This window comes from Myotis yumanensis, unplaced genomic scaffold (genome assembly GCF_028538775.1).
Source record: "Myotis yumanensis isolate MYYU_CA2020_CCGP unplaced genomic scaffold, mMyoYum1.0.hap1 SCAF_1, whole genome shotgun sequence".
NCBI classification, from domain to species: Eukaryota; Metazoa; Chordata; class Mammalia; order Chiroptera; family Vespertilionidae; genus Myotis; species Myotis yumanensis.
In genome coordinates, this window is record NW_027223752.1 from 49,346,240 (window position 1) to 49,490,418 (window position 144,179).

The following is a 144,179-nucleotide window of genomic DNA, read 5'->3' on the forward strand; positions in this document are numbered from 1 at the left end:
TTAGTAGCTGTCTCCGTTATCAGATCAATTGTCATCGTATCGAAGTGCTTGTGTTCAGGTAACCCTTATAATAGACTAACGCTATGTCACAATGCCTACATTATTCACATCACTTCATCTCATCACAGAGGCATCGTATCATCTCACATCATTATAAGAAGAAGGGTGAGTACAGAGGGAGAGAGAGACCACATTCATGTAACTTTTATTACAGTACTAGAGGCCTGATGCACGAAATTCGTGCAAGACTGGCCTTTCTTCCCTCCAGCCACGGGAACCCAGGCTTTTCTCACAGAGGGAGGCCCCCCCCCTCCCCCATAGCCTGCCAGTTGGTGGCCTGGGCCTCCCTCTTTGGGGCAATCATGGATTCCCCTGATTGATTGCCCTGCCAGCCAGTGGCCTGGGCCTCCCTCTGCGGGGTGATCATGGGGCAATAGCCGGGCCCCAACCAATCGCATCACACCCGCCTTAGCTGGCCTGGCACCAGTGAGTGTCATAGTGTGATCCCGGATGGTCATCTGGATGGTCGTTCTGCTGTTCAGTCATTCAGTCAATTTGCATATTATGCTTTTATTATATAGGATATTGTTATAATTGTTCTATTAGTTACTGTTAATCTCTTACTCTACCTAATTTATGAATTAACTTTATTATAGGTATGTATGCATAGGAAAAAACAGTATATGTAGGGTTTGGTACTATCTGCTGTTTCAGGCATCCATGGAGGCCTTGAAATGTATGCCCTGTGGATAACAGGGGACTACTATACTAAATTTCCTTCCCACAAACAGATATAAGTGTTCAAAACATGGCCTTGGGGCGGGGCTTTCTTTTTGGCTCTCCATTTCATACAGCTGATCCATTTTTAATCATTCATGAATTACAATGGCCTTTGTTCTGACTGACCTTGCAGTTTAAATTGCAAGGTGCTGCAAAGGGCCAAGTTTTACGTGGTCAGTTAATGAAGTTTCTGTAACTTATTTATTCTTTTAACATGTTGATGATTATCTTTCAGGTCTAGAAGTCTTTTATTGCTTTTTAAATAACAACAGGCAAAGATGTTCATCAAACTTGATCACGAACGGCTTTATTTCAAGGCTTGGGTCCTGCTCTAAGTCATTATTTATGGATTCCCCAGATCATGCCATTGGTTGGAAGGCATCATATGATGCATGAAAAACAACATAATTCTCTTTTACTACTATCTGTTTCAGCACAAAACCTCCACAATGCAATAGCTTGGTTGTCGGTAACATTGTGTATTGATTTTTTAGTTATTTAACTTACAAGGGGTACAGCTTTAGCTGGACCATATATTCTCCAAACCTTTTATTTAATTATATATCCCTCAACTGTCTTGGATACTTCACATTTCAGCCCTGGAATGCCAAACTTAGGACTTCATGAATTTACATCACCTTCGGAAGCACAAGAGATCTGGTTGTCTCGTCCTTAGTAATAAGTAACAGAGTAAACCACTGAGCCTTTGCATGTAGGATGTAGCTCTGTTTCTTTATGATATATGTAAAATAATCAAAATCAGAACAAAACTATCTTAGAAACTATAAGTGTAAGTTATACTTGTAAAATATGGTGGGGAATGTTTTTTAATGTATATTGTAAAAATGTTTTTTTAATGTTAAGCATGTAGTTGGTTATATACACTTTTTGAATACTTCAACTTACAGAGTAGTTGATTCAAATTTGGTATAATTAGAATGCCATTCAGAGAAACCTTCTTTCAATTTTCTGTACCACATGAAAGAACGAACCATCACTAAAGTGGATGGATCCAGGATGCTTCTAAAAATATTACTATAATGCATTGGATTTTGATCTAATTATCAGTCCAGAGGTTTTCAAACTCTACCACTCAATCTAAGGAAGGACTCTAACCATATTTTCAGTTTATCCTCAGATACTCTCTGTAATGGGAGTTTGGGCCCCTAGGTCACCCACTTGTGTTTCATATGAAATATGCTGTTTGCCTCAGCGTGGAAGAGTTGAGTGGGACACATTTCATATATGAATTGGTAGAAACTTTTTTTTTCAATTATGCTTTATATTCATTATTATTTTGTATTAGTTTCAGGTGAACAGCATAGTAGTTATGAATTGGTAGGGTTTGAATGGATGCTTCTGCTGGGAAAAGGCCCCTGTCCTACATCACACTATAAACTGAATGGTCTTAGATGTGATTTTTAAAGTGTACTTGAAGATGTGGCCCAGCTAGGGTGGTTCAATGGTTGAACATCGACTTGTGAACCAGAGGTCAAGATTTGACTCCCTGTCTGGACAGATGCCTGAGTTGCAGGCTTGGGCTCGATCCCCAGTGTGAGGCATGCAGGAAGCAGCTGGTCAGTGATTCTCTCTCATCATTGATGTTTCTCTCTCTATCCCTCTTCCTTCCTCTCTGAAATCAATAAAAATATATTTTTAAAAAACCAGCCATCCATTTAAAAATGTGTATTTACCACACACCATATTGAGTTATATTTTGACATTATGATAAAAGCTCACCCTGTGGCTGGTTGACATATGATGCATGGAATTAGGGGGCAGTCAAATAATTTTATGGCCCATCCAAGGTGGCTAAAGCATAGTCAGGGACATTAGGCTGTCTGATACAAACCTATTTTGAAATTTTTGTAATCTCAGTTTTTAGAGTCTACCCCACTCTCCAGGGCCCTGTCTTTTCCCTACTAACACCATATGTTGGAGGAACAGAAAGTCCCATGAGACTGTTCATTAATATTTCAAGGGAAAATTCTTATCTTTCTGTATGGATATAATGAAGACATCATGAGAACATATTTACAGTTAAATGTGAACAAAATTGCTCTCACCTGAATAAAATTAACCTGAGTATGGTATTATTTATTTGAAAAGAAAATCTCTATTTGCAGTCATTAGAGTCTCATGACTTCTTATAATAGACTTGTTTTAATAAATTATATTTTAATAAAGCTTAAATTTTACACCTTGGCAGTGTGTTCAGTGTAATATCAAAAATCCCCTCTGAATTTTTTATGAAACTTGATAAGCTATCTCAAAAACTAAGCTGGAAAATCAAATGTACCAGAGATGTCCAGGAAATTTTGAGGATATTTTTTCTATTTATTTTTAGAGAGAGTGGAAAGGAGGGAGAGAGAGAGACACATCAATTGGTTACCCCCTGAACACACCCTGACCCAGGCCAGGGATTGAGCCTGCAACCAAGGTATGTGCCCTTGACTGGAAACAAACCCTTTAGTCCTCAAGCTGATGCTCTAACCACTGAGCAACTGGCCAGGGTGAGTCCAGGAAATTTTTTAAAGAACAATGAGGAAAGACTACTTTCTGCAGAGCAAGAGATACTGTAAAGATATCAAAATTTAAATCATGGTGTACTTTAGAGCAGTCAAATTCATAGAGACAGAAAGTAGAATGGCAGTTGCCAGGGACTAGAGAGAGAGAGAGGGGGGGGAGGTAGGGAGCTATTGCTAATGAGTATGCAGTTTTAGTTTTGCAAAATGAAAAAAGTTCTGAAGATGAAAGATGATGGTGGTTGCACAACAATGTGAATGTACTTACTGGCACTGAACTGTTATGTTATCTATATTTTACACAATTGAAAAATGTTTAAAATATATTGACAACAGAAATCATGTGGTACTATCACAGAGAAATTACAGTAATGAAATATTAGCCTTCATACTACTTATATTGGGCTTGCCCCAGACTCCACACAGCCCAATCTTCCACAGGCACTTTGAATCCCAGTAGATGTACTGGTCAGAAAGGCTAGGTAGCAGTTACTTACACTGCAGCCTGGGATAGCTTGAGAAGTGTTCTGTTTGTCTGGGCCTCACGCAAAGCTAACAAGTTTTTGCTTCTCCAAAAATGTCCTATAAAGTATTGTATCTCTGTCAAGATTATATGGGGGCACAGAATTAAGAGATTTACCTTTTACTCTGGAGAACTATCCATCATAATTCAGACTACTGGACTCTCAGAAACTTTACTAATGTGATAGTTCCCTGGTTTTTCTTAAGATACATCTCCCACCTTCAGTATGCAGGTGTCTTACCAAGTCAACCAGGGTACCTGTTCCTTCCTGCTCACCAGGCCCTCTTAGCATGATGACATCAGTGTAGAGGCCCAGGACTGTCCTGTGGGTTGGTGAGATGATCACGGTTATTAAGTACAAAACTGAAGCCAAAAACCATGGAGCTGATGTAAGTCGGAAGCAAGAAGTTGAAAGTATTCTGCAGTCCCTGCCATGTGAAAGCAAATGGCTGCTTTCATTGAGATGAAGAAGCACTTTCCAAATGGACAGTGACATATCAGGGGCTATGAAAGAGACATTTGTAAAAGCAGATGCAATTAAAGCCATTGTCAATCCATTCTCCAAGTTCTTCTAAATTGTGCATCAGCCAAATTTCCAGGTAAACTGCAGATATTACAGAAGTCATCACTTTTGCAATTTCCAAGGTTTTGACGGTGACACTAATTTGCTATGGTTCTCCAAGGATACAGTATTGCTCTTTGGTGTGGTAAAAGGGGGAAGTCTGGGTTTTCCAATCCTACTAACTCTCACTGGATTAGGGATCCAGAGTAAAGATTCTGCCAATTTCTAAGTATATCGGTTTCAACTATGTACTCAGGAACTTGGAAGGTCCGGAAGATGGCGGCTATATAGGCAGACGCGTCCCAGGTCTTGTCCCGGAGCAAACAGAGTAAGCAGCTGAAACTAATAACACCCACCTCGAATTGGCGAATTTACTCAGCTGGTGAGATGGTTTGCAGCCGGGAAGGGCAGAGCTCCCCTGGAAAGGTTAAAAACCAGGGATCTGGGCAGGAAAGTTTGCCAGACCTGAGCCCAGAGGGTCGGAGGGAGACCGCATGGCAAACAGCCGCGTCTCTTGGGACAGACACAACCCCTGACTGGGGAAAGGAGTTCCGCGGGTTTGCGGGCGCCAGGAGATTTGAGATTTGGATTTGGGGATTGCGGAAAACTGAGACTAAAGGGGGCATCCTGCGGAACTGACCGGACCATGCAGTGCCCATAAGAGAGGAGCATTTCCCAGATCATGCAGTGCTGCAGATCCAAGCAACAGCAGCCCCCTGATCACTGCAGCCTCCTGATCACCACACCCTCTGTCTGAGGAACAGCAGCTGTACGTGAAGCCTCCCCCCACCAGCCAGAAGAGCCACCACAGCTGTGAACAGCACCAACCAGAGGAGCTGCTGCCAACTGAGGAGCAGCTGCTACCGCAACCACCCAAGGAGCAACCACAGCCCAAGGAGCCACTGCCACCCAGGGAGCAGCCACTGAACGACTCAACATCTAGATATGTCAGTGAGATCAAACATGGGCAGGCAAAGAAACCCCCAAAGGAAAGAAAAGGAGGACTCGCCAGAAAAGCAGCTAAGTGAGACAGAGGCATGCAACATGACAGAAAAAGAATTCAGAATAAGGGTCCTAGCGTGCATAAACCGGATGGAGGAAAAAATCAACAACATATGCAAGAAGCAAGATGAAACAGATGAAAAAATCAACTACTTATGCAAGAAGCAAGAAGAAACAGATGAAAAAATCAATAACATATGCAAGACCCAAGAAGAAATGAAGAGCGATATAGCTGCAATAAAAAAACACCATTGAAAGCATCAACAGTAGACTAGGAGAAGCGGAGGACCGAATTAGTGAATTAGAAGACAAGGAAGCAAAAAACACCCAAACTGTACTGCAATTGGAGAAAAAAATTAAAAGACAGGAGGAGAGCCTAAGGGAGCTCTGGGACAATATGAAACAAAACAACATACGAATAATAGGGGTGCCAGAACAACAGAAAGAGGAACAAGGGTTAGAAAACCTACTCGAATAAATAATATCAGAAAACTTCCCTGAGGTGGGGGGAAAAAAAGTCACACAAGCACAGAGAGTCCCAAACAAGATGAACCCGAAAAGACCCACACCAAGACACATCATAATTACCATGGCAAATGTTCAGGACAAAGAGAGAATCTTACAGGCTGCAAGAGAGAGATGGAAAGTTACATACAAGGGATCTCCCATTAGACTATCAAATGATTTCTCAACAGGAACTTGGGAAATAATTACCAGGTTCAAAATATCTTATCCCACAGGTTCTTTAATTCCACAATTTAAGTAAAATAAAAGTTTGGCAACTTCTCTCATTTTCTGCTTTCTCTCTGCATATCTGTGAGCTTTATCCTATGGGATATTTCTAAAAGTGGGTCTGTTGAGTCAAAAGAAAACACTGATTTCTTTTCTTTTTGTCAATCGTCTTCTGAGGATATTTTTCCATTGAATTTTTGAGAGTGAAAGGGAGATTGAGAGAGAGAGAGAGAGAGAGAGAGAGGTGAGAGAGACACATTGATTGATTGCCAAGGTATGTGCCCTTGACGGGAATCAAATTCAGTCTGTGGGACGACGCTCTATCCACTGAGACAAACTGGCCAGGGTGGAAAACACTGATTTCCATCCCATAAACAATTTATTGACTTAATCAGCGTGGTAAGATGCGTATCTTGTCTTAACCTTCATTTCTTTAATTTTTAGAGATGCAAAGAGTTGCAACTTGGCTTTCCTCCCCCATCCCAAATATCTTTGAATTTCCTTAAAGTTCATGTTTCAGTGTGCCTACTATGCGGCAGATTCAAATCAAAGCACCACTTATTCCCCTGCCCACTTGGGTCCCCACCCTCACCGATAGACCATGGTGGCTGTTGAGCTCTTGGTACAGTGGGGCCTTGACTTACGAGTTTAATTCGTTCCGTGATGGAGCTCATAACTCAAATTACTCGTATGTCAAATCATTAAAGTGAACGAGTGAGACACGTGATGCCGGGCTGATGTTGTGGCGTTCACTGTGACGTTCGCTGCGCCAACTAGCGGTGGGGTATCTGAAGCTGGCTCGTAACCCGAATTTTAGCTCACAACTCAAAGCAAAAAATCGGCTGAGAGACAGCCCGTATCTCGAAAAACTCGTTAGTCGGGACACTCGTAAGTCAAGGCCCCACTGTATTTCCCTTTTGTCGGTATAGTTACTTAGTCGAAGACCACCAGTTTCTTTGGTGAAGGCTTAGAGTAAGGTTCTCCATTCACCCTGTAGTGCCATTGCTGTGTACCCGGTTCCCAGCTTCCCCTCCATTCTGGGTCTGGGAATTGATTCAGATCTTGGAATTGGCAGTGGGCCATGACTGTCTAGTCTGGTGGCTGAAGATAGGGCTCCATTTACTAAACCCAGACTGGTGTGTGTGTGTGTGTGTGTGTGTGTGTGTGTGTGTGTTGTTATTATTGTTATTGTTGTACAAATGAAGTAGACCCTTAATGGGTTGCCCATTTTATGTTTGATCATGTGGGAATAGTTAAGTAACTAGCCTGCACATACCGTGGAATACATTTTTTAAAATGAAGTGTATCTAAGCAGACTGACATGTAAATTTCCCTAAAATATATTAGAGTGAAAAGTAAAAGTGGAAGAAAATATTCAGAATGTTACCATTTATATAAAACACACAGAGACCCCCAAAAGCCTACATATTTGCACATAAATGCACAAAGTCCTCTGAGGATCCACACCAAACTGGCAATAATAGTTATACATGAGGCGAGATATGGAATTGGAGGGCCATTGGGAGTGGTAAAGGGAGGCTTTGATTTTTTCTAATTATTTATGCTTGAATTTTTGCCAAAGTGTTTTCAGGTATGGATCATATAACATTAAGAAGTGAAAATACAGCCGAAACTGGTTTGGCTCAGTGGATAGAGCGTCGGCCTGCGGACTGAAAGGTCCCAGGTTTGATTCCGGTCAAGGGCATGTACCTGGGTTGCGGGCACATCCCCAATAGGAGATGTGCAGGAGGCAGCTGATCCATGTTTCTCTCTCATCGATGTTTCTAACTCTCTATCCCTCTCCCTTCCTCTCTGTAAAAAATCAATAAAATATATTTTTAAAAAAGAAGTAATAATACAGACTGGCCGGTGTTGATCAGTGGTTGAGTATTGAGCCATGAACCAAAAGGTTGTTGGTTCGATTCCAGGTCAGGGCACATGCATGGGTTGGGAGCTCAATCTGCAGGGGGCCTGTGCAGAAGGCAGTTGATCGATGATGTTTCTCTCTCATTGATGTTTCTATCTCTCTATCCTTCTCCCTTCCTCTCTCTCTAAAAATCAATAAAAACATAATTTTAAAAAGCAGAAAAAAAGAAAGAATAATACTTTTTAGTCCAGAAGCCTGAGGAAAGGGGGTGGTAAGAATATACCTCTTATTTCTCCCTTTGCCCAATTACAATTTATTGTGCTTTTCCTTTCTTCTCATAACACTTTTAAACACACATTTTATACCTATAATATAATATTTACTATAATTACTGTATCTGAATTTGTCACATGTCAGCCTTCCTTTAGACCAGTGGTCGTCAACCTTTCGGACCTCACGGACCACCAGTGGTCTGTGGACCACCTGTTGGCGACCGCTGCTTTAGACCATGTTCCTGGTGGGCAGAGTCAGGTGCTACCCATTCTCATCATAATGCAGTTCTTCATCCTTGCCAAAGCCTTGCATCAGAAGGTTCTCATTAAGTGTGCTGAGTTCAACTGGAATTAAAAGCATGGGAGAGGTTGTTATATAGAAATTTTTATACCCATAGATCTGCTCTTACATAATCCTACATGGGATGATCAATGGCAATTCATCCACTGAGACAACCTCCCACATAACACTTTCTCTTCCTCTCTCAAAAAGGAACCTCTCGTCCAGAAGGAGCTAGGATCCTAATTATGAAAGCCCAGCCATGCTCCCTCTCTCTGTGAGACTCTCTGCACATCTATGCCTGTAATCCTCTAGGATTGCTTCCTAGCAGTGAATTTGCTGGATCAGAGGCAAGAATTTCCATTCTCGCCAGCCCAGTGTATTATCCACCTTTGTCAGTCAGCTTGATAAAATATAGCACCTTTTTAAGTTACATTTATTTGATTTTCAATTCTTCATCTTGTCTCCCTCCCCTACCTTCCTCCCCTGCCTTCCTCACCCACACACCTTTGACTGTCCCTAGAGTTAACAATTTCTTTTTTTTTTTAATACATTTTATTGATTTTTTACAGAGAGGAAGGAAGAGAGATAGAGAGTCAGAAACATCGATGAGAGAGAAACATTGATCAGCTGCCTCTTGCACACCCCCTACTGGGGATGTGCCCGCAACCCAGGTACATGCCCTTGACCGGAATCGAACCTGGGACCTTTCAGTCCGCAGGCCGACGCTCTATCCACTGAGCCAAACCGGTTTCGGCAACAATTTCTTGATTTTAATGTTTTCTCATATTAACCCAATGAAATGAATAGGTAATCATCTTAAATCATCCAGGGATATGCTTGTTCACTTGAGGAAATCAGAGTTGAATCAAGAAGGGCCTGCCTTCAACTTCATGGGCCATTTTCCCAACAAAGATACCTGAGGCAATTAATTGGGAAGCTCAATATATCACCCTGACCTAGTTAACTCCAACTCACTCTTCAGATCTCACTGCAAAAGGCAGTTCCTCAGGTAATCTTTTGCTAACCCCCAGGTGAGTTCAGGTTGCCCTGTTCTAATACCTATTAAAAAATTGAATACTTATTTTATTAATATCTGTAATGTGCCTGAGGATAGGGGACTGGCTGTGTGAGTGAGTGTGTGTGTGTGTGTGTGTGTGTGTGTATCATCTCCATCACAGTACTTAGCACCTAGTAGATCAATAATATTTTGTGAAGTGAATCAATTAAAGAAAACCACCAATTGTTATTTCTAAATGAAACCACCCCAGCACATTAGAATCATTTGTGCTGTGAAGTTTTGTGTTTTTTTAAAAAACAATACCAGTGTCCATCCATACCATAGACCTTTTTTTAAAAAGGACTTCATTTTTGCCCTAGTTGGTTTTGCTCAGTGGATAGAGCATCGGCCTGCAGACCAAAGGGTCCCAGATTCAATTCTGGTCAAGGACACGTACCCTGGTTGCAGACTCCTCACTGGCCAAGGCCCTGGTCAGAACTCATGAAGGAGGCAACCAATTGATATGTTTCTCTCACATCAGTGTTTCTCTCTGTCTTTCCCTCTCTCTTCCACTCTCCCTAAAAAGTAATGGAAAAATACCTCAGGTGAGGATTAACAACAAAAAAAGGACTTCATTTTAGAACAAATTTAGGTTCACAGCAAAAATAAGAGGAAGGTACAGAGATTTCTTATATCATTTTTACTTATATCTAAGCATATACAATATACATAAGCATCATAATCAAATACATTATTGCTATTATTATTTTGAACAAACTGTTACCTATTAAATCATATGAATAAGAAAAATAAGTTCTTATTTGACCTTAACTTAATCCTTCTTTGATGCTCTTCCATTCCTAATGTAGTTCCAAGTTTCTGACCCATATTATTTTATTCTCTCTAAGGAACTTTTAAAACATTTCTTGCAAGGCAGATCTACTAACAACAAATTTCCTCAATTTGTGTCTGAGAAATTATCCTTCACTTTCGAAGGATAATTTTTCAGAGCACAGAATTCTAGCTTGATGGGGGGATTTTTGGTGATTTTATTTCTTTCAACACTTTCAATATTTCACCCCACTCTTTTCTTGCTTGGACGGTTTCTGAAGAGAAGCTGGATATCATTTCTATCTTTGCTCCTCCATAGTTAAAGTGTTTTTGCCCCTTTGGCTTCTCTCAGATTTGTTGTTGTTGTTATTCTTCACCCAAGGATATTTTTCCATTGATTTTAGAGAGAGTGGAAGGGAGGGGAGGAAGGAAGGAGAGAGAGAGAGAGAGAGAAACATTGATTGGTTGCCTCCAGCACTTACCCCAAACAGGGCCGGGGATTGAACCTGCAACCCAAGTATGTGCCTTTGATGGGGAATCAAACCCAAACCCTTTGGTGCGTGGGACAAAATGAGCCAAACTGGCCAGGGCCAGGGTTTTTCCTTTGCCTTTGATTTTCTGTAATTTGAAAATTATATACCTAGGTGTAATACATTTGTTTGTTTGTTGGCATTTGTGTTGCTTGGTGGTCTCTAAGTTTCCTGGGTTTGTGGTTTGGGGTCTGACATTAACTTGGGGAATCCTCAGTCATTATTATTTCAAATATTTCTTCTGTTTCTTTCTCTCTGCTTCTGGTATTCCCATTACTTGTATATTATACCTTTTGTAGTTGCCCCACAATCCTTGGATAGTCTGTTCTATTTCTTTTTTCGTCTTTATTCCCTTTGCTTTGCAGTTTGGGAGGTTTCTATTGAGACACCTGCAAGCTCAGAGATTCTTTCTTCAGCCATGTCCAGTCTATTAGTAAGCCTATCAAAGGCATTTTTCATTTCTACAATAGTGAGTTTTTAACCTCTAGTATTTTTTGTTTCTTTCCTGGTATTTCCATCTCTGTTTACAGTGCCCATCTGTTCTTATATGCTGTCTATTTTATCCATTAGAGCTTTTAGCATATTAATTATAGTTGTTTTATATTCCTGCCTGATACTTTCAACATCCTGCTATGTTCTGGTTCTAATGCTTGCTCTATCTCTTCAAATTTTTATCTTTTGGAATACCTTGTAATTTTTTTCCTGGCAGCTAGACGTGATGTACCAGATAAAAGAAACTGCTGTAAATAGGCCTTTAGTAATATGGTAGTGCGGTGTGTTGGGGGAAAGGAAGCATTCCATAGTCCCACGATTACATCTCAGTCTTTCAGTGAGCTTTGATAATTCTTCAGCAGGTTAGGCTCTGCTTAGCTGGTTTCTCCTAAGGGCAGGTGTTAAGAAGAACAGAGTGCTCTGACAATTTTTTAAATGGCTCCTTTTCCTCCTTCCCCCTGCTGGAAGCATAAGAAAATTTCTCTGATATTTACTGTGGGAATCTGGTCAGCTCCTGGAGGTAAATCTCACAATATTTTTGTCTCTCCCTCTCCCCCTGACTGTTTTTAATTCTCACAGTTCCCAACTCTAAGCCTCCAGCAATTCATCAATTACTGTCCATGGTTTCCTACCCAGCACTGGTTCCCGAAGTGTCCGCTCCATTAGGTTGTTATTCTCTGTATCCTCCTTGTCTGTCTCTCCAGTCATGGGGTTAGCCATTTGTCCTGTGTCCTCCCCTCTTACAGATCCTAGAAGAGTTGGTTTTTCAGTCTGTTCAGTTTTCACTTGTTAAGACAGAGTGGTGGCTTCTTCCCTCCTTACATTCAGAACCAGAAACCAGAGTTCTATAGACTTTTAAAATCAGAATCGCAGGGTGCTTATTAACCTGTAGCCAAGGTTAAGAAACTCATGACCATGACGATAACTTCTCCAACAGGGACGGTCAATGGCCAATAGGCGGCGCCCAAACATCACCAGTGGCTCCAGGAGCACATGGCTAACTAAGGACTGTCCTTGCTTGGTAAGTGCTTCTCTGCAGTGAAAAGTTTAGACACAGGGGTATTTATCAGGTTTTGCTTTTGTAGGATACAAACATACGCACGCGCGCGCGCGCACACACACACACACACACACACACACACACACACACTGGTGCTCTGAATTGCAAATGCATCGAAGATCATGATGGTTATATGAATAGTGATTCAAAAATAATCAAGTGATATTTGCCTCAGTCCAGGGCATCTAAATAGAGCTTTTCTGTTTGCCAATTCTGTTCAAGTTCTTGACCTGCAGCCTGACTGGGTGGCTCAGTTGTTGGAGCATTATCCCATACACCAAAGGTTGTGGACTCAATTCCCAGTCAGGGCTGGGTTTTATCCCTGGTTGGGGCACATACCCGGGGTGGGGGTGGGGGGCAACCAATGGTTGTTTCTTCCTCAGATCAATGTTTCTCTCTCTCTCTCTCTCTCTCTCACTCTCAAATCAATAAACATATCCTTCAGTGAGGATTAAAAAAACAAACGTATGATCTGCAGCTAAACTGAGGACAGATTTTGGGCTGAAACTGCTTTGTTATATTAAAAACATGGAAGTGGGCCCTGGCCAGTGTAGCTCAGTTGGTTGGGTGTCATCCCATACCCCAAGAGGTCACCAGTTCAATTCCCGGTCAGGGCACATACCTGGGTTTTGGGCTCAATCCCTAGTAAGGAGCATGCAGGAGGCAGCCGATTGATGATTTTCTCTTTTTCTTCTCCTCCTCCCTTCCTCTCTCTTTAAAATCAATAAAAACATATTTTTAAAAAACACACATGAAAGTGAACAGTGGGCACAGGGTGTCCCTGTGGCTGCTGCCTTACCTGGGTGAGGCAACATGAGTTTTTAATCCTCTACTGCACATTGAATTGGCTCGGGGGGCGGTTGGGGGGGGGGGACAAACTGCCCTGTACGCTCAAGGTTCTTCTAGCTGGTCTAATAATCACATAGACCCGAGATGGGTTGGCAAGAGAAAATAATCAAATTTAATACATACATATGTATGGGAACCCCACATACATGGGAGAGTCAGAGATCCCACATGCACAAGAGGTTCAGAGACAGAAAGGGAACATGGGTATATAAGACATCCTGAGCTAGGGAAGAGATAAGGTGCCCTGGGGACTTCAAAGGGTCATCTATATCTATACTAATAAAAGACAAAGATGCTAATTGACCATACCTTCGCTATGCCCCAAGCCACGCCCACCATCCAATCAGAGTGACTATATGCAAATTAACCCAACCAAGATGGCGGTGGGCAGCCACGGAGCTGGAGCAAGCAGGAGGCTTGGTTGCTCGGGCGATGGAGGAAACCAAGCTACCCACCTGCCCTGAGCTGGCTGTGGCCTCCGCTCATGGCAACAAAGTTTCAATTATAGAAGACAAATAAATCCCAGATACCTGCTTCCAGCCAGCCTCCAATGGGAGGTTGGGTGGCTGGGGGCCTTGGCCAGCCTGCAAACAGCCATCAGTCCCTCACCCAGGCTGGCCACACCCCCATAGGGTGAGGGTCCCTGCTGGGAGGCTTAGCCAGCCCAAAAATGGCCTTCAGCCCCTCACCCAGACTGGCCAGGCACCCCAGCAGGACCTCCCACCCTGAAGGGGCTGTGGCCAGCCTGCAAACAGCCATCAGCCCCTCGCCCAGGGGGGAACCCCACCCTGAAGGGGCTGTGACCAGCCTGCAAATAGCCATCAGCCCCTCACCCAGGCTGGCCAGGCACTCCTATATAATAAAAGGGTAATATACAAATTGACCCTAACAGCAGAATGCCTGGGAATGACTGGTCACTATGACACACACTGACCACCAGGGGGCAGATGCTCAATGCAGGAGCTGCCCCCTGGTGGTCAGTGTGCTCCCACAGAGGGAGCTCTGCTCAGCCACAAGCCAGGCTGATGGCTGCCAGTACAGCGGTGGTGGTGGGAGCCTCTCCCGCCTCCTCAGCGGCACTAAGGATGTCCGACTGCAGTTTAGGCCTGCTCCCTGCTGGCAAGTGGACATCCCCCGAGGGCTGCCGGGCTGCCAGAAGGATGTCTGATTGCCATCTTAGGCCCAATCCCCCAGGGAGCGGGCCTAAGCCAGCAGGTGGTCATCCCCCGAGGGGTTCCAGACTTCGAGAGGGCACAGGCTGGACTGAGGGACCCCCTCTCCCCCCCAAGTGCACAAATTTTTCTGCACTGGGCCTCTAGTATACATATATATATATATATATATATATATATATATATATATATGCAAGATGTCCCCTCAGGAGTTTGAACAGGAGACCTGGAATTTGATCACTTACTATGATGTGCACTGACCACCAGGGGGTGGCACAGAACATGGCAGATGACCAGCGGCGCTGGTGGGGTGCTGAGGGAGCAAGGGAAGGAGGAGGCGGGGAGGCAGGGGAACTGCATAGTGGCTGGTGGCAGCATATTTGCAGTGAGGGAAGGAGGAGGTGCAGAGGCAGGGATGCGAGGAACCTGATTGGCCCTGATCACAGGCCAGGCCTAGGGATCCTACCCATGCACGAATTTCATGCACCAGGGTTCTAGTTGCAGAATAAGAAAGCAGATTCTTAGAAGTTTGTCCTGCCACATAGATAAGTCAAAAGAGGTTATTCCTGATGATATTTTATTATGGGCAAGGTCCCTAATTCAGGTTCTTGTAGGTAGTTAATGGAGGGGCAGAAGGAGTTCTCTTGAGCCCCAGGGTAAAGTTGCCCAAGGGTAAAGCTCAGAACAAACTGCATACCGCAGAGGCACATCGTGGGGTGGCTCATTCTGAACTCTATAGTTCTGTGGGCTGCACTGTTTGTTTACACACATGGATGGTGGGAAATTCTTGGTCAGGAGGTATTGCAGTGGACAGGTGCCAGCTTCAGATCTCTTAGGACAGGTCTGGGAGACAACAGCCATTTTTCCTTTCCATCACCCCCAAGTCAAAGTCCAGCCTTCAGTCTTAGCTGCTTGGTCTCAAAGTTTAAGGCAGTCACTGCTCAGTTAGCCACCTTCAAGTGACAGCTGGATTCCCAAAGGTTTGTGTCCCAAATACCAGCCATCTCTTTACTGGCAGAAGTATTATGCCAGAATACCCAACTTTGTGCCCAAATGGTCAACATGCATGTCTTCCATGCCTTTTGTGGGCCAGGCTCTATGCTAAAGATTTGAGTTCATCTACACATTAACTCCCTGGATTGTGATAACCACCCTGCAAAATAGCTATTATTATTATTTCATTTTACAGATAAGGAGGCTTGAGCTCAGAGAAGTTTAGTAATTTGCCCGAGCTCACATGCATCTTTTGATTTTGAGGCCACAGATGTAGCCTCATCAGACAGACCTGGGATCAAATCCCAGCTACACCACTACAGACTGTACTCACTCACAAGCCAGCCATCTTCCTGAGGATGGGTTGTTATGGAAATGAAACAATGCATAGGAAAGCAACTAGTAAGATATCCGAACACAGTAGGCAGTTCATAAATATGTCTGTCTGTCCATCTTTCCTTCCTCTCTTATTCTTGCCAGCTGGAGTAAGGTGGGCAATTTGATGTTAGCTATGAAAGGGAGCATAGTCTGCTGTCTTGTCTCCTTCAGAATGCTTCCAGTTCTGGGCACTCAGCTCTAGTGCCAGCTCCTTCCTGGTTGAACAATAGGCAGGAAGTGGACTGGGATAGCACGAGACTTCTCATTGGTTCTGCTCACATATACCCTAAAAGAATTTTACACTTTTTAAAAGTTGACCTCAAAGATTTTTATTATGCTATTAATTGCACGTCACAGGAATTGACATGTTAAAAGTTGTCTTTCACATTCTTTTTAATGTGCACAATGGCAAATAAATACCATGCAATTTGATTGCTGCTATTGTCCATTTACAGCATACATGAACGAACTTACCTTTTTGTTTTGTTTTGCTTTTTTGTTTTTTGTGTGTTTTTTTTTTTGTTTTCTCTTTTTGGTTTTTTTAATAATTCTTTATTGACAAAAGTATTACATATGTCCCCTTCCTCCCCCCCCATTGAGCCCCTCCAGCCCATCTCCACCAACTCCCCACCCCCCTCACCACCTCAGGCCCTCACTGCCCCATTGCCTGTGTCCATGGGCCATGCATATGCAAAGGTCCTTGGTTGATTACCTCCCACCCACTCTCCTCCCCCCTCCCCCGCCCCCGCCTTCCCTCTGAGATTCCCCACGCTTGAACTAACTTACCTTTAACAGTAAAAAAATTTTACAGCACTCTTTTTTTCTCCTTGAACTCAGAATTTTCCACAAAAATCTATCTTATATTTAAGATTTTTAAATTGATTACCCTATCATTCTTATCTGCAACTAAAATATTGGAAAATTGATTTTAATTTTGAAATTTCATGTGACCAAGAAGCTTTAAATGTTTAAGAAAATTCTTAGAGACTTGTCATTGCAATTATTATTAGTATGAAATTAATTAAAACATCATAATCATACATTTTTATACTTCTTAAACAAAATGTTACATTAAATATATTTAAATTTGATTAAATTATATGTGTATTTCTTAATGTAATGGCTGTGGTTTTGTTTTTTAGTTAGTTCATATATCTGTGATAAATTTACTGATTATTAAAATGATACAGGATTCAGCACAAATTGTATTCCTATTGTAATTTCTATATATATAAATAATTAAAAAACATGTTTACATATATCATTGAAGTGGAAGGAATTCTGTTATGCAATGTCATTCAACTCTTTAAATGTTCTTTGCATTATACATCAAAAAAATTATATAATCTAATGCTATGTTGTGCTCTTCACACAAATATACCTAACCAATGGAAAACACAAGGCCTTGCCTTCAATTTATGGGCTCATGATTAATATGAATAATTTCTATTTCAGAGTACCCTTTGTTTGGTGCTCCAGAGGCAAAGAAGCATAGTAAAAACTGAAATGGGTAAGGCACATTCCTTTTATGAAGTGAGAGAAATATATATATATATATATATATATATATATATATATATATGCCAAGCCACAGGAATGACCGGTCGTTATGACACGCACTGCAGCGGCCAACCGGCCCCCCCAACCACCCATGGCCCCTCTCCCCTGCCGGCTGACATTCCGTGATCCCTGCCCCACCACTGGCCTGGCCCTCATCAGGCCCCAATCAGGGGCAGGGCCTGTGGCCAACCTCCTGCAGCCCCTTCCCCCCACTAGCCTGGCCCTGATCGGCCCCCATCAGGGCGGGCCAGCCAGACCTAACCTGTGCATGAATTTGTGCACTGGGCCTCTAGTAGGATTATAAAGTGAGATGAAAGGAAAAGCTTTATGATACATGGGCTGAAGACACATTATCAGGCAGATTCAGGGGTTTTCCTTTCCTGTGATGGCAAGCTGGGTTAATAACTTGATCTTGTAATATGTAAAACAAAAATGGACCAAAATGATCTTATAATATGTAAAGCAAAGTGGACAGAATTATAAGGATAAGCAAGTCTGTAATTACAGTGCAGTATTTTAATATACTCATCTCAGCAATTAATAGGACAAGCAGACAAAAAAATCAATAAGGCATACAGATTTGAGCAGCCTGAGTAACACACTTGACATTATGCACATGTATAGACCAGTGACAACCATCTGGAACATATGCATCCTTCATATCACACATGGAATATTTACAAAAATTGGCTGTACACTAGGCCATAAATCAAATCTCAGCAATTTCAGAGGATTGGATGTAATGCAATTAATTTAGAAATCAATAATAAAAACATAATGGGAAATCCATTCTTCCCAGTGACACATTGAGAAAGAAGCATAGCTGGCGACTCCAGAGACAGGAAGCTGTATCTTCTTCCCACTGGGTCATATTGGGTGTCCGTGGTATCTGTCCACTTCAAAGAGTCCCAGAATTCCTAAGTGAACTTCAAATCCAAATCAGTCAGAAAAGGAAAACCCAGTAGAAAAATGGACTAAGTCTTGAGGAAGCACTTCTCAAAAGAAGAAATCCACAAGGTCACTATGACAGCCACATGTTGAGCTGAGGGATGGGAAGTGGCTCCACCACACAGAGCAGCTGGTAATGGTGCCCTTGTGAGTTTCTTCTCTTCCAGCTCATGTGCAGGGCCATTTACAGGCACTAGAATACATGGATTCACAGACTGTATTGTCTCCTTTTAACTTAAGTAACCCTCCCAAAATGTTGTAAAGTTGGGCCTTCAGCAGGACCTTGGATCAGATAGCACTAATAAAGCAAGCGCAACTGAACAACAAAAAAGGGCAAACCTGACGCATCTCTTGCCCATTTACAAGGCTGAAAGCAGCAACCATCAAATAGCCAAAAAGGCTTGAATTTATCAAGACTACCAGAGATACCAGGTATATCACATACACTATTGTTAAGTATATGCTAAGCCTTAATATAGTAGCTATGCCAGCATAAGGCAAGACATTCAAATAGCTGTGTGTGTGTGTGTGTGTATGTGTGTGTAGAAAAGAGTCATCAGAGCAATTCCTTTTTTGTAAAGAAAATTCAAAACAGTCCTTGCTGTCAATAGGAAAACATAAACTATTCAATCCTGACATAAGTGTATATGAAATGTTGTATACCTATTGTTGCTCAAGTTACTGAACATTTCCGGATTTTATTTCCATAAAAAGTTCCTAGTTAAAAAACATATAAGTAATCGTGAATGAGCATTAATGCTAGGGTATTCTGAGTATCTTGCATCTTATTCATCAGTAAGTGGCATAAGAAAGGCTGCCAGGCCCTAGCCAGTTTGGCTCAGTGGATAGAGCATCAGCCTGCGGACTCAAGGATCCCAGGTTCGATTCCGGTCAAGGGCATGTACCTTGGTTGAGGGCACATCCCCAGTGGGGAGTGTGCAGGAGGCAGCTGATCGATGTATCTCTCTCATCGATGTTTCTAACTCTCTATCCTTCTCCCTTCCTCTCTGTAAAAAATCAATAAAATATATTTTTTAAAAAAAGGCTGCCAAAACTTGGTGCCAATATTATATGTCCAATAATAGAATACTCATTTAGCTTATAATTGGGTATATAGTTGTTTATCACTTCAATGCCAGGCTATGAGCAGCAAATGACAGTTTATTTTGAAGAGCAATCAGAAATTATCTGAATTATTTTTAAATTATTTTACAAAGGCCACTGAATTGACAGGCTGAGAAAAGAGAACTGTACTGCAGTTATTGACATCAATAATCTAGGGAGCCCTGGCTGGTTTGGCTCAGTGGATAGAGCGTCGGCTTTCAGACTGAAAGGTCCCAGGTTCGATTCCGGTCAAGGGCATGTACCTTGGTTGCGGGCACATCCCCAGTAAGAGGTGTGCAGGAGGCAGCTGATCGATGTTTCTCTCTCATCGATGTTTCTAACTCTCTATCTCTCTCCCTTCCTCTCTGTAAAAAATCAATAAAATATATATTTTTTAAAAAAAGTAAGATTTAAAAAGCTCAATGTATAGGTTCCTAAGAGGTTTTTTAATTGAATATGTATTTACCTCATAAATGATACTGGGTATGTCAAAACAAGCTATTTTTAGGAGGTGGAATTACAGGTCATTTTTATTTTCTCCCATATGCACCTATGTTTTTCTCATTTTTTAGAACATGAATGTTTTCATCTTTTTAAAGAATATTTTTCATTAAAAAAAAAACTGGGTATATGACCATATAGCGTTGAGGATTAGGTATGACACCTCCAAAACTTCATCAAAGACCCAGGCTCATGCTCTTCTGTGGCTCCATCAACCTTGATGTGCCACTTCAGGTCCTTCCCAGTTTCATACCAGCAGCAGGAAAGAGGAAGGGAGCTCCCTTTCCTTTGAAGGAGACTTTCTGGAAATGCCATACACTTCCATTTCCATAGCATTGACCTTCTGGTTAGTCACAGGGTCACCCCAGGCTACAAGGGAGATAGTAAATGTAGCCGTTCACCCGAATGCTATTGTGGGTCTTTGGTAAAGAATGGATATGCAGGCAGTTGGCATTTGCTTCCACAGACCATTATAATTGGTATAAAATAAAAACAAACAATGTTGCTTTAATTGCTCACATCTACTACATAGCATCTAACTAACTGGGTTCCGTTCATACCCAAATAGAATGTTTGACCCTTTTGGCCTTTACAGAGGGTGTAGTATCTAGGGAAGTGATTTTTTAAAATAAACTTAATTTTGGAATAATTTTAGACTTTCAGAAAAGTTGCAAATATCGTACAGAGAGCTCCTCATTTACTTAGTTTGTTTCCCCAAATAGTATCTTCTTAAATTAGCACGGTGCATTTGTTAGAACTAAGAAGACAACATTAGTTCGTTATCATTAAGTGAACTCCAGTTTTTATCAGATCCACACATTACATTCAGTTATCATGTCTCCTTAGTCGCCTCCTGTCTATGACAATTTCTCAAGTCTTTCCTTGTTTTGTATTTTTTTTCTAATGACCTTGACAGTTTTGAAGAGTATAAGCCAGGTATTTGTAGATGCCCCTCAATCTGGGTTTGTCAGATGTTTTCTCATGATTGAACTGGGGTTACAGGTGTGAGGGAAGGTGAAATGCCCTTCTTATCCCATCCTGTCAGGGCACACCTGATATCTACATGACATCACAGATGATGTTAATCTTCATCACTTGCTTAAGGTGGTGTTTGCAAGCTTTCTACACTGTAGAGTTATTATTTTTCCCTTCCTGCATTCTCTTTCTAGAAGAGTCACTATGTTGAGGTCATACCTGGAGTAGGAGATATTATTTGGGATTCTCCTAAAGAAGAATCGCCTCTTCTCAGTGAGGGAGAAATTTTTAGGGCTCAGAATGGGTTGCTTTTGCTTCAAGACAATGAACTAGTGATGAGAACATCTTATAGGCATTGTGGTCAGTGCTGGGGATAACTTAATATGTCCTTGGTTTCTAAGAACATGCAATCTTGTCAGAGACAAAAAAAAAAATGTAAGCAAATAGTCATGGTCCAAAGTGAGAGTTGCTCTAAGTGGTGTGGCTCAAGGTGCCAAGGAGCTGTGATGGCCCAAGTGAAAGGTTTATTCTCTGTGAGAGAAAAGATCAGGAAAGATCTCACTCAGGAAGGTAATGATATATGAGGTTAACTTGTCTGGTTAAGTAACCAGCTGGACATCCTATTAATTATTATCCACAAAAAGGACCAAAAGTTTGTAGGCTATGAAGCTCTCAGTGTTTGGTTTGCTGAATCTGAAGTGATCTAGAACAATTTTAACATTTGGATAGCTTGATCTGAGTCCTGGAAAGAAGAAGGAGTTTAAGAGACAGATTTGGAAATCTCACCTGGGAGAAGGGGGTCAGGGAGACCTCAAGAGTGATTAAGGTCTTCACAGCAGAGCATGAAGAGTGAAAGTGAGTGACAAAAGAAGAAAAGGAAAGGATGCAAGGGTCCCTCCTACTTATGCCATCTCCTCAGGCACACTCTACCAGGAGACCCAGGGCAGGCAAAGGCACACCGTAGTGTTAGGCAAACCACATTTACTGGCAGGAAAGAAGTATGGATGCACGGAAACCATCCCAATCTCAAAGCAAGTAAGCTAAGTAAGGATTTTTGAAAAACTTGGTGGCTATGCTGATGGATGATGCTGAACATTACTTCTTTCTGTCTCCCTGAACCTTTGTGGCAAGATCTCCATGCAAGATTAAAACCAAGGAAAGAGGCCTTTTTCTTGACTTTAAGATGCTCAGGTATATGTTTTTGCTGATTATATGTTATACCTGTTCAACATAAAAAGTAAATAAAATTTTAAAGTAAGAAAATAAATAAAATTAAGAAACAAGTTATAAAAATTAATCATAATCCCACCCCTAAAATAAATTAACCACAACGAAAAGTGTTCCTTATGAATACACACACATATACACACAAAGAGATATCAAAATACATCTATTCATATATTTACACTGTTGAAAAATTAGAAATGATAGATAACTGTAAGTAAAAATTAAAGTCTGTATAGCCGCCTGGAAGTTTTCTAAAAATATTTTTTTATTGGTTTCAGAGAGGAAGGGAGAGGGAGAGAGATAGAAACATCAGTGGTGAAAGAGAATCATTGATCGGCTGCCTCCTGCATGCCCCACAATGGGGATTGAGCCCACAACCCGGCATATGCTCCAACCAAGAATTGAACCATGACCTCCTGGTTCATAGGTCAAAGCTCAATCACTGAGTGACGCCAGCCAGGCTGGAGATTTTTTTATACCTATGTTTGTGTAACTTATTTTTTAACCAAAAAATGGAATGGAATCATACTGTGTACATTGTTCTATAATTCTCTTTTAAAACTATGTTACCATTAATCACCATTATTACCATCATGAGCATTCTATTTATTGAAATATATACACTTTTAGGGACGTATCATTACCCCTATTTCCCAGATAAAGAAACTGAGGATAACAGACGTTAAGTAAATTGTGATCTAGAACAATTTTAACCAGATTTTGTAGAATCCAAACTTAATATATATCAATAAGTGCTTACTTAAAATAGTGGTCTAAAATTAATTGTTCAATTTATTAAAGTTATAAATACAAAATCCTGGTTCAATTATGATATTAATTATTCTCTTATTTTCCTTATAGACATATACAAATTTAATAATTGTTAAAAGGAGCCTGTGTTAATTTTGGTTCCATTTACAAATTTAATTAAATGCTTTAATGCTTCAAAATGAATTTTGAAATTTAATATAGTCAATTTTCTTTTTAAATATCTGATTTACAGAGACCTCTCCAAATTATTTAAGTAATATTTGTAAATTTAATAAGTTGAATATAAATATGATGACTGTAAAATGCCTTTAATTGTTCCCATACTGTTTATAAAATAAGTGCTATTTAATATTAAATGACAAGTTCCAACCAATTATTCAATTATGTGTTATAAGTTAGAATCACAAACCTAGCATGCTAAAGTCTATTAAACATTACAAATACCTTAAGTATCAAACAGAAACAAATTCATTAAAACACAAATATTAATACTGCTTGTTAGATTTATCTCTTTATCTTTATAGTTAATTCTAAATATTTTTTAATGAAAACATAATTCTCCAGTTCCCATTTGTGTAATGGAGAAGTAGCCTGTATTGGATTAATTCTTTTGCCAATAACAATTATAAATCCTAGACAAAATACAAAAATAACTGTGTGAAGGCACTGGAGAGCAACCCAACGTAGGGAAAAGTGGGAAGGATATTATCCTTGAAGAAGGGAAGCTCACTGGGTGAGGTCCACATTTAATCAGCTTTTCCTCCGAGGGCACTTCATGGTTTACTTCAGTGCCTGGGGAAATACAGCTCAAGCAGAGAGCAGCAGTTTTATTGCTGAGATGAGATGAGAAAGAAGTCAGTTTTGGAAATGATCCAGAGGTACTGGAAACCAAATGGGGGAAATCCCAGGAAGGAAAATGCTACAAAAGAAGGAGATCCAAAATTTTAATATAAAGGTTCCTTTAACCCTTGACTGACTCCTAAATTGTATACACACAGGACAAGACTCCAAGAAACCCAGCAAAAAGAAAAAGGCTAAGGAACTAAGATGAGATTTTTAGCACCTGCCTAGGACTCAGGAGTTTAAGTTTGGTGTTTAAGTCCAACCAAAATAGAAGCGTTTGGTAAAAAGCTTGGCTTTCTACTGACATTCCAGAAGGGCCTCACCTTAATAGTAAAGACCATATCTGAGGACCAATGGCAAACTGAATATACCTAAGAAAGGCTAAAACTGAGCCCCAAGGATCAAGATGATCTGCCAGTAATTTTCCTGCTGCCATAACAAAACGCAATACTCTTTAGAGGAGGATAGCCTAACCCGGAGTTTCTACAACATATTATTCTCAATGACAGATATACTGTACAATAAAAACACTATTAGGCCTGCAAAGAAGCAAAAATGCAAGTAAGAGGTTAGTAGAAGCAGATCCACATGTGACTCCTGTTGGAATTACCTGTAAAAGAACTTTAAAACAGATACAATAAATATAATCAAGAACCTATAAGAAAATGTGGACAAAATGGGTGAACAGATAGAGAACCTCAATGGAAAAGTGGGGAACATTTTTAAAAGAACCAGGAGTGGTTCTCATCTCAGGAGTGGGCCAGCAAGACCACACTGCAGCCACGGGGGAGCCTGGATCAATCTCCAATACAAACCAGCCTTCTCTGGGAAAGCTCCAGAGAAATACGATGCCCCAGACTTTAGCAAAGAAGGGACAACGCATTTTAGCCAAGAGCAAGCAGGGACGTCGTGAAAGGACTGCACGTCCAACGAGGCTGACCAGCTGCATTTTCAAGAGCGCGGTCACCAAGACAACTGCCCATCCTGACAGTGTCGTCAGGCGAGGCGGCAGGAGGAGACCTTGGAGAAGCGCCAGCAGATGAGAGCCTACAGGAGACGGCAGGGGCTCCGGGCCTGCAGCAGTGAAGGAGAACTTTTAAATACTTTCGATGTGACAAATATGATGAAAATAATTGCACCAGGAAGTGCGGGTGAATCCCTGGGCCACGCTGGTCCTGGGTCTCTACACACCAGCCCCCAGCACAGCACAGCACAGCACAGCACAGCACAGCACAGCACAGCACAGTTTTTAAATTGAGCCGAGATGGTCCCAGGAGCAGGTCTCTGTGGCCCACGGCTTCTCTGCAGGCAACCAGTCACCCGTGGAGACATCCAGAGACAGAATCTGAGAGTGAAGAAAGCAAGAGAGAGACTGGCTGCGGCTTTGAGGGAAGACAGGCTGGCCAGGGAGACAAGAGCCAGGAGCCAAGAAGAGCGTTTTGATTTCATACAAATCTTATTTTATTAAACTTGCTATTATATCTCAAAAAAAAGAGAACCAGATTGAAAGTCTAGAATTATAGAAATTCTAGATGCATAATCGAAATCTAATCATGAGGATTTTTCAGAGAACTCAGACTGACATTCTACAAAATACTTGCCCTATGAACTTTCTTTTTTTTCTATTTTTATTGCCCTATGATCTTTTAAAGTGTCAAGCCATGCAAGTCAAGCAAAATGAAAATCTGTTTTATAATTCTTGGCATGCAGATCCTGTATATTTTTGGCTGATTAATACTCATCATAATCATTTATCACCATAATGCATATTATACAGCCATCAAAACTATTTTCAAACATATGTACATACAAAAATGTTCATGATGTAATAATTTTTTAAAATATATTTTTATTGATTTAAGAGAGGAAGGGAGAGGAGGAGAGAGGGAGAAATAGCAACAATGAGAGAGAATCATTGATTGGCTGCCTCCTGCATGCCCCGCACTGGGGATGGAGCCCGCAACCGGGCATGTGCCCTGACTGGGAATCGAACCATGACCTTCTGGTTCATAGGTCAATGCTCAATCACTGTGCCACACCAATCGGGCGATATAATAATATTTTTAAAGTGAGATTAAAAACTCAAAACATAAGTTCCTAAGAGTTTTATTTTTTAATCTAATAGCCATTTCATACTATGTACTAGATATGATGATGAAGAGTCCTTCTTTACACAAGAATGCCAGCTAACAAATATAAAAGTAATGATTAAAATTATCATTTTACTACAACTTAAAAAATAACTCAGTCTGGCAGGCTCATCAATGGATACCAAAGTCTTTGAATAAAAGGTTGGTGAGGAACCAGCTGTTCACATAGTTCACAAATTTCACACCACAATTATGAGGGGAAAAACTTACATTGGAGGAATCAGGTTGTCAACACCTTAACTCAATGAGCAATCTTATCGTCCTGCATGGCAAGATAGCAAGACATCTGATGCCTCCTGGTGTGATGTAATATGAACAATACAGTATACCTATGAATATTTTTGCCAAAAAAAGTTTAACCTGAGTTTAACTGATTATTTAGATCTAATTTTCATTTTATGAGAAATCTAGGGGTAGAGGAACAGGTTACACTGACACCATGAGGAGTCAAATCCAGAAGGGCCCTAGCCAGGTAGCTTGGCCGTAGCCGACAAACTGCAGCTCGCGAGCCACATGCAGCTCTTTGGCCCCTTGAGTGTGGCTCTTCCTAAGCCTTAGGAGTACCCTAATTAAGTTAATAACAATGTACCTACCTATATAGTTTCAGTTTAAAAAATTTGGCTCTCAAAAGATATTTCAATCATTGTACTGTTGATATTTGGCTCTGTTGACTAATGAGTTTGCCGACCACTGGTTTGATCCCTGGTCAGGGCATATACAAGAATCAACCAATGAATGCATACATAAGTGGAACACAAATCGATGTCTCTCTCTCTCTCTCTCTCTCTCTCTCTCTCTCTTCATTTCTCTCTCTCTCTCTCTCCCTTCCTTTCTTTATAAAATCAATAAATTAAAAAATTTTTAACGTTCTCACAAAAGAAATCAATACATCTTCCAAACAAATCCAGATGGTAGAACACACTGCAGGACAACTGCCCTAGTCTCTTAAAAAAACAGCTCCTGACTGTCCTAGATCTTAAAAGACTTAAATACATGTAACCATGTTACACTGGTCCTTGGTTGGATTCTGGTTTGAAGAAATTAAATTTTAAATATAGCTTTGGGATAATTAGAAATTTTAAAATATAGACTGGATATTAGATGATATTAAGGGATTATTATTTATTTTGTTAGACGTGACAATGAGTTGGGATTAAGTAGGAAAATGTTCTTGTTTGGAAATGCTTCAGTAATATATTATTGCTCTCAATTACTATATCCCTTTTTCCTGGGTAATAATTATATATCCTCACCTCTCCTTCACTCTTGCCCTGCAACTTGCAGGAATTCCTTTAGAAGGAGTCTATTTCCCCACCCTATTGACATCATGCTGGTCTTTGGTCAGTGAAATATAAGCAGAAGTGACATGGGTCTCACACATACTTTTCAAGTAGAAGCATTGTGCATGTCTTTAGACTTTATACACATCTCTGAATTTGAAGAAGCCTTGGGAAGGCAGTTCTGGAGTTTCTAGAAGTGCCAATGATGGGCTCAGCCCCATGTAGCGTGCTGCCAAAGAGGCAGCAATGTGTGGGACTCCGTCACCTGGCACTGCAGGCTCTCAAGCAAGGTTAGATACACGTGGGGACAATCATGAGACAGTGAATGGTAAGGGGACGACAGGTGACCCAATTGTAGGCCAAAAGAGTTGAAGGTAGCCTGCCAACAGTCGGGATAGCAAAGCTTCCTTGAAAGAAATGAAATTTACATGAGGCAGGGAAAGGTAATAGGACTTAACTAACCAGACAGAGGGAGGGGTGAATGTCTTAGCTGAGGGAAATGATATGATAGAAAGTGCAAAATCGGGGGGGAGCCTGGGTCACTGAGGGAAGGTGGAGACACTTGAGGTGGAAAGACAGTGTTGAGCCACCCTTCATCCAGGATGGCTGGGACACAACAAAGCGGCCAAGTTGCACCTAAAAGGAGATCTGTGTAATTAGGGACATGAGAAAAGGAGGACAGATGTGGTGTTACCTGTGAGGCAAGTCTGGGGCCACTTCCAGAGCAGAGAAAACAGGAGGAGTCTTCTCTGCCAGCCCAGGTGCCAGTATAAAAAAGCTTGGGTTAAGGCAGGGGTGGGCAAACTTTTTGACTCGAGGGCCACAATGGGTTCTTAAACTGGACCGGAGGGCCGGAACAAAAGCATGGATGGAGTGTTTGTGTGAACTAATATACATTCAAAGTAAACATCATTACATAAAAGGGTACGGTCTTTTTTTTTTTTTTAGTTTTATTCATTTCAAACTGGCCGGATCCGGCCCGTGGGCCGTAGTTTGCCCATGACTGGGTTAAGGTCTGGGCAGAGGGAACCTAAAAGGAAAAATTTTACGGCAGGCTTGAAGGAAGAACCAGTGGGATTGGGAATGTTGCATTCAGACACTTGTGGCAAGCAAACTGTATTATAAGCTAATTCAGTGTGCAATGATTTTGAATGCATATGTGTAAAATGGAGGTTCTCCCCCTCCCTCCGCCCTCACTCACTGTTATCTCCACTCTTTTATCCTAAGTACAAAAATGTAGTCACTTGGTAGGTAAACAGATATTTTCAGCTTATTTTTTTCATCCCTGAAAAAAAACACTCTAGTGCAAAAGCAAATCAAAAGTATATATTAGGAAAGTTCAACACTTTTGAAACATGTTGTATTTTATATTGTTCATCTATAGCACTTCACACCAATTTTTAGACTCAGTATTTCAGTACTAATATTGTGTCCAACATATAAGCCACTATTGAGTAAATGAAATGTGGCTGGTCCAAACTGAAATGTGCTGAAAGTGTAAATTATATGCCAATTTCAAAGACAGTATAATAAAAGAACGTAAAATATATCTTTAATAATTTTACATTCATTATTTATTAAAATGATAATGTTTTGACTGTATTGAGTTAAATAAAACATATTTTTAAATTAATTTTACCTATTTCCTTTTACTTTTTAACAGGACTATTAGGAAACTATATAGGGGCTTACATTTGTGGCTTGCATTATATTTCTATTGGACAGCGCTTTTTAAAAGCTTCATATTGTCTAGAAATATTGTGATGGAGCAGTTCGTACTGCAGTTAATGACATTAACAGGTTCTTGCATGACCAATGGAATGAAAAACTGTTCCAAACATTTCTATTTTCTTGAAGGCTGAGTCGGTGATTTAGTGATAAGTCATCCAAATATCCTGAAACACATGCTCTATTACATGTTTTTAAGAACAGCCATTTATGTGATTATGATTTCTTTTGCCATAGGGGAGGAAATATGAAAACGATTTCAAGAAAAATGTCCATTCATTAAAAAGTGTTAATAAATATTTTAGCTTATCACTGAAGCATGATAAATAATGTGCCTGAATCACTGTAGCATCAACTTACGAAATCTATATGCAGCCAGCAGGAGGCCCTTACTGAACGGGTCTGGTGTTTTGTTTTTATTGTTTGATTAGGTCTCTCAAGTATCTCTTAATCTACAGCAGTCCCTTTGCTGCTGCTTCTTTGTTTTTAATTTATTTTTTATTGAATTTATTGGGGCGACATTGGTAAATAAAATTATATAGGTTTCTTTTTTAATTTAAATTCTCTATTGTTTAAAGTATTATAGGTTTCTTTTTTTTTTTAAACAGAATTGACTTTTTTAAGATTTAGGTCAATTGCTTTATAGAATATCCTACATGGTGTCCTTTAGTTTGTCCCACTATTTTATGAATTCCTGGGAATTCATCTAGAGAAGCTTGATTACATTCAGGCCACACATTTTAGTAAGAATACTTAATAATTGATGTTGTGTATGTAATATTGCATCATATTAGGAAGCACATATATCAAGGTTTTTTATGATTGGTGATGCTGATTTGATCACTTGTTTAAAATAAAGATTGCCAGCCCTGGTTAGAATGCCAGCTCATGCACCAAAGGATTGTGGGTTCGATTCTAGATCAATGGCATGTGCCTTGGTTATGGGTTCCCTCGGTCAGGGCACATGCAGGAGGCAACCAGTCAGTGTATCTCTCTCACATCAATGTCTCTCTCTTTCTCTCTCTTCCTTCCTCTTTCTGAAAAACAATGGAAAAAACATCCTCAGGTGAGGATTAACAGAATAGAAATAAAGTACAGATTCCCAAATTTCTTCATTGCAAAGGTATATGTTTTCATTCGCAATTAATAAGTGATCTTGGGTGAATATTTGGTTTCCTAATAATTGCTCACATAATGGCTGTAGCATACCAATCTTTGTATGAGATAATTACTTTATTAGGAGTTACAAAATGTTGGTTTTTAAATTCTACCATTTCTTTTACATTTAGTCACTAGCACTCTTCCATAGAGAATCGCTTTTCTCTCTTTCTCTCCTTTTGATTACCATGAGTTCATGGGTTGTTATTTATGCAATCTACAACAATAAAAGCATAATCTGCTAATTAGACCAGAGGTCCTTCTGGCCGACCTTCCAAAACAAGGTCACAGCACCAGGGGCCAAGGCAGTTGCTGCAGTGGCGGGGGCCGAGCCCCTTGCATGAATTTCATGCATCGGGTCTCTAGTATATTATAATCTATCACAGTCATTATTCATTTGATGTTCAAATTGCCCCCATCATTATTTGAGTGCTTCCTTGCTTTCTGGCATAATAGAATGTCCCAGGCTCACCTTGTACTTTTACTGCCCCAGATTAAGTCCCCTTTAGTGAAGAAAGCTATTTAGAGCCCTAGCAGGTTTGGCTCAGCAGATAGAGCATCTGCCTGAGGACTGAAGGGTCCCAGGATTGATTTCAAGGGTACATGCCCAGGTTGTGGGCTCCCCATTAGGGGGCATGCAGGAGGCAGCAAATCAATGATTTTCATCATTGATGTTTCCATCTCTCTCTCCCACTCCCTTCCTCTCTGAAATCAATAAAAATATTTTAAAAAGTAAAATTAAAAGATTAAAGCTGATAGATGCAGCCAGATTATCAACTTGAGTATCTTTGTTTATGAAAGGAAGAAAGAAAGAAAGAAAGGAAGAAAGAAAGAAAGAAAGAAAGAAAGAAAGAAAGAAAGAAAGAAAGAAAGAAAAGAAAGAAAGAATTTAGAAACCAAAATCTGGACATTAGATATGCTCCAGGCTATAAGCATCTCTTGGTGAATAGTTTTGTAAATTGAGATATAATTCACATATCATAAAATTCACCGGTTAAACAATTCAAAATGCAAATCAAAACCACAATGAGTGTTTGCTTCAGCAGCACACAGACTAAAATTGTGAAGCATAAAAATAAAACAAAACAAAAAATAAACCCACAATGAGATCCCACTTCACACCCATTAAGATGGCTATCATAAAAATATTTTTTTTATACAGAAAATAACAAGTGTTGGCCAGGATGTGGAGAAACTGTAACTTATGTGCATTGATTGCTGTGGGAATGTAAAATGGTTCAGCCATTATGAAAAACAGTATGGTGGTGTAAAATAAATAAATAAAAATAGAATTTCCATATGGCTCAGCAATTCCACTCCTAGGTATATACCCAAAAGTATTGAAAGCAGGGTCTTGAAAATATATTTGAACACCTATGTTCATAGCAGCATTATTCACAATAGCCAAAAGGTGGAAGCAACCTAGTAACAGATGAATGGATCAACAAAATGTAGTATATACAGACAATGGAGTATATTATCTTGCCTTAAAATGGAAGGAAATTCTGGCACATACTCCAGCATGGATGAACTTTGAGGACATTGTGTTCAATGAAATAAGTTATAGAAAGACAAAGTATGAGTCCACTTATATGAGGTACCTAGAATAGTCAAATTCATAGAGGCAGAAAGTAGAATGGTGGTTGCCAAGGATGAAGGGGGTGAGGGTGGTGGAGAGTTATTGTTTAATAAGGTATGGAGTTTTAGTTTTGCAAGATGGAAAGAGTTCTAGGGATGGATGGATGGTGATGGTTGCACAACAATGCGAATGTGCTTAATGCCACTGAACTATACCCTTAATAATTGCTCAATTGGTGGGACTGGAGTGGCTCAGTTGGTTGAGCATTTTCCTGTGCACTGAATGGTTGCTGATTCCATTCCCCATCAGGGGTCAGGGCACATACCTGGGTAGTGAGTTTGATCCCTGGTTGGGGCATGTATGGATGGCAACTGATAGATGTTTCTCTCCTCTCCTCTCCTCTCCTCTCCTCTTCTCTCCTCTCCTCCCCTCTCCACCCCTCCTCTCCCCTCCCCTCCCCTCCCTTCCTCTCTCTCTCTCCTCTCTCTCTCTTCCCCCCTTCCTCTCTCTAAGTATGTCCTTGGGTGAGGAATTTAAAGAATTGTTCAAATGATAAATTTTGTTACGATGTTCTACCACGGTTTTTTAAAAGTGTACAATTCAATGCTGTTTCGTGTGTTCACAGAGTTGTGCAATCACCACTATCTAACTTGAGAAGTTTTCTCATGCCCAAAACAAGCAGGCTGGAGGAACGGTCAGACCTGCTTTCCCCAGCAGCCGCACCATTTTACATTCCTACTGGTCTATGAGGGTTTCAAGTGAACAGTTTTTAAAAGTTTCATTTTCTAAACCTTCTTTATAAAGTTGTATAACTCGATTTAAATCACATAGCTTTGTGCTTTGTTTTGCAGATTTGTAATAAAGTAAGCTGGGAATGCCATACATGTGAAAAACGAATTATCTTAATAATAAAACCTACCATACAACCTCGGTTATCTATAGTCCAGATTATTTTTTCCATTCAACCCTCACACCTGTGGCCCCCTGACTACTGGCCTGACTCTGAGTCTCAGCACTGGCACGTGGCGCTGGAGACTGTTCTTGGCAGTCAGCATCCCTCCCTCCCCTCCTCCGCAATGCTGAGCGGCCGGGGACTACATTACCCAGAATGCTCCCTCCCAGAATGCCCCCTCCTTCCAGGTTGGAGTTTGCAGAAAAGGAATTCGGGGGAGATTTGGAAGCATAAGGAAAAGGGAACCTATTATCCTCTAGAGGTGGCGACTACCAGATGCTCACCGACGTGAGTCGCCCACCGAGCAGGCTCTCAGGACCTACCGCTCAGGCTGAGACCTCCAGCGTCCGCTGCAGCTTCTCAGCCGCCGCACTGAGCTCCGCTCCCTTCGCTCTTCCAACGACCGTGTAAGCCCTAATGCAGTATTAAATGTGTAAGCCCTAATGCAGTATTAAACCCTTTGTACCCAGAGGACGTAGAGTGGCTTGTGTTTTCCTGAACAAACCCTGAATAATGTATATAGGGGCAGACGCACATTTCACGTTTAATATATCTGGAACCCAACGAAGCGTGGTGGAAAGGCGGTGTGTAGACAGACTGGGTTTTCACCAGCGGGGAATTTCTGTTTCAGAGCCAAACTGGATTCCAGTCTTACTATCCTTAATTTATCTTGAACATTTAAAAAACCATAAAAAGAAAAAACTTATCGTTAAAAACTCATTGCAAACACCATTTAGTGATTGATTAATCCATCGAACAGATATTCCACGATATTATGAATTAGTCTCATCATGTCGGCATTTAGGTTATTTTTTTTATTTTGGCTATTATGAATAATCCTAGGAGAGCAATTTTTAAAAATTATGTCCTTTAGACAGAGTCCAAAAAGTGATATTTCTGCTTCAAAGAATATAAACATGTTAAAGATTATTGATATACATTGCTACGTTTCTAGAAATGTAGCAATTTATAATAGTGACCAAGAAGTCATCTTGCACTCTATGACTCCCGTCAAATAGTCAAATACTCTAATGTAACGGCATTTGCTAATTTGATAGGTGGAATTTCAGGTTAATTTTTATTCACTTGTTGGTTAGCCATTTGTTCCCTCCCTTCCTTTTCTTCCTTCAAACTTCCTCCCCTCCCTTTCTTTTCCCTCTTTTTTCTTTCCTTTTTTTCCTCTCTCCCTCCTTCCTTCCATCCATTCTTCCTTCCTTCCTAGAATTTACATACTTTGCCTATAAATGTGTCAAATATTATGCTTTTATAAATTTCCCCAAATTCCTATTGCATTTAATTTTATATGTCTTGATGTTTTTATGGAGCAAAAATATATTCTTTTAGATTCCTAACATTGCTTTTAGTATTAAAAAGTTAACTTGTCATTCAGAAATCAGGTAAATTTTAACCTCTATTTTCTATTGTTTATGGCTTGACTCTTTCACCCACTTGAACTTTTTTTTTTAGTTTAGCTTTTGGGGGGGGCATAGATCATTCTTTCTTTAAAATTGATTTTTAGGGAGAGAGAGGGGGGGAGAGGGAGGAAAGAGAGAGATTGAGATTCGTTGTTCCACTTATTTATGCATTCATTGGCTGATTCTTGTATGTGCCCTGACTAGGGATCTAAACCATAACCTTGGTGTATCTGGAAGGATGCTCCAGGGCAGCGGTTCTCAACCTGTGGGTTGCGACCCCTGAAAATACATCCTGCATATCAGATATTTACATTACGATTCATAACAGTAGCAAAATTACAGTTATGAAGTAGCAACAAAAATAATTTTATGGTTGGGGGTCACCACAACATGAGGAACTGTATTAAAGGGTCTCGGCATTAGGAAGGTTGAGAACCACTGCTCTAGGGCTTAAATCAATCTCTATGGTTTAGTGTTGACTGTTCTTGAACTTCATATAAATGGAATCATAAACATAAACTCATCTATGTCTGGCTTCTTTCACTCAACATAACTCTTTTGAGGTTCACCCATGTTGTTCTCTGTGTTAGTAGTTTGTTCCTATTAATTGCTGAATAGTATTCCATTGTATGGATAAACCACAATTTACTTATCCATTCACTTATTAATGGATATTTGGGTTCTTTCTAATTTGGGGCCACGTCAAATAAATCTGCTAAGAATATTCTGGCACAAACCACTTTGTGGACATTTCTACGAGTGGATCATGGGATAAGTGTAATTTTATAAGAAATGGACACACATTTTTTCAGAGTGGTTTACCTTTTAACCACTCTCCAACAGTGTGGGACAGCCACTCCACAGCCTTGCCCACACTTAGTATTATTTTTTATGTGTGTGATTATAATTTTAATAGTTCTTTTTAATTCAGCACAATCACAAAAGTTGCAAGTATAGTACAAAGAACATTTTTTGTTACCATTTTAGAATAAATTGCTGACCTGATGTCCCATCTCCCCATAATTCTTTTTATTTTTTAATCCTCACCAGAGGATATTTTTTCCATTGATTTTTAGACAGAGTAGAAGGGGGGGGGGTGGGATGAGGGAGGGAAGAGAGAGAGAGAGAGAGAGAGAGAAACATCAATGTGAGAGAGACACATCAATTAGTTGCCTCCCTCTCATGTCCTACCCTGGGCTGGGGATCAAACCAGCAACCAAGGTACATTTCCTTTGACCGGGAATCGAACCCAAGACCCTTTGGTCCGAGGGTCAACAATTCTAACCACTGAGAAAAACGAATCAGGGCTCCCCATAATTCTTTAGTGTGTATTTCATACAAACAAGAACACTCTCCTACATAGCCATCAAAATTAGGAAGTTAATATTGGTTCATTACAACCATCTAACTCTCAAACGCTATTCAAGCTTTAACAGTTGTCCCAATAATGTTCTTTCTAGTAAAAAGGTCCAGTTTAAAAAGTATATGTTGCATTTAGTTGTCAAATTTCTTTAGTCTCCATCAAACTGGGACTGTTCTCGGATTTCTTTTTTAAAAATTTGAAGTTTCTAAGCCAATTATTTTGTACAATGGCCCCAAATTTTGGTTTGCCTGATGTTTTTTCATAATTACATTCAGGTTATGTATATTTGGCGACATTATCATAAAAACACATGAATGTTATTTATTTATTTTTGCAGCCCTCCCAAGCCAAATTCCCATCAGCTTATCTAGGCAGCCAACCAAGTGTATGAGTCACTTGACACACAGGACAACTGAGCAGAAAACACATGAATTTAATTTGCTCCCTTACTGATGATGTTCACTTTGATCATTCAAATAAGGTGGTGTCTGCAAGGTTTCTTCACTGTAGTGTTAATGTCTTCCTTGTGTAATCAGTACTTCTATGGGGAGGTATTCTGAGATTAAACTATTGCATTGCTTCCCACGTTTTTATGGATGAATTGATATCTGTATGAACTCATAGTTTCCTGTGTTCTTCAGTGGGAAATAATCTATTACTATCATTATTTATTTTGGTAGTAAAACTGTACCAGATTTGACCCTGCAGGCTGGCTTTTGTCCTCTGTCATGTCCCAAACATTCTCAGAACAATTCTTTGCTTTCTGGCATAAGAGTATCCAGGATCACCTTGTATTTTTCCTGCCTCGCCTGGAATCAGCCATTTCTCCAAGGAAGCTTCTTTTTGTTTGTTTGGATGGTTAGTTGGTTTTTAGTGAAGAATTGCATTTGGCCCTAGCTGGTTTGGCTCAGTGGATAGAGCATCAGCCTGCGGACTGAAGGGTCGTGGGTCCTAATCTGATCAAGGGCAGGCTCAATCCCTGGCCCTGGTTGGGCGCATGTGGGAGGCAACCAATCGACATCTCTCTCACATTGATGTTTCTCTCTCTGTCTCTCCCCATCCCTTCCACTCTCTCTAAAAATCAATGGAAAAATATCCTCGGGTGAGGATTAACAACAACAACAAAGAATGGTGTTTAGACCATCAACAAAACGAAGTCAACCCACCGAATGGGAAAACATTTCATCAATGGTACATCTGGTAAGGGATTAATATCCAAAATTCATAAAGAACTCACAACTCAACATAAAAAAACCCCAAATAATGCAATTAAAAAAATGAGCAAAGAAACTGAATAGACACTGCTCCAAAGAGGACATACAGATGACTTCTGTGAAAAGATGTTCAGTGTCACTAATCATCAGAGAAATGCAAATTAAAACCACAGTGAAATATTACCTCACACCTGTCAGAATGGCCACCATCAATAAATCAACAAACAAGTGCTGTCAAGGGAACCCTTGTGCACTGTTGGAAGTAATGCAAATTGGTGCAGCCACTATGGAAAACAGTATGGAGGTTCTTCAAAAAATTAAAAATGGCCTTGGCTGGTGTGGCTCAGAGGTTAGAATGTCGGCCCACACACCAAAGAGTTGTGGGTTTGATTCCCAGTCAAGGGCACATACCATGTTTGCAGGCTCGCTCCCCAGCTCTGGTCAGGATGGGTGTGGAAGGCAACCAGTTGATGTGTCTCTCTCACATTGATGTCTCTCTCCGCTCCCTTCTTTCCTCTCTCTCCCTCTCCCTCCTTCTCTCTCTCTCTCAAATAAATAAATAAATAAATAAATAAAAATAAAAAATGGAATTGCCTTATGACCCAGCATTTCCACTTCTGGGTATGTAGCCGAAGAAATTCAAAACACTAATTCTAAAGAATATGTATACCCCTATGTTCATTGCAACATTATTTATAATGACTAAGCTATGGAAGCTACCCAAGTGCCCATCAATAGACAAGTGGATAAAAAGTGGTAGTATATAAAGTTCATTTTTAAAATATATATATAATTGAATATTACTTGGCCATAAAAAGAATGAAATCTTACTATTTGCAACAGCATAGATGAACTTAGTAGGTATTAACTAAGTGAAGTAAGTCAGTCGGAGAAAGACAAATACTATATGATTTCACCTGCTCTGCTCAGCATGATGGCTCTAGGACTGAATCTTTTGGGAAGGAAATGGAAGGGAAGAAGAAAAGGAAAGAAGAAGGGGTGTGGAGCTATTATCATTGCTTTAAATGTTGGTTATTCTAAAGAGTATAACATGGTATTATGTTTTCAATTTGGATATCTCTGATAATGGTATAGAGCTTTTTTATATGCTTATTGGCCATTTGTACATCTTTTGTCAAGTGTCTATTTGAAGTTTTTGCCCATCTATAACATTATTTTTTCCCCCAATTGATTTGGACCCAAGTCCTTTATAAATGTATTGAGAAATGTATTTAACCACTCTATGGCTTACCTTTTTATTTTCACAATGGTGTTGATAGTCAGAAGTTTTTACTTTTTATGAAGTGTAATTTATGAGTTTTTAATTTTATGGCTAGTGTTTTTTTGTGTCTCATCTGAAATATTTGTCTATCCCAAATTCATTAAGATATTTTCCCATGTTTTCTTTTAAAAGCTTTAAAGGTTTAGATTTTATGTTTAAGGTGCTGGTCCATCTCAAATTAATTTTTGTGTCTACTGTGAGACAAAAGCCAAAGTTATTTTTTCCATAAAGATATCCAATTGTGATCTTCATTTCCTGATGAATGACCTTGGATCTTTTGTCAAAAAACAATCATCATATATGTGTGGATTTACTTCTGTACTTTCTGTTCTGTTGCATTGATCTGTAGTCTACCAATATACCAATACAACCCTCCCACCCCATTGTACTCTATTGCTGTAGTATTCTCTACTTTTATTCTTTTTCAACATTACTTTGCTAGGTTCTTTGTGTTTTCATTTAAATTTTATAATAAACTTGTTGATTATCTACAGAGATGCTTCATGGGATTTTAATTAGCATTATGTTGAATCTATAGGTCAAATTGGAGAACATTGCCACCTCAATAATATCAAATTTTCTATTATGTGAATATTATGTACATCCATTAATTTAGGTCTTTGCTAAATTTTATCACAATGATTTATAGTTAGCAGTGTAAATATCTTACTGATTGCTTATCAAATTTATTCCTAATATTGTTCTTGACTACCATAGTCAGTGATTTTTTAAAAGTTCATTTTTAAAAAAAGTTCAAAACATATACCTATACAGTTGATTTTTGTATATTGAACTTGTATCATGCAATATTCCTAATTCACATATCAGTCTTAGTATTTTTTTCATAGATTTAAAATTTTTTCAATGTAAACAATTACATTTTCTGTAGTAAAGACAGTTTACTTTGAGCTTTTTCAATCTGTATACTTATTTCTTTCTCTTGTCCTATCACACTGGCTAGGACTTCCAATACAATGGCAGATAGAAGTGGTAACAGTGAAGATTCTTGCCTTTTCCTGATTTTAGAACAATATTATTCAATATTTTACCATAATTGTATAATGTTAGCTGTGAATTTTTCTTAAATGCCCTTTATCAGTTTGAAGAAGTTCCCTGACATACTAGCTTGAGATGTTTTAGTTTTGAACTGATGTTCACTTTTATCGATGCTTTTTTTGAATCTGCTGAGAGGATGATGTGGGGTTTTGACTTTCCTTCATTATTATGGCAAATTTCACTAGTTGGTTTTCCTAAAGTTAAACTGCCTTTGCTATCCTGGACTATAACTCATTTGCTAAGTTTTGTTTAGATTATTGTGCCTGTTTATGAAAGATAATTGGTATATAATTTTTCTTTTTTTGTAGTATCCTTGTCTAGTTTTATATCCAGGTCATGCTGACTTATATATCCTCTATTTACTGAAATGATTTCTGTAAAATTAGTTTTTTCTTCATTGAATATGTGATAAGAGAATTCTAGTGAATTCCACTGAAGCCATCTGTGTTTGGAGCTTACTTTGTGGAAAGGTTTGTTATAAGAGTTTCAATTTGTTTAATAGATATAGGACTATTCAAATTTTCTATTTCTTCTTGATTATATTTTGGTAAATTGCATTTTTCAAGGAATGTGTCCATTCTCCTAAATATTCATATTTTTTGGCATAGAGTTATTCATAATATCTTATTCTTCATAATGGTATGTTGTGTTTTCTCTGTTTTCTTATTCAGATTTTCTAGGAGTTTTTCAATTTTATTAATTTCAATAAACAATATTTGGCTGTGTGGATATACTCCACTGTGTGTGTATTCTATTTTATTGATTTCTGCTCTAATATTTACTATTTCCTTCTTTCTGCTTCATTTGGATTTTCTTAGAGGTTCTTCTTCTAACTTCTTGTATTAGAAGCTTAGAACATTGATTTATAACCATTCTTCTAATATATACATACAGATCTATAAACTTATTTCTGAATACTGCTTTAGCTGCAGTTCACAAGTTTTGATAGATTGCATTTCCAGTACAATCAGCTCAGAATATTTGATAATTTCCATTGTGCTTACTTCTTTGACTCATGGATTATTTTTGAAGTGTTTTCCTTAATTTCTAAATATTTTGAGATTTCTAAATTCTGGTGATCAGAATTGTTACACTATAGCCCTAGCTGGTTTGGCTCAGTGGATAGAGCGTCAGCCTGTGGAAGAAGGGTCCCAGGTTCGATTCTGGTCAAGGGCACATGCCTGGGTTGTGAGCTCGATCCCCAGTTGGGGGCGTGCAGAAGGCAGCCGATTAATGATTCTCTCTCATCATTGATGTTTCTATCACTCTCTCCCTCTCTCTTCCTCTCTATAATCAATAAAAATATATTTTAAATAATTACAAATAAAAGAAATAATGCACTATATAACTTTTGACTTGAAATTTGTTAAAACTCGCTTTATGAATCAAAGCATGTTTTGATAAATGATACATGCACACTAGAAAAGAATGTGTATTCTATACTTTGGGGATATAGTATCCTATAAATACTAATTAGATAAAATTGGCTGGTAGTGTTATTTAGACATTCTATATTTTAATGTTTTTATTGTTTCATAAGTTACTGGGAAAGCTGTGGTGAATTCTCCATATATTATTGGAATTGTCTATCCTTTTATTCTGTAAACTGCTGCTTTATGCATTTTAGAGATGTGTTCTTGGGTGCATATTAATGTAGCATTGTTTTTTGTTGTTGTTGAATTAATTACTTTTTCAATATGGAATTTCCCTCTTTATTTCAAGTAATAGCTTCATGCCCTAAAGTTTACTTTCTCTGATATTAATATAATAATATTTGCTTTCTTGGGTTAGGTGTTTAAATGACATATTTGACCCATTCTTCCCATTAAACTTATTTGTTTTCATATTTTCATGTATTCTGAATATATCTCTTATAAGCAGCATATATTGAGTCTTTTTAAAAAAAGTCTAACAGTTTATATTGTGTGTTTTTTTCCAAAGAGAACAAATCCACTTTTATTTACTTACTTTTCAATGCGTTTAAATCCTTCAGGGGTATATCACATGGATTCTGTGTCCAGTGGTCTTAGCTAGAAGGCTGATTTGGATTTGGAAAGAGCCATGCCACTGGTTCCATGAGCGTGAGTTACCTCTCTTCAGATTACTCTGGTTTTGTTGGGTTTGCCACCAGGAGTCATTGTGTTGTTCTTTGATTTGTACACACAAGCACATCTCTTACCTAGAGAGAATTCAGTTTCATCTTGAGCACAAACACCTTCAGTTTTAAGAAGAGCTGTGTTCCCTCTGGTTCCAGAGACCCCGCTTATAGCCAACAAAAATGGCCTTGGACCACAGCCTTCTAGACACATTTGTCATTTAGCAGGCCTCCACAGGTTCCAAGATGGTGGAAAGAGACAATCTAGTTTTTTAATTAGGAATTTTATTCCTTTACATTCACTCTAATTATGAAATAACTAGAGGCCTGGTGCATGAGACTCAGGCACAGGGGGTAGCGGGGGAGTGTCCCTCAGCCTAGCCTGCTCCTTCTTGCAGTCCGGGACCCCTCGGGGGATGTCCGCCTGCCAGCTCAGGCCCAATCCCACCGGGAATCGGGCCTAAGCCAGCAGTCAGACATTCCTCTCGCAGTCCAGGACACCTCGCTCCTTACCGCCTGCCTGCAGTGGAGGCAGGAGAGGCTCCCACCACCACTGCTGCGCTCGCCAGCCGTGAGCCTGGCTTCTGGCTGAGCGGTGCTACTCCTGTGGGAGTGCACTGATCACTAGGGGGCAGTTCCTGCATTGAGCGTCTGCCCCCTGGTGGTCAGTGCGTGTCATAGTGACCGGTCATTCCACCATTCGGTGGATTTGCATCTCAGGCTTTTATTATATAGGATTAAGTTGTGGGTAAGTCTACTTTGCTATTTATTTTCTTTTTTTCCCATGTGTTTTCTTCCTCCCTTCATGCCTTGTTTTTATTAGTTCCATTTTATCTTCTTGTTTTCTTTTTACTATCAGTCTTTTAGAATGTAAAAAAAATGTATTCTTTGCTTATTACAGTGTACCTGTCATTGTCCATTTACCCCACTCACATCTTTATTTTATATATTTTATTGCCTATCGGTGTATAAACCCCACAAATATTTGTTATAATTGTTGTTTCAATAGTTTCTCATATTTACTCAGTATGATGCTATGGGATCATTTATCTTCAACTGAATAAAGTTCTTTGGGATTTATTATTATGTTAGCCTGCTAGGGATACAATTTTGGAGCTCATTTGTCTGAGAACATTTTCTTTAACTTTTTTTTTTAGGGAAATCTACATTAGCAGGGTGGTATTTTTTTCCTTTCAGCTGTTTGAATATGTTATTTTATTGCCTTCCAGCTTCCATACATTTTTGTTATAATATCAACTATTGTATCATTTTTTTCTGGCTGCTTTAAAGTTTTCCCTTTATCTCAGTTTTCAGAAGTTTGACTATGGTGTGCTTGGTGTTCGTGAGGATTTTTGAATCTGTGAGCTTTATCATTAATTGGATAGGAAAATTCTCAGCCATCATTCTTTACATATTGTTGGCGCTTATCTCTCTCTTCCCCTCCTTCGGGGATTTAAATTATTGTATATTAGATTTTTTGCCTATGCCCCATATCTCTCTAATATGTTGTTCTTTTTCATTGTGTTTTCCTTCTGTGTTCAGTTTAAAAATTTTCTCTGATTAACTGAGTCTAGATTGGTGCTGTAACCATTCAAATAGTTCTTAAATTTCAGATATTTCAACATATATTTCTAGAATGTCCATTTGATTCCTATTCATAGACTCAAATTCTCCACTGAAGTAGTTTGTCTTTTCATTCATTTTATCCATCTTTTCCTCCAATTTCTTTAACATACCAATTGTAGTTATTTTGAAGTTTTTATCAGATAACTCTAATTTCTAAATCATCTCTGGGTCTGCTTCTTTTACTGTTTTACCTCATGGCAGTTTGGTGGTGGTTGTTTTTTTCTTATTTCTTTGCATGTCCAGTGAGTTGTTTTTTGTTTTGTTTTGTATTTCTGCTGGTTAATAGTTTTCTGTTTTGTTCTATTTATCTGCTTATTTAACTGTTTATCTCATGATGATTTGTGTGTTTTTTTCTTTTTTCTTTGCATATCCAGTGGAGGTTTTGTTTGATTGATTTTTATTTTAGAGAGAGAAACATCAGTGAGAGAGAATCATAGACCAGCTGCCTCCTGCATGCCCCCTATTGGGATCAAGCCCACAACCTGGGCATCGAACTGGTGACCTCTTGGTGCATGGGATGATGCTCAACCAACTAAGCCACACCAGACAGGGCTTTTGTTTTGTTTGTCTGTTGATTTAATATAGTGGTTATTACAGTGAAGAGGCTCTAGATTATATTGCCTTCCTCTGAATGCTGAATCTTGTTCTGACAGCAAGTGTCAAATTATTTAAGTTTTAGTTCTTACTCCTATTATGTAACACTGCTCATTCATGAAGGTCCTTAATACTAGGATGTGGGCTTTCAGGTGTTTCCATTAAGTGCCTAGGTATTCATAAAGTTTTATACATTCTAAATTAGGCTTGGCTTAATCTCTCATGTCTTCCCATTATTGTGTAACCTCTGAAATCGCTGTTCAGCTCTCAGCCTCCTAGTCACTGTTCTCTGCTAGGTCTCCTGGAGTCTTGCCCTGCTCTTACAGATCGTAACAATGGGCCAAGCTTCTGAGGGAATTTTTAATGCAATTTTGGAGTGCTCTTTCTCTGCAGCTCATTCCTTAAGGGACCTTGGCCTCTAAACCCAGCTTTGTTAGTGGGTCTGAACGCCGATCTCTGTTTCCTCTGGCAATACACATTGCTGTTCTCTGCTCCATTTCCTTGTGCTGGAATGAATGTGAGTCTGGCCTCATGTGCTTCCCGTTTCTGAAGGGTAATAATCCTGCCTTGGTTGTGGCAACTGTTTTACACAATTTGTCTAGCTTTTATTGTTGTTTACAGCAGGAAGGTGAGTCCAATGTCAGGTACTCAATAATAAATAGAGCTGAAAGTCAAGAGATTTCATATTTTAAAAGGAATGAATTAAAAGAACCACTATGTTTTTCTCAAGTTGTAATGCCAGGCTAAACATAAAGAGCTTCTTACCACATGCTCCCACTCAAATTCAAATCCTAAATTTAAATTCCTGTATTGTTATAGGGTCCTGTCTTTTATTTCCATGCCTCTGTAAAAATTAATAGCTTAATAAAATATACTCATCCTAATCTTTGTCAAATTTTCTATTCATACAACTGAAGTAAATGAAAACATTTACACATTGATTTTCATATTTCATGACCATTACAGAAAAATGTTAGATTTATTAGATCAAAGACAAAAAATGAAAATTTCCTTCAATTGTTAAATAAGAGTGAAATAGATAAGCTTTGTCATTTCATTCCTTCTTTATTTTTTTCTGGTTTTATTGAGATACTAGAGGCCTGGTGTACGAAATTCATGCACGGGTAGGGTCCCTAGGCCTGGCTGGTGATTGGGCAAATTGGGGCCTTCCTTCCCCGGCTGCCAGCCAGGGCTTTCCTTCATTCCACGCTACCCTCTGGTGCACGCGCACATCATAGTGAGCAGTCGAACTCCCGGTCAGTCGAATTCCTGAGGGGACAATTTGCATATTAGCCTTTTATTATATAGGATAGTTGACATATAACATTGTATTAATTTTAGGTGTACAATATGATGATTTGATATATGAATATATTGCAAAATGATTATCATGATAACTTTAGTTAACATCCATCACCTCACAGTTACAAATTCTTTCTTCTTGTAATAAGTAATTACTGTCTTAACAACTTTCAAATATAAAATACACTGTTGTTAGGTATCATCACCATGCTGTACATTACTCCATAGAACTTATACACAGTATCTCATAAGTGGATGTTTGCACCTTTGGACCACTTTCACCCACTCCCTATGCCCTGCCTCTGGCAACCACCAATCTGTTCTTTATGATTTTGGTTTTTTTAGATTCCACATATGTGAGATCACACCGTATTTGTATTTCTCTGACTTATTTTACTTAGCATAGTGCCATCGAGGCCCAGCCATGTTGTCACATATGGCAGTATTTCCTTCTTTTTTATGGCTGAGATATAGATGAATATAGATCTCTCACATTTTCCTTGTCCATTCATCCATCAATGGACACTTAGGTTATTTCCATCTCTTGGCTATTGTAAGTAAGGCTGCAGTGAACATGGGTACACAGATATCGTTTCAATATAGTGATTTCATTTCCTTCCGTTATAAACTCCAAAGTGGAGTTTCTGGATCATATGGTAGTTCTGTTTTTAATTTTTTGAGGAACCACCATACTGTTTTCCGCAGTGGCTCTGCCAGTTTGCATTCCCACCAGCTGTGCACAAGGGCTCTTTTTCTCACATCCTCACCAGCACTTATTTCTTGTCTTTTTTATAACCATTCTAACAGGTGTGAGGTGATACTCCATTGTGGTTTTGATTTGTAATTCCCTGATTATTACTGATGTTGAGCACCTTTTCATGTACCTTTTGGCCATTAGTATGTCTTCTTTGAAAAAATGTCTATTTCCTTTGCCTATTTTAAAATTATATTGTGTGGGGTTTTTTTTGTTTGTTTTTGCTATTGAATTATATGAGTTCTTCATATATTTTGGATATTAGCCCCTTATCAGAGTGATGATTTGCAAATGTTTCCTCCTATTTGGTAGGTTGCCTTTTCATGTTGTTGATGACTTCTTTTGCTGTGAAGATTCTTAGCTTGATGTAGCCCTACTTGTTGATTTTTGCTTTTGTTGCCTTTGCTTTGGGTGTTAAATCCAAAAAATCATCACCAAGACCAATGTCAAGGAGTTTACCCTGTATTTTTTCTTCTACCAGTTTTATGGTTTTGGGTCTTTGAGCTTTGCCATCTTATTTTGTCTTGCTTTTTTGATAAATATAAAATCCAAAGGAATATTGTGTAACTTCACTGAAATTGGTATCAGTTAGGGAGCTCTCTAATTCCCACCTCTCCCACAAATTGCCTTTTAAGACAACTCAATCCCTGGGTAGGAGCCTAAAATAAAATGTTATAGTAGAAAAGCTTCTGTGTTGTGGTCATAGAAATAAGAATTTATTTTGTTTCCCTCATGTTAGAAAGAATAAAGAAGTTACTTAGCAATCCATTTCCCCGATATCCTATTGCTATTTACTTGACATTAAAGATTATAGTAATTTAAATGTTTCAAAGGGACTTTTAAAGTAGGGTGCCCACTAGGTTCAAAGCATTTATTTAGTCATTAAATATATATTGAATATTTAATGTTCAAATAATACTGGGGGTGACAAAATATGTCAAACATTTTAACTTTAAGGACTTATTGAGGCGGGGGGGGGGGGGCATGGCAAATAAACATAGTACATGGAAGTGTACTTGAGTATTGTAAGGGTAGCCCTATTGCTACCCTTAAAGTCTTATGAAATTCAAGTACAGAAAGGATCTCTGGGTGGATTTAAAGGTTTCATGAAGGCAGTAGTATCAAATTTAGTCTCAATTTTTGGGTAGGATTTGGACGGGTGAGGAAAAAAGGAAAAGGTGTATAAGCTGAGAGAATCACATAGTGAAAGACAGAACAAAGGGAATAACAGAAGGTCCAATTTATCTGGAAATTAGAAATAACAATAGGGAGGTCATGTGTGGTCTCTTTATTGGAAATTTAAATGCATGGCTGGGGTGGGGTGGATAGGCCACCAGGAACCAGAGAAGCTGTTGCTGATGGGAGAAGCACTGTGACTGGAGCTTAGGAACATTCATTTGGCGACGAGAGGCTATCAGGACTTCAGGGCCAGTGCTGGTCCACAGAAGAGTTTCTGACTACCTGAGTTGAAAATCCCGAATAATGTAGTGAGTTTACATAAAATTAAATTCATTTAATGTAAAGGACTCTCATATATTCTAATGTTGAGTCCTTCCTACCTTACTATTTAAAAAAAATTTTTTTTTCTAACCAGTAAAGTTTACCTGTTTTATTTTTTAAAATATATTTTTATTGACTTCAGAGAGGGAGAGAAATAGAAACATCAATGAGAGAGAATCATTGACTGGTTGCCTCCTGCAGGCCCCCTATTGGAGATCGAGCCTGCAACCCGGGTGTGTGCCCTGATTGGGAATTGAACTAGCGATCTCTTGTTTTCTGGGTCAATACTCAACTACTGAGCTACACTGGCTGGACCCTACATTACTGTTTAAGACAATAGTCTATAGAAAAATAAATGGTAAATGTCCATGTTCATTGCAACATTTACAATAGTGAAGATATTGAATGTAAGTGTCCATTGTTGGATGGATAGGTGGATAATGAAAATGTCTTACTTATATATTTACCTTCTTCATACATATATCACATAAAGAAGTTTTTTAAACATACTTTTATCTTGCAAAATTAAAAGTTGGTAATCCTATCTTGGTCCTTAAAACACTTCTTTTTTAAAAATAATGTTATTGGTGAGAAAAACAGAAGCACATGGGGTCAATTTAGACCTGAGGGATATTGGAGCTGGTGTGAGCATGCTGGAATACAGTGGAGAAAGTGGGCTGAAAGGAGGAAAGATATTTGGGAAATAAAACTTAGAAGATGAGGCAACCATTTGGCTATGTGAGTCAACAGAGGGCAATTCCAAGGGTGCCACTGATAAAAACAAGAGAGTGAGGCGTGCGATGGTATTTTGGTAGAGGCAAAGTAGGCAGAGCCTGACGGGGAAGATTATTTTAGTTCTGGAAATGTTCTGTGGATGTTCCTGTAGGAAATGTCTCATGGTCAAGTGAAATGTCAGTCCGGAGCTTCAGAGGGTGGTTCACTTATTGATGAAACAACAGACATTTATTTTATGTCTGCTATGAGCCAAGCACTAAATTTGGGGAAAAGAGATATATTTGCGTGTCACTTATATAGACTTTCTTACAATTATCTTTTCTTCATTAAGTTCTTATTACTTAATATAACTCTTTTACCTGTTTTATGGTGCTTCTGAGAACCTGAAATTCAAAGATATATTGCAAATCTAATATTTGAAATTTACAGTTGGTCTACAAAATCATAAATGAATAGAAAGCTAAGACTGATTTTAAAAAATCTTTATTAGTGTTAGCCTGGCTGCAGTGTCTCAGACGTGTAATGGCACAGCACCATAAAAGTTTCTATCTTGGTCACGGTTTCTCTCTTGATGAGCAAGTGAACAGGCTGGTAGACGGCTCTCTGTAGAGACCCAGGCGAGGGAGGGTCCAACCTCATGAACAACACTTGGCTTCCAAGGTCACTCTGTCATCTCCATGTCAGTCAGCATGCATTGGAGATTTCAGGCCTCAAAGTGACAAACATCACTTCTACTCCCACTCCGCTGTTCAGCACTCAGCCCTATGGCCCAATCTAACTACAAGGGCAGCTGGGAAGCATAGTCAAGCTGTGTGTGCAGGAAGGAGAGGAAGAGATTTTATTTAATAATTAGCAGTCTGCCATGATCGGCATTAAATCATCTGGGAAAAAAAGTTAAATTCTAATAAATAAAACACTTGGTCATGAAGAGCACTTTGTGTTTTAATGAACAGAATTTTTAGCACTGCATCTCAGAAGAGAAGTTATTACCACTTACAAGGAGTTTCTATTCATGTTACAGTTAAACCATGCTTTAACAGTTGTAAAAATTAAACTAGAAAACAGTTGAATTCCTATAACTTTGTTCCAAGTCCTTGCAAGGTTATCACTTGCTTTTTCTAGTTGAAAAGCAATCTAAGCTAAGTGACCTAAAATGATGGGGGTGGGGGGAGGGGAGGGAGTGAAGAGGAAGAGGACACTATCCCAGGATTAATATGTTTCCTATAAGCAGATCCTTTACGACCTTCCTCTTTGTTCCCAGGAATATGGGTCTCTTTGATGTGTTTGTGGTTTTTGCATTTCTTTCACCATCACCATTTTTTTCTTCAAAATTTTCCTTAAAGAGACTGCCTCCTTTTAAGACCCCTTAGCCTGTGACCACTTGCCTAACTTCCAATACATTTTTACTACATCTCATGCCCTTCAGTTTAGTTCTGCACTTGAGCCTGACACGTGCTCACAGTGGCAGATAGAAAGCCATCAGCAGTACTACATCACTACTCAACATTACCTATCTAAAGACTCTGAATTTATTCTTGAAATATAACATGTGGATTATTCTATCTTTAGTGTATCTCTTAGGACTAAATTCCTTACCTTTTTTTTTTCTTCTGTTTGTTTTGTTAGAGGATATTTTTTCCATTGGTTTTTAGAGAAAGGGAGGGGAAGAGTCGGAGAGAAACATCAATGTGAGAATACACATGGATTGGTTGCCTCCCGCACGTGCCCCGACCAGGGCCAGCGATTGAGCCTGCAAATGAGGTATTGAACCCAAGATCCTTCAGTCCACAGGGCCATGCTCTAACCACTGAACTACCCAGCTAGGCTGCCTTATTATTTTAAATCAAATATCTATGGGGACCTTTCTCAAAATCTGTTACTATCAACTCTGCTTTAAGTATATTATCAACATCAATAATAATATATTGTTTCTTCTGGCTTAGGATTAAGGATCTCAGATATTTGCTGTGTGTTTTTTTAAAAATGTATTGGATGAGAGAAAACATCAATTTGTTGTTCACTTATTTATGCATTCATTGGTTGATTCTTGTTTGTGCCCCAATGGGAATCAAACCAGCAACCTTAGTGGATCTAGACAACACTCGAACCAACTGAGCTACTTAGCCATGGCTCAAACATTGGCTGTTGTAGGTTGATCCTAAATAGGTGAAGTAGTCCTGTCTTAGTCTGTTTAGGCTATATTAACAAAATACCAAAGGTTGGGTGGTTTATAAATTAAAACACACACACAGCTGTTTATTTCTCACAGTGCTGGAGGCTGGAAGTCCAGGACAAACTACTAGCATGGTTGGGGGAAGACCCTCTTTCGGTTTGCAGACTTCTAGCTATATCCGTACAGGATGGAAAGGCCAGGGAGCTCTGTGGGGCCTCTTAATAAGGGTGCTAATCTCAATCATGAGGGCTCGCCATCCAGTTGCTTCCTGTTGGGAGGACCACCTGCTAATACCATCACCTTGGGGATTAGGATTTCAACATATCGACTGGGGCAGGGGATACATACATTTAGATCATATCAAGTCTCTTCCTGGTAAGTAGTTTGGAGCAGGAGGGGAGCTAAAATGGGTAATTTGGGTCATTAGAAAACCTTCACAGTATTGTTTAATCTGAACACTTCAGTAGATTTTGCTCTTGGCCACCTAGCATCAGAATACTAGGAGGGAGGGCTGAGGGAGCCAGTGTCATACAATCTTTTCCCCTGGAAGCTGGGGAATTTGCAAATGCTCTCCCTAAGTGCTTTGAATCTTGAGGGAGTGACACAAAAATGGAGGCTCCTGAGATCATTTACAGCAGTGAAGGGACATAGAGTCCAGAGCTTAGAGATGAATGACGAGGGGTGGGGTCCTCAGCAGACTATGCCTGAGCAACATCTTGGCTCTTTTCCTGGACCATGTTCTTTGGTTCTGCGGTAACCTTATAAGAAACTGTCCTGCCTGCATTGGTCAGGGTTTCTGCTGCCTGCAACCAAGAATTCCAACTAGCGCAAACACTATATTTATTTTTCCACTAAAAATAAATTTCTTATTGCAAAAATTATTTATCAACTGAAAATCTTAGAAAGTTTTGACAAAACAGAAAACACAGTGACCCCATCACCCAGAGTAGCTTTGTAAAAACAAAACAAATCTTAAAATATATCCTGATGTATATTCTCCCAGACTTTTCCTGGGCATATGAATATATTTTTTCTTGCTCCAGCTACCACACTGTGACCAACATGCTTGTTATTTGCCTGCTATTCTGCCTCATCCTACAGCATTGCTTCTCCACAGGAACTTGAACACAGACATGTTCATGAGTTTTGGTCTAGCCTAGTGAAAAATACTTGTCATAGTTACTCGAGTTGTCTTTGAATAAATATATGTAGAAGTGATATAAGTCTTATACACAGAAGGCATATAAAATGATTTCAGGTAAATTCTTGGGACAAAAAAAGCAATCCAGCAGAGTAAAACGTGTATGTGTTACTCTGTTGGGTAAGAGTCCTCAAACATCTAACATGGCTATATCATTTGGTCCTGTACAAATGAATGCATAATTTTTATATTCAAGTTGCTAGAATTCAGAATTTCCAGACAAAGTTTAGGGTATAGGTATATTGTCTGGAAAATCTACTATTTTAACTAGAAATATATTTAAAAGTTACTAATTTCTTATTAGTAACATTAGAATGCATTAGATGATCTCTAATTCAAGAAGAGGTGTAATTCATATTTAAAAGTACATAATTACTTCTACATACAAATAAGAACTATTTCAAAGTACATAATTTGAGAGGACAATTTTACCATGCATGCTTAAAATTACAAACACTATTTGCAAATAGTAAATATAGTAAAAGTTCTTAGGAAATCTGTTCTCTATCTCAATAGACTTTAGTACCCTTTTCTATAGAGAGGTAAACTTCAACCCCAGATGGATGGAAATAAATTTGTAGGTTCTAAATGAATTGCATTTCTGTTTTTTCAACATAGATTGCCTTTAGTCAGTCTTATTCCATGATCCCTCATTCCATTATTTACTTTTAAACTATCTACTGTTTTCCTTTATAGCCATATTTCAATACTAAAAATAAGAGCTTATGGCTCTGGTTTTCTTCCTGGTGAATGGTAAATAAACTTTCCTTTTATTGCTACCCCCAAATTTTCTTTACTAAATATATTTAAGACAGATTCATAGAATTTCTAGTGATTTCCAAACAAGTGCACATGTAATAGTGTCCCCCCCACCCTTTCTTTCTCTTTTTGTTAATCCTCACTAGAGGATATTTTTCCATTGAATTTCAGAGGGTGGAAGGGAAGGGGAGAGACAGAGAGAGAAACATGTGAGGGAGGTACATCCATTGGTTGCCTTCTGCACACATCCCCGTGCACCCCCGCCATCCCCCCCAATTGAGCCTACAACCGAGGCACGTGTCCCTGAATGAAATCAAACCCAGGATGCTTCAGTCTGCAGGCGGATGCACTATCCACTGAGCCGAACCGGCTAGGGCAGTTTTTCCTTTTTCAAAATAAATCATCTTTAAGCTGCTTTTAAGATTTTTACTAGTAATTTTAAAAATCCTTTTACTATTTTTACTTAACAGTGGTTTTTCTCTATGACCTACCCATTGATAAGGTAACTATCCAATAATTTAAAAATAATCTACTTTATTAAGCAAACAATAAGTAACTTTTTAGATCCTGGGCCTCAACATTCCTTTGCTATTCAAATCAAAATGCAGTAGTCGTCTCACATTTGTTACCATGAATTTCAAAAGAATAATCTACATTCTAAAAACCTTTTTATACAGAAGGACAAAGAGAACATAACTAAGCTGGAGTCTTTCCATATCATTGTCTTCTGGGGTCCAGGCAGCAGAACCATGATGTAGGTGAAAAAGTAGTATGGCCAGGCTCCAGTCTCAAACTGAAGAACAAAAAGTTGAACTGTGAATACATCAGCTTAATTCACGAAAAGGATGCTACCTATAGGGTCTCCATTTTTAGAGACCAAACAAGGGCAAATGAGCTAAAATAGCAGGATCAATGTGGGTGATTTATAAAACAATACTTTCTAACAATAGGTATCCAGAGGTTAAGGATATGCATTGCTCATACCTCCTAGAGAATAAGATAGGCTGCTCATTTGTTTGGGATGGCTCTTGATGGGAAATATTCTGGAAGACAGGATGGTATCTTTCTGAACTTGAAGTCCATCTTTCTCCATAGGGGCTCAAACCTTGGAATTGTAGCTCATTTTTTACTCGCAGTGCGAATCAAATCCAGTTCCAGACTCTCCACCTTCACCTAACTCCCACTGTAGAATCATCTCAGCAGGAACTCATCCTGCTCTCACTCCAAATCAAAATGTAGCCATGCCCTGGCAGGTTTGCTCAGTGGATAGCGCGTCAGCCTGCAGACTGAAGGGTCCCGAGTTCAATTCCAGTCAAGGGCAGCTCCGGGTCCTGGTGGGTGGCATGCGGGAGGCAACAAATCGATGTCTCTCTCTCACATCCGTGTTTCTGTCTGTTACTCCCTGTCCCTTCCACTCTCTAATATATCAATGGAAAAAACATCCTCGGGTAAGGATTAAAAAACAACAACAAATGTAGCCAAGACTTCTTGATGGGGGCTTCTTTTCTTACTCTATCTTCTGATGTCTGATGTGCGATATGCAGGGCCATTCAGAGCAATGACTTACGACTATAACATGCAATTGAATGTAATTCAAGAAACAACTCTGTAAAATAAGGATATAAGAGCAGGGCTTTTTGTTTTTATGTTGGTCAAGTACTGAGGGGCAAATGGCTGAGTGTTAGCTGAGCTATATTTCTATTTCCTTTTGATAATAAAAAATCAAAATCATTAAAATTTCCTTTAAAATAAGCTACAAATATATCTGTTTGTAAAAATGAGAGGAATCTTTTCTTCCAGAGTATGTTGGAAAGATGGGATGTTAAGTATTCAATTGGTTATATATACGTTTTAGACATTACAATATCTAATGATTGACATCTGGCGAAGCCTTATTTCAGTTTTCTAACACCAATACAAAAGCTGTTATAAAAACGTATAAGGGTAAGGTGATTTTTAAAAATAACTGTTAAATTTAGCCCTAGCCGGTTTGACTCAGTGGATAGAGCAACGGCCTGCAGACTGAAGGGTCCCAGGTTTGATTCTGATCAAGGGCACAGTTGCAGGCTCAATCTCCAGTAGAAGCCTGCAGAATAGCAGCCAATCAATGATTCTCTCTCATCATTGACATTTCTCCCTCTCTATCCCTCGAAATCAATAAAAATATATTTTAAAAAATAACTGTTAAATTTAATATTTTCACTTAGTGATAAAGCCATTTTTTTTCAATCCTAATTTTAATTTGTATCTGTCCACTTTCTTTAATGGGGGTTTGAGCTTCCACACCATCCTCTTTAGTTTTTGTACGGTAAAGTGACTATTTTCTTCTTTTTAGCAGAGCTGGATGAGGAACATCGCTGCATTTGATTGGTTGGCTTGTAAGGGATTACTCCTCTCGAAAGGCACTGTCCCATATCACATTGCTATAAATGTGGACTTAATTGGGGTTAAATATTTAAATTGAAGCACTTAGCATCAGAGAACATAAGCTTCAGGACTCCTATGTTACTTACATTTTACACAACATAATGACTTAATGTGCTTCTGATGAAGAGCTCTGCTTTGAAGCAACCTTAAATACCATACCCAGGAAGAACTGACTCTGGCACACAGGTAATTTGGGGTCCCAGTACATTTTATAACGAAGCTAGTACAATTTGAAAAAGAATAAATTCAAAATATACAAATTGACTTCAATAAGATTAACAACACTGAGAAAGACATGTCAGCTAAGTCAAGTCAAATAAACCATACTATTTATTCCCATATAAAACAATGACTTTCAATTTTGTATTCCTCATTTCCAAGCTACTCAAAGAACATGATCACTTTTCAAATTTCGTTATTTTATCTGAAAGAATTTACTGAGCAAATGCTTAGTTGCAGGATTTTACTTTTGTAACCCATCAGGTTACAGTATTAGTGACTATGAGTTTCTTCCCCAGTGCAGGCATTCTGTATGTGTTTTATTTACATTCTGTCACTTTTTATTTCCTCCTAAACTTTATACGCCCAAGAATGAAACTGTATTGGTGTTACGTAACAACATTTCAGATTTGCTACATACATACTGACTTATCTGTCCCTTGAACCCACTTCCTTGAAAAACAGAATCCAAACAGAAAAAAAAACTACCTTACAGTGTATAGTGAGAGTCCAAACAGAAAAAAAAACTACCTTACAGTGTATAGTGAGAGTCTAGGCGTGTAGAAATAAAAGCATTTAAAAACAGTTGTATGGAAGGGTCAAGAATAGATGTATCTTTCCTTGGTAACAACCACAGGCAGCCAAGACCTTAGGCCTGCACACAGAAGTTGGTAACCCAGCGGGAATTAAGGCTTTCAGGTCTCTTACAACTGTTGTGATTCGAAAAACCCAAAGCAAACAAGCGCAAAGGCCTGATAAAGTGCTCCAAACAGAGCCTCTTTGGCAACCCAGGTTGAACCATATGACTCAGGTGGACGATTAGACCAAACTGTGCGCCGTTTTCTTTCATTGGGTCTATAAAGCCCATAAATTATGTTTGGTCCAGAAAAGCAGAAGTTATCAGCACCTTCCTTCCCCACTTTTTAATATCCCATACATACACAATTCTTAAGCCACGGTCTTCATTCATTGACTAAACAAGATCCTGGGTGCCTTTTTGGTGACCACTCCTCCCAAGCTGACCTGACATGACAGCGATTTGAAAGGCCCCTCCGTGGAAAGGGTAGAGACCACGAGGTTCGTCATCCAAAGGTGGACGCGACTTGCTTTTATTTACTTATTTATTCGAGAGGCGGCGATGGCCGCGGCTGGACTAGGACGAGGGTGGAGGAGAAGGGGCGCGCGGGTTGTGAGCCGGGGATGGGAGCCCTCGGAGAAGGGGGGCAGCAGCCAAGTTCCACCAGCTCCGCCCGCCGGACCCAAAATATGACCAGCCGCCCCCCCGCCCCCCACACACCCTCACTGCACCCTTGATCCCTCCCCCTCTTTCCAGACCTTTTATCCTCCCGCCTGCCCAGCAGCCCGCGACTCCCAAACCTCGCGCCAACCGCCTCCTTCCGCAACCCCCTGGGGTGGCGCGCGCAGGCCTAGGGCGGCCCTGCGAGGCCCGGGCCCCGCGAGGACCCCTACCCGACCCCTCCGGCCGCGCCCCTCCCCCTGGAATAACGCACCTGCGGCCCCGCCCCCGGCCAAACGCTGAGGCGGCGGCGGGCTGGCGAGGCCGGGCGGATCGGCTCTCGAGGTAGTCACCTTCCCTTCCCCCGCCATTCCTCCCACCCCCCTAGTTCAGCCACGGAGCAGCGGCCGCGCTCCTCAGCCGCCCAGAAATCTAAAGGGGTCCGTCTCCGGCACCACAACCAAATGGCTGAGCCTCCCTGGCCGGCTGCGCAGCCCGCCCATTGGTCCCTTCCCCCGCCGCTGCTGCCGCCACTGGCTGTTGCCCAGAGATCCTCGGCGGCGATTGGCTGCAGCTCCTGCCGCTCATTCGCGCGACCGCAGATCCCGCCTCCACAGCGATCAGGTTTGTGTGCGCCGCGGGTGCTGGGGGCTCGAGAACCGAGCGGAGCTGGTTGAGCCTTCAAAGTCCTAAAACGCGCGGCCGTGGGTTCGGGGTTTATTGATTGAATTCCGCCGGCGCGGGAGCCTCTGCAGAGAGAGAGCGCGAGAGATGGAGATGGACAAACGGATTCATTTAGAGCTGCGGAACAGGACGCCCTCTGATGTGAGCATTTGCCAAAAATATCTCTGTCGGTCCATTCTCCTACTTTGTGTATGTGTGTGTGCGTTGGGGGCGGGGGGGGGGGGTGAGGCACTTTTATTGAGGGGGGGAGCCCGGGAGGTGTGGGTTTGGGGGTCGGACTGCAAATGAATTGCAAGGTTGGGGGTTGCAATACCATCAGAGCATGTTCCGGCTGCCGCCGCCGCCGCTGCCCTTGGTGTGACTACCTGTGCGTGTGCTCCCGCGTGTGCGAGTGTGGGTGCGAGAGTGTGCGTGCGAGTGTGCACCCATCGGGGGCCAGCGGGCGCACGCGTTTGGGTCGGAGAGAATGAGGCAAAATGACCCTCTAGCTCGTTGCTCCCATGACTCCGTCTGGGGAAAAAGATTAACGAGGGAGGAGGAGGAGAGGGGCTGCCTCCTGGATTTAACAACAAAAAGGGGGTTTATATTTTATAAATGAAACCCCCCCCTTCCACCACCCCCTCCCGCACCTCACCCCTCCCTTTCACTCTCGCTCGCGCACACACAATAAGTTTTGGGCTTCGCGAGTCCGGTTTAGTTTCTGATAAATGTGGACCGGGGCCCCCGGGGAGAGCGCGTGGGGAGGGGGCTGCGGTGGAGTTGGGAATGGCTCGAGTTTAAAGTGCGTCTTCATTTCTTTGCAGTGATGAGGCGAGAGACGGGGGAGCCATATTTGTAACTTTGTAGTGTTCGTGAACGCGCCCTTTCTCTCCCTCCCTCCCTTTCTCTGCCTCTTCCTCTTCTCTCTTTCTCCCTCACTCTTTCCACCCCACCTTCGGGCCAGATGCTGATATTTCTTTCCTTCGGAGCGGAGGATAAATGGGAAGAAGAGGGGGAGGGATTTCCGAACGTGCAAAGGCACGGATAATCCCCGCGCCTCCCCACCCCGAGCGATCGCTATTGCAAGTTACCCCAAGGCTACGTCCCGGTCCCCCCTCGACCCCGCTCCCTCCGGACGCCAGCCTCGAACCCTGGCGACCCCTGGCCGGTCTTTCTCCAGAGGGGGCTCCTCGGCAGCCATTCGGTGCCCGGCTAGTAAATGGGCATGGGAAACTTTGTCAGGACTCGGGCTGCCCGGAGCTGGTGCCCGTGGTGGGCATTGGCTGGGTCCAGATTGATGCGGGCACCGCGAACACGCAGCTCCGGGATGGGAGTTTGCCTGCCCGTCGCCGTTATTGATTGGGCAGCGGCGGGAGCAGGGCCGGAGGAAACTTACACGGCAGGGAACTGGGAGCCTGGGCGAGAGCTCGCGCTGAGGAAGTGGGAGGCCAGGGTGGGTTACGCGAAAGCTCGCTTTTTGTTTTTGTTTTCTTTTCCTGGCTCCCTCTCGCTTTCAAGAGCTGTTTTATGCGAGTTGGCGGCTCCGCGTTAGAGAACCCGGGGCTGAGACAGAGACGCTGGCTGACTCCTTCTAGTGGCCTTTGGGGACCAGGAGAGCGCGGGCGCAGGGCCGGCGCTCCAGCCGCGGTGGCCAGGGTTCCCGAGTTGGCGGAGCACTGTGTGCTGACCTGTCGCCCCTCCAGCTGATTAAACCCCGAATCCCCGGCGAAGACAGGCCTCGCTTCCTCTTTGCTCTAGTTCCTCCCCCAAACCTGAGTGAGACTTTTGAAAACAAGATCCTTTTTGTGCCTCCCCCCACCCCCCGCCCCCCATCATAACGCAGCTGTGGAGTGTAGACGTGCGGAGCCTGATGGCGCGCAGGGCGGGGAGGGGTGCCCGGCGGAGAAGGCAGGAGTTGCCTGGAACAATTTGCCGGCGGCTTGCCTTTCTCTGGTCGGTTCCCTCGCGGCTGGAACCCCAAGCCGGAGGGTTTGGGGGCTGGGTGTGGTGATGGGGGAGGGGGCCCGAGCCGCGGTCTTCCCGCGTACTTTCCGGAAGCCCCCCGTGCGGAGGGGGAAGGGCGCCGAGCAGGGGCCCTGGGTCTCCGAGGGTGGCGGCGAGTGGGGGCGCGGATCGCCCGGCCCACCCCGTCCACCCTGCCGGCCACCTGGGAGCGAGCTCGAAAGCGGGTCGAACCGGCTCTTTAAACTTCCGAGTGTGTGCTGGGGGAGGGGAGCGCGCCGAGCAGGGAGCGATTTCTCACGCTTCGCCCCCTCGCCGCCCAGGCGCTCTGCCCACGCGCCTGCCCCGCGCCTCGAGGCCGGGTGGGGCTCGGGGAGTGGAGGGGGCACTTTCTGCGCGTTTGGGGAGGAGGGGAGAGAGCTCGCTAATGAGGGACAAAAGAGGTGGGGGAGGAGGAACTATTTTTTTTAACGTTCTTAAGACAAATAGCTTCCGGAGAGCGCCCCCTGCGCCCCTGCCCGCCGCGCCGCCCCCCGGGGCCCCCACACACCCACCTGGCGAGCCTCTCCCAACTCCGATCCGGGGGCTGGTGGCCGCGCCGCGCCGCTGGAATAGGATGAGCAGCCATGTTTCCCGGTCTCGCGCGGCCCGCCCCGCCCCTCCCCCACCGCGCGGCGGCGGAGCGCGGGCCCCGAATGCGGGCGCCGGGCTCCCCGCGGCTCCTGCGGGAGGGCGCTGGGCCTGGTGCTGGCGGGCCGGGGCGCGGGCGCCTGGGGTTGGTCCCCGGGGCGGGCCTTGGGGCGTCCGGAGCTGGTTTGGAGCTCGAGGTCTTCTATTATTTTTTTAACGGCCAGACCCGCCCGAGGCCGAGCCCCAAGGGCGACGAAGCATTATTAGGGGGCAGGGGCGGCCGCCAGGGCCCTGTTCGCTTGTGGCACGACTGCCGGGCGCCAGGCTGCCATTTTGTCACCGCGGCTGTTGTCGCTGCGGGAGGGGGGGTGGGGGGCAGAGCCTTGCGCCATCACCCCGACGGGCCTGGACGTGGAGGCAGCTTGGGGAGGTGGCCCCAGCACCCTCAGATGCGCTATGGGACCCGATGGGTGTTCCCTCCCCGTGCCACCGGCCTGAGGCTCTGCTGGAGCGTCGCGATCGCTAGCTCCTTCCTTCTAGTGCCCCCCTGTCCCCCCACGGCGCTCCTCAGCCCCCCTCCTGCAGTCGTTTTAGACGTAGTTAAATGTGGTCCTGAGGACGAACCTATCAACCTGGTGTTTGTTCTTTCCTCGGAATTGATAGGAGGGGGCGGGGGGAGAAATTGAGCCGGGGGTTTCTTTTTGGGGAGGGGATGCGCACGCAACTCTAGCGCCCCGACTGAAGCCAGGACCGCCGCCGCTTCCTCGGGAGGGACGCGGCGCGGGGGAAACGCCCTGGAGGCTGGGCTCTCCGGGGAAGGTAGGTCTTGCTCCGCGTTTCAGGTGGGTGTTGCAGCGCCCTGCAGGTTGATAGGGGAGCCCCCCCCTTCTCTCCCCGCCTCCTTTTATTTTTTATCCAGGGGAAGACAGCTACAGGACTAAATGTAACCGCGAACGGATAAAGGATAAAAGAAGGGAATAGGTTTGCTTTTTTAAAAGTAAGTGATGTCTTTCTTGCAGACTCTACTTCTCTGCTATTGACTGCAGAGCCAGACAAGGTGTCCTGTAGGTGGCATCTCTCCGGGACTTTTTAAAGCCGATAGGATGCCGATTAAACACCTCACTGGTTAAACTGGTGTCTGCATAGAGACTAGCTTTCATGGCAGTGCCCAGCAAAGGCTGCCCAGTAAGCCAGGTTTAACTTTGACCTTTGGAATACATCGCCTGATGTTTTCCAGTCTGACTTACTGCTTAATTGGGTTCAAGTAGGCTGGTGTTAATTCCAGTTTATGCAAGCCACCGCAGAATCCACAGGCTGAAAATTGAGCATTGAGCTCGGAATAGTCATGGTTAGTTATGTTTTGTTACTGAATTGCTGCTGCTGATGGTAATTTTAAGTTTGGGGGCTGGGTCCACAGTAAATCTTGGTTCTGGAATCACACAGATCTGGGTTTGAACACCCCGCCTCCCCCCCCCCCCCCCCCCCCACAAAAGAGGTAAGGTAAGTTAACCTGCCCCTGTGAGCTGGGCAGGTCAACCTAACCTACCTTTCTGAACTTTGGTTTCCTTACCTGGAAAACGGAAGTAATAATCCTAGTTAGTGAGTAAGGGACAAAACTGGCTTGATCTGGCCCTCAGGTGTTCAGGCTACGATAGCGTTGTTCTCTGAGAGATACGGGATGCAATGGGACACAAACTCTGAGCCCCTCTTCGGATTAGAATAATAATAATAGCTAATGCTTTACATTGTACCCACGCTGTGCCTGGCGCAGTTCTTAGTGGATTGTGCCTATCAGTTAATGTCGTCCCCACAACAGCACTATGAGGTAGAAGATACTCTTATTATTCTTGTGTTACACATGAGGAAATTGAACACAGGCTATCACAACCAGTCTGTCCTCAGTCTCTACCCTCCCGAAGCACCCTTTTTTGTAAAATACCTTAAGGAAGAGCTTTTTTTGTTTCAAACGTACTCACCTTAATGGCAAGTGAGTTTCCTGTGTTGATGGTACAGAGACTGGAGGGCCTCCTGATTGAAGATGTTGGGAGAGTTGGTCAGGACCAGAAGCTCTGCGGATTATCTTTTTTTAAAAAAAATATATTATATTGATTTTTTACAGAGAGGAAGGGAGAGAGATAGAGAGTTAGAAACATCGATGAGAGAGAAACATCGATCAGCTGCCTCCTGCACATCTCCCACTGGGGATGTGCCCACAACCCAGGTACATGCCGTTGACCGGAATCGAACCCGGGACCCCCCAGTCCGCAAGCCGACGCTCCATCCACTGAGCCAAACCGGTTTCGGCATTATCTTTTTTTTTAAATTAAATTTATTGGGGACATTGGTTAATAGGGTCATATAGGTTTCAGGTGTGGATTTCTGTGTTAACAAGATCTGTACATTGCACTGTGCCACTACCCAAAGTCAAATCATCTTCCGTCACCATATATTAGGCCTCCTTCACCACCCCACCCACACCCTGGGTTGTCATTTCAAGGGGAAGCCATACACTTTCTGAGTTTGGTTTAGCATGTCACCTCTCATTAGATTTGAAGCAAATCTGGCCTTTTAGGTATTGGGGGGTGCATTTGGGGTAATGAAAAGACACGCAGGAGCCACCGTTAGGCACTGGTTTCTATGGGATCTTGTATGTTACGCATTTTCATTGCTACATTTATAGGCAAAAACTGAACAGAATTGGCATGCCCTTGGTGTTTAGGACTAATATGCTAATAATACCGCACGGATCATTTCAATCCTCTCAAAAACTCCTTCAGGGTAGGCCAAGAATTGCGACATCCTATTCTCCCTGTTGTGAAAGTGAATCATTGAGGGTGGGAGAGAGGGTGGAACAGCCAGACAGCAGGTGAGTAGCAGAGTTGGGTTCTCCTCTCATTGTAAAACCAGAGGTGGACAGTGAGGACTTTGCAAATTATAGTCTGTTGATGATGGCCCATCACCAGAATCATGTGGGGAACCTGTTCTGGTACAGCCCATGAGCTAAGAATAAGTGTACATATAAACATTATACACTGTTTGATGATATGGAACATTTACCTTTGAATCCCAATTAAGTAAAATGTTATTTCCCCCGCACAAAAGAATTCTGTGTTAGACCTTTATTATAAAAATTATACTCACATATTTTTAATTTTATCAATAAAGGAATTGTGGCCCTGGCCGGTTGCTCAGTGGTTAGAGCACCAGGCCAAAGGGTTACGGGCTCAATTCTGAATCTAGGGCAGTCCAGGTGTGCAGGGAGGCAAGCAGTCGATGTGTCTCACATCGATGTTTCTCTTTCTCCCCATCCTCCTTCCCTTCCACTCTCTCTCTCTAAAAATCAATGGCAAAAATATCCTCACATGAGGATTTATTTATTTATATTTTAATATATTTTTATTGATTTCAGAGAGGAAGGGAAAAGGGGAGAGAGAGATAGAAACATCAATGATGAGAAAGAATCATTGATTGGCTGCCTCCTTTAGGTCCCCTACTGGGAATCGAGCCCACAACCTTGGCATGTGCCTTTGACAGGAATTGAACCCTGGACCCTTCAGTCCACAGGCCGGCGCTCTATCCACTGAGCCAGACCAGCCTGAGCATCACGTGAGGATTAAAAAAAAGAAAAAAAAACTAATAAAAAAGAAAATTGTGGAAACTTGTTTTCTCTCATTATAAAAGTGCCTGTGTAGTACTGTCAGTTTTGCCTTTAGGTAAAGTTTACTATTTGGTCCTTTACAGAAAAAGTTTGGTAAGCTCTGGTTTAGTAGAGTTGGGGGAGGGACCCTGAGATCTGGGTTTTAAAAAATTAAAACATTTTTTTATTAAGCCATTCATTTGGTTGGTGCTTTGGGGGCTCTCCAAATCCTTGTATGTATGCCCTTTAACTAGTTGACACCTAGTGGAAATCAGTCTCAATCCAAGAACCTGCATTAGAAGAGAAATTCTCCTTGTTGCCCGCTTAAAATTGGACACCGCTTCTATCCAGAGGTTCTGTATAACTAGCTAAAATTCTTTATCTTGCATATTCAGAATATTTCAAAAGGCTTTTGCATATCTTGTAGTTACATGGTTACTTTTTAGATGTCTTCTTAGAGCTAGAGGGTAGGAGCTTTGAACTGCAACGGTTTGAGCTTTGAGGCCTGGTAAGGTGCCACAGCTGTGCACCCAGTGGCTGACATCAGACCCTCAGAGCACAGATCATTGAAAACCACAGATAACCTTGGTATCTCTGGTTTGGGCATGCTGCTCTTACTCCATGCATGTTTCCTGGAGAACGAACCAGCTGAAAAGTGGCTTTGAGCTTCCAAGCCCTTCTTTCTACCTCTAGACCAGGGGTGGGCAAACTTTTTGACTCGAGGGCCACAATGGGTTCTTAAACTGGACCGGAGGGCCGGAACAAAAGCATGGATGGAGTGTTTGTGTGAACTAATATAAATTCAAAATAAACATCATTACATAAAAGGGTGCGGTCTTTTTTTTTTTTTTAGTTTTATTCATTTCAAACGAGCCGGATACAGCCCGCGGGCCGTAGTTTGCACACGGCTGCCTAGCCTCTTGTGCCTGAGCCACTGAACGAAGGGAATGGATGTGAGGTTGGCCAGGCCTGGGGAAGGAGATGCTAAATCCAAGAGAATGAGGATAACAAACCACAGACTCAGTTCCCTGCCTTAGCTGCTGCTGCATCACCAGCCTCTCAGGTGACTTACTCTATCTAGACGTACACAATCCTTCGTATAGGAAACACAGGCACCGGGTTGAGCTTGATGAGCTGGTCATCCCAGAGGTTAGGTCCAAATCAGTCATACCACATTGACATAGAAAACTCGGGGCTTTTGGTGATCTGTTATGGAGAGAGTGTAGGATTCTCATCAGATAGATGTCTCCTTTTGCCTGCCCTCTCTACCTTGGTGCAGTCACTTAGGAAAGGAGAACTTGCTGCTGAGTGCTGGTGAGCCCTGGTAGAATGAACTTGGCCCAGTTGTTTGGCCTGAATTCTGCCTTGGTAAAGAGGAGACTCATTACACTGGTGTCCAGAGGGGGCACTCCCTTACAGATGTTTGCTGCCATGTCCCCCCATTGTGACCTGCCCATCCCCTGCTGTGGCTAGTTCTCTGGTCTCCTATAAAGTACCCCTCACGGGTCCCTGTCACCATGCCTTCCTGCCACAAGTAGAGAAGCATGGACCTGACTCTGAATCTTAACATTACATTGAAATGTAATTTTATGACAAATGAAAAATGCCCAACAATGATGTTTTCATTAAAGAGATGGAGTCTGGCAGGGATGGAGAATTTCGAAGGCATCTGTTGTTCAGAACTTCTCATTTAATAAAATTTGTTGAAAAGGATCCACAAAGCACCCTGGGCCACCTGTCCAGACATGGAAGCACCTTCCTTGTATAGAACTAGTTGTCCGATGAGATTGGTTAATGCCAAGTCTGTAAACAAGATAAAACCTCTTTGCTCTACCACACCAGCTCCTGTCCTGTGCCTACTGGGCCTACACCCTGTAACCCCCATGTTTTCACTCAAATTTATTTTGTTTTGGCTCTACCGCTGCCCTGATATACTTGTCTGTCTTCTCCTTTACCCAAACTTGCTCCAGGCAGCAGATCTAAAAGATCAGCTTACTTACGTCTTTTACTCTAATTTGGATTAAAGTCAGGGCTCTCTTTCCCAGAGTTGTTTGCATTTGGAGATTCCAGTTTGGTGAGGAAATTACCAGAGAACTCTTAGAAACTTGAATGCTGTTCTCAGCTTTGCTATTAACTAAATCAGGCATATTGTTCAGCTGCTTTGGGCCTCTATTTGCTTCACTGTTAATTAGATTAGTGGCTTTCAAACTTTTTGATCCTAACAGTAAGAAATGACTTATACCACTGCCCAGTGTGTAGATCAGCAGTTCTCAACCTGTGGGTCGCGACCCCTTTGGGGGTCGAACGACCCTTTCACAGGGGTCACCTAAGACCATCGGAAAACACATATATAATTACATATTGTTTTTGTGATTCATCACTATGCTTTAATTATGTCCAATTTGTAACAATGAAAATACATCTTGCATATCAGATATTTACATTACAATTCATAACAGTAGCAAAATTACAGTTATGAAGTAGCAACAAAAATAATGTTATGGTTGGGGGTCACCACAACATGAGGAACTATATTAAAGGGTCGTGGCATTAGGAAGGCTGAGAACCACTGGTGTAGATACATACATGTCATTTGAAAAACTTGACAGCTCCCTTACTGCGTGTAAAACACTTTTCATTGAAACAAGTGTGCTGACTTTGACCCATATATTGGTTTCATTAATCGTTCGTGTTTGAAAGACATCTAAAATATGAACATTAAGGTTCCTTCACACTCACATATTTTGTGGTTTGATTTGGGGGAATGAGGGAATGCCGTTTGTAGCATTGTGAAACCTGTCTCCCGAGGGTCAGTGATTTCTGCGTTGTTAAGCCAGTTTATCTCAGAGTCCCATTTTCTCAACCTGCTCTCCTTTCTTCTAGCTCTTTTCCTAACCAAAACTTTTTCATGGCAATAAAGAATCATTATTCTAAATTCCTACTCTGGATGGATGCCTTCCTGTGTTCCTGGTTGTGTCAGTGACCCTAAGCCAAGCATGTTCCTCCACTCCCTTCTCTCTACCCTCATCACCCACTGCCCTCCATCCTTTGGTGTAGGCACACTGTGCGGGCTGCCTGGGGGCTCCCACATTTATTTACCAGTGTGGAGGAGAAAGGTTGTCAACAGAAGATTCACTCGGCTGCTACTCCCACCCAGACTGCCTGGGTGTTCCTCCTGTCCCCCCACCCCTTCCAGCTGTGGTACTTGGGCAAGCTCCCTCACCCCACCTTCCCTTCTTGTCTGTGTAAAATGACGATGTGATAGTGCCTACCACAGCCTGGCACACAGTAAGCGCTCAATAAGCATTATATGTTGTTATTATGGTTTGTTCCACTAGAACACCACAGTTGTCGCCCACTTAAAAATAAACCTTACATTATCAACAGACACATTATATATATAAAAAAGAAACGTTTGTTTGAATGGGAAAAGAGGTTAGAAGCTATAGACTCAAACTTGCCAGAAGTTATTTTTCCCCACAAGCAATTCCACAGTAAATGTGTTGCTTCTGAATGTGAGGATAACCATCCCATCTAAACATCGTGGCTCAGCCCGGCATTGGATTGTCAGGTTGTTTCTGCTGCGGAGAATGTCACGACTTGCCGCTCTCCTGGCAACTCCTTTTGTCACTGCCCTCAAGCGGCTGTTTTAGGCTCTTCTCAAACTGCCCACTTACCTACCCTCTCAGACCCTCTCCCTCCTAGCTCAGTGGTCGGCAAACTCATTAGTCAACAGAGCCAAATATCAACAGTACAACGATTGAAATTTCTTTTGAGAGCCAAATTTTTTAAACTTAAACTATATAGGTAGGTACATTGCTATTAACTTAATTAGGGTACTCCTAAGCTGCCCTTCGCTAAAAACGTCCTCAATTTGAGGGGTCGACCTCAGCGAACGTACCCCCACTTCTTCTAACGCCACTTCTTCAAAATAGACTCGCCCAGGTCGAAAACCGACTTCTGCACATGGGCCACGAAGTGTCAATTGCACTGTACGTGCGCGCCCACACGTGGTATTTTGTGGAAGAGCCACACTCAAGGGGCCAAAGAGCCGCATGTGGCTCAAGAGCCGCAGTTTGCCGACCACTGTCTTAGCTGCATCCTCCTTCCTTACAGAGAAAATTAAAACCTCCTGGTTTCCACAAAGAAATACCTAGAGACCAAGTCCATGCCCAGCTCAGCTGTCCTTTGGGTCTCATCCCTGCCTGCCCTCTGGTCCCCTTCTTCGTTCTGGGCACCTAGCCACTCTCTTGTAGGGATGCTTCTCCAGCGTGGGATGTTTCTCCCACCTTAAAACAAGTGGAAGACCGCCCTTGGTTCTTCTATCTCATTGTGGCTGTTACCTATCTCTTCCCTTTTACATGCAGCTTATTGCATTGTCTATAACCACCTTCTCCGTTCCCTCCTCACACCTCAACCCTCTTCAATCTGGTTTGCTTCCTAAACAGCTTTCCCTGTCTTCTCTTATGTGGCTCCTCAGCATCAGTACTTACACCCTGACCTTCATGAGATACGCTCCCTCTTGCCCCTCCCTTTCTCTGTTTTTTCCCCTATAGCTAGGGCTGCTCCTCAGTTTCTGGTGGCCTTTGCCCTCCTCTCTGCAGCTGTGAAGCATTGGACTCAGTTAAGCCTGGGCCCTGGGTCCTGTTCTGTATTCCCTCCCCATAAAGTCCTGTCCTCCCTCACCAACAGCTGCAGTTTACATATCTGGCCCTGACCCCTTGGCTAAGCTCAGGACCCACTGAGTATCTGCAAAGCACCCCACATTCAGTATGTTCAAAAGGAGCCCATGACCTCTGTAACCTCTCCCTTCCGCCTCCCGACATGCACACACGGGATCTTCTTTCTAGCTATCACAAGTTCTGTCGACTCAAAACACTCTCCACTGCTTGCAGCCAGTCTCCCTGCATCACAGCCCCTGGAAGCTGTGCTTCAAGCTTCAGCCAGAATGCTCTTAACAAAACAGATGAAATCATTACCCTATACTTAAAACACATCATTGTTCATAGGATAAAATCCAGAGTCCTTAGTAAGACCAACAAGGTCCTGCATGGACTGGCCACTGCTGGCCTCTTCCTCTCATTTTTTCCCCTTGCTCTGCCCTCTTTCCTGCTGTGCTGGCCTCACTCACTGCCTTTTATTTCTTCAAATCTATTCCACGCTGTAACTGCCACCATCACCTACTTAGCATCTAATCATCTTTACCATCTCCTTCATCATCCACCCCTCCTCAGCTCTAGGTCTGGTTCTTTTGTTAGAAAACTCTTATAGACATTTCCTTCAAAGTGCTTGAGTTTGTAATTATATATTCCTGAGTGTGAGTGTTTTAATTAGCATCTCTCCCCCTGCTTAGCTGGTAAGCTGCTTGATTTAAAGGACCTGGTCTGCTTTGCACTGCGTATTCTCAGAGCTCAGCACTGTGCGTGGCTCATGGTGGGCATTCTAGAAGTGTTGGTTGGATGAAGGAACCATGGGACGTGCATGTTCTTGTCATCTCCATTGCCCTCTGTTTGGTGAGCCAAGCACAAAGCCACTGAAACGAAGCATCTGAAACGACTAGCGGTTTGGTGCCCTCAGCTCTCCCCTGGATGGGTGTGAGCTTCTGCCACTGGGTGGGTGATTCATACTTTCTCAGCCCAGTGCTCTTCAACTTCTTCCAGTTTTTATATCCCACTAGAGGCCTGGTGCACAAATTTGTGCACAGGTGAGGTCTGGCTGACCTGCCTCAATTGGGATGATTGGGCTGGCTGCTGGGGGGGTGGGGAGGGGGGGGAGTGGGAGGGCAGGGCAGGGGCGGTTGGCTGGCCAGCTCCGCCCCCTGGTTGAACTCCTGGTCAAACTCCCAGTCAAACTCCCAGTCGAGGGGACAATTCGCCTGTTAGCCTTTTATTTATTTATTTATTTTTATTTATTTTTAATATATTTTATTGATTTTTTTACAGAGAGGAAGAGAGAGAGATAGAGAGTTAGAAACATCGATCAGCTGCCTCCTGCACACCCCCCACCGGGGATGTGCCCGCAACCCAGGTACATGCCCTTGACCGGAATCGAACCCGGGACCTTTCAGTCTGCAGGCCGACGTTCCATCCACTGAGCCAAACCGGTTTCGGCTGTTAGCCTTTTATTATATAGGATAACAGTAAAGAATTTGACTGTGAGCCCCAATATATTTACCAATTAATTACGTATTATTCACACACACTACATATGCACATTATAAAATGGAACAGTAAAAATTAAGAACAAGTTAAAAGATATTAAAAGTCCTAATTTTTTTTTCCTACATCCCAGTAAAAGGGGACCACTGCTTTAATCAGTTGCTTATTTTATTTTTAATTTGGTCATGAAAGTTCACGTCATACAGGAAATGCCTATACCTTACCAAACACTCTTTCCTTAATTAGATCTTCCCAGCCCAGGCTTGTGATGGGTAGGAGTGGAGAGCATTTTTAATCCTTCTTTGATAAATGGGAAATCCAGTGGTCTGCCTGAGATTCCCCAGCAAATCAAGTGTCCATTTCTGCATGTCAGCTAGGTGCTGCCTGGTTAGACTGTGTGCACAGACCTACCCAAAGCTCCCTCAGGTCATCCCTTAGGGTTCAGCAAGGCCAATCCCTGAGCTGTTCCTGCAGATCTGGAGAGGCCCAGAGTGTCTGAGGTGAGAGGATTCCATCAGTAGACCTAGGCTGGTCAGTAGAGGGGAGAAGTCTCTCTCCTCCTTACCCTCAGGCTGGGAATAAATCGAAGGCAGGATCAGCTTCAGGCTGGAAGAGGGGGGATGGAGGGCCAGTGTGAAACTGGAGGAGACAGGCCTGAGTGTTTGTGTGAAGCACCTTAGCAAAGTGGTGCGGAGACCCAGCAATCACAGGTGTCTAGGACTGTTTTTTTGTCGGATTGTGCTGCCTCCTGCAGAAGTCATGGGAGAGAGAGAGAAAGAGAGTAAGTAAGGGTGGTGGGTTTGAGGCAAGATCCTGTAACTGTAAAATTAAAGGTATTATTTTCAGGGGCTTGCATCCCAGGGAGGGACTCATCCCATGTTACGTAACCACCTTGACCTTAGTTATTGGCCTCACCAGCAGTCCCAAATGATGTGATTGGAGCGGGTGGGGGGCGTGAAGGGAGCCCACTTTCGCTGACAGGGTCTGTGTGCCCAGCATCCAGAGTGATGTAGGGAGTTAAAGGAATGTTATTTGAATATCTGTGTAGCAGATTGAATTTGTTTAATCCAGTTCCTGTGACCCACTCCCACCTGGGCCAGGAGGAGTGGGTCACAGGAAGGTGGTGTACGGGTTTCTGTGGTTGGGGGGGGGATGGTGGAGAACTCAGCATACAGATGCAGGGGGGGCGGGTGTAGTTAGGGAGGCAGACTGCAACCCCAGTTGTCAGAACCACCAGGGAAGCATTTATAAGAAATTCCCAGGCTCTGCCCAGCTAAGGAATCCTCCAGGGGGGTGCCCAGGCTGTATTTTTAGAAGGCTCTGAGCGGGGCTCTGGGGCACAGTTGGAGCCACCACACTGAGGCAGGTGCAGCACTTCACAGCAGGTAGGAAGAAGTAAACTAAGGAGGTAAAAGGAGAGAAAAATGGAGCAAGGAAAACGGGAAATAGAAAGAAGGATGCAGGACTTAACCTGCTGGGGGGCAGGGATCCAGTCCTTGGCCCGGCCCCCCCACATCCCCCAGGGCCACGCAGTTGACACACATGCACATTCCTGCTCATGACACTCGTAATGTTTCGTTTCCCTGTATCGTGCTGCTGCCGCCGCCGCCGGAGTGTGGAGTGGGGTTTATTGAGCAAGCCTGGGACTTGGCCAGCGGGATTTCTAGGGACTTGAGAGGCAGGCCTGTGGGCCTTTTGTAAGGAGGGGCCCTCAGGGCCAACAGTCGGGTGTGGTGGGCAGTGCCCGAGAATATGGAGCCCCATGCCTAGAAGATATCTGGCACGTACCCTCTTTGAGCCTCAGTTGCCTCATCTGTAAAATGGTGATGAACAAAACTATCTGCTTCCTAGGAGTGGTGGTGGGGGGCGTCATTAGAACGGAGAGAAAAGAGGTTTGTGCCAGGTGTGTGTTGTGGACAGCCTCTGAAGGGTAGTAGATTCTAACCAGCCCAGGCCTGAACAAGCTGTTTGGACAGGGGAGCCGGCCTGTCTGAAGGAGGCCCCTTACTGGGTGTCTGAGCTTGTACATGGTGGGAGCAGTTCTTGGGAGAGCTGCCTTTACCTGCCCCTGAAGGAGGCCTCACTTGAGCTGCTATAGCAGGTAGGAGCGGGCAGGGGGGCCCCCCGGATAGGGGGCAGAGCCTCCGTGTTTGAGGTGGGGCTGGGGCAACATCAACCTAGCTGCGGACTTCCCCTGCCCCAGGGCCTCCCTTTCCCATCGTGGGGTCGGGTTAGGGGTTCTCTGCCTGGCTAGCCATTCATTTCTGGAGCAGTTGCTCTGTGACGATAGCCCCTCCTGCCTCTTAGCTTACCTCCTGGCTGCAGAACTCAGCCTGCCCCTCCCAGGCCTTTATGTTTCATTCAAACAGCTCCTGAGAGGAGGTTTCCAGGAAGTCAAGAGAGGGAGCAAATTGTGTCCTTCCCAGGTGATTTGAAGATGTGGAAGCCTCGGGACTTCCAGGTCACGCCGCAGCATTCTGTCAGCTAGTTCTAGTAGCACTCACTGGGTGTGCACTGTGGCTTTGCTCCCATTGGGTTGGTCAGTGTCTCTTCGTCCCCCCTCTCAGGAGGGCAGTAGGAAGGGCTAGCAGAGCCCGGCATAGCTCCCCTGCAGCTGGGTGCACCAGGAAGGCTTTGTGATGACGTCATCTGTTCGCCAGCCTCCAGCTTGGCTGCCTGTGCAAAAGATCTGTCTGTTCTGGCACAAGGGCCTGTTCCATATGGAGGGCCAGGAACTGGCCATCACACTCACCCGGGGCGTTCCTTTCACTTCTGTACACCTCCCTTTTAATGGAATTTTGGGTGCACCCTGGGTGTGGCCTGGGAAGAGTGGGAAGGCATGCACTTGAGCAGAGCTCCCCAGCTGTCTCTGGTAGGCCTGGAGAGGCCTCTCTGCAGGCGTTGGCCTGCTGCCATATGATTGGTTCTGCTTCTTTTAGCTCCCATCCAGTTTGCTGCTCTGTGGCAGACATGCCCTTATGTGTCTTGATTAAGAGAGCTGGTGTGTCAGCACGTCTCGGTGTGGTCTGTGAGTCTGGGGAGGCTGCTCCTCAAGTAGGGTCATCCAGGGCTGCTGTTCGGGGTGGAGGTAGAGGAGCAGGCCTGGGAGCTGAAATGGAATACTGTTCTTGTAGAAGCAAAAGGGTACTTGATTCAGGGTAGGCAGCTGGCCTCTGTAGATAGATGCTCAGGAGTCTTCCCTCAGTTCAAGTGCCCAGTGTGACCATTCTCAGGGGCCACCACAGGAGACGGTCAGATGTGGGAGAGAAAATGCACCTTCGAGTTTGACCAGTGGCTGTCTGGTCTGAAAGGTGCCCACTCAGCCGGAAGCCAGGCCTGTATGGGCAAATGGCTTGCCAGCTCCAGGAGGCTTATTAAGGCCACGGATGTCCCTGATGATGAGCAGCATGGCCTGCTAGTGTTTGATGTGAACCTGAGTTATGAGGGTGATTTCTGCAGATAGAAAATACTGTGTGTGGAAGGGCCGGCCATCCGTTGCTGCATAAGGCACTCCTCGCTTGATTGCACTTCACAGATATGATATTCTTCAAAATTGAAGGTTTGTGGCAACCCTGCGCCAGGCAAGTCTATCCATGCCATTTTCCCAACAGGCTCTTAGCACTTTTTAGCACTAGAGTATATTTTAGTTAAAAGTATACACATTTTTAAAGATATAATGGTATTGCACACTTAATAGACTACAGCATAGTGTAAATATAACTTTTATATGACTGAGAAACCAGAAAATTTGTGATTCACTTGATTGCAGTTTGCTTTGTTGAGGTGGTCTGAAACCAAACCTGCAGTATCTCCAAGGTCTGCCTGTACTGACTGAATGCCTGCCCTGTGCCTGTTCTGTTCTCTGCATTCTGCATACAGCTAGCATTGAACTAGATGAGCACATCATTTGTACTGCCCACGTGGGGCTAACATCCTATTGAGGGAGACAATCAGTAATCCAAGCAAAGGCATAACCACTGGTGTGGTGGGTCCGTGACGACAAATCAAACTGTGTTAAAGGGAGTGGGTGACCCAGGAAGGCCTCTCTGAGGAGGAGCAGAGACTCACAGAACCTACACTGGACTTCTGGGCCCCCATGAGCCAGAATCTTAAGTATCTATCTGATCAGTAAGTACCTATGAATCACCTGCTGATGAGCAAGCTGAGGCCAAGTGAGGTTAAGATGCAAATTCATGAGGTGATTAGTAGGAAAGATGAAATGATACGAAAGAGGGACAAAATATAACTGGCCAGTGTTCTGCTCACAACCTTGGGTATTTGCTCTGGCCAGCTTACCCTCTGCCTTTTCATCTCAGAATGTGTTTTATTATCCTCTTGAGACTCACACTTTGAAAAATTTATACTTCCAGATTGCATTTATTAACAATAATATTTTTTCATTTATGGCTGGGGGTGTTGGGGTTGGGAGGCAGAAATGCTAAACACATCTGTAACTGCCAGTCAGCCTCCAGGCAAGGGCTTAACCACCTGGAGTTGGTGTTCTGCCTGCCTAGGCAGAGGTATGGCCCAATTTTCTTAACCACAGGCTCTCGCTACTGTCCCAGTGGGGTTTCCATTGGTTTTTTTTTTTTTTTTTTTGAAATGGCAGTTTTGTGGAGGCCCCCATTGTACTTTGGATTCCATCTGGACCAGGCCCTCCCTCCTGGTGAGGGTCCACATGCCTTTGTGTGGGCTAGGGAGAACCTACCAGTGCCTCTGACCAAAGATGGTGAGGCAGGACTCAGGGTGCCCAGGGTTTATTTGAGCGGGAGAAGCCCACAGTTAGTTCAGGTCACAAATCCAGCCCTGACCCACCTCTTCCAAGGACAAGGCTGAGCTTTAATTGGCTGATAGTTTTCATCTAGAAGAAGCACGTTCCTGCATGAATTTGAAAGGAGCTTCTGGTGAAGTAAGGCTTCCTTAATTAGCCTGTTAGGGAACCAGCTTCCCAGTATTATGGGGGCTGAAGAATGTGATGCCTACTCTTCTGCTTCAAGCTTCTAAAGGGAAGGACCCAGATTGTCATCTTTTTACTAAACATTGAGAAACAAAACATCTCTTCTATGTTTTGTTTATTTTGACCTATTGAATGTCTATGTGCCAGACACCCTATTTATTCATATTTAATCAATACAGAAATACTACAAAATGAGTGGGATTATTCCCACTTTAACAGACAGGGAACTGAGGCTCAGAAAACTAGTTTAGTAATTAACTCAAGGTCAAGTAGACCTGAGCACAGCCGTGCCTGGGGGCAAAGCCAGGTCACTGACTTCAGAGCTGTGCACAGAGCCTCAAATCTTCACGTTGACCTCCTGCCTTCTTCCAGCCACTTAGGGGCTGCTGAGTATTTCCAAAATATGGAGATACTCTCGTCTCCTGACTTCCGTTTCCTTTCTCTGTCATAACAGATGATGCCAACGTTTCTGATTTTTAAAAATGTTTTTTTTGTGTGAAATAGAATATATATTGAAATGAACAATAAATGTGAGGTCCAATGATTTTTCTTCTTTAGATCCTCTCCCCCCACCCCCCATTAAATGATTATTTTACATTGTTGGGGAAATCCCTGTGAAATGCACTTTTCCTGTGTCTGCCCTTACCTTTCTGTGCCAGGGTCTTAATGAGTATGTCTGGATTTCTCTTACACTCTGACTTGCTTCACGCACGAGGGCTTGTACGCGCAGCTGAGAAGCATGCCCAGGGTGCCTCAGATACTAGAGGGTCTGGAAAGTGGGAGAAGGCCACATGGTTTTCCAGTAAAAGTCGGCTAAGGCATAATTAGGGGCTGAGGTGCTGCCTCAAAACTAGCAGCAGTGTATTCTGACCTGTGAGAAAAGTCGTGGTTGTTGTGGAACAGGCGTGGTGATGCATGTGCTTTGCCGGGAGCACCTCACTGTCCTGGCCATCAGCAAGACCCCCTTCTGGGACAGGAATTAGGTTTTACCCCTTATTGAGCAGCTAGTATAGGCCTTGCATCATGCTAGCTAGTTAGCAAGCATTCCTTTTTTGATCCCTCAGAACACCCCCTAAGGTGTAGGTATGGCCGCCCATTTTTAGCCGGGGAATCAAATGGCCTTCAAGGCCCACTGAACTAGCTGCCCCTGTGTCCTGTAGCAGTCCCTTCTCATCCCTTGCAGACTGGACACTGAGGCAGAGGTCAGGGATACCTTTATCATTGGATTCCAGCGCCTGGTGCACTGACAGGCATAGCTGAATGTCTTAATAAATTTGAATTTGAAGATTAAAAAAAATGTTTGGCACTTGGTAGGTTCTGGAGTAGCATTTCTTAAATGAGTGGAGGGGAAGTAACTCACTACATAGGTACATTAAATTGGAGAACTCCGAGGCTCTATGATGGCTGCCCTTGTAGGTCAGAAGTGGGATCAGATTCCAGCTTCTTGGTTAATAAGCTGGGCGAACGGGGAGTGACATAAGCACCAGTTTATCTATATTGTAGAATTATTAGAGCAAAAATTGGAAGCAACCCAAATAGTCATCAATAAGGGACTGGTCAAGGAAAACGATGGCACACCTGCACAGTAGAACACAATGCAAATAAGAAACGAGAAAAATAAGATTTTGAATTTGTTTTTATATGTGTAAACAAATCCTGGTGAGGTGGTTAACTGGATGGGATGGGAGAGAGAATTAACTGTTTATACTTCTTGATTTTGAAACCATGAGAATGAAAGTGTTACTTTTTAAAACAAGTTTTTCTAAATAACAGAAGTGACTTTGGACCAGTTATTCTACTCATCTGGACAGTTGGATTAGATCGAGGCTTCCTGTGGAGTGAAATGTTGCATATATTGTGAATCTCCAGTTTGTGTAGGCTTTTCCAGGAGACCCTGGCCCTGTCTGACGATGGTATGATGGTATATCGTCCCTTTCATTGGTGGCTGGGACCTAGATGAGCTCAGACTGTTAGAGAAGGTCTGGGGTGGTGTGGAGAACAAGGAGTCTTCTGCAGAGGTGTCAGGCCTTGTTCCTGGGAGTTTATCCCATGAGAACCCTGCCCTGATGTGACTCAGTTGGTTTTTCCCCAAAAGTGAAGGATTACAGTGAAGAGAGACTGTTCTGGAGCATTCTGGCAAACTGCAGTTTCATAGGAAGAAAAAAGTGGCAGAATGTTTTCCCAGATTATTTTTAATGCTTTTCAGTTCAGCAAACATTTGTTGAGAGCTGCATGCAAGGCAGTGTGGGGGAATCAGGGCTGCATCACACTCATCTCGACTCTCTGGGTGCAAAGTCTTGGGTAAGAAACCTTGTAAAATTCCTCCCCAGCCTGCTCCGGGATAGCAGTTTACCTCCTCTGGTCCTACGGAGACCAGGGGATTAGTAGGACTTCTTTGCATTTTACAGATGAGGAAACTGAGTCTCAGTGAAACCTTACCCACATCCACACAGTTCCTAAGTGGTAAAGCCCAGATCCAAACCAGATTTTCTGACTACTTCACATGTGCCCAAGCTCTCATAATCAACACATCCTGCCATGGGACATTTCCCAGGGGTGTACCCCATTTCTACCTGGAAACAGTGGGCAAGCACAATCCTGACTAAAGCTCCTTCTCTTTTTTCCTTTAAGAAAGGACAAGGGAAATCCCAGGCTTATGGTTGGGTCTTAGTTCTTACCCCTTCAATGTGGTCCAAACAATGCTAATTCCTCTGCCTATGAAACCCCCCACCACCCTACCAGCAGTTACATGCAGTATGTCCTAAATGTGTGACAGACAGCTGCCCTCTCCCCACCCCATGCTCACACCACCACTTCCTCTTCTTCTACACACTCTGTTGCCGCCACCTGTCCTCCTGGCTGTTCCCCAGAAGGCCAAGCACAATCCCCACTCTCAGGGTCTTTGCCCTGTCTCTTCCATCCGCCCAGAAGACTCTTCCCAAGGTCTTCCCTTGGTTTCAAGTCCCACTGAAAGCTCAGCTTTGGATAGGCTATCCCTGGCCACACTTTCTAAAGGAGTGTTCCTTGTTGCTATTGCTATCCTCCCCCTTGTTTTCTTTGTAGCACTTACATATATTATGTACAGGTGTATACACTTACTGGCTTATTATCTTGCTCCCCCACTAGACTGTAAACCTGAGGCCAGGCACCTAGTTTTGTTTACTGCTGTCTCTCCTATGCCTAGCATGGGTGCCCAGCATCTAATAGATTCTGTAAATACTGTCAAATGAGTAGATGGAACTTGTGGCCTAAATTAGTAACACTTCTTTAAAGAGGAAAGAGTCGCCTGGCTGGCATGGCTCAATGGTTTGAGCATCAACCTATGAACCAGGAGGTCACAGTTCAATTCCCAGTCAGGGCACATGCCTGGGTTGTGGACTTGATCCCCAGTGTGGGACGTGCAGGAGACAGACGATCAGTGATTCTCTCTCATCATTGATGTTTTTATCTCTCCCTCTCCCTTCCTCTCTGAAATCAATCCTATATAATAAAAGCCTAATATGCAAATTGACTGAACGGTGGAAGGCCCCAGGCCAGCCAAGGCGGGTGCCAGCGGCCGAGGGACAGGGGGCGGGGGGGGCTCATCACCCCGCTGGTCACCCTGCAGATCAGCCCGATCGCCGGCCAGGTGTTGGGACCCCAGCCATGCATGAATTTCATGCATCGGGCCTCTAGTAAAAATATATTTAAAAACAAAAGAGGAAAGAATCAAACCATAGCATTGTAAGAGAAGAAAAGACCCAAGGCTCGTCTCTTTTCAGTGCTTCCTCGTGCAATATTTTTCATTTAATAACTGTTCAGCACTGTTTATGTGTGAAGTTCTTTACAGACAGTCCCTTAGTAGCCTCTAGGGAGCTCACTTATTTTTTATTTATTTATTTTCAGAGCAGCCCATTTTATGGAACAGTGTAATGATTTAAATACCCTCTTGTATTTTATTTTGGGCCTAAAACTGCCTCTTTGTAATTTGTGCACAGTGATCTTAGTTCTTCGCCACCGAGGAACACAGAATAAATGTCCTTCTATTGCATATGACACTCCCTCAAATAGTTGGAGAAAGACAGTGACCAAGAGTCTTTTCCACCCTCCAGCCTAAACATCCCTAGTTCCTGCCATTGCTCGCCCAAGTGTCAGTTCTCAGACATCTTCCCTCTCTGGTGCCTTCCTCCAGTTTGTAATGCTTCAGGGTTCGGAATTTGAAGTCTGGCCCTATTGGAGCAGAGTGTTTTGTGACGCTGAGGGAGGAATGTTGATCCATCCAGCTTGTTTCTGTCAACACAGCCTGGGATGGCCTGGTCTGTGTTGACCACCTTGGAGGACCTCCTCCAGGAGCTTCTGGTGAAGACTAACACGTTAGATTCTTTTTTACATCATCTCTGCTGGTCTAGCTCCTCTCTGATCCTCAAGGATTATAAAGATTGTAGGGTTTTTATATTTTAGCATTTTGAGATTAAAGCACCTGTAGATCTGTGAACGACAATGAACTCAACTCTCTTAAAAAAACACACACAGTAAAGATAGGTCAAGTTCTGTCATCTAACAATAAAGATTAACAGAAGAAAAAGAAAAGTTCTATCACCAAAATGCAGGTGAAGAGGGTGGAGCTCTGGAAGGAAAGCAAAGCCTGTAAGCCTTGTAACTTCCTCCTCTTCCCTGTTGTTGACTTGCCTGTGCCTTTTTCTCAGGCCTGTCTGTCTCCCTCCCACGTTTCATCCTCCTCTTCTCCCAGCAGGGCCTCGCCTTCCCATTCCTTCCTTGCTTTCTCTCATTCCATTGCTTTCCATTTCCCCCCCTTCCAGTTACTAGACATCGGAACTAACATTTACTTCTTAGGTTTCTTCTACTTCTATCCCCAATACTTTTATCATAAGCATTTAATTTATAGACTTAGGCAGGTTGCACATACAGAATTTGTCTAAGGGAGAAGAAAACTCAGGTTAAATTGCTTCTTGTGTGTGACCTTGGATGGAAGGAACGTTCGGCCCCCAGCCTTAGGTTCTGATGCATGACCGGTTTCCGTTTCTGCCAAAATCAGCGGTTTCCGACTGGTGGTTGGACACTAGGGCTCAGTGCAGCAGTGTTTGCTCTGTTTCTGTCACTGCCAATATTTTTGTCACTCTGGGTAGGGTTGGCAGGGAAGGAGGCCAAGGTCGAGGGTTTCATCTCTGAGGCCACTTAGCTTTTCCTGCCTCTTCTGCACTCTATTCATACGGGGGTGAGTGGAGGCAGGGCGGGAGGGAGGGAGCTGAATTCAGGCAGGGGGCTCTTTTCCTAACAGCTTTTTTCTTTTTCCTACTCTGTTTCTTCTGGAGTTCCCTATGGAGAGGCGTGTGACTTAGGGCTGTGGGCCCTAAGTTAGGAGATCCGAGGCTGGCCCAAGGCTGGATTCTGCAGTGGGCTGACTCTAACCTCGGGAGAATCATTGGGTTGGTTCAATTGCCTGAGAAGCTGGATTGGATCCACTGGATCCACAGCAGTGGCAGATGTAGTTCCTTCATTCTCTGAAGCATTTCTTAAAAGCCAGTTGGGAATTCGGCAGAGGCCTAGTACCAGGGCTGTGGAAAGTGCCTCGATCCCTGAGTCTGAGTGGTGTGCTCTCTTCTGAGAATGGTTATGGTGGTGGGCGGGGCTGGACGGAGGCTTTGAACTGCCAGCTCGTGGATCTTAGTAGTAAAACTGAGGAAATGAATGAACTTTTGTTTTGCAGGCCGTTCTTCTACTCAGGGTAGCTGTTCTGGTCCACACTATACCCATGGCAGAGACCCTGGGCTGTGCTCCCTTTTCACACCCTGCTGACCCAGGGATTTGGGTGGGATCTCTGCAGCAGATAGCCCCCGCTGTCCACAAGTGGTCCCAGCCCAGCCAGGCTTAAATCCTTGAATCTGATCGCAGTAGCCAAAATCAACCGCATTAGTGAGCTGGGACAGAGGGTCCAGGAAGCCATTTTAAAAATATATATTTTTTTGCCCGGCCAGCGTGGCTCAGTGGTTGAGCGTTGACCTATGAATCAGGAGGTCATGGTTCAATTCCCGGTCTGGGCACATGCCCATTTGTGGGCTCCCTAGTAGGGGGCGTGCAGGAGGCAACTGATCAATGATTCTCATCATTAATGTTTCTGTCTCTCCCTCTCCCTTCCTCTCTGAAATCAATAAAAATATTTAAAAATTAAAAAATATATTTGTGTTGACTTGCCCAAGAGTGGAGTTAGTGGGGCACTTTGCTTTAGAAAGTGAGTAAGGGGTCAGCCTTTGCCCACCCCACTTCTTCCTCTCCTCTAGCTGGAGTGACCTGTGTTTCTGAAAGCTAGCTCCTCTAGGCAGAGCACCAGAGGCTGCTGAGACCTTAGAAAGGCTGTGTCTGGAGGAGGGGAGCAGGGATAAAGACCGCCAGATGTCCTGTGGCCTGGCAGTGGCTCTCAGGGGGCCTGGTGGACAGGGACACGTTCTCTGGGAGGGTAGAACTCCACTTGTCTGTGGACAAGGTAGATGCGATGATGCCTGGGGAAGCACTTTGTTTTCTGTACCATGGGGAAGAAATGCCAGGTGGTGTCATGGTGCTCGCTGCCGGTCAGGGAGCCTGGTAGAGGGGTGAGGCAGGGACAGACTACCTTCAGAGGAGGCACAAGGGGTTTGGTCAGAGAGCCATGATGGTGGGGGGGCTGGAAATCCTCCTCTGGATTTGCACTTGATCCCCATGGCCATTAAAAGCTTTGGGACAGGGACTGATGGGAGGTGATTCAAGCGGTGTTTTAGGAAGATTGACCAGGATTTATCCACCCCTGCTCTCTAGGCCTTCCTCTTCAGTCTCCTCGTGGCCAGTGCTGTGGCTCTGTAATGAGGTCATTGTGGGTGGTGTGGGTTTTTTAAGAATCACAGGGTTGTTGATCAGAGAAGGGACCCCGTCAGCTGAGGTGCCTGCCCCCTGCTGCCTTGTGAGATGGCTGGCGGACATCACATGGAGGAAGCCAGACTCCCACATTTGGAACACAACACCCCAGACTTGTGGGGGCTGTTTTTGTGGTCCAGATGTGTTTTAATCGACTACATGACTTACTTTTGCATTCCAGTAATTATCAGGGTAATTGTCCAGTGTCCTGTATTTCCTTTCTGGCATTCCTTAGTGATGAATTCCGGGCTTCTTTAGCCCATGAAATTTCCCACCTACTTTTGGAGAACAGTGACTGAAATTGGACTAAAAGTGTGTGGACTACAGGATTTTGGAGCCAGAAGGAATCGCACCTCTGTACTCAGGCTCCATTGTTCAGTATGTGGACTAGGGGCTGGCAGAAGCCCAGAGAGTGGACATGACCTCCCTCAGCTCGAAAGCAAGGTAGTGGCCAAGTGAGCACCAGAGTCCAGGTCAAACAGTGTGTCGAGCATCCTTTGCACTGCACCTGCCCACATCTTCTCCCCTTTCCTTCTTCTGGTCCCATTCACATGCCACCTGCTGGGACCAGGGTCTTCACTGGACTGTGTTTCCAACTTTTGCTTCTTCAGACCTTCCGGATCTACTGAAGGTAGGGAGGGACCACTTAGAAGATGCAGCCTGCTGGATTTTTTTCAATTGATCATGCCACCCACAAATTCCAAGAGCCTCACTTCTCCCTTCTGAACTGCTCCCCACTTCCTGGCTCCCAAACAGCTTTCTAAGCCTGTATTCTCTTGCTCTTGGACTACTTTCATTCCTGTGCTCTTACATCAGGCAGTGCTGGTGCAGGGCTGGGCAATCAGGGAAAGCTTCCTGCAGGAGGTGGAACTGACAAGTCCTTGAAGTGGAGGAGATGGCTGGAAGGGAGAAATGAGATTTTAGGGGAGGAAAGCGAAGGCAGAACATCAGGGAGGGGCCCCAGCCTTGCTGAAGTTCACAAGAAGTTAAACAGGCCCATTGGAAGGCCCAAAGCCCAGGTCCTACACCCACCTGGGCGGGTCCTGGGGTGGTTCCGGCTCTGAGTCTGTCCTTCTGGCTGCAGGAAGCATCTGCAGTGGAACCAGCTCCTCTGTCTTGGCGAGACAGCCACCAAGTCCTCCCCACACCCGAGGAGGAGGTAGGAATCCAGTTCCAGGCGGCGAGGGAGCCAGTCACAGGGTTTATGTTAATACAAGCCCTCCCCCAGCCGGTGCGCAGCCTATTACCCTTGCCGGCCGACAGCTTAATTACCGCTGCTGCAGCGCCCCTGCTTGCGTTGCTCGGTTCCCTAAAATAATAAGGATGGCGTCACCGACTTCCCGCGGCCATGTGCTCCCACCCGCCCGTGCCTCCAGAGCTCTATTGTAGGAAACAAAATCCACACACTCAGATGCTTTTTTTTTTTTTAATCTTGGAGAGATTTTCTTTTCTTTTCTTTCTTTCTTTCTTTCTTTCTTTCTTTCTTTCTTTCTTTCTTTCTTTCTTTCTTTCTTTCTTTCTTTCTTTCCTTTCTTTCTTTTCTTTCTTTCTTTCTTTCTTTCTTTCTTTCTTTCTTTCTTTCTTTCTTTCTTTCTTTCTTTCTTTCTCTCTCTCTCTCTCTCTTTCCTTTTCTTTTTTTCCTTCCTTCCTTCCTTCCCTCCTTCCTTCCTTCCTTCCTTCCTTCCTTCCTTCCTTCCTTCCTTCCTTCCTTCCTTTTCCTCCTTTTCTTCCTTTTCTTCCTTTCCTTTTTTAGAAATGTGGTCCCTGCGTCTTTTCAAAGATCTTTAAGAGGTGTGGACACCTGTCTCAGCTACCATCAAGGCTGAGGAATACCCTCCTCTTAACAGAAACTGAAGGCTACATGGACATTTCCTGGGTCTTCCACAGGGGACTGTGGCTTCTGACAAGAGCAGCGGTACAGTGTACATGGTTCAGCAGAAGAATCACCCAGCCTGGGGTTCCTAAGCTCTACGCAAACTCTGGTCCTGGCTTCTTCCTCTGAGAAAAGGGCTAAACTAGACCAGTATTTTGCAAACCGTGGGTTTAAAATTTTTTTTTGAATGTACTAGAAAGGAGTAATTTTAACAGGGTAAGTTTTGTTTCAGTGTGTATGTCTATATGCACACAAAAAGGTATGCCCTGAGTCAAGGTGTAAATGGAATTTTTACTGCGCGTTGTGGTCAGCAAGCCACTGGCCTAGATGATCCCTAAGGCCTGTCTAGCTTTCGAAATGTCTGACTTTTCTCCCAGAGCCCGACTTTTACCCCGTGGAACCTCACTGATTTTTGCAGGTTTTGTCACACCAACTGTGAAGCAAAATTAGATTTTATGGTTACAATGACAAAATCACAAGCATTTATCACTCTAATCGAACATGTTTGGGAGAAGCCCGTTTCCCCTGTGCATTGGTGCCTCAAACAGTCTGGCCTTATAGCTAGAAATCTGCAACGGGATGGCCCATTTAAAAGCTGACCTATTTAAAACCCATGAGCGCACACACACACACACACACACACAAAACCACCGCAGGGTCAATTTGATTTGAGTCTTCTCTTCTGTGCAAGGCTGGAACTGGAAAACTAAATTGGTCAGGGACTGACGAGGTTGAAACCAAAGCTACAAATATGTACTGAAGTCTTGCTCAGTGAAAAAAGACAATCAAGGGTTGAGGTTAGTGGAAAAAAATAATCAAAAGGCGTGGATGTAAAATAAAGGGGTGGGTTTGGGGTACACTATCTTAGTTCTCCAAACTGTTCAAAGGCCTTGTATATTCCATGAGGAAGCCTTGCAAACAGCTGAGGTAACTCAGATCTGCTGGGGCCTGCCTTTGTTCTCATTATCTATCTATCTATATATCTCTGTATATATTTGATTTCAGAGAGGAAGGGAGAGGGAGAGAAAGGTAGAAATATCAATGATGAGAGAGAATTATTATCAGCTGCCTCCTGCATGACCGTACTTGTGACTGAACCCACAACCTGGGCATGTGCCCTGACTGGGAATTGAACAATGACCTCCTAGTTCATAGGTCGGTGCCCAGCCGCGGAGCCACACCAGTCGGGCTGTTCTCATTCTTGTGCTTTGACGGGGGGCACAGCAATAAATGTGTCTGGATCCAGGGGAAGAAAAATGGCTTTTTCCACAGCTGGGATGTTCAAAGTATTATTTCATTTAATCCAACCCTCAGTGATCAGCACTCTGGTCATTGCAGGAGCTCAGGAGGGGTGAGATGAGCAAGCAAGTGGAGAATGGATTCGAGCCAGGTCTGTCATGACGCCAGAGCCTGCCTTCTGTCCACCTCTCCACCTTGCCTCAGGAAACACTGGGAAAATAAAGAGCAGTTCTCACTCGGCTTCCTTTACTCTGGTTCTGGCCCCCGGAGGACTATGTTTGAGGCCCAAGTTGTCCATGTAAATCAGCACCAGCTTCACGGGCATATGACTTGTAGAGTCACACAGGGCCCCATGCTTAGAAGGGCCTGCTCTTGGGTTTAATGTGCTGCTGTCACTGTCTTAGAATTCTTAATTTGTGAGCAAGGGTTCTCATATTTTCCTTTTGCTCTGGGCCCTACAAACTACATGGCCAGTCCTGGCTTTGATATGTGTGCCCCCTTTCTTGGTCTTTCTAGGTCCCATAGTATGCCTCCTCGCTGGCACACGGGACTATAGTTGTTTGCCAGCTGTCTGTCTCCTCCTAGCCAGCCACCACACCTCCTGCTCACTGTCCCCTCAGCATTGGCCCAGGTGAACAGTGACACAGGAGCACCCTGTCCGGAGAGAGGGCCAGAGCTCTGGGTCAGGAGGGAGGAGTGTGCGCAGTTTGCTTGTCTCCGGGATACAAGACATACTGAAAACCATTGCTGCTGTTGTTTACAGAGGGAGGGTGTTCATTCAACTTGTCTTGGACCAGTTACATTGTAAATTTCATGGCTTGACTTACTCTGTGTGCCCCGCACCTACTGTTGTGCCTGGCACGGTAGACAGGACATTTGTTAAGCAGTTGCTCTGGTGTCCACTCCCCGCTAGGCTGATTATGGAGAAGGACAGTCCCTGACCTCTAGGAGGCTCGAATGCTTAATACACGATTAAATGATTCATGCAGCAGCTGCCTTTGGTGCCCCGGGATGCTCAGAGCTGGACGTAGGGGAAGGCCTCCTGGGGAGGGGAGCCTTGTGCAAGGATGAGAGCGGGGAGCAATGAGATTGGAGGACGTAGGGGAAGATCTAGAGTGGAGGGCCTCCAGGTTAGTTTAGGGACTTGAATTCCCGCTCCCCCCAGGCGGTGGCCACAAACTGGGAATGTTTTCTAGGCGAGAGTTTGCATTTTATAGGTTAACAAATATCATCCCCTTTCTGCAGAGGCTGAGCCCAGCATCTCAGGGATACAGTCAGGGTTCATTCAGGCCTTCAGCAGGGTCCTTGGCCTCCAGGCAGAGCCTATTCCCAGGAGTCCAATGTCCCTGCTGTCACAGAGGCCCCTTGGGAAGCAGAGCAGGCTCAGCGTGACTTACGTGACTGGCCAGGACCAGGCTGCAGTGTTGGGAACACAGAGGAATGGCCAAATTGGAGCCACTGTAAAGACACGATTGCAGTTTTGGAACAACCAGTGGGTTCCTCAGTAATAATGTGTTCATGTTGATCATGGACCTCACAGCTCTCGGTGGTGAGAAGTGGCCACTGCGCTCTTGCTTTGTGGACAAGTTTTTCAGGAAATACTGAGGCCGGGCAGTCTGACTTCTGGGGAACTTCTTAGTGCCCCACTCACATCTCTTTGGGGCCGAGTGTGGCTATTCAGGCTTCTCTGGGGTGTCAGCACTTGAGGCGTGAGGCAGAGGGTCCTGTGTAGGTTTGTCACTGGTGTGTCTGAAGAGCTCCTGATACACGCAGTGTCGTCCCAGCTGTTGAACTAGAAAGAGAGTAACCACATTCGGATATTTTTAAACAGCCAGTGGAGTTGGGAGAGAGTCTAAACCCAAAGTACAAATTTCCGGTTTAATTTTAACTTAGCACTTAGCTCACACCCAGGATTTGGCAGGAGGAAATGGGCCTTAGTTTGTTTTTTTTTTAAGGAGAACACTCCCTGGAATGTCAGGGATGCTCTCTTCACCTGGAAGGGTTTAGAGCAGTGGTTCTCAACCTTCCTAATGCCGCGACCCTTTCATACAGTTCCTCATGTTGTGGTGACCCCCAACCATAAAATTATTTTCGTTGCTACTTCATAACTGTAATTTTCTACTGTTATGAATTGTAATGTAAATATCTGATATGCAGGATGTATTTTCATTGTTACAAATTGGACATGATTAAAGCATAGTGATGAATCACAAAAACAATATGTAATTATATATGTGTTTTCCGATGGTCTTAGGTGACCCCTGTGAAAGGGTCGTTCAACCCCCAAAGGGGTCGAGACCCACAGGTTGAGAACTGCTGGTTTAGAGCATGGTCACCAAGCAGAGACGGGAGGAAGCGGGTGGCAATTGCGGCAGTTCAAAGTGGTTTAAGGAACGCTGGGGCGAGTTGGAGGTGTGGATAGATAGCCTGTTCCTATTCGGGAGCTCTAAGAAGTGTGGCCCTCGTCCGAGGTAGGGGTGGGCCCACTGACTTCCGCTGTTGGGCTGGCATTTTTGTTTTTTCCTGTTTGATCCATTTCAGACTTTTCACAGGCAGCTTATCTGCCATCCCCATCGACCCACAAAGAAGGGGTTTCCCCCAGTGTGGTTTGTACATTTTGGTGAAATTAGCACCCTGGGGTCTAAGCCTGGACTTGCCCCTCCTCTTTAATCTCACCCCAAAGAGTGTTGAAACCCCCAACAGGAAGGAAATGCAGAAACCCCGGGGATCCTGCACGCCCCACAGACCTACAAACCCCACAGACCTGGCCCCCAGACACCACAGGCCTCCCTTGCCAGTGACGAAGCAGCCTCTTGCTCCCTGGGGAGAGTGGGGTCCCCCAGCCCCTCTCCAGATCGGTGCTCCCTGACTTCAGCCTCATCTGAGCGAGGGCTGGGTTGTTTTGTGCTTTGGTTACTGAGGAAGTGTAACCAGGGTGGAAACTGCTGGGAGTGGCCCCCACCCGGCCGGTGGAACAGTTAAAAGAGGGGTAGAAGGGGAGCAGGTGGCTGCCAGGGCAGCTTGTTTGATTGAGTTGGGGCTCTGGGAGCGCCTGTGCCCTATATATGAGAATGTCAGAAATCATCGGGAGCCAACACTGACCACCAGGCCCAGCAGACACCCTCCTGTGACCACTCCTGCCCTTGAGAAACGGGAGAATGCCCTGTGGAGCCATTGTGGGTCTAGCACTTAGAGGGTGCCTGCTGAGGGCTCAGGAAAGAGCCCAGGATTGTTATTAATAACACAGTAGTAATAGTAGCACTTACTTGCATATTGGTCCGGAGAGGAATGGCCACCAGTTTGGTGTGGTGCTGGAGCTGGAGCCTCTGTCGGTAGAATTCCCAGGCAGCACTGTGCTGCTCCGGGAAAGAGGTCGACTTCCAGGAGGAATTCCCTTGACTCTCCAGCACCACCTCCCCCCAGCTCTGGGGCCTTCTCCTTGGCTAATGGCCTTAAGAGGAGACGGCGTTGACCCGGTTAGAGAAATCGCATGTCTGAAATCGTTGAGGGCGGATTGGAATCCGTTCTCATATTTGTCTTTCTTTGGTGGAGGTTACAGAACTCCCAAGACCTTCCAAGGAAACAGTAACTAAAGAAGATGGTGGGCCCTGTGACTCCGGCGTTTACTACAGACTGAAGGAGGGTCCTCCCTCCCCCAGTACAGTTGCTCTCCCTCCATCTGCTCTGCTCCCCTGAGGCCTGGCTTCCTGGCTCTACACTGATTTCCTGCCCTAGGGTAGGACTTATTCCCAGGCATTCTTGCCACTGACCTTGAGAAGGTGACTTGACCTGGACATCTGGCCTCTCCTGGGGACTGAGAGAGTGGGAACGGACAGGAAAGGCCCCAGGAAAGGTGGGCCTTGGCGCCAGTGCCTAGGCCCAGAGCTTCCTAGCCGTGAGGGGTTAATGCTGTGCTGTGCTCGGCCCCTCCTTGCAAATTGCCACTGTTCTGGGCTGAGCCGCGTGCATCGCTCCAGCAGGGAGGAAGAGAGCACTGATGTGCCCTGAGCTCCCCTAGTCTGCCCACTGGCAAGGGTAGCCTGAGGAGGGGCACGGCAGGCCTGCTGTGGGTCTGTTCCCCCAAGTTGGCATTTGACCCAGAGATGCCCCAATCGGAGGGGCACCTGGAGGACCTTGGCAAGATGGTCCTCCTGGGCCCTGCAGGGAAGAGCTATGCAAACTGCTGCAGGGAAGCGTGGGGCAGCCTGGCAGGCAGGTTAGAGGGTCCGACTGCTTATCCCCGAGAAGAGGCTCTAAGGGGCAGCAATCACCCTTTGGACATTGTAAGGCTGCTGCTGAGAAGGATGGGCCTATCCTTGTGACCTGGAGGTGAGAAGTCAGGCCTGGGGGTAGAAGTCCTAGGGCCGGCATGGCCAGGCGGCAGCAGTGCGTGTTTCCTGGGGGCTGCAGGGAGCAGGCAGGGTGCTGTGTCAGGCCCAGGTGCAGCCAGGAGGAATCATCTGTAAGGTGCCTGTCAGCCCTGGGGGGCCAGGGCCTGTCAGCCTGTCAGGGACCCGAGTGGGTAACTGGCATCTGCCTGGAGGACCAGCACCCCGGCTGCCCTGGTTGACTCCCTGGGTCAGTTCAGGCCTGAGACATGATCGCTCTTCTCAGCTAGTGTCCGAAAGCCTGGCCTCCGGCGTCAGCCAGGTCTGCCTTCTAAAAACCCAATGAGAGGGTGGCTTTTTTATCAGTTCTTTCTGCCTCATTAGAAACAAAGGATTTGGGGCCCAAGAGAGGAGAATCTAAGACCCCTAATAGGGCAAACTGCCTCCGGAGAGTTGGGCAGGGGCAGAGCCATAGAAGTGCCTCCGAAGACCAGCTTTTGGACTTGGTCGCCCTCAGCATTTCATTCTGGGTCCATCCTGGCTTGTGGATTTCCATTCTCTCCTTCCACATCCACTCAGGTCCCCAAAGGGCAAAGCCGAGAACTGAGATATCCGATATGGTAGCTTACATGTCTCTTAATATTAATTAAAATTAAATTAAATTTAAAACTCCGTTCTTCGGTCTCACCAGCCACATTGCAGGTGCGCAGGGGCCACCAATGGCTAGTGGCTCCCCTCTCAGACAGCGCAGGGTTTCCCTGGCCGCAGGAAGTTCTGTGGGACAGCAGTGGTCTAGCGAATGGAGAGTTGGAGGAGCCCGGTAATTGTCTCTCCCTACCCTGGGGTAGGCCAAGCAGTGACCATGGTGACAAATTCCAGGCTAGGTGGGCAGGTTATGGCTGGTGGCAAGAGCGGTGTGAGAGCAAGAGAGGGAGGGTACGCCAGCAGGAAGAAGGTCACAGACACATGGAGGGGCAGGGAGCACAGGGGCTGAGGAGGGGAAGTAGGGAGCTGGCCTCAGGCCGGTCAGGCTGGGGTCATGATGGGCGTGGGGAGAGGCTCAGAGGTCTCCTGACGTTAGAGCGAGGATCTGGAGGCTGTGGCGGTGCATGGTTAGGGTTGGAATGAGACCACCAGTGTTGCCGATGCAGCAGGGTTTACTGAATTTACCTTCTGCAGTTCAGCCGTGCGTCCTGTCTGGAGTGGCCCCTGGTTCTGCAGCTCCGCTCACCTCAACCTGAGCCCCCCGGGTAGAAAGACCAGGGTGGGCATGTGCAGTGCCGTTTTTAACGAGGGAGTGCTCCCTGGCTTTGTCTCCCGGTCCTCCGAGGAGGCCTGACACCTTTCTGCCTCGGCCCCGTTCCTTCCTCCATTCACACAGTCCTTCCCTTTCCAGGTGAAAGAGCTTGTCCTGGACAACTGTCGGTCTTGTGAAGGCAAAATCGAAGGCCTCACAGATGAATTTGAAGAACTGGAGTTCTTAAGTACAATCAACGTAGGCCTCACCTCAGTCGCAAACTTACCAAAGTTAAACAAACTTAAGAAGGTAAATGGAGTGTAGAGGAGTGTGTGTGTGTGTGTGTGTGTGTGTGTGTGTGTGTGTACATACGTGCACGTGTGCCCTCAAGCAGGCGGTGGGGGTGGGGAGGAGGAATGGCCATCACTTCATGTTTAGGGAGCATAATTGAGGGTGTATCCAGCTGCCTGCCCCGCTGTCTGCAAGGCTCTGAGCGTAGAACCTTCATTTTAAGAGCTGTTTCTGCTTTTTATTTCCCTGCCTTGTTTAGCTTGAACTAAGCGATAACAGAATCTCAGGGGGCCTGGAAGTATTGGCAGAAAAGTGTCCGAACCTCAAGCATCTAAACTTAAGTGGCAACAAAATTAAAGACCTCAGCACAATAGAGCCACTGGTGAGTCATTGGGCCCTTCCCTCTCCACAGGGCGGGCGGAGGGCGGGACTGATAGCAGGGAATGCTGCTTTTGTATAACGTCTCCCCCCCCCCCCCCCCCCCAACACACACACACTTATTTTACTTCATTTGATTCTCACTGTGTACTGTGAGATAGAGTTTGAGCAACTATTTCTGCTTCATCCGTCAAGAAACTGAGACCTAGAGAAGTTAAGTGACTGGGCCCAGGTCACACAGCCAGGCTGGCAGTCTGGGTGAAGACCAGGACCCTAGTCCAGTGATGGCGAACCTTTTGAGCTCGACGTGTCAGCATTTTGAAAAACCCTAGCTTAACTCTGGTGCCGTGTGACATATAGAAATTTTTTGATCTTTGCAACCATAGTAAAACAAAGACTTATGTTTTTGATATTTATTTTATATATTTAAATGCCATTTAACAAAGAAAAATCAACCAAAAAAATGAGTTCGCATGTCACCTCTGACACGCGTGTCATAGGTTCGCCATCACTGCCCTAGTCTCGGCTTCTGGCCTCGTGCTTTTCCTCATGCAGTGTCTGCTTCATTTTGGAAACTGGAGCTGACATTTCTTCAAGCTCCTGGCTCCTCTTTGGGGAAGGAGGATCCATCCAAGAATTAGGCTGATCCCAGAGGAGGCAAATCTGTTTTCTTCTTGGTCACTGACTGGCCCGAGGCTGGTGCCTCTGAAGGGTGAGAGATGGGTTGGCCCCGACACAAGCCGTCCGGGATGGCAGAGAACTGTGGTCTGGGAGCCTCGTGCCGGCCTTCCTCTGCTGTCTTCCTGGAGCTGAACACACCCCAAACATTCTTACTAGCCGGAACAGGCAAGTCCTGGTCAGGATATCAATTTTTACATAAGCAGGATCTGAATGACTGAATTATCTTGATTTTTTTTTAAAGGAGGTCAACTGTAAGATGTGTCATTGGTTCATTAGTAGATTTTTTGAAAGATAGAAATATTACCACACAAAATAAACACACTTATTGTAAATATACACCTAAGAGTCACTTCATACGCCATGCAACTTAGAATCAGGGAAAAGCCCTGAGGGTCGAGGTTGGAGCATTCCTCAGTTGGGTTTGTAGGTTCTTGTCCAAAAAGCACTCTTTGCCCTCTGTGGGTGCTTGGGGGATTGGTGGATGCCCCCGGTGGCAGAACGGGAAGCCACACATTTTCTGCCCATCTGTGGCATGGGGTCACCCACTAGAATGGCCTTCCCATGGAACTTCTTGTCAAGTCCTCCTGATCGGAAAGCAAAACAATTTTGTATATCTGAAAGTCTTGATTTCATTACAAAAGGAAAAATGTGTGGAGGTCTATCTGTGTGTTTGGGAGGTGAGGGACCAAGTGTATAAAACACTGTGGATCAATCATTGTTAGAGATCAGATATAAACACACACACACACACACACACACACACACACACACACACACCATGCTCCTCCCACCCAGACCACACGTTTTTGTAGCTTCCTTTTCCTAGGATCAGTGTGACCGATGGGTTACACTCACCACTAAAGGGTGGGCCACTGCTTTGGTTGGGGGTGCTGGGCTCACCTACCCAAACCACAGCCCAGATTCCCTCCCTGCCCTTGACCCTCTGCTGAGAATGGTCAGGTCTCTATCGTGAGCTCTTGAGAGAGCAACCTGGTTCCTGACATTGACCGTGAGGGACAGTGGCTTTAGTCACCTGTTAGGCCTGGCCCCACGGGAGCAGGGGCTTGGCCTGGGGCAGGGTATTCTTGCTATCTGTGTGACCCTTCCACTTCCTGGGCCTCAGTTTCCTCAGACACCAAGCAGGAATATATGAGCTTAAACCCTCTTAGATAAAGCTTTTCCAAAGCAATTGTATTCATGTTAAGTGCCATGAACAAAATCTGGATCCTATGCCGGTTTTTCTCTTGTCCTTCTTGACAGGCAGCATGGTGGAGAGTATGCACAGGGGGGAGGCGGGGCTGCCAAACCCCAGTTCTCTATTTCCTCATCTGGAATACGAGTGAATGATTATTTCTACCTTATCAGGGTTCTGAGGACAAACTGAGTTAATACACAAGTGCTGTGTTGACTCCTATTATTCTAGCAGCAGGGGTTAGTATGTTGGCTCATGCTGCCATGTTAGTTCCCGTCTGGCCCCTCGTCACAGGGGCAGGCAGCACAGCTCCTGTCTCATGCACCAAGAGAGCCCCACCTTAATTTAAGCAGAATGAAAGTGTGGGCATTGGATGAGATTTTAACGATAAAATCCAACCCTTCATTTTCCAAGTGAAGAAACTGAGGCCCATCCCCCAGGGGTGATGTGTTTGGGTGGACATTGTGGCCACGCAGAACCAAATCAGAATTCTTTACCCCCTGTGGCCTCTGTTCTTCACACTGTCTCACTTCATCCCCACCTGCTCCCCTGGGTGGTTTCCCCTCTCCCCACCTGTCCCCTCCTCTCCTGCCTCCCACAGGTCACTCCCTGCTGACTTTATTTTTCTGCTTGCAGAAAAAGTTAGAAAACCTCAAGAGCTTAGACCTTTTCAATTGTGAGGTAACCAACCTGAACGACTACCGAGAAAACGTGTTCAAGCTCCTCCCACAACTTACATATCTCGATGGCTATGACCGGGACGACAAGGAGGCCCCTGATTCCGACGCCGAGGGCTACGTAGAGGGCCTGGAGGAGGAGGACGAGGAGGATGAGGATGGTGGGTGGCCGAGGGAAGGCCAGGGCAGGCCTGGTTCCTCCCTGCTTTACAGAGGGGTGGCCTGCGTGTTGGGAGGCCCCGCTGGCTACTGAGGGGTAGGACTGTCAACCTCCTTCCAAAGCTATGGAAGGAGTGGGGCTCTCTGCTATGCTTACTGGTGTCCCTAATCTGGGCCATTGGTTGACTCCCCTAAAAGAACTGTGCGTGAGCCTGAGAAACATCCTCAGACTCTGACTGTATAGTAACTTTTTAAAGACCATCTAGCAGAAGCCTCAGTTGGTTTTTTGTTGTTGTTTTTTCCCCCCTTTCCAAAGTCCCACTGGAATGACTCTAGACTCAGACACTGTCCCAGGGAGGGGTGAGCAGATAGAGGAAGGTGGGGTATGGTCTGAGGTGTCCAGTCATGGAGCTGGAGAGGTTGTGGGGCCCCCTGGTGGCTGCAGCCCAGAGAACCACAGTCCAGGACTCGGGGGTGTGAACTTGGGAGCCCCAGGGACCCGGGCAAGTAGAGGCTGCAGGTGGCATGGTGGGCTCCCTGGCAGTGTGGCGAGCAGCCAGGGTTGCAGGGAGGGAAAGGAAAGGGTGCCTTCTCTTACCTTCCCTCGTCACCAGCGTAGTGTGGCTTTTCCATGGGTCTTCATGGCCAGAGTACAGTTGAGAATGGAGATACTTGCCTGGTTAATTCAGACCCAAGATTTTGGTTTTCCTTGTTAGATGGGAGTATTTTGCAAGATATTCATGCACTTTGTGACACAATATAAAGGGCCCAGGACTGGAGTCCTGAGACCAGGTTTCTAGGCACAAACTAATGTGATGTGTGACCTTGAACAAGTCACTTCTCCCCTCTGCCTCAGATTTCTTCTGGGGGTGGGGAACCTTTTTTCTGCCAAGGGCCATTTGGATATTTATGACATCATTCGAGGGCCATACAGAATTATCAACTTAAAAATTAGTCTGCTATATTTGGTCAAACAATTAACTCACCCCTAATGCCTTGGCAGGGCCAGACCAAATATTTCGGGGCTTTATACAACCTGTAGGCTGATGTACCCCACACTTGCTTTAAAGTGAGCAGTTTGGCTGGATGCTCTTTCTAAAAGAATTAATTTCTCAGCTTTCCCGGCTGTGAAATTAATTCATAACTGTTCCTCTGATCCCTCCATTTCTCTGTGGTCTCAACCTCCACAAAAGATCTCTCATTTTTGTACAGCTAGGGGAGGAGGACTTGTCGCTCACACCACTTCAAGTGCTTATCTTCTGGATCATTTTAGGATGTGTTCTGTCACCTTCAGGCATCTAGGCTTTGGGCCTTGGTGGGGTGTGAGGTCATAGGCCCCACACTGAGGACCTTACCACCCCTGCCGGGCCCGCCAGCCTGGGGCCTGTGCTGTGCAAGGGAGGAGCCAGCTCACCACCAATTCATTCTTGTCCCCATTTCCACTGCACAGAGGAAGAGTATGATGAGGATGCTCATCTAGTGGAAGATGAAGAGGATGAAGAAGAGGAGGAAGAAGGTGAAGAGGAGGATGTGAGTGGAGAGGAAGAGGTCAGTGCCTGGCTGGGTGGGGTACCATCTCCCTGAGCCCCTCTTACTTGCTGCCTTTGGGTCAGTCCCAGGAAATGCCTCAGTAACCTTGGGAAGCGCAGGAGCCCTGGTTGGGGAAATGAGTCCATTTCAGGGCCCTTTATTGGGCTGGTTTGAACGAGGCCAGACTTGCAGCAAGCCCTGGGAAGGTGGATGAGGAGCGGGCGAGAGGGGATTCTGGAGGCAGGTTAAGAGGACACCTCACCCGCTGGGGTAAGCCTGGCCCTCGTTTCTGTGTGAAATTAGTTCTTACTGCAACCGTGTCCCCATGTCCTGCCCTCCTGCATCCCTATGTTAATTCACTGAGCACTCACAGTGTATTAGGGAAAATCAAAGACTGCCCTAAGCTGATGGATAATGAAAGACACTGCTGGATCCCAAATCACAGTGACAAGGGTCTAGTGCACAGAGTGGGAGTAGTGCCATTTTCTTCACACATTGACTGGTTCCTAGTTTTTTGGTAAGTCTGTGATGTGTCTGTGAGTGGTAACATAGCACAGAGATTTGGCTGTGTGTCCCTGGACAAATTCCTTGACCTTTCTGGGCCTATTTCTTCATCTGTGAAATAGCCATCTGGTTTTTAAATAGGGATCAACTCACTACATTGTCAAGAGGATAAACTAATTTATGAGTAAAATGCTTAAGGACAGTGTCTGACAAGGGTGTTTGACCACTTGCTATTTTAGGCTTTCACACCCTTCCTTCTCCAAGATGCCGGCTCAGCGTGCTGGGTTTTGTATCGGGTGTTCTGAATCTCTCTAGAGCAGAGTCATTTTCCATGATTTGTTCAAAATTCTGCATCAGCTCTTGCTGATTATAAAAGTTAGACGTGGGGAGGTTTAAAATGATAACAGCATGGACAAGGCTCCTGGTTTCTCCCGGTTTTCTGTCTCCTGATTGAGCACACAGACACCCACCTGCCGAGCACACCCACCTGGGCAGGATCTCCCAGCCGGCACAGCCCAGGCTTGGGAGAGGCAGGCAGGTCCAGGCGGGGAGGAGAGCTGGTCGATGGGCTTGGTTCCTGCCTGGTCTCGGTGCAGTTGCTCTTCTCCCTGAGTGTAGGCTGCTAGGCTCACCTCTGAACCCTTAGGAAAACAGGCCTCCCCCCCTCCCAGGACAGGGCAGTAAGTCGTGTTGACTAATGCGCTTCTTTGTCTTGTTCTTCCTGCCACAGAAGCTGCAGCGTGCAGGGTTGGGGTGTGTATGTGTATGTGTGTGTGTGTGATCTCATTGACCATCTGCAGATTTCCAGCTTTCAGTAAAGGAGAGCTTACACACACACACACACACACATACACACACACACTCCAGTCTCAGCAAACAGACTGATTAAGGAATTCTTTTGTGACATAAAAGGATATTTCCCTTGACAAAAAGAAGTCTATCACCAAGTTCTTTTTAAACAATGGCTTGCCTGATGCTTTAGGAACAGTGTTCAACAGGCAGAGATTTAACTAGCATGTAACACGGGAGCAACATAAAGCAAGGGTCCTGTGTTGAGAATGAAGTCACACATCTGGCTGGATCTTACCAAGCTGGGATGATGCCCTCAGTTGAATTTATTCTCCCCTCCACGTGGTCCAAGTTTGCAAGATGGTGCTGGGCTGTGTGGGGTGAGGTTGGACTTGCCCACAGAATCTGTGTTTGCTGGAACTGGGGTCTTCCTTGAAGCCAGCACTAGATTGAGGACAGATGGAAGGATGGCCTACTTTCCATGGCAGAGAGTCTGCTTGGGAACCTGTTCTCCTAAGAGAGCAGCGCGTTGGATTAGAATGCTGCCTGAGTTGTAGGGACTTCAGCTCAGGAGCTCTTGACCTGGGGTAGGAACCACACCCCCCTGACGTTGTTTGCAAGTATTGTATGTGATAGGGGTATTTTCTGGGGAGGAGTTTAAAGCTTTCCATAGAATCTTAAGAGGGGTCTGTGATGGGAAAGAATGTCCTTGCATGGGGCTCTGAGAGGCTGGGGATGACCTGCCTTTTTTGAGATCAGTGCTGGGGAAAGTGGCTTCCTCGGCAGGTCCGTGGCCCGGGGCACTATGATGACGGCACACATCTTCTCTCCTAGGAGGATGAAGAAGATTATAACGACTGGGAAGTAGACGATGAGGAAGATGAAGAAGAGGCTGCTGGTGGTATGGCAGCCTTTGTACTCTCGGCTGGTAGCAGCTAGCCCCTTCAGTTGACAGTAGATTGTGTAGACCCCAGGGACCTGGCAATGGGCAGAACATGCCCATCTGAGGCTGCAGGTGCCTGCCTGGCTTTGCAGATGTCCTGGCTCAGTTGCCAGGAGGGCAAAGCTTCCTAGATGTCTGGTCCCCTGGCTTCAGTTGGGGGGGGGGGGGGGGGATAAATCAGAGGTGGGGCCGCTCTTTAATCTGAATGCTTTTTCCTTACTCTTCTAGAAGAAGAAAAGGGTCAGAAGCGAAAACGAGAACCTGAAGATGAAGGAGAAGAAGATGACTAAGTGGATACCTATTTTGAAAAATTCCTATTGTGATTTGACTGTTTTTACCCGTACCCCCCAAATCCTGACCCCCGAAACTTATTTTTTTCTGATTGTAACGTTGCTGTGGGAACGAGAGGGGAAAAGTGTACTGGGGGTTGTGGGGAGAGGGTGGGCGGGAGGGGGTGGAATAAAATACTATTTTTACTGCCACTCTTTATTTTTCCCCCTACTTTTTTTGTGTCTGTTTTTGTCCCTGTAATTGCAATAGCTGAGTACACACCAAGTGAGCATTTGTTCCATGCCCTCAGAGAGGATGGTTTGGAGGTCTCTCACATTTCCTGGTATCTCCTGAGTCTCTTGAGTTGGTTGGAAGGCCGAGGCTGCCTCGGTTTGGTTTCTCAAAGCCCAGGAGCGACTGAGCACCAGCCACATCTTACCTCTTGTTCTGGTTCACGTGGTTTCTGCATTTCTTGGGCCTGTTAGAGACATCCAACGCCCGCCCTGGTTTTAAATAGCAACCTAAAGGCGTATTTTGGCACTGGCTGGGGACAGTCCCCATCTCATTCCCTTTCCCTCTTCACAGATGGTGGTGGGCTTCGTTCTACGAAGAAGACTCTGATGTCACTCTTAGGAGTAGGAGCTATGAGCCAGAGAGCTGAAAACAGCAGGCTCATGAGTAAAATGGATTTGGTGGTTAGAATGAAAAGAGAAGAAGCAAACCCTTAACCGTTAACCTCTTTAAAAGATTTTTAAAAAACTCCCCTCTCTTGTTCTGTAAAATATTAGAACGCTTTGTTTTACAAAATGACAAGAGAATTCTTCCACATGTACTCCTGTGCTTAGACCGTTTTTACAAAGCTAAGTGCAGGAGGTGTTGCTGCATGTCGGCTGGGTTTGTTTGTTTGTTTTCATACGCCCGAGCACGGACAAACTAGCGCAAAATTGTATTTTCTTACCTAGTGGGAATCTGAAATGACTGCAAATTCCTAGTGAATGTACAGGTTTGCTTTCATTGTCCTCTTCTGGATTGCTTTAGAAGTGACGTGTTTCCTGGCCCGTGTTTCATCTGTACAAAAGAGCATCTGCACCAGTTCCTTTCCTCCCCCTCAGAAGAGCCAAACTTTGAGTTTTATGTCTGTTTGTCATTGATAAATTTCAATAAATCTTTTTATACAACTTTTTTGGGATGGCTTCTTTGAGTCCAACAGGCCATTGATCTAAGATGCGTTCCACACCACCTGCTCGCTGACAGGGCTCCCTGACAACATATCTCTTCTCATGGGATGTGTAACCCGATACGACGTTTGGACACTTTGGTCTCAAAGCAAGACTCAGCAGTGTGCTTTCTTCATGAAAAGCTTCATGTTGGAGGGGGGAGAAGTGTAAACAGAAAAAGATAAAAAAAAACCAAACAGTCACCAAAATGTTAGGCCAACCTTGGGACCATACCTTATTCTGAGTACCTTCCATTGTTTTGTTGTTCAGACTGTAAAATAGAACATAGGCTTGAGAGCCTCAGGAATGTGTGAACACATTTGTTCCTTATTGACTTAGCATTATTATGGTCATTTCTCTACCTCTAACGGGTCTTCAAAAACATCTAAGGACAGGTAGCGGCCCACTAACTATTCTGATGTGTTCCATCCTAACCAATGGTTAGATGTCATTTCCAGCTTAGCACCACAGTGGACATTCTGTTACACGTTTTGAGGATTTCTTAGAACAAATGCTTAGTAGTAGTGTCATGGCACCAAAAGCTGACATGTCTAACACTTGCATGCAAGGTGCTGTGTTTTCCAGAAGGGTTATACTAATGTGCTGTGGTAGTTTATACATAGGCACATGTCTTCATCCTCAGCTTTGTAGCCTGGAACCCCATGTGAGCCCTGGCTCCTGTGCAGTTCCAGTAAGTGAGGTGCACCTCACTATTGGGAAACCTCACCCCACCCTCTGGGTGGTGTCCTGGGACTCCAGCACTTCGCTTTGGAGATATCTCCTGACTGTGTGTAGGATGGGCGGTGGCCTCCCAGAGGCCCGGTGCTGTGGGAAACGGGGGCCGTGAGGCTGAACGAGGTAGGCATGTTCTGTGCCTCCGGAGCTGGTGAAAGAACACGGGAGTGGGGTGAAATTGAGAGCCGCTCAGGCCTGGCCTTGGGTTTTCTGGCCCTGGCTCCCTTTCTGGGGGTTTTAAGGATCAGTTGACTCACACAGATATGGAAATAGATGCTATAAAAATGGAAGCTAAAATAGACTATGACTGGGTTCATGCTGATGGGACTGAGGGAGGCAAACTCTCTATCAATCATACTGAGCATTCACATCAGCCTTCGAGTAAAAGTCTCATTGTACCTGTTTCATAGATGAGGAAAACCGAGGCCCAGTGCCTTGAAGGTAAGAAGAGGTGGAGCCAGGGTGAAACCCAGGTCTGGACTATTATCAAACCTCGTCATGAATGGCAAGGAGGAGGAGGAAGCTTAGCCAGAGGGGAGAGGCTCACATTTACTGAGCTCTGGCTGTGTGCCAGGTACTGTGCTTTCCACGCAGCATCTCATTCTTACTGAATTCTCACAGCCCCCTTAGGTAGGTGCCATTACCCAGGCCATACAGCCAGAGAAGAGCATCGGGAGTAATCCAGGGAGGGGTGGTTCCAGAGCCAGCCCCCTTAACACTGGAGTGTCTCCTGCTTCCCGGAGACACCTGTATGAGCCGGCTGTGTAAAGCAGGTGCTCGCTCACCTTGCCCAGTGCACCTGGTGAGTGAGGTTTCCCCACCGAGTGCTAGCAAGTGCCCTATGGACCCTTGAGAGCTGAAATCCCCCAGTCACCAGTCACCCCTCTCATGTCATGAAAGAGGAAACTACAACCCAGAGAGGGTGAGTGATGTGCTCAAGGTCACACTGCAAGGGCCCACTCCTGGGCCAATGACCCGCTCCTGGGCTTCTGCACCAAGTCTCCCGAGGCTCGCCGGTTGCTGGGAGGCCAGCGGTTGAGAGTCAGTAGATACACAGCAGTGTCTTCCAGGAGGAGCAGCCCAGCCTCGGGTGGACAGGATGTCGCGCGCGCCACGGCACATCCGTGTGTTGTCTGTGGCTTTGGAGTGCATCCTATATTTTTTAAATATTCATAGTGGGTTTGGTTCCCCAACAGTGTCAGGCTAGTCACCCCTGAGAAGGGCATTTCTTGACGCAGACTAGTGCCTGGAGAGGAGGAGGCTGATGCTGATCCTAGATTATGAGCTTCTGCTCTTGTCGTAATTTATATCCATTGCCTCCCTCTTCCTCACACGGATTTCACAGAGGAAACCAAGGCTCAGACAAGCTAGACAACTAGCCCAGCAAGTAAGTGGCAGCTAAGCTTCAAACGTGTGTCTGACACTGGAGATCTTGTTCTTCTCCACTGTGTTCAAAGAGCCAGGCAGACAAGCAATTTGGTTTGTCTCATCTGCTGACTTGCAAAGACTGTTTTTATCCTGGTTCAGAGACTCATTGTTCCTGGTTGGAAGGATTCCCACAGTGGGTCCCTCCTATAAGCAGCTTTGGACAATGGTGTCCCTGAGTCCCTGGACCAGCCCTTGGACAGGCCTCTGTGGCAGGCTGGGCTCAGGGCTGAGTGGGGCAAGGAGAGGTCTGGAGATGGTTGGACAGACGAGGGCAGGTCTGAGGCTGATCAGGCTGACGGAGGCCCTCTAGGCTGCCACCTGTGGCTTGGGAGCTGATGCCGGGGTGCCTGTGGAGTTGCCTGCCAGGCATCCTCTCCTCTTGGTCTGGCAAAACCACTGCAGAGACTCCCATGGACATGGCCCATCCCCCTTCCTGAAGTTCAGGTGGGGCTGACGGTCACCGCTCTGGTTCCTGGGCTGAGCAAGTGACCTAGTGCTGGCCAATCAGCATATTCCATACTCTGACCAGAGTGACTGATACAAGGAAGGGCCTGGGACACAGATTGGTAAAATGAGGTTTGGTCCCTGGAATTTGAATGAGGAACTTCCTGCTGTGGGTATGGGGCTGGGGTGAGGGAGGCCTAGGGGAGTGGGGCCAGTACAATGAGTGAGGACACCAACGCGGATTTAGAACTTACCGTTGGGCCTTGCACATCATTTTGCTTCTTTTTCATAAAAACCCTATCAGGCAGTAATTATCCCCATTTCAAAGATTGAACACATAAGTACTCGCTAAATATTCGCTTAGTGCCAGACACCACACTATGCGCTTTATAGGAGTCAACCTAATGTTTCCCAAATTTCCCTGATAAGAATCCCTAGGGCTTGTCAGACTGCCAGGCCTTCCTCGCCCCTGGGAATTCTGGTTCTGTCGCTCTGGACTGGGGCCCAGGAATCTGTGTTTTAACAAGTACCCAGAGGATTCTCATCATTGGGGACATTTGGGAAATGCTGCATTAAACGTAATACCCACAACAGCCCAGGGAGGAGGGTGTTATGGCCCTGCTCACTCAATGTTGAGGAAAGGAGGCTCAGAGAGGTTCAGTAACCTGCCCAAGATAACACAGGTGGTGAGTGACAGCTGGGATTTGAACCTGGGTCTACGTGACGTTCACACTTCTTGGAGAAAGGGGATGCTAAAAACTACCTGTGTGTCTCACAGGTCATGAGATGGAGGGAAAGATGGGAAGGAACATTACAAAGTGGAAAGCAAAACTGCTTTTGGAAAAGAGAGAGATGCCAGTGTTATGAAAAAGAAGTCTCAGCAACCCAAATATTTTCTGCAAGGAAGGGAAAACAGTCCTACAAACCAGTTGGTCATTAAGATAATCCATATGAAAGTGGTTCCCTCCCCCCGCCACACACACACTTTTAAAATTTACATACAATAAAATTCACTCTGTATCAACTATCACGATACAGTATATTGAAGATCTTAGTTGTAAAAAGAAGTGGATTTGCACTAAATTTTGCTGATGGCTTTCGGAGGGCCCTCAAGCCTTGACCAGGGCTCAGGAGTTGGGAGACCTGGACCCTCTCCCAGCCCTGAGACTAACTCGCTGGGTGATTGCATACAAGTCACCTTTACGTCCTGTAAGAAGATCCATGCAGACTAAATGGCTCTGACAGCCTTAGTCGGTAGTTGGTGGTATATTCTTCCCCTCGCCCTGAGGCCTTCAGGTAGGTCTCTCTTGACATTAGTAAAGCTGTTTCCTGCCAAAACGACGAGGTGGCAGCAGGATAGATCAACGTGGGAGAAACAGCCTCTGCGGGCAGGAGCACTCGGATGCAGAATTCACAAAAGGACCTTCTGAGGTCTGACGATTGCCTGGGCCAGTGAAGAAGCCGAGATAAAACAGCATGGCACGTGTGATCTCATTTCCTACTCACAGCAGAGTTCTCTTTGAGGTAGTTATTCTCCCCAATTTCCAGATGAAGAAACGGGTTTAGAGACATTATGAAACTTGCCAAGATCGCATCGCCAGGAAGGCACTACTGCTATCAGCACGCACAGCTTCCTGGCCTGAAGGATGGGGGTATTCCCTCAATTCTCAGGGCCTGTGCAGCCTGCAGCTCACTGCAGCAAGATTCATCTCCGAATCTTGGTTTGACTAATTTCACACCTTTTCTCAAGAATCCAGCTCTCAGGCCCCAGCGCGGTCCTCCCACTCATCTCTGCAGTTCTCCAGACTGTGACAACACCAGTCTCCCCACAGTCCCTGGGAACAGATGTCGTGCAACAAACATGACTTGAACCTCGGGAATAAGGAGAACTGATTTCTACCTCTGGAGACAGGGACCCTAGATGTTTTGAAAACAACAACAACAGCAACTCCTTCCAAAACTTGAAAAGTAGAAAGGGGCAGCATGCTGGGCTAGAGCGAGGAGGCCTGTGTGACCCGGGAGGAGCCTCCTCTCTATAGGGTCTGCCTCCCAGAAGTGACAGGAGATAGAAAGCATGTTTGTATGCTGGTGGGAATGAGCCAGTGCAAGGGGAGGCATTGATGAAGAGAGAGAGAGACAGAGAGTCTCAGAGAAAATCAGAGGCCTGGGATTCTGTGTCTAAATAGAAGTTCAGCCTTTGGTAGAGGAAAGGACACTTCATCTTTTGAACAGGAGAGAAAGGCTATATAGGTCCATGTAGGTGGGTAAATTTGATGGAGGGAAGATGGCAAAGTTCCTGTCTGCTTTTGCAGAAAATAAGAGGCAAGATCATCAGTGGGGGATGGGGGCTGAGAGGGGCAGAAGGCAGGCAGTTGTTCTGGAGGGTGGGGAACAACCACTCTCGGATGCCTGGGAGGGGGGAATGGCGACCATGACTTTATTTTTTGAAAATTTTTTTTCATTATTTTTTTTGTCTTTATTTTTTTAAATTAAATCTTTATTGTTCGGATTATTACAGTTGTTCCTCTTTTTTCCCCCCATAGCTCCCCTCCACCCGGTTCCCACCCCACCCTCTGCCCTTACCCCAGCCCCCCATCCTCATCCATAGGTGTACGAGTTTTGTCCAGTCTCTTCCTGCACCCCCCACACCCCTTTCCCCCCCAAGAATAGTCAGTCCACTCCCTTTCTATGCCTCTGATTCTATTATATTCACCAGTTTATTCTGTTCATCAGATTATTTATTCACTTGATTTTTAGATTCACTTGTTGGTAGATGTGTATTTGTTGCTCATAATTTGTATCTTTACCTTTTTCTTCTTCTTCCTCTTCTTAAAGGATACCTTTCAGCATTTCATATAATACTGGTTTGGTGGTGATGAACTCCTTTAGCTTTTTCTTATCTGTGAAGCTCTTTATCTGACCTTCAATTCTGAATGATAGCTTTGCTGAGTAAAGTAATCTTGGTTGTAGGTTCTTGCTATTCATCACTTTGAATATTTCTTGCCACTCCCTTCTGGCCTGCATAGTTTCTGTTGAGAAATCAACTGACAGTCGTATGGGTACTCCCTTGTAGTAACTGACTTTTTTTCTCTTGTTGCTTTTAAGATTCTCTCTTTGTCTTTTGCTCTTGGCATTTTAATTATGATGCGTGTTGGTGTGGTCCTCTTTGGATTCCTTTTGTTTGTCTGTGCTTCCTGGACTTGTAAGTCTATTTCTTTCACCAAGTAGGGGAAGTTTTCTGTCATTATGTCTTCAAATAGGTTTTCAATATCTTGCTCTCTCTCTTCTTCTGGCACCCCCATAATTCGGATGTTGGTACTCTTGAAGTTGTCCCAGAGGCTCCTTACACTATCTTCATATTTTTGGATTCTTTTTTCTTTTTGTTTTTCCAGTTGGGTGTTTTTTGCTTCTTCGTATTTCAAATCTTTGACTTGATTCTTGCAATCCTCTAGTCTGCTATTGGAACTCTGTATAATATTCTTTATTTCAGTCAGTGTATGCTTAATTTCTAGTTAGCCCTTGTTCATATCCTTGAGGGTCTCACTAGATTTATTGGGGGTCTCACTGAATTTATTGGTGGTTTCTAGAAAATTCTTGAAAAACCTTATAACTATGGTTTTGAACTCTATATCCAGTAGTTTGCTTTCCTCCATTTCTGTCATTTGTGACCTGTTTCTTTGTCTCCGCATTTTTTATGCTTCCCTGTGTTGATAGAGTGGCTTTCTGGGCTAGGTGTCCTATAGGGCCCAGTGGCTCAGCCTCCCCAATTACCTGGGGTGGACACTCTTGGTGCACCCCTTTGTGGGCTTTGTGCACAGTCTTGTTGTAGTTAAGCCTTGATTGTTGTAGGTATCACTGGGAGGAATTGACCTCCAAGCCAATTTGCTGTGAGAATCAGCTGTGTCTATGGTGGGAGAACTTCTGTGCTGGAGACACCCTCCTGGGGCAAGACTTGCTTCAGTGGGGCTTTGGTGCTCACTGAGTCTGCCCCTTGAGTGTGTCCCTTATGGATCTGAGGAGTTGTAATCTGGATGGTCCCACTCTGACCACTGGGTACACTGGCTCTTGGATCTCTAAGGAGGTGCTAATTTAGCCCCTACCTGAGGCTACCCAGCAGGAGCTACTGAGAGATCTGCAGATTCCTCTTCTTAGTTTGGGATTTGGAGGTGCCCAGATGAGGCCCAGCTGTGAAGCAATGCAAGCTTCTGTGGGGCCTTGGGCCTTCTCTTGGAAGTTCTGGGTCTCTCTGACCCAGCTGCAGTTTGTTAGGTAATTTTCAGATTGCAAAGGGCCAGGTTATTCATATGCAAAAGCCTCTGCCCACAGCTTGAGTGGGGTGGGGTCTCAGGGAATCAACAGGGCAGAGCAAACAGCTATGGCAGATCCTCAGTCCTACCCTAAGAGGTCCCATGTCTCAGTGTCCTGGTAATCGCTGTAAGCACCTCTGAGAGAAAGCCGCCCAAGAGTTCCGATGGATGCCAGACAGTCCAGTTTCTCCCGGTATGAGTCTGGGTCCCCAGAGACTCGTCTGGAACTGGAGTTCAGAGCAGTTGGGAGCTTGTGTCTCCCTCCCAATTGAAAAAGACAACCGGGTCCTCAGTTGCCAGCCCTTCCCACGTGTGCTTCCGTACCTCTGCACTTTACTTCTGCACCACCTCTGAGTCTCAGTGTGCTTTTCTCTTTCCTTCTAGTTGTAGAATTTCCACTCAGCCAGCCTTCCTGTGGTTCTGGATGATGTCTGTTTTGTCTTTTAGTTGTATTTTTGAAGTGGTTGTACGAGGCAGCAATTTCCGGTGCTTACCTATGCCGCCATCTTGGTTTCCTCCAGTCATGTCTCTTTAAAGGAGGAGGGAAGAGAGATGGAACAGTGATGGGGAACCAGAACAATTCTGTTTCAGGATTGGGGCGTATGAGGGAGGGGGACTTCTGTGGCCCAGAAGACTGCTGGGGAGAGGGGTCATCAGAGTAGAACCAGGTTTGAGTTAACACAAGAGAGGAGGTCCATCAGCTGCTTACTGATGGACCATACAAGGCTCCAGAAGGTCTGAGGAGGGAAAAGGGTAGAGAATAGCCCTTCTTCCTAACACAACTTTCTTGTGTGTTCAAGTTGGTGGTGGGGCGGGACTGGGGCAGGTGAGGGGGCCAGGTTTCCCCCTCCCTTTTAAAATTTACATACTATAAAATCCACTCTGGATCAACAATCACCATACAGTTCAAGTTGGGTGTCCACGGAGGAGCTGGTTCTTGTATGTCTGTTAGTCATGTCAGACTCTTTGGAGCTTGCTGGCTTCTCCTCTCAGGGGCTGCCAGCTCCCTGGGCCCCACGCCCCTGACTTCTCTAGGTAGAGGCGTTACCCTGTGCCATTGGCTCAGGCCCACCCATTCTGAGAACTGTTCTGGTTAGAAGTTTCCTGGTGGAGCATTTATTTAGCATCCACTAGCCAACTCTCTAGCCCAGATGTCCCTTCTTACTCGCACTCCTTCAGCCAATGCTCTAAACTTCATTGCTGGAATTCAGGTGGCAGGGAGGAAAGCTGCCTAGCCTCTCTGGGACCCAGCCCCTCACAGACTGTGTAGCAGGCATTTTTTTTTTTAATTTTTTTTTTTTTTACAGAGAGGAAGGGAGAGGGACAAAGAGTCAGAAACGTCGATGAGAGAGAAACATCGATCAGCTGCCTCCTGCACACCCCCCAGCGGGGATGTGCCCACAACCAAGGCACATGCCCTTGACCGGAATCGAACCTGGGACCCTTCAGTCCGCAGGCTGACGCTCTATCCACTGAGCCAAACCGGTTACGGCTGTAGCAGGCATTTTGGAGAGCAAAGACTCCTTTGCCCTCAAACATAAAGGTAGCTCCAGGGCCTCAGCCATTCAGTGGACACTGCTGCTCTCTGCGCTCCCACCTTCCCCACACCAGGCAACCAGGAGGTGCCTGAGCTGGTTAATCACCAACAATAGGGAGCCCCCTGTTGGTCAGGTTCTGGCTTGGACACCAACCTCTGCTCCAAGCATCTGCTCAGAGATCTCCAACTTGAATTTATAAGCACTATCAACTTGCAGAAAGAGCTGTCTGGGCTCCCTTTCCCAGAGGGGCCATGGGCATGCCTTCCCTTGAAGCTTCATGGATTATCTGCAGAATCTGAGTTTGAGTTTGGATGCCCACACCTCACCTACTCTAGATCTCTTGTGTATTCTTGCCTGCCTGGATGGGCCTCTGGAAGTCTCTTTGACCTCCATACTTAAGGCTCCTGACCAGTTCCAAGCTGTTGCCATTCATTTATTTGTCTTTTTATCTTTTCAAAATGTACTTGTATATCAAAACACCAAGATGTACACATTAAATATACGCAATTTCCACTTGTCAATTATACCCCAAAAAGCTGGGGGAAAAGAAACAAAGTTCCTAGTAAACTGCCTCTTTTTTTTTTTTGAAATCTAAGCATACATGTTTTTAAAAGAATATTATTGTGTTTATTTTTATTTATTTATTAAAAATATTTGTATTGATTTTTAGAGAGAGAGGAAGGGAAAGAAAGAGAGAGAGAGAAAAAACATCGACGTGAGAGTGAAACATCAATTGGCTGCCTCCTTCTGCACCCTGCCTCCCACTCCACCATTGAGCCCAAAACCCCAGGCCCATGCCCCAACCCAGAATCAACCTGAAGCTTCTCCATGAACAGAATGACGCCCAACCAACTGAATCACACTGGCCGGGGCAGCATGCAGTTTTTTTCTAATTTTTATTTTGAATTGGTTTTGTGTATATGTCTTAGTGGTTAGACAATCATATACCTAGTGTTCCCCTTAATGTTTCCAGTACCCTAACTGGCACCATGTATAGTTTTGAAAATATTATTGACTATATTTCCTAAGCTATACTTACTTCCCTGTGACTATTTTGTTACTACAAATTTGTGCTTCTTAATCCCTTCACCTTTTTCACTCAGTGGGCCAAACCTCTTTCCCCTCTGGCAACCACCCATTCACTCTCTGTATCTATGAGTCTGTTTTGTTTTTTGTTTTTTGTTTTTTTAAAATATATTTTATTGATTTTTTACAGAGAGGAAGGAAGAGAGATAGAGAGTCAGAAACATCGATGAGAGAGACATCGATCAGCTGCCTCCTGCACATCTCCCACTGGGGATGTGCCCGCAACCCAGGTACATGCCCTGACCGGAATCGAACCTGGGACCCTTCAGTCCGCAGGCCGACGCTCTATCCACTGAGCCAAACCGGTTTCGGCTCTATGAGTCTGTTTTAATTGTGTCTGTTTGTTCATTTTGTTCTTTGGATTCCACATACAGGTAAAAATCATATGATATTTGTCTTTCTCTGATTGGCTTATTTCATTGAGCATAATATCCTCTAAGTCCATCCATGCTATTGCAAATGGTAAGATTTCATGATCTAGTAGCCATTCAATTCTTTAGAAGGCAAAAATACAGAGTTCTCACAGAGAGAGGACTTAAATAGGAGGAGAGACTGATAGTTCTGTTAACACTATGGAGTCAAATTCTGCCCCCAAGATCAATATTTAGTGAAATGGGCCACACCACAGAAAACATTAAACAAGTAGTTATTGATCATCTGCCAGCCATAGTAGAAGGTATTGGGTGGAACTACCAAGTTAGGGACACTTATCTTCTACCTTATTTCAAGATGGCAGACAAGCACAATTTGGACTTGAGGTGTCCCTTGAGATTTTATAGTGACAAATTAAATTATGCCAAATTTTATCAGTGGTCACCCCAACTGATAATTCTTAAAATTGTATCATAATGGGAAAAGGTTCATGACACTTTAAAATGTACTAAGTTGCAGAAGCCGGTCTGGCTCAGTGAATGAAGCGTCGGCCTGCAGACTGGGGGGTCCCAGGTACGGTTCCGGTCAGGGGCGTGTGCCTGGGTTGTGGGCACATCCCCAGTGGGAGATGTGCGGGAGGCAGCTGATCGATGTTTCTCTCTCATCGATGTTTCTGGCCCTCTATCTCTCTCCCTTCCTCTCTGTGGAAAATCAATAAAATATATATTTAAAAAAATAAAAAATAAAAAATAAAATAAAATGTACTAAGTTTCCAGGAGGAAATATAGAGTCAGAAATGTAATAATACAACTAGTGACCTGGTGCATGAATTCGTGCACATTGAAAGGAAATTAATTAGAAGAAATATTTTAATATCGCTACTCACCCTTTCTCTAGAAGTGTCAGCAAAATTCACCGTCAACAATGACAGATGGGCCGAAACCGGTTTGGCTCAATGGGTAGAGCGTCGGCCTGCGGACTGAAAGGTCCCAGGTTCGATTCCGGTCAGGGGCATGTACCTGGGTTGCGGGCACATCCCCAGTAGGAGATGTGCAGGAGGCAGCTGATCGATGTTTCTCTCTCATCGATGTTTCTAACTCTCTATCCCTCTCCCTTCCTCTCTGTAAAAAATCAATAAAATATATTAAAAAAAAAACAACAAAAAACAATGACAGATGGAAACACACGTGTGTGATTGGTGCCAGCGAGAGCTTTATATGTATTGTGCATGCACAAGTCAACTTAGCCTTTTATATCTATCTATATAAAACCCTAATATGCAAATAAACCAAATGGTGAAACAACCTGCAGAACAACAGGTTGGCGGCAAGTGGGGCCAGCGAGTGGGTGGCACTAAGCCAGCCAAGGTGGGTGCCAGCAGGCAGAGGGAGGTGACCAGCAGCGGCGGTGGGGGGCGGGCTGGCCACTAGCCAAGGCAGTTGCCAGCGGGGGCCCCCTGATTGCCCTGCCGGTCGCCCAACAGATCAGCCCTGATCACCAGCCAGGCCTAGGGACCCTACCCTATATATTGGGAACAGTCTCTTGGATTTAAAAATTAAAACCTGGCAAGGCTATTCTAACACTGAAAAAACAGGATGATGCAGCAATGACATGCATGGACTCTGGCTTGCACATATTGTGGTCAGCCCTGACTCTGACACTTATAACTGTGTGATAAAGCCAATTACTTAACTTCTCTCTGCTTCAGTTTTTCCACCAATAAGATGAGGAAAATGGTACTACTGTCTCAGAAGGATCATGTTATGTGCTACTTTTTATAATCAGGGCAAAAAATGGAGCTGCTCATACAACAGCAAGATGCCTTTCACCTGTACGAAAAGTATGGTCACTGGTGCATGCAGCATCCCAGATTGCAAGAGGGATGTCCAACTGTTGGTTTAGGATTGCGAGAGGGCACAGGCCAGGCTAAGGGACCCTCTGCTCCACCATGCATGAATTTTGTGCATCAGGCCTGTAGTATATAGAATAAACTTGTTTAATTAGACCTGCTTTCTGATTTAGCTAAGCTTTTTCCAGCCCAGTGAAGCAGCCCAACTTCTCTTTTAGGTAATTGTCAGCAACACAGCAGTAAATATCAACATGAAGCATATTATTATTGTAGATCATGCAGGGAGAACAAAGGGTAAAATATTTAAGTGCAGCAGTGTTTGACTATATTCTGTGCAGTGAGAAACCCTGAAGTCATTTTCAAGGTCCACCATTTCTTATTTCTTTTCAGTTGGGTCAAGTTTCTAGGCTTTCTAAATCTCCGTTTTCTGGCTAATGAAAAGAAAATAGGATTCCACTGAGTCTCCTATCTACCTACTCCAGGACTTTTGTGAGGATCAAATGAGATGAGGCACAGGAAAACACTTCACAGACATTTGGTTAAAGTGTAAATGTTTCCATCTGGGTATAAAGCAAGTTGTGTTCCTGAGCTGAAGAAACTGCAAGGAGGCTAGTCACTAGGGAGAGGAAGCTGGGCGATGCTATGTGATGTCATTATCTGGCGCCCACAGCCACCATTTCCGGGCTGTGCTGGGCTGTGGGCTACATTCTGTGCCAAGGAGTCTTGGCAGTGTTGGCTGCGATTTGGTGGGATGTTGCTCCAGGGTGGTGGCGGGGCCTGTGTTCCACTTGGGTGAAGCCGAGTGTTGCTTTGTCAGCACCAGGTCCGTGCTGCCATTTCTCTGTAAATGGCCAGTGTGTGTTACAGCAGCTCCGGTGTTGAGCGTCTGACCCTGGTGGTCAGTGCACATCATAGTGACAAGTCAGGTGGGCAGAGGGACACTTAGCATATTAGCCTTTTATATATATAGATATTTATTGAAAAGAACAGAAAACAGTCAGTGCCCTTGGCGGTCCCAGATCTGTCTCTTGCTTCAATAGTGTTTGGATGGAACAGACCCAGGGACGCCCCTTCTATGGCCTCTGACCACTCTCATGCGTTTCATCCAGTCGCCACCTTCAGAAACACCTCCCGGACCAACCAACACATCGTGTTTTGTTTATTTCTACCTTAACTCCTTATTGTTGAACAACTATGAGCTCCCAAATTCGTCAGAATTATTCCACTGAGGTGGAGGCTGCGGTCAACTGCCTGGCCAACATGCATGTGTGGGCCTCCTACACCTACCTCTCTCTGGGCTACTATTTCGACCTTGACGATGTGGCTCTAGGGTGTGGGCCACTTCTTCCATGAGTTGGCAGAGAAGAAGCACAAGGATGCTGAGCGTCTGTTTAAGTTGAAAAACAAGTGCGGCGGCTGCATTCTCTTCCAGGACGAGCTGAAGCCTTCCCAAGATGAGTGGGGCAAAACTCAGGATGCCATGGAAGCCACCCTGGCCTTGGAGAGGAACCTGAATCAGGCCTTTTTGGAGCTGCAGGCCCTGGGTTCTCCCCGCACAGACCCTCAGCTCTGTGACTTCCTGGAGAACCACTTCCTGGATGAGGAGGTGAAACTCATCAAGAAGATGGACAACCACCTGACCAACACCCGCAGGCTGGCCTGCCCCCAGGCTGGGCTGGGCGAGTGTCTCTTTAAAAGGCTCACCCTCGAGTCCGACTAGGAGCCTTTGGAACCCAGAGGCCTTTCAGAAACCCCTCTGCATTCCCCTGGTGTTTCTGGCTTTTAGCTGAGCCTCTTCCTGAAACTATTAGTCATTCTTTTAATCACCCTGGAGTCCTCTCCCATGCATTGGACCAAATGAAACAATAAAGCTGTTTGCAGAAAAAAAAAGAACAGAACACAAATTAACATGCATACAAGTAAGCACAGTATGTTCATATTATCATATGAAAAGATAATATGCTCTACAATTCAATAAGAACAAAAACTCCAATGAAAAAAATGAACAAATTATTTGAACAGACCACTTCACAGAGGACTTCACCAATGGTGTGGGCACGTGAAAAAGTGCCCATATCAATAGCCATCAGGAAAATGCCAATTAAACCCACAGTGAGTTATCACTCCCTCCCTCCAGAATGGCTAACATTAAAAAGACTGATAACACCAAAAGTTAGTGAGGATGTGGAGCAACCAAATTCTCATGTATATTTGGTGGATGCATCAATGGCGCAACCTCTTTTGGAAAAATTCTGGCAGTTTCTTCTAATCTTATCATTGTTTACCTATCCCCTGACCCAGCAATTCCCCACTTATGTTTACTCAACAGAAATAAACATGTTCACAAGAAAATGTTTACAGCTTCTTTGTAATAGCCATAAACTGAAAACAGCTCAAATGTCCAATAGCAGGTGAACATAGAAACAAATTGTGGTGTCCTATATGATAAGGAGGTAATATGCATACTAACCCTCACACCCTCACAAGATGGCTGCCTACAACCAGGCTGGCAGTGGGGCGACCAAATGACTGAACAAGCTGCGTGGGGCGACCAGGCTGGTGGTGGTGGGGGGCATGAGGGGCAACCAGGCTGGCAGGGGGGGCAGTAAGAGGCAACCAGGCTGGCAGGGGGGAAGTTAGGGGCAACCAGGCTGGCAAGGGGTGTGCAGTTGGAGGTGACCAGACCGGCCGGGGGGGGGGGCAGTTGGGGGTGATTAGGTTGGTGGGGGGGGCAGTGAGGGGTGACTAGGCCAGCGGGGGGGGGGGGCAATTGGGGGCAACCAGGCTGGCAGGGGGAGCAGTAAGGGGTGACCAGGCCAGTGGGGGTCATGGGGGAGGCAGTTAGGAGCAACCAGGCCAGCAGGGAGGGGGCAGTTGGGGGTGACCTGGCTGGCAGAGGGGGGGCAGTTAGGGGAGACCAGGCAGGCAGGCAGGTGAGTGATTAGGAGACAGCAGTCCAGGATTGTGAGAGGGATGTCCAACTGCCAGTTTCCAGCAGTCGGACATCCTCTGAGGGGTCCCAGATTGGAGAGGGTGCAGGCTAGACTGAGGGGACCACCCCCCTTGTGCACGAATTTTGTGCACCGGACCTCTAGTATCTGTATAACAGTATTACCCTCCCCATAAAAAGAAATGAATTACCAATAAAAACAACAATCCAGAAGAATATCAAAACTATTATACTGATCAAAACCAAGTCAGACATAAGAACATACTATATGATTTCACTTACATAAAATTTAATAATAAGAAAAACTAATCTATAGTGAAAGAAGTGAAACACTGAGGTGTGGGACTGGGGACTGATGGGAAAGGGGCAAGAGGGAATGCTCTGGGGTGATGGAATTATTCTCTATCTTGATTAGAGTGTGGGTTACATGTGTATACATTTGTCAAAATTCATCACACACAAGATTGGTGCATTTCATTGGGTGTAAATTTTAACTAAAAAATTAAGAACTGTAAGTAAATATGTATTTAATTTTAGCTAATGATATACAAGCTGAAGTATTTAGAGGTGAAAGGCACTGATTTCTGGAACTTATTTTTAAATACAGAAAACAATAAGATGGATTGATGAATATGTGATAAAATAAATATAGCAAAATGTTAACTATAGAAGCTATATGGTAATTATATGAGTGTTTTAATGTACATTTTTTTAGGTTTACTGTATGTATGATAAATGCAAAACAAAGATACATTATAGAATTAAGATTATGGATGATTTTTTAAATCTCCTAAAACAAGCATGTCAAATTCACGGCCTGTGGGCTGCATGTGGCCCACAATGAATATTTTTGCAGCCCAGCCAATATAACGGTATGTAAGAAACTTTTTAATAAAAATTTTGTAACTTAATTTTTACAATATCCTGTTATACATAACTAGAGGCCCGGTGCACGAGTTCGTGCACCAGTGGGGTCCCTCGGCTTGGCCTGCGGGATCAGGCCAAACCAGCTCTCCGACATCCCCTGAGGGGTCCTAGATTGCAAAAGGGTGCAGGCCAGGCCGAGGGACCCCACCAGTGCACGATTGGGGCCGGGGAGGGACGCAGGAGGTTGGCCAGCTGGGGAGGGACTGCAGAAGGTCTCCAGGGTGTGTCCAGCCCGTCTCAGTCCCGATCAGCCACACCCCAGCAGCAAGCTAACCTACCAGTGGGAACGTCTACTCCCCGGTGGTCAGTGCACGTCATAGCAACTGGTTGACTGGTCGACTGTCTGCCCCCTGGTGGTCAGTGCATGTCATAGTGAGCAGTTGAGCAGCCTTAGCATATCATTAGCATATTATGCTTTGATTGGTTGAACGGCCAAGCAGACGACTGGATGCTTAGCATATTAGGCTTTTATTATATAGGACTACAGTAGGTCCTTGGGTTACGTCAGAGATCTGTTCCTATGGCACAACGTAATGTGATTTTTGCCGTAAGTCGGAACCCACCTACATAAGCACCTATGTCACTCACATGGAGCACATACACAGCAGTAATGAAGTGAAACAGCAAAAAAAAAATTAAAAGTAAGATAACAATTCCTGACCTTTACTTGTGGTAAATAAATAATAAAAAACATAAAGCACATATGTTGAAATGACGGAACTTTTTTTATATATAAATAAATGGGAGATAGTGATGTAACCACAAAACGATGTACGTGGAGTCTGATGTAACCTGAGGACTGTCTGTTATTAATAACGAACTATAACGTTCACTAATGACTGATCACTATAATTGTGTTGCATTCATTTCACTTACGCGTCTTACACACAGGCGCACCATTTCTCTTCACTAATACTAGTAGCGAATATTTTAGCAGCCGATTACCAGGTCATTAGTCTTGGACTGACTTGTTTGGTGTGCGCAACAGGAAATATTTCGCTTTCAAAGAAGAAGAAAAATAGGTTTATTTGCGTTATGCTTATTAATTTGTGCAGATATTCAGTGTCTGGTAAGTTAATGTTCAAGAAAAATATTAATTTTTATTAAAATGTTCTATTATTCTATGTTAACAATTACTCATTTCTTTCGGCCCTTTGCATTCAGCATGTCTCTATCCAAATAAAACTACGTTTCTATGAAAATTGAAACTTTTGTTTTTTTGTGGCCCACATACACTTAAACCTTGCTTATTTGGCCCATGTTAGCCTTTGAGTTTGACATGCTTATCCTAAAACATTGTCCTTGCTGGTTTGGCTCAGTGGATAGAGCATTGGCCTGCGGACTAAAGGGTCACAGGTTCGATTCCGGTCAAGGGCACCTGCCTGGGTTGTGGCTCGATCCCCGGGAGGGGTCATGCAGGAGGCAGCCAATCTCTAATCACTGATGTTTCTTTCTCTCTCTCCCTTCCTCTCTGATATCAATAAAAATGTATTTTTAAAAATCTCCTAAAACATTAACTTTGTATTTTATATTCAACTAAAATACTTTGACATCATTCTGGTATTATCAAGCTGAAAAAAAAAGGCTTATTATAGAAATTTTGGAATATGCAGAAAAGTAGAAAAATTTGTTTTAATCTATAATTTTATGACTCACAGAAAATCACTTAATGACATATTCATATTTTTACTTATATCTTGAATATTTCTCTGTCATTAAATATTCTTAAAAATATGATTTTTAGATGGCACTATATTCCATTGTATGCATGTACTATATATAAATTGTTAATCACTCCCTATTGTTAAACGTTGGCTTGTTTCCCAGTTTTTCTATTGCAAACAAAGCTGGGGAGAACTTGCTGTGCATTCATCTTTGACCACATTTTGATTTTTCCTCAGGATGAATTGATTCCTTGAAGTTGGGTTACTAGGTCAAAAGTTAGAAACATTTTTTTTTTACATCTAATACTAGCAAATTGCTTTCCAGAAAGGTCATAGTAATTTATACACCCCAGGTACTTTAGGAGCGTGTTTATTCCCCTGTATCTTAGTCACCTTTGGATCTGTTTTTTAAATTTAGGTCTTATGGGTTTTTTTTGGGCCAATTTCATAGGAGGAAGACTGTATCTTATTACTATTGTTTTCATTTGTATTCCTTTGAGTACTAGTAAATATTTATTTTTCCAATTGTTTGAAAATTTTACTGTTATCTTTTTGTTATTGATATCTAGTTTGATTCCATTGTGTTCAAAGAATAAACTCTGCATGATTTTTTTTGTCCTCACCCAAGGATATTTTTAGAGAGAGTGGAAGGGAAAGGGAGAGACCCAGAGAAACATCGATGTGCGAGGGGAAACCAGCAACTAATGTACATGTCCTTGACTGAAATTGAACCCGAGACACTTCAGTCCACGGGCCGACACTTTATCCACTGAGCCAAACTGGCTAGGGCTACTTGGCATGATTTTTTACCTGATTTTTTAAAAATGTATTTTATTGATTTTTTGTAGAGAGGAAGAGAGAAAGATAGAGAGTTAGAAACATCAATGAGAGAGAAACATTGATCAGCTGCCTCCTGCACACTTCCTACTGGGGATGTGCCTGCAACCAAGGTACATGCCCTTCATGGGAGTCGAACCTGGGACCCTTCGGGCCACAGGCTGACGCTCTATCTACTCAGCCAAACCTTTTAAGGTTTTACCTGATGTTAACTGAGACGCTCGTGCGTTCTTTTGAATGATATTTGTACAGAAGCTATATTTCCTAAAGAGCTTCTTTAAAATGGAAAATGATGAGAATTCTAGTTAAATGCCCTTTTAAAAATATAGAAAATTCTTAGCTATCCATAATGAAAAAAACCTGAGAGTGCAAAGACCAGGTAGCATTGCTTGTTGTGGGTGAACAAATGAATAAAACAATAGAAGTGAATCCTAATAACTTTGATGTGCCTGACTCGAAGCTGGCTTATACCAACCCTTGCAGAACTTACAGCAAAGAGCGGAACTACAGTTACAGGTCTTCTCCTACTTTCCAATTTGTGAGAACAGTTCTCTCCAGACTGTAGACTGCAGAATTTTGCTAGGTTCCTCCAGACCTCACAGTCACAGAACATCTTAAATATAAAATTTTTTATCTTCTTTCCAAATGAAATTATACATATAACCACACAGACATGCCAATAAAACTGAAAGACGATGTTTATCCAGGGACTCCGAACTTATGGCCCATTCCTGGACCACATGGCTGATCCTGTGCTATGAATTATTATTTTTATGAATTCTGTAATTATCTTCTGATTAACACAAATATAGAATTTTCTTGTTCCTGTTGTTTTTTTTATGTTAAAGGAGTAAATTTACAAATGTAGATATTTAAAATATGCTGTAATTTTTGTGTCCCTATTGGGGCATTTCTTCATTTTTTAACTTACCAGGAATCAAAAAAAGAAAATGGCATTAGCTGAGTCCTCTTTCGATGGCTTAGGGACTCTTCAGGGACCCCTGGGCCCTCGGAGTAGAGCATTCCCTGAACGAGGATGACTGGATTCATTCCTATCGGCTGATACAGAACCGGAGCTTCCCCCTTGCGCTGGGACAGCCCTGGAAGAATCAGTACTAGCAGGATGATTGCTTCTTACCCGCCCTCTGAAACATCAGGCTCAAACACACCATTTAACGAAAACAAAACATATCCCGTCATGTCCTTCATGTGAGATGTAGTAGGGGAGCTTCACAAACAAAATACAAATTGAAAGTAGACACTTTATCATCTTTTCTGGAAAGCCAGAAGCTTAGTCAAAATCATCTGAGAGCCAGCGCCACCACTGTGTCGTATAAATACAGGCGATCCAAGTCCTGGCCCTTAAGATAGGATTTTGGAGGGAACCTAGATATTCAAGAGATTTAGATCCTCTGAATTATGATGAAAGAAAATGTCGGAAGAGTCCATGGCCTTAGTAAATTGAACACTATAGTGAATTAAAACACTTAAAAAATCAATGTACAACACATGCTAGTTCACTGTTCACTCACTGGAGGCAACAGCCCCGGACAGCATAGTGATCAAAGAGAAGGGTGGAGTTATGCATGGCTTATAAGTTAGCATCCTGCTATTGGCAGGGTCAGGCAGATCCGTATATCAGGTGCCATGATGGAAATCATGGTATTTGTGATCAGGATTAATGGAGGTTTTCATCTGTTATCTGTTGTTACTTTAAAAACAATAAAACAAAATCTTTTTGAGGCTTAAAAGATAAATACTGAAACAGTAAGTGAATATAGAAATCTCATTAACTGAATACCCAGGGCCACTTCTCTCACACCACTGGTCTATTAATTTTAAGAAAAGTTAAAAATGGCTGTTTTGTTTTAGTCCAAATAGGTAATATACTCACCTGGGTCAAAAATCAATAACATTAAAAGGTGCACATAAAGTCTCATTCCCCCTCATCCACCAGTTACTCAGTTCCTACCCACTACCTACTGATACATTTGCATTGTTTTCTTTCTTTATTTTTGCATTTCTTTTCTTTATTCCCCCTAAGATTCCATCTGCAAATATAAAGATCTATATCTATAATAATAAAAGCATAATATGCTAATTAGACCAGATAGCCAAACGACCTTCTGGATATCCTTCCAGATGAAGCCAGGACTTCGAGGGAAGCCCGGATCCTGGGTGCCTGGGCTGGAGGGAAGCCCGCCTGGGTCTCTGGTGCCAGAGGGAAGCCAGTGCCAGTGGTCGGGAGAAGGAAGGCCTCCTCTTGCACAAATTTCATACATTGAACCTCTAGTCCTATCTAAGAATAGACAAACATGGTAATTGACTGTACCTTCGCTACACCTCCCATTGGCTAATCAGCATGATATGCAAATTAACCGCCAACAAAGATGGTGGCTAATTTGCATACTGCAGGCAGATCCCGCTGCGCCGCCCAGCCTGGGGCTGGCGGCAGCGCGATCTCCAGCTGATGGCTGCCCCAGCAGGAGATCCTGGCCTGCTGTGTGCGGGGCGGGGTGGGTGGGGTAGGTGGGGCGGGCGGCAGCACTATCTGACTGGCCGTCTGACCCAGTGCGGGATCCAGGCCTGCCATCTGTGACCGGGGTTGACGGGGCAGACACCGTGGGATTTGGCATGCCATCTGCCACCAAGGGAGCAGGCCTAAGCCAGCAGGTGGTTATCTCCCGAGGGGTCCCAGACTGTCAGAGGGCACAGGTTGGGCTGAGGGACCCCCTCCCCTGCCAGTGAACAAATTATTGTGCACCGGGCTTCTAGTAAAAATATAAAAGGCTAATATGCAAATCGACCCAATGGCAGAACAACTGGTTGCTATGATACGCATTGACCACTAGGGGGCAGATGCTCAATGGAGGAGCTGCCCCCTGTTGGTCAGTGTGCTCCCACAGGGGGAGTGCTACTCAGCCAGAAGCCCTGAGCCCGGCTCACAGCTGGCAAGTGCAGGGGTGGTGGCCGTCAGTCGGACATCCCCCGAGGGCTCCCAGACTACAGGACTACTCTAGTATTATTATAACTCCATCCTTTTTTATTTTTTAACACAAAAGGTAGCACAGAGAGCATTAAGAGCATGATCTCTGAAGCCAGACTGCCAATGTTCTAAACCCAGTTCTTCCACTAATTAGCTGTGTCTTTAAGCAAGTTTCATAACCTCATAGTGCCTCAGTTTCCTCGTCTGCATAATGAGGATAATAATAGCCTCTGCTCATATGGTTATTTGAGGATTAAATGAGCTAATCTACACTAATAAAAGAGAAACATGGTAATTGGCGCACGACCGCTACCCTTCCCATTGGCTAATCAGCGTATCCTTATGCAAATTAACTGTCAGCCAAGATGGCGGCCGGCAGCCATGCACTGAAGCGAGCAGGGAGGCTTGCTTCCTCCAGGAACTGCAGACTCCAACGTTCCCCGCCTCACTTTCCGGACTCTCAACTGCAACTCTAAGCAACTATTACTATGTTGCAAATAAGAAGCTAAACAAAACCGGCTTTCAGTCAGCCCCGGACCGCAACATTGTATCCATGTTTTCAGCAGCGAGGCCTCAGAGCTAAAGCTGGCCCAGAATAAAAAAAAAGAAAAGAAAACAAGGAGCGGTTGGGAGCTTTTAGTCAACTGGCAGCGGGAAAACAGCCCTCAGCCCCTCAGCCAGCCTGGCCAGGCACCCCAGTGGGGACCCCCACCCTGATCCAGGACACCCTTCAGGGCAAACCAGCCAGCCCCCACCCGTGCACCAGGCCTCTATCCTATATAGTAAAAGGGTAATATGCCTCCCGGCACTGGGATCAGCGGAGCAGCGAGGCTCCCGGCACCGGCACCGGGATCAGCGTGACAGGGGGCAGCGCCCAAACCTCCTGATCAGCCCTGCTCTGTGCCTGATGGGGGGAGCTCCCCAATCCCCCGATCGCCCTGCGGCTCTGTGTGTGACAGGGTGCAGCACACCAACCCCCTGATCGGCCCTACTCTGTGTGTGACAGGGTGAGGCGCCCCAACCCCCCGCCCCCACAGGCCCTGCTCTGTGTGTGACAGGGTAGAGCCATAACCACTCCATCGGCCCTGCCCCGAGTGTGACAGTGGTGGCGCCCCAACCCCCTGATCGGCCCTGTTATGTGGGTAATAGAGGGTGGTGCCCCAATCCCCCTCCACGGGCCTTGCTCTGTGTGTGACAGGGTAGAGCCATAACCTCCCCATTGGCCCTGCCCTGAGTGTGACAGGGTGGAGCGCCCCAACCCCCTGATCCGCCCTGCTGTGTGTGTGACAGGGGGCGGTGCCCCAACTCCCCTATCGGCCCTACTCTGTGAGTGACAGCGGGGAGCTCCTCAACCCGCTGATGGACCCTGCTCTGTTAGTGACAGGGGGCAGCGCCCCAACCCCCTGATTGGCCCTGCTCTGTGCGTGACAGGGGGTGGCGCCGCAACCTCACCATTGACCCTGCCTTGAGTGTAACAGGGGGCGGTGCCCCAACCCCCCAATCAGTCTATCCTGAGCGTGACTGAGGGTGGCATCGCAACCTCCTGATCCGCCCTGCTCTGTGCATGACGGGGCGGCGCCCCAACTCCCCAATCGGCCCTGCTCTGAGCCTGACCAGGGGCTGCACCTAGGGATTGGGCCTGCCCTCTGCCACCTGGGAGCAGGCCTAAGCCAGCAGGTCGTTATCTCCCGAGGGGTCCCAGACTGTGAGAGGGCACAGGCTGGGCTGGGGGACCCCCTTCCCCCCGAGTGCACAAATTTTTGTGCACTGGGCCTCTAGTAAATGTATAAAGCACTTAGGACAGGGCCTGGCACAGTGAGCTTCCTGGGTAGGATATATAGTAATGTGTCAAGAGTCTAGGAGCATGGGCCCTCCAGCAGGACTGCCCAAGGTCAAATCTCATTTCTTTACCTGTAAAGTGTAGGAAATAATAGTGCTTACTTCTACCAGTTGTTGTGAGAATGAAATGAACAGTGCCTCGCACAGGGTAAGCTCTATTGTATTTCATCAAATCCAAGATGCCATGGATTATAAAACACATCATCATATTGTAGACCAGGAAAGGAAACCCATTCCAATTAAATTATGACATGCCTTTGACTGTAACACATCCTTATTTCAAAAATGTTACAAAGTGAAAAAACGCATATCTTAGAATTGAAGAAATATGGGATATAAGTGTTAGCTATCACATTCTTATTTTCACTTAAAAATACATCTTGGATATTCTGTATTGGTACAAAGAAAGCTTCCTTTTTTTTTTTTTTTTTTTTATAAATGGCTATATAGTAATCCATTGTGTGGATGGGCCATAAATTATTTAATGAGTCTCCTATTAGTTTCCAGGCTGTTGCTGTTACAAACAATACCGCAATGAATAACCTTGTAGACATGTCATTTTGCAAGTCTGCTAGTATATCTGTAGGATAAATTCCCAGAATTGGCATCACTGGGTCAAAGAATGTACTTTTTTGAAATTTTGACAGGTATTTCTAAGGTCAAGTTTAAGTTGCCAAGCTCAGTGGATAGAGGTCAGCCTGTGGACTGAAGGGTCCCACGTTCGATTCCGGTCAAGGGCACATGCCTGGGTTGCAGGCTTGATCCCCGGGGGGAGTGCGGGGGGAGGTGTGCAGGAGGCAGCTGATCAATGATTCTCTCTTATCATTGATGTTTCTATCTCTCTCTCCCTTTCTCTTCCTCTCTGAAATCAATAAAAAAAGAAAACAAATTTTTAAAGAGTGTTTGAAAAGGATTGACCTAATAAAGGGAAGAACAGAAGAGTTCAGCCTTAAAGGGGTGGGAGTAAGAACAATCTCATTCACTGCTGGTGGTCATGTAAACTGGTCAATGTTTGAAAGGCAATTTGGCATATCTCTATATTCTGCTTCTGGAAAGCTATCTTACAGAAACACTAGCACAAGGCAAAGATGTATATAATAATGAAGACAAGCACTTGTGATGCGGCAGACTCAGTGCAAAGTGCTTTAGGGATATAAACTCATCCAGTCCTTACAGCACTACGAGGTCGGGCCACTGTCCCAGTTTCACAGGCATGAACACTGGAGACGCAAGAAGAGTAAAGCTAATAAGCTGTAGAGCAAGCATGTCAAACTCAAAGGCTAACATGGGCCAAATAAACTAGGTTTACGTTTATGTGGGCCGCAAAAAAACAAAAGCTTCAATTTTCATAGGAACATAGCTTTATTTCGATAGAGACATGCTGAATACAAAGGGCTGAAATAAATGAATAATCATTAACATAAATAATAGAACATTTTAATAAAAATTAATATTTTTCTTGAACATTAACTTACCAGACACTGAATATCTGCACAAATTAATACGCGTAACACAAATAGACCTATTTTTTTTTTTGTTCTTCGAAAGCAAAATATTTCCTGTTGCGCACACCAAACAAGTCAGTCCAAGACTAATGACGTGGCAATCGGCTGCTAAAATATTCGCTGCTAGTATTAGTGGAGGAAAATGGTGCCCCTGTGCATAAGGTGCATAAGGGAAATGAATGTAACACGATTATAGTAATCAGTCATTAGCGAACTTTGTAGTTCATTATTAATAATTTTGTATAACAGGATATTGTAAAAATTAAGTTACGAAATGTTTATTAAAACGTTTCTTACATACCGTTATATTGGCTGGGCCACAAAAATATTTGTTGTGGGCCGCATGTGGCCTATTGGCCACGAGTCTGACATGCCTGCTGTAGAGATAGGACTTGGACCCAGGCAGCCTGGTAAAAGCCTGTGCTCTTGTTTTACTTTATTTTTATGTTTTTATTGACTTCTGAGACAAAGGGAGAGGGATAGAGAGATAGAAACATCAATGATGAGAGAGAATCATTGACTGGCTGCCTCCTGCACACTCCCCACTGGGGATAGAGCCCAGGACCCGGGCACGTGCCCTGACTGAGAATCGAACCGTGACGTCCTGGTTCATGGGCAGATGCTCAACTACTGAGCCACACCAGCTGGGCAAACCTGTGCTCTTAAGCTTATACAGATGTTATTTTGAAATAGTGAAAAAAAAATTTTTGAGAAGCCTGAATGTCCCTGAGTGAGTTAGTTAATATTATTTTAAACCCACACTATGGGAAACAATGATAAAGAATGCCCTGGCCGATTTGGCTCAGTGGATAGAGCGATGGCCTGTGGACTGAAGAGTCCCGGGTTCAATTTTGGTCAAGGACAAATGCTGCGGGCTCGATCCCCAGTGGGAGGCGTGCAGGAGGCAGCCAGTTGATGATTCCTTCTCATCATTGATGTTTCTATTTCTATCTCTCTCTCCCTCTCCCTTCCTCTCTGAAATCAATAAAGATATATTTAACAAAAAAGAATGAAGTAAATTTTCATGTATCAAACTAAACATATGTCCATAGTGTATTATCCTGTAAAGAAATTAAAAGGAGGCTGCAGGGCAGTTTGAACAGCATGAGTACATTTTAATGTCGGTGAATATGTGCTGAATCAATCAGGTAGGCAGATGATAAACAGACAGATAAATAGATCCTATATAATAAAAGGCTAATATGCAAGTAGACCAAATGGTGCAACAAACGAACAATTGAACAACCGATCGCTATTATGTGCACTCACCACCAGGGGGCGTGCAGGGAATATGGCGGGCTTTGGCAGTAGGTGACAGAGCGCGGAACATGGTGGGAATCGGCCGCGGTGGGATGGTGGAGGTGAGTGGGGGCGGCAGGCCAAGGCGGGGCACTGGTCGCTGTCATTGTGTTGAGCCTCTGGTGGTTACTGAAAATTCTTTGCTCCCACATGCCGTGGTCCTGCCTGGCACTTGCACCTGCTGCCAGCGCTGGCCCTGCTCGCACCTGCTGCCAGCGCTGGAGCTGCCACTTGCCCCTGCTGCTGGTGCCTGGCACTGGCTCTGATTGCTCTGCGCGGTCAGTGTGTGGGAGCAGCTGCCGGCCCCAATCACCCCTGAGGGCTTCTCTACCTCCCCCAGCTCCTGAGGGGTGATTGGGGCAGCAGCTGCCATTCGCACCCACTGATGGAGCTGGCCCTGCTCGCACTGGCCTCAATTGCTCCACACAGTCAGCAGGTGCAAGTTGGGCCAGTGCCGTCAGTGCATGGGAGCGGTGGTGGCGGGAGCAGGGCTGCTGGCAGACAGGGGACCAGGGGGCCACGGCAGGAGGGGCTGGGCAGGGGCACAGAGGATGGTCCGAGCCCGCCCCTGTGCCCACCACAGCCTCTTGGCCCACAGTTCCTTTCAAGGTGCATGAATTCGTGCACTGGGTCTCTAGTAGAATGGTCTGGATAACTAAACAATTAAGGGTATTCACTCCAAATACTCCTGGATGGAGAGAGTGATGGGGAAGGACTCCATTCTGTATACTTCCAAATTACTTGAATCTTTAAAATATGAGCATGTTCTGATATGAGCTTGTTGTTGTTGTCAAGAGGACATTTAAGCCCTGGCCATACAGCTCAGTTGGTTAGGGTATCATCCCAATACGCTGATCCCCCATCAGGGCACATATAAGAAACAACCCATGAATACATAATTAAGTGGAACAACAAATCAATGTTTCTCTCTCTCTCTCTCTCAAATCAATCAATAAAAAATGTATATTAAAAAAATAGGGCATTTAATTCCATACTCCTAAAATTTTACTTCATCTCTGAACCAATGTCATCAAAAGTGGTTGGGTGTAAAGTACACTATAGACCGTGTGATTTAATGAAAAGAAAAAAAAGAACCAACTCAGATTCAGAAATAAGTAACACTGACCCACACTGTCAAATTCCTTGGAAAATGATTCGGCACGATTGGCTACTGAAGTCACTTATCAAATACCGATACTCTTTAAATGATTAAGAGATACTTCAATTTTCTTTAGCATTTTTAGTATTGTTCCCTCCATTTGTAAGTTATTTTTACTCCCTAGAATCCTCCCAAGCTGACTTGAATCTCTCTCTAAACACCTGCCAATTAAAGTAAAATTTAAGATATTTTGCAGTGTGACGTGCAAGGTGTCCATGAAGGGGACTCCTATTTTGAAAGGTCCAGTGTAGGCTGAGATGGTGGGTTAGGGCCTGGGCTAGTCCCCCGGTGCTTTCAGGAGAGAATGGCACAGCTGCCAGGAGAGAGGGCCCTCTGGCACCAAGATGCCCACCTGGGAAGGAACCCTGTCCTACCCTCTCACACTCATTGGCAGTGGTGCTCTCTAAGAAGGAGGAGAATCACTGAAAGATGCGGGTTGGACCTTCGGATAAAGTAATTTGAAAACGTATAAAGGTAATTCTTTTTAAAGAACTTTAAATTTTATTTTTCAATTACAGTTTACATTCGGTATTATTCTGTGTTAGGTTCAGGTGTACAGCATAGTGGTTAGACAATCGTATACTTTACAAACTGTTCCCCACCCCACCCCTGATATTTCCAGTACCCAACTGGTACTGTACATAGTTATCGCCATATTATTGGCTATATTCCCTATGCTGTACTTTACATCCCTCTGACTGCTTTGTAACTACCAATCTGTACTCCTTAATCATATTTGAAGAAACCCAAAACACTAATTTGAAAGATTATATGCACCCCTGTGTTCACTGTGGCATTATTTACATTAGCCAAGATACGAAAGCCGCCCAAGTGCCCATCAATAGGCAAGTGGATGAAAAAGTGGTGGTACAGCCAGGACGCAGCCAATCAATGATTCTCTTTCATCATTGATGCTTCTATCTCTCCACCTCCCTTCCTTTCTGAAATCAATTTTTAAAATAATAATAAAAATAAAATGTGTATTGTGGGTGCCCTGTTTTACTGCCCCATGCCTCACCTCCTCATTTATTATTCTTCCCTGGTATCTTGGAGGTGACTTGAAGGGGTTTTTTGAACTGATACGGTTCCTGAACTTGCAAATTCCCTTTGTGTCCAGAAGCCACACTCAGTAGGCAAAATAAATAGCCCCAATATTTTATCAGTGCTTTTTTATAACTTAGAACTTTTAAAAATTTATACTGGCTTACGGTTCAGAACTCTGTTCTCCACACTGTAGTTGCTTCCTGGTTGGAGGAAGGAACCACGGTTTGTCACTGATGGATTATGTGACTGAGGAAGCTTCTCCACTTGTCATGCTGGCCCCAGCCTACCTCTTTCTTGACTACCTCTCTCAGAATTGACCTCTTCTTCCCTCTCTGAATTCTTGCAACAGTCACTCATTCATTCTGAACTCAATATACTTATTAACTATCTTATTAATGACACACTGGTACTATGCCAGGTGCTGGATATGAGATGAGGAACAAGACAGACATGGTCCATCCATCAGTGAGCTTACAGAGCTACCTTCACTCTTAGAAGAGACAATTACAGAAGCCATGAAGTGTGGTGAGTGTTAGAATGGGGAAGTCAAAGTTGCTAAGGTGTTATAGCATAGTAAGAAGCTGGGAAAGTTCCAGGACAAGCAGCCTAGGGAAACTGAGACACATAGTTAAACAGCAGTGTGTGGCCACCTAGTAAATCCTATCTTCTCTAAACCAAGGATACTTAAGAGCAAATGGTTTGTACTTTTCCCCAACCAGAGGGTAAATAGCTTAAATCACCCTACTCAGGGAGACAAATAACAGAAATCCAATTAAGTGCAAATTGCCAACCACACCCAAGGACAGAGAAATGAACAGAATAAATCTCATTTTGGTACATCAGCATAAGGCTGATGAATATTCTATTGACCCACCACTAAGACCTCCCCTAAATGCAGTGCACTCTCCCTCCAGGGAGCCATTCCTTCTCCCTTCCCCTCCCCCACAGACACTAAGGGACCTCACCTCTAAGGGACTCCATGATATTTTTGCTACAGTCAATAAATTATTGCTTGATTTTTTACACTTTGTCTCTTGATTGAAATCTTTCCCTCAAGAAAACAAGAACCAAAGTCTCCGCATGTCACCTGTAACCAGGGAGTAGCAAGATGTAGGTTCTAATCTATTCCAGGAATAGGAAGGACCCTTTTGGGGATGTGGCATCGAAGCTAAGATCTAAAGGATAAAACGAAATTAGCCAGACCAAGAGAGTGGGCAGGAGTGATGCAAGCAGAGGGGACAAGATGTACAAAGGCCAGGAAGCAAGAGATTGCCTGGAAACAGCTCAGGAAATCAGGAAAACCAAGCAAGAAAGAAGTACCTGAGACGTCTTATTAGTGGAACAACAAATCAATGTTTAGACATCTCTCAACGTCTCTCTGTGTGAGACGTCTTCAGACGCCAGTCAATTCTCCAGCACCAGTTGAGTGTTTAACAGTTCAATTCTGAAACTAACTACGTAGAGTTGGTGCAAACCCCACAGTTAGTGCAGACCCCACAAAACTGCCCCTATCTCAGATGCTAGTTGCAGCCTCAGGCCACCTATGTTTCTGACTGACAATAAATTGGAGGTTCCCACTCTTCCCTCTTGGGTTTGATAATTTGTTATATCAGCTCACAGAAATCAGGAAGGCACTTTACTTGCCAGTTTATTATAAAGGATACAAATCAATAGCCAGGTGAAGAGGCACAGAGAGAGAGATCAGGAAGGGTCCCCAGCACAGGAAGTTGGGGTACACCACCCTCCAAGCACATGGATGTAGCCACCAACTCTAAACCTCTCAGGATCTTGTTTTTTATAGACCTTAATCTCCAGCCTCCTCTCCCCAACTTCCAGGAGGTCAGTGGGTGGAGCTGGAAGTTCCCACCTTCCATCACTTGACTAGCCCCATCCGGAGGTTATCTAGGGGCCCCACCCTAAGTCTCTGTATTAATATAAACTCAAGTGTGATAGAAAGTGACTCCTTGCCCTAGCCGATTTAGCTCAGTGGATAGAGCGTCGGCCTGCGGACTCAAGTGTCCCGGGTTCGATTCCGGTCAAGGGCATGTACCTTGGTTGCGAGCACAGCCCCAGTAGGGAGTGTGCAGGAGGCGGCTGATCGATGGTTCTCTCTCATCGATGTTTCTGACTCTCTATCCCTCTCCCTTCCTCTCTGTAAAAAATCAATAAAATATATATTTTTTTAAAAAGAAAGTGACTCCTTATGAGTAACAGAAGATACACCTACCATTCAGGAAATCCCAAGGGTTTTAGGGGCTCTAGGACAGGAAAAGAAACAAAGACCAAATGTTTATTTTATTATACAGCATTCTACAGGAGCAAAGAGTTTCAGGTAACAAATGGAAAGAGATGAGACTTGAGAGAAAGGAGACAAGCTAGACTTGTAGATGAGGTTACAGAATTCTACTTCAGATTACGCATTGGGGAGCCACCAAGTGTAAAGTAGGGGAGTAACAGAGATGAAGTTTACATGTTATAAAGATTACACTGTTTGGAGAACTGATTAGAGGGACAAGCCTGGAGTCAGAGGACTAGTAAGAAAGCTATTATAGTAATCCTGGTGGAGACAATGATGGCCTTGCGAGATTCTGAAGATGGAAAGAAGTGGGTAGAATCATGAGAAGGTTGAGCCAGGAATGCACTGTGATTGCTATCATTCTTCCAACAATTAATTGTGCTCTTCCTTCAAACTTTCACTTTTATACAAGGCCCAGTGCAAAAAATTCGTGCACAGGTAGGGTCTCCAGGCCTGGCTGGTGATCAGGGCTGATCAGGGCCTTCCTTTCCCCCGGCTGCTGGCTGCCAGCCAGGGCCTTCCTTCATTCCACTCTGCCCCCTGGTGGTCAGCACACGTCATAGTGAGTGGCCAAACCCTGGTCGGTCGAACACCCAAGGGGACAATTTGCATAGTAGCCTTTTATTATATAAGGATTTATTCCTGCTTCTTTAATACTGTTATTTGACTCTTTCAATGCATTTTTTTCATGCATTTTTTATCTTATCTCTCCAACATTCCTTAAGAACTGAGATTACCTCTCATATCTAATCCAAATTTAATACTTTGTTCTTTTAGGCCTTAGTTTCCTCATTATGGAGTTGATCATCTATGGTTTTCTGGCTTCATGGGACTATTTTGAAGACCCAATGTTCAATGAGATAAGACGAAGTAGCTTTAAGTAACATGCTAAGCACTAGATGATTATTATCCTAAAGAAATTCCATAGCTGCATTAGATTAGTACTGCCCAGAGTTTATGTTGGTCAGTAGTCATTCAGAAAAAAGAAGGAAAAAGCTGGTGCACTCTCTTTGTGTGGTTGATTCTTAAATTGTGACTGAAGTTTAATCAATAGTAGCCAGATAATATCGATTTCACCCAGAGAGAAGCCTGGAAAAATGTTTACCATAATAATAGACAAGAATTGGATAGCTGATGGTTTCAGATGTCTACTGGGGAAATCCTAACACCTCAACTCTATATGTAATAGGTGTTGTTAAGAAAAAATGAATCTGAAGATCTATTTGACTTCATTGAGTGATTCATGAGTCGGGCCGCATCCCATCTAGCAACTAGACAGGGTGCCAAAAGGTTGTACAAAATGGATGGTTTTTATAGGAAGAAGGTGGCACAAGGGAGCTATTAACAAAAAGAAGAGAGACAATTATTTGGGGGCAGAGACATCATTCCTTTGGAGGAAGGGTTTCTATTGTGCAGATTGCCTCTTCTTTCTTGGGAGACGGAGAGGGTCCACAGGACAGGTTACTTTGCTGGTGTTTGACCAGAGAATTCCAGACTGTTTATTAAGATTATGCTTCTGGGAAAGGTAGACCCTGCAATTAGATCTGGTATTAAATCTAGGACTGGTATCCTGCTCTTTTAGCATGAGTGACACCATTTTAGGCCTGTGGTGTTCTGAATCCCAACTCATAAGGTAGGAAAAACCCTTTCCCCAAGATTCCTGTGAATTCCCTGGACTTGTAAGCCTGCATCACCTCTGCCTTTGCTTTCTTGTGGCTGCACCTTTATCTCTATCCCAGAATTGCCCCCAGAGTTAAACACAGCCCTTTCTCTTTGATGCCCGATAACCCTGCTCCCACAGGGTAGCTTTGTGTAATAGACGTTTACTGTAGATATGGGGAAATGGGTTACATTATAAAGAGGGTGGATTGCAGAACTGCAGTCCAGAGATATGTTATTAAAAAGCTTCCCCAGAGAAACCAAGATGGCGGCATAGGTAAACACCTGAAATTGTTGCCTCACACAACCACTTTAAAAATACAACCAAAAGACAAAACGGACATCATCCAGAACCACAGGAAGGCTGGCTGAGTGGAAATTCTACAACTAGAAGGAAAGAGAAAAGCACACTGAGACTCAGAGGAGGTGCAGAAGTGAAGTGCAGAGGTACGGAGGCGCACGCGGAAAGGGCTGGCAACTGAGGACGCAGTTGTCTTTTTCAATTGGGAGGGAGACACACTCTCCCACTCTGAACTCCAGTTCCGGGCAAGTCTCTGGGGACCCAGACTCATACAGGGAGAAACTGGACTGTCTGGCAGTGGACAGAACTCGAGGGCGGCTTTCTCTCAGAGGTGCTTGCAATGAGTACCACGGACACTGAGACCCCGGGCCTCTTAGGGCAGGACTGAGGATCAGCCATAGCTGTTTGCTCTGCCCTGTTGATTCCCTGAGACCCCACCCCACCCAAGCTGTGCACAGAGACTTTTGCATATGAATAACCCTGCCCTTTGCAATCTGAAAATTACCTAACAAACTGCAGCTGGGTCAGAGAGACCCAGAACATCCAAAGGAAGGCCCAAGGCCCCACAGCAGCTTGCATTGCTTCACAGCTGGGCCTCATCTGGGCACCTCCAAATCCCAAACTAAGAAGAGGAATCTGCAGATCTCTCCTTAGCTCCTGCTGGGTAGCCTCAGGCAGAGGCTAAATTAGCACCTCCTTAGAGATCCAAGTGCCAGTGTACCCAGTGGTCAGAGTGGGACCATCCAGATTACAACTCCTCAGATCCATAAGGGACACACTCAGGGGGCAGACTCAGTGAGCACCAAAGCCCCACTGAAGCAAGTCTTGCCCCATAAGGGTGTCTCCAGCACAGAAGTTCTCCCACCATAGACACAGCTGATTCTCACAGCCAATTGGCCTGAAGGTCAATTCCTCCCAGTGATACCAACTACAATCAAGGCTTAACTACAACAAGACTGTGCACACAGCCCACAAAGGGGTGCACCAAGAGTGTCCACCTCAGGTAATTGGGGAGGCTGAGCCACTGGGCCCTATAGGACACCTAGCACAGAAAGCCACTCTATCAACACAGGGAAGCAGCCAAAATGCAGAGACAAAGAAACAGGTCACAAATGACAGAAATGGAGGAAAGCAAACTACTGGATATAGAGTTCAAAACCATGGTTATAAGGTTTTTCAAGAATTTTCTAGAAACTGCCAATAAATTCAGTGAGACCCTCAAGAAATCTAGTAAGACCCTCGAGGATATGAACAAGGACCAACTAGAAATTAAGGATACACTGACCGAAATAAAGAATATTATACAGAGATCCAACAGTAGACTAGAGGATAGCAAGAATCAAGTCAAAGATTTGAAATACAAAGAAGTAAAAAACACCCAACCGGAAAAGCAAAATGACTCCAAAAATATGAAGATAGTGTAAGGAACTTCTGGGACAACTTCGAGTGAACCAACATCTGAATTATAGGGGTGCCAGAAGAGGAGAGAGAGCAAGATATTGAAAACCTATTTGAAGAAATAATGACAGAAAATTTCCCCTACCTGGTGAAAGAAATAGACTTACAAGTCCAGGAAGTGCAGAGAACCCCAAACAAAGGAATCCAAAGAGGACCACACCAAGACACATCATAATTAAAATGCCAAGAGCAAAAGACTAAGAGAGAATCTTAAAAGCAGCAAGAGAAAAACAATTAGTTACCTACAAGGGAGTACCCATACGATTGTCAGCTGATTTCTCAACAGAAACTATGCAGGCCAGAAGGGAGTGGCAAGAAATATTCAAAGTGATGAATAGCAAGAACCTACAACCAAGATTACTTTACCCAGCAAAGCTATCATTCAGAATTGAAGGTCAGATAAAGAGCTTCACAGATAAGGAAAAGCTAAAGGAGTTCATCACCACCAAACCAGTATTATATGAAATGCTGAAAGGTATCCTTTAAGAAGAGGAAGACAAAGAAAAAGGTAGAGATAAAAATTATGAACAACAAGTACATGTCAATCAACAAGTGAATCTAAAAATCAAGTGAATAAAAACTCTGATGAACAGAATAAACTGGTGAATATAATAGAATCAGGGGCATAGAAAGGGAGTGGACTGACAATTCTCAGGGGGAAAGGGGTGTGGGGGTGGGTGCAGGAAGAGACTGGACAAAAACCATACACCTATGGATGAGGACAGTGGGGGGAGGTAAGGGCAGAGGGTGGGGTGGGAACGGGGTGGAGAGGAGCTATGGGGGAAAAAAAGAGGAACAACTGTAATAATCTGAACAATAAAGATTTAATTTAAAAAAAAAAGCTTTCCCAATTTTCTACCCACTAGGGCTTTAGTCTCTGGCCATATTGCTTAGTTTTGCTTTTTTCCTCTCTCTTTTGTTCTTCCTGATCCCCAAATTCTTGTTCACTTCTTAAGGGGAACAGTTACGTTATCCTTGTTTTTTCCTCCCCACCCATGTCCTCAAAGCCTCACCTTTTACCCCAAGGGGCCTATCAAGGTATTTTCCTAAACAATGACACTTCCTTTCCTAAAAGGAACTCTGGTGCCAGCTGATAAAACAATAACTTCTCTTATCTGCTACAACAATGACAAGGTTGCCAAATCATGTTTATTTTTTGGGAGATCTGACATTAGTTGGGTCTTCTGGCCAATGAGAAAAGTAACTCTGGTTTCCAGCCATTATGTCAATTGATTTGATGCTCACAAGTTTGGGAGAAAAAATAGGTAGTTCTGATTAGCCCATTTTATGAGGAAAAGTGGTGTTCAGAAGTGTTTGGTGACTGTTGAATAAGCTTCTGAGCTAGAGCTTGAACCTTGATCTCAGCTCATTCAATTCTGTTTCCCTTGAGAGTTTTCATGAAGACAGAAAATATCTCTTGTTTGTTAGTCAAGTGAGCTGTTTTGAGAATGAACTTGGTGCCCCTTTGTAGAAGGTCAAAAGAGACACGGGTTATTTGACAGATAGGTTTTTGCATAAGTGCTGGAGGAAAAGATAAGCTGTCAGCAAATGCTTTTCTGTGTTGAGACTGAAATGTTATTCCCCCAAGATAACTATCTGAGGCTGTTGAGAATGGCTAAGGGTAGGGAGGGGTCCAGCAGGGCTGCTGGGACCCACTTCTCAAGGCCTCTCCCTGCCAGGGACACCAAATCCTCTCCTCTCACATCTGTACCCTATCCTCTTCCAAGGCCCACGTTCTATTCCCAAACATCCGCTGGAAAGCCACCCCTGCCAGCCACACAGGACTGCATCTCTCTCTCCTGGGAATCCACTGGCAATTGCTCTCTGCTTTGCACCATTTGTGTGTCCTAGATCAGTGACTTTCAAAACTGGTTGATTGTGACCCACAGAGAAAAACACATATTTTATCTTGTATCTCAGGACACACACACCACCCTCTCCCTCTCTCTCTCTCACACAGAGCAATACACACATGTATACTACTGAACAAAGTTTCATACACAGATACTCACCTTTATTTTGTGTTTCTACTTAATTCTGTTCTATTCTGTTGCTGGTTGCAAATCACTCAATCAATTTCATGACCCACTAAGAATAAGTACTCTTAAACTCTCAGCAATTCAGAGTGTGGTGTTGTATTGTATACCGCAGCCCACCTCCCCCATCTCCCTCTCTACGGCTTCTGAGTTTTGAGTTCAGTTACCTTCATATGGCAGCTGAATACTCCCAGCAACTTCTCATTAGCCTCCTTGCCCTTCGTCTCTCTCTCTTTTCCAACCTCCCCATGAATTTTTCTCAAATGCAATTTTCATTTGATCACTCTGATGCTTAAACACCTCCTGAGGCTTTCCATGGCTTAAAAGTGCATTCCAGCCTCCTGGTGTGGCTCAGGGGTTGAGTGTGGACCCAGGAACCAAGAGGTCACACGGATCGATTCCTGGTCAGGGCACATGCCCAGGTTGCAGGCTCGATCCCCAGTAGGGGATGTGCAGGAGGCCGCCGATTGATGTCTCTCTCTCACCGATGTTTCTCTCTCTCTATCCCTCTCCCTTCCCCTCGCTCTAAAAATCAGTAAAAACATATTTTTAAAAGCAGTGCATTCCAAATAAGTAGCCTAAGTATAAGATCCCTTGCAGACCTCTGTCCACTCGCCACCTTCTCCTTGGTTTCAGCAACTTAAGGACTTACGGATTTCCTCCCCATCCACACCAACACCATGCCAGTGTCCTTCTCAGTGACTTTGCACATGCTGTTCCCTGCCTGGAATGCCTCCTCTCTCTTCTTTGGTGGAAAATTGCTTTTACTCCAAGAACTCAGATGACTAGAAAGAAGGAAATCCTGCCATTTATGACAAAATGGACGTTGAAGGCTTTACGTTTAATGAGATAAGCCAGACAGAGAGAGACAAATATTGCATGATAGCACTTCTATGTGGAATCTTAATAGTGGTTACTAGTGAAGGGGCGGGGGTGGGGTGGAGGTGGGGGGCATGTTGGTCAAAGGATACAACTTGTGGTAAGTACATTCTGGAGATCTAATGCCCAGCAATGTGATTATAGTCAACAGTGTATTACATGCTTCAAAAATGCTGAGAGACCAGATCTTAAATGCCCTCAGCACAAAAAAGAAATGCGAATTATGAGACAGAATGAAAGTGTTGCTCTAGTTGGTTTGGGTCAGTGGATAGAGTGTTGGCCTGCGGACCAAAGGGTCCCAGGTTCAATTCCAGTCAAGGACATGTACCTTGGTTGCAGGCTCCTCCCCAGCCCGGGACCTGGTCGTGGCTTGTGCAGGAGGCAAACAATCGATGTGTTTCTCTCACATAGATGTTTCTCTATGTCTTTCCCTCTCCCTTCTACTCTCCCTAAATATCAATGGAAAAATATCCTCGGGTGAGGATAACAACAGCAGAAAAAGAAAGTCTTAGCTAATACTATGGTGGTCATCATATTGCAATATATAAATGTATCAAATCAAATTCTTGTGCACAATGTCATATATCACTTACATCTCAATAAATACAGAATAGAACTCAGATTGCCTGTCACCATGAGGTCTTCCTCTGTCTTCTGTGCTTGGCTCTGTATATGGCTCTGATACAGTCCCTACTGTACTGAATTGTAATTACTTATTCAAGCATCTGCATCCCTCAGTAAGCCAAGGTCAGTGTCTTGCGTATCTCAATCTGTTCTATGTCACTGGCACCTAATGTACTAATGTAATGTCATTGTCCAACAGATGTTAATTAAAAATTAGCAAAAGGACACAGTTTTTCAGTTCCATATCATTAATTAAATTTCTCCCATTTTATATGATCTTAGTCTTTCTGGCCATTTTACTGATCCAGTTACATACTACACATGTGCACAAGCATGCATTCATGTGCGCATGTTGAGGGGAGTGGAGAGGGTGGATTTTGGAAATAACAGTCTATCTGTAGTTCCTGATGCACATTATGTCCACCCCAGCCAGAAGTATTTTTTAAAATATATTTTTTATTGATTTCAGAGAGGAAGGGAGAGGGAGAGATAGAAACATCAATGATGAGAACCATTGATCGGCTGCCTCATGCAGGCCCCCAACTGGGAATCTAGTTTGTAACCTGGTCATGTGCCCTTGACCAGAATTGAACTCAGAACCCTTCAGTCTGCAGGCCAACGCTCTATCTACTGAGCCAAACCTGCTAGGGCTCAGCCAGAAGTATTTATTGCCCAGGGGAACATCATGATTCTGATAGCAGAAATTTTCTTTTTAAGGTCATGGCTGAGACAATAGTTTGAAATCCAAGAGTTTTGATTTGAAGAGGAGAAAGGGCTCCGTGGCACAGGAAGCAGGTCACAGGGTTTATGCCACAAGCAGTAGACGGGGACAGGGATCGGTGAAGAGCCCGTGTACCCTGCTCCTCCACAGGCAGGATCAGGATGTGGGCCACTTGGAGTGGGAGGAGGTCAGTGAGTGGGACCAGACCTGGAAGGATCAGGGAAGGCTAAGTCAGCCTCCAGTGGACCAAGGGCAAGCTCAGCCCAGGCCCCAGTGTAAATCTCTTGCCACTTTTGCTTGTGCAGAGATCCATGTGCGCTGTGCATCTCAGTGGTGGGGAGCTGGGAGTCTCCTGCCAGGACCCTCCCTGTCAAGTATCCAATAGAAGTGACACCTGTCCAGAATCTGTTCACCCCATCCAACTACCCACGTGAGTGTGGGGGCATGCGGTCCAGAGGGGCAGTGATGATAGGGGAGGAAAAGGCCCATGACCCATGCCTTGGTGAACCGAACAGAGCAAGCCTGAGGTTCCATCCCAAGGGAAACAGTTGGTGGCAAATCCTAAGCTTTCACATGTCTTTGGAATATCTTTTATTTTAAATCCTCATCTGAGGATAGTCTTTCCACTGATTCTTTTTTTTAGAGTGGGAGGAAGGGAGGAGGGCGGAGAGAGAGAGAAACATTGATGTGAGAGACACATGGATCGGTTGCCTCCCACATGTGCCCGGGGCCGGGGATTGAACCCTGGACCCTTCAGTTCTCAGGCCCATGCTCTAACCACTGAGCAACCGGCCAGGGATGGAATAGCTTTAAAACTAGAAAGTACCCTCCTCTCTTATTGAAAAAGGTTATTATGGAAAAATGCAGCTATTAAAAAAGTATAGAATTTATCTGTTATCCCATCACCCTGAGATAACTACTGGGGTCTTCCCAGTTCTCCCAAACATTTTCTCTGCACTGCATGGAATTTCAATTGTAAAGTAGAGTAGAAGATCATTGAGAGCAAGAACCACATCTTGGTCATTTCCTTAGTCCCAGCACCTAGGATAATACTTGGTGTAGAAAAGGCACTTGATAAAATCCTTTTGAATGGAGACTGTCTCAAATCTTCCAGCAGGCGAGGGGCGGTGGGGAGAGGGAGACTAACCCATTGCCATTATCATTGCAGATGGTTTAGCCAAAGGACGAACAAATGTGTGAGAGGCTGGTGGGGGACGAGTTAGGGTGGGCGACCCTCGGGTGCGTGGGGACTTTCACGTGACAGTGCCAAGCAGCCCCACGGGGCAGCCAGGTGTTTCCGTGATGCAAGAACACAAGTGTTCTAAGAAGCCCTGCCTCTGTCAGCAAGTCCAGGGGACACTTACTAAGCAGGTGCGGCCAGCATTGTCTCAGGTCCCCTGTTGGGGGTGGTGCTGGTTTGAGAGAGCTACAAAGAACCTTGCCCACCTCTGCGGAGGGCCCATCTGTTGGCAGCGGGTGCCTCATCTCCCACCCCAGCTCTGGTTCCATGTCTGGGAGCTCTTCCTCTTCCCCCTCCTCATGCACCCACGTCCGGGACCCAAGATGCCCATTCTGAAGTCTGCCCTGACCACTGCCCCACCTCCCGACCCCCATCTGCCCTTGGGCCGCTGCCTCACCAGCTCCTACCCGGCTCCTTGTTTCAGGGCTGTCCTCAACCCTCTCCCCCTCGCAGCTGCCATTCCTGGTTCCAGTCCTTCCTTGGCTCCCCATCTAGGACTCAGGGCTTCGGAGGCCTGGCTGTGACCCCGGGGCTGTATCCGCGCCTGGGATGCCGCTCCTGTTTCTCTCATCAGGAACTTCCCGGACACTGAGCCCTGAGCGGACTGGAGCTGCTGCGGACAGCACTGGCCTGAACCCCTGCTCCTCCCCCTCCCCCACTTCCTCCCCTCCCTTCAAGTTCCTGGCTTTTCCTTCAGCCACCTCCTCGGCCCCAAGCCTAATCTAATTGCAGACTCTTCAGGCTCCTCCCTGTCATTGTCCCTCGGTGGGAAAGTTGCTCAAGGTCACATCACAGGTCAGGGGCTGGGCTGGGACCAGAGCCTACATCCAGCCCCTTTCCAACTACTCAGGGCAGGTGAGGTGAGCGCCCTCCTCTGGCCGCTCCTTGGAGACAGGTCAGGGCAGAGTCAGCTGCCCCCTTTAGAGTGAGTGTCCTTTCTCCTAGACTTGGGACCTTTCACATCCTGGCTATTCTGTGTGCCTGCTTGGTCATGAGTCCCCGGTGCCTCTGGTTGGGTCATTAATTCTGGGGTGGGGTGGGGTGGCAGGTGGCAGAAGAGACCCAGTTAGGAAAAATGGGCTTGATAGGAAGGCCACAATCTGCCACCTGCTGGCTAGAGTCAAGCTCCTAGCAATCTCCTCCTGGTCCTTGAATCTTGCCTTAAGCCAGTGGTTCTCAACCTTCCTAATGCCGCGACCGTTTAATACAGTTCCTCATGTTGTGGTGACCCCCAATTTCATTGTTACAAATTGAACATAAATAAAGCATAGTGATTCATCACAAAAACAATATGTAATTATATATGTGTTTTACGATGGTCTTAGGCGACCCCTGTGAAAGGGTCGTTCGACCCCCAAAGGGGTCGCGACCCACGGGTTGAGAACCGCTGCCTTAAGCACTGTGACCTTGAAATCTGGGATCTCTGTCCTCATCTTCCTCCTCCCACGTGGGCCCCTCCTTTTCATTGTCCCTGCTTCCATCACTCAATCTGGTCACCCCGTTCACATTAGCACCCCAGTCCCAGGGATCTGAGTAGGAAGAGGGCTGGGGCTAGGGCAATACTCAACCCAAAGGGACTATGGGCTAAAGAGGGGGGCGGGGGGGAGGTGTTCCAGGCAGTGTGACAGCCAGGTCTAAGGGAGAGGTTGCGACAGGGCTTCCTACAACTCCTCATACCCGATCCTGTAGATGTTCACTTTGTGTCTCTAAGGAAGGCTGACCCATTTGTGTTTGTTACCGAATTAAAATTCCAAGGAAAGTCAGCCTTCAGGTTGTTCCCAAGTAGAAACGCTCATGCACAGAATACGAGGAGCTTCTGCCAACACCCCAGACAGACGCTCTCCCCTCTCCCTCCCTGCACCACCGGCCTGCAATCCCCAGGCGGGCCAAGGAGGGAGGAAGGGGAGGGAGGTGGGAATGCTTCCTGTGGTCCAGGGAAGTGTCAGCTCTGCTTCGTGAAGCGAGGCTGAGGGCTGGTGGTGCTGTGTGTGTGTGTGGGGGGGGGGGGGGGGGGTGTTTCAGTATGAAGTCATTGCCCACAGGGAGGAAGCTGCCACGTTTGGCACAGTCCACTGGCAGTCTGGGGTGTTTGCCCAGTACCAGGAGAGAGTCTGAAAATGCCCAGGTCCATCCTGGGATCTCAGGAGGCTGGCTGGATGAGAACCTGGGAGTCAGCAGATCCCACCACTGCCTACTCCACACTGAGCCAGAGGGTAAAGCTCACTCCAGGGGCTGCTAGATGACACGATGCCCATGGAATGACCACTGACCAGGGCCCCTCAAGGGCAGGCCTGATTCTTTCCTGTCTCTGAGCTCCCAGCACCCAGGACTGAGTAGATCCAGCTACTCTAGTGTGTTAGACTGAGTTGAAAATCCAAGTAGGTGTTGGTGGTGGTGGTGGGGCGGGGGGGGGGGGGGGGGCAGGCCAAGGGGTTCAAGGCATAACCAGGAAGGACCTCCCATAGAAGAGGAGTTTAGCCTATGTCCTCACTGGAGATAAGAGGGGAGCAAGCACCTGGTGGGGAACATAGCAGTAAGGACAGGTTCAAAGAGCCAGAGGGACCTGCTATCCTCCACTGTCACAATAACCAAAGCCGTGTGGTGAGCGAGGCCATAACTGGCAGCAGGATCAGCGTAACAGACCAGGCATGATATACTTTAGTACATGGAGAACCACGGGACACACGGACAGCCAAGGTGGAATTGTCCCTACTTAACAAGTGCAGTTGGGAAAACGAGCTACTTGGGGGAGAATCACATTTGACCCTGATCTTGGACAATTTGCCATAATGAGTAATGATTAAAGAGCTGCCCAGTTAAGCTCAGAACTGGGGATTGGGTGGGACTGAGACACACATGAGACAGGTCACCTGGTCTGTTTCCCTGCTCCCTGAGTCCAGGCGGTGGTTGGTGTGTGTGTGCATGTGTGTGTGTGTATGTGTGTGTGTGTGTGTGTGTGTGTGTCAGAGGCAGAGAAGCCTCAGTCAAGGAACCAGCTCTGTCTTCCTCAGCCTCCCGGAAGGAGCTTATGAAGGCCAGACTCTCAGTGACTTTGCGAGCTCAGGACTTCGTGAACTGATCAGGCGGAAACTCCGGGAGTGTCCTTGCTCAAATGCATGTTTAGCAAAAGTGCTTTTCTGCACCACACCCTGGAGGAAGCCATCCTGCCGCTCCCCTTCTCCTGTTACACTTCTCCTTTACACCACTCGTGCTAGCCCGTGGGTGGTCTTGGGGATTTGTCCCATTCTCCTAACTGCTGGTATAACAGACACTTAAGTGTTAGACCAGGAAGGGACCCTAACGCTGTCTTATCACCTCATTTTAGAGATGGCGAAAGTGAGGCCAGAGAGAAGTGAATGACTCAATGTCACACACCCGGTTAGAGGCAGAGCTGGGCCTCGGGCAACCCCTCCCAGTTTCCGGTGTCTTGCCCACTGCTCCTCGGCAGCTCTTTATTCATTTCCTCTCCAGCCCTCTCTTCTAAGGCTTTCGTTGCTTTCCTCTGGCTCTTCTGAGTTTTCTGTGGTGTCCACGCTGCTATGTGCCTGTCCATTTTGCAGCCTGACAACTCTGCTCCATGACAACCCTGGCTTGGCGAGAGATGAGGGTGTCCCAGTGGCTGCTCAGCCCTCCCCCCAGGACAGACTTGGCCCAGCACTAAGACTGGCTGGAGGCTGGGAGCACGTGCCTTCTCGGGCTCCGGCTCATTAGAGCCACATCCCTGTATGTCTTCCCCACTACACCAGCTGAGTGACCTTGAGCATGCCACCATTCTGAACCTGACTGCTTTCTTGAAAATGGGGACAATATTAGACTATACCTAGAGCTGCTGTGAATGAAGATCAACAGTCAAGTACATGGGATAGTGCTTTGTGAACCGAAATATCATTCCAGTGTGAAATGTTGGTGTCCCCCAGATCTCAACATAGGGCTGGTACAGAGCAGATGCCTGCTGACTAATTGTAGAACAGTGGGGGCTATTTTGACACCCTAGGGCAGTGATGGCGAACCTTTTGAGGTCAGAGTGTCAGCATTTTGAAAAACCCTAACTTAACTCTGGTGCCGTGTCACATATAGAAATTTTGTGATATTTGCAACCATAGTAAAACAAAGACTTAAATTTTTGATATTTATTTTATATATTTAAATGCCATTTAACAAAGAAAAATCAACCAGAAAAATGAGTTCGCGTGTCGTAGGTTCGCCATCACTGCCCTAGGGGATACTGGGAGATATCTGAAGACATTTTCGTTTATCACAATCGGACAGGGGTTGCTGTGGCATCTGATTGGTGGAGGCCAGCGATGCTGCTGAACATCTTACAGTGCACAGGACAGCCCTCACAGTAAAGCATTATCTGGCTCCAAATGTCAATAGTGCTGAGAGTCAGAAGCCTTCGGAGGTGAATGAGAGTGTGAAATTACATCCGCAGATACAGATGTGGTCTGCTGTCCCAGAAGGGCAAAGGCGCTGGGCTGGGGAGTTGGCCATCAAGATACCGTGGTAACCAAGAGCGGGAAGCACCCGGGGTGCAGTGACATGGCCATGCCCGGGTTGATAAGTTGAAAACATTTTATTTCAATTCTATCCTTGGGAGGCAGCATAAATAATCACAGAAAGACCGCAAAGGTCAATGGGGGAGAAAAAAAGCTCAAGAAGTGTGGGGAGGAGGAGATGAGAGCTAACACTGTCTAGCTGCAGGGGGCTGGGGGAGAGGAGACCCTGCTTCAGCCGGCCCAGAGGGTGGAAAGGTCATGGAGAAAAACCCCAGGGGTCGAGGGCTTTCCCTGCCCAGGGTTCCTGGAGGGAACCCTGACCACTGTGGGTGGATGTTCCGCAGTGGCCATGGGCAAAGCAGGTGTGGAGCACAATGTGTCTAGTAGATCCTAGCCAGCGAGAGAGAAGGATGGACATCCATTTCTTGATTCCCGGGCCAGATCTCACCCCAAACTGTGACTTTTCTGAGAAGAACAGTGTTTATGGACACTGTGGGTAGTGGGAAATGGAGAAAAGAAACAAAAAGAGAATGTGTAGACCAGATGAAAGGTGGTGTCTCAAGAGTCCTGTGACCTCAGGCCACTTCTCAGTCTCTTCATCTGCAGAATGGAAGGAGTGCTCCCCACCCCTGGAGCGGATGCGAGATTCAAATGAGATCTGATGTGTCCAAGAACTGTGTAAACTTTAAAGTGCAATACCGACGGGAGGGACTGTGGTCATTCTACAAGCGTAAGGCTGAGAGTGGCTGAGATAACAGCGGCGAGAGACACACAGAGCATCATCCACCCCTTGAAGCAGACACCCCTGCTCTGCCTTCCCCAGGGCCTGACTCCACCCTCCTCAGCCTCACTTCCAGGAGGAAGAGGCCTCATCTGAGAGGGAGTCCCCTGGGGCGGGGGGCAGGGCACGGGGGCCAGGGAGATGGAGGGGCACTGAGTGTGAGGGGCCTCAACTAGGCAGTGTGACACATTGGCACTACTGGTGTTGGGCAGACGGTAGAAGTGGCTTCCAGTTTCATTCTCCACAGATACTTGGGCACCGGTGAAGCCCCCAGGGATTGGCATCTTGATGCAGTGGGAAGGGCCCTGGCACGTTCTGAACACCCTAGGTCCCGGGTCCACTGTTGACCTGTTAGGTGACTGAGTGTCATTTCTCTCCAGTGCACAACCCTCAGTTCTGTCACTTGTGAAATGACATCATTCCCTACCCTGCCTGCCTCCCAAATCAAATGGGAAAAGGGTATTGCAAGAGCGTTGAAGAGAATCTTGGGAAGGCAAGGGGTCATTATGGCCTTGGCGAGCAATCCTCTTAATTCCCTGAAGACAAGAGAGAGGGGGCAAGAGACAGAAAGGAGCGAGGCTGCTTGCAACCCTTGTCAGGTGAATCTGGCTTCCAGGGCTGCAGAGGCGGGAGGGGAGGGGAGAACAGGTGACACCTGCCATCCAGCCCTTACAGTGTGGTCCATCAGGGATGCGGGGAGCTCCGCAGTGGTGCTGAGATGTCCTGACAGCAGCCTCCTTTGCAAGGGAAAAGTTCCAGTTCTAAGTCTACTGGGGTCTGCTTTCCTCCTCTGCTCCCTGGTCCACGGAGGGCACCCCCCAGGGAATCCGTGGTCTTTGCCCAGCAGGGGGAAGCCGAGATTCTGGAGGTGGCAGGAAAAGGGGCTGCCAGCGGGGTCCTCTAGGAGAGCCTGGGGACTCCTATTAGCATGAGGTCAAGAGGTCAAAGATCAGCTTCCAGTCTTGCGGCGGCAGGCGGGGCCCTCAGGCTCTCCCCAGCTCCCCTTCAGGTGCTGTCTCTGGGGTCACAGGATAAGGGGGAGTTAAGGGACGAGTAGAAACAATGGAGAGATCGGCGTAGAAAGCAGCCCCGCGGACAGCTAGCAGTTCTTGGGGCTGTTGCGCAAGTTCTTCAGTTCCAGCTGGAGCTGCCGAATGCGGATGTCCTTCTGCGCCAGCTCCTCTTTCAAACGCCGAATCTCATCCTGCTGCCGGAAGAACATGCGGAGGAGCTGGGTGGGCCAAGAGAAGAGAGGCCACGAGGGCCGGGGCGGGGCGGAGAAAGGAGGTGAGAAGGTGATTTCCTGAATGGGTAACCTCCACATCCCCCTCCCGTCCCCGCTCCTGGGCTGCCCATACAGCCTCAGCCCCGCTCCCCCCGCCCCCCACCTTCCACTGCTCCCCCCTGTAGTGTCCCAGGTGACTGATGTCACCACAACTCTCCCTCCCCGACGACGCAGCTCACTGCTCCCACTTTCCCCTGTGAGGTAGGGAAGAACATAGACCTGCCCCGGGCCATTTCCAAATATCCCAAACCTAACACTTTTAGTTGCCATTCTGAATGGAAACCTTTCTAAAATGCTTGCTTCAGGAGGCGCAGGATACAGATGGAATCCAGCTTTTTCCCCTGCTGACATGGAACCATCACAGGTACACCAAAGTTTGCCCAGGGCAGTGATCCAGTTGCTGGCGTGGGCACAGGCAAAGACAGACCCTCACTTAGGCGACCGCTTGCATTAACCTGCCTCTCCATTTCTTCTGTAAAACAGACTGACAGATGCCCACCGGACCCTGCGGCCTGGAAGGCGGTGGCTACTGGAGGACCCCACACGCTTGAGTTGAATCGTACCAACAAGCAGTTGGGTTCCTCCTCAAACTTCCTGGGGAGGGTCGCATTTGCTCTTGCAATTGCATACTTCAATTCGATATGCTATAAACTGCTGA

General features: G+C 44.9%; 2 protein-coding genes, 1 long non-coding RNA gene and 1 pseudogene across 3 annotated transcripts in view; 2 read left to right on the forward strand and 2 right to left on the reverse strand.

Annotated features, from left to right (window-relative positions):
* Nucleotides 1-44,330: 44,330 nt before the first annotated feature.
* LOC139013894 (uncharacterized) lies at nt 44,331-59,149 on the reverse strand. Its single transcript, XR_011472157.1, has 3 exons — nt 58,756-59,149; nt 55,851-56,325; nt 44,331-44,538 (listed from the first exon to the last, which is right to left on the reverse strand). It is a non-coding gene; the product is annotated as an uncharacterized lncRNA (long non-coding RNA).
* On the forward strand, nt 56,200-97,741 carry ANP32A (acidic nuclear phosphoprotein 32 family member A). Its single transcript, XM_070420341.1, has 7 exons — nt 56,200-56,401; nt 89,305-89,454; nt 89,696-89,818; nt 92,324-92,525; nt 93,974-94,071; nt 96,181-96,247; nt 96,518-97,741. The coding sequence occupies exons 1-7, from the start codon at nt 56,348-56,350 to the stop codon at nt 96,577-96,579; spliced, it is 756 nt and encodes a 251-aa protein (XP_070276442.1). The 5' UTR covers nt 56,200-56,347; the 3' UTR covers nt 96,580-97,741.
* Nucleotides 97,742-110,729: 12,988 nt separating this feature from the next.
* Nucleotides 110,730-111,255, forward strand: LOC139002830 (ferritin light chain pseudogene; annotated as a pseudogene).
* Nucleotides 111,256-141,079: 29,824 nt separating this feature from the next.
* CORO2B (coronin 2B) overlaps nt 141,080-144,179 on the reverse strand; it is a 41,330-nt gene continuing 38,230 nt past the window's right edge. Inside the window, 1 exon segment of the mRNA XM_070402808.1 lies at nt 141,080-143,467. Within this exon segment, the coding sequence (XP_070258909.1) occupies nt 143,336-143,467 (132 nt within the window). The 3' untranslated portion in view covers nt 141,080-143,335.

Excerpts from the sequence above, each read along its gene's own strand:
- ANP32A (XM_070420341.1), top strand. The coding sequence starts at position 56,348 with ATGGAGATGGACAAACGGATTCATTTAGAGCTGCGGAACAGGACGCCC. Across the intron at positions 89,819-92,323 it reads TCAGCACAATAGAGCCACTG|AAAAAGTTAGAAAACCTCAA; the intron begins GTGAGTCATTGG and ends TTCTGCTTGCAG. Across the intron at positions 92,526-93,973 it reads GGACGAGGAGGATGAGGATG|AGGAAGAGTATGATGAGGAT; the intron begins GTGGGTGGCCGA and ends TCCACTGCACAG.